General features: G+C 40.5%; 1 protein-coding gene across 1 annotated transcript; it reads left to right on the forward strand.

Moving 5' to 3' along the window:
- The first annotated feature begins 16,062 nt into the window (after window positions 1–16,062).
- Window positions 16,063–99,487, forward strand: MCOLN2 (mucolipin 2). Its single transcript, XM_036753272.1, has 14 exons — window positions 16,063–16,160; window positions 38,307–38,466; window positions 50,477–50,650; window positions 53,380–53,533; window positions 60,706–60,784; window positions 61,508–61,604; window positions 66,289–66,388; window positions 74,884–74,996; window positions 76,222–76,371; window positions 81,091–81,192; window positions 81,286–81,408; window positions 88,747–88,953; window positions 91,929–92,050; window positions 98,496–99,487. Exons 1-14 carry the CDS (start codon window positions 16,063–16,065, stop codon window positions 98,530–98,532), a joined length of 1,716 nt encoding a protein of 571 aa, XP_036609167.1. The 3' UTR covers window positions 98,533–99,487.
- The last annotated feature ends 44,692 nt before the right edge of the window (window positions 99,488–144,179 follow it).

Consider the following 144,179-nt stretch of genomic DNA (forward strand, 5'->3'; position numbering starts at 1 on the left):
ACCACATTCCTTTTTTTCTTTCTTCCTTTTCCTCTTCTCATATCTCAGTCTTATTTTGTCGTTTTAAGGAAATAAGTAAATATGAAGCCTTGAATACCAATCATATCCCCCGTGTTGTGCTAGGATTGTAGGACGAGCAATTAGCCGTTCCAACCCCTTTCACTGCTGCTGCTGTTCCATCTTGCAGAATGGACCACCAAGGGCTACACCTGGGAAGAGCTAATCCTTGCTGTTTCTCAAACAGGACACTCCATTTCTTGACCTGATGCCTTTTCACTGTCATGGGCTGGGAATTCAAATCCAAACTGTAATTTTCTCCTTCTTCACCTCTTCTGCCTGGCTTCCCTGGTTTCTGTCAAGATTCATCTTGAATCCCTTCTCCAAGAAGCTACCTTGAATTTACCCTCCTCCCCCTTTCAACATTTTGACCTGAGGGCTGGAATGAAACCACCAACCATTACCCATATCTCTGAAGGGCATGTCAATCCACTGCTCTATCATCCCACTCACATCTTTGTGCCTTCCCAGACCAAAACACCCTTCCCAGCCTTCCACTACCCTAATTTAAGCTGTCTCTCCTGGAGGGCAATGCTCATCTTATTTTAATACTTGTATCCCCAGGACTTAGTCCACAGGCCCTGGCACATACTAAGAGCTTAATATATGCTTTCCAGTCTTTGAAGACTGAACATATTTGTGATACCTTTTGCCAAACAGAAAACCTTATGAATTATGAGATCTTAGCAATGACAAATGAATTTTGAGAAGACTTTGAATTGAAAACCTCATTGTATTTTTAATAATGGAAAGAGCACTTCATTTGGACTTAGAAGACACAGGCAGCTAAAATTAGAAGAAAAGCAGTAAATTGGCAGGGGGGAGAGGAGGAGGAGGAATCTTTGAAACTAGTTTCTCAGATATAAGTCTCATTTCTGAGATATAGGAAACTGATTCAAATTGATAAGAATAAGAGCTATTACCCAATTGATAAATGGTCAAAGGATATGCGTAGGAAATTTTCAGAGAAAGAAATCCAAGGTATCAATATCCATATGAAAAAAATTCTCTATATCACTAATAATTAGAAAAATACAAATTAAAACAACTCTAAGGTACCAAACTCACACTCATCAGATTGGCCAAAATGACAAAAAAAAAAAAAGGAAAATGGCAAATGCTCGAGGGTCTGCGGAAAAACAGGTGCACTAATGCATTGTTGGTGGAGCTAGAACTAACCCAACCATCCTGGAAAGCAATTTGGAACTATGCCTAAAAAGCTATTAGCCTGTGCATACATTTTAACTCATCAGTTCTACCACTAGGTCTATGCCCCAAAGAGATCAAAGAAAGAGGAAAAGGAGCCAAATATACAAAAATATTTATAGTAGTTTTTTTGTGGTAGCAAAGAATTGGAAACTGAGGGGACCCCTATCAACTGGACAATGGCTGAACAAGTTAAAGTATATATGAATGTGATGGAATACTATTGTGCTGTAAGAAACAATGAAGAAAATGGTTTCAGAAAAGGCTGAGAAGACTTTATAAACTGATGCAAAGTGAACAGAACCAGGAGAACAATTTATAACAGCAATGTTGTAAAGAAAATCAACTTTGAAAGACTTAAGTAACTCTGATCAACACAGTAATCAACCACAATTCCAAAGGACTCATGAAGAAACATTCTATCCACTTCTAGATAGAGGATGGATTCAGAGTACAAATTAAACCACTTCTCCTTCCTCTTCCTCTTCCCCTTCCTCTTCTTCTTCTCCTTCTTCTTCTTCTTCTTCTTCTTCTTCTTCTTCTTCTTCTTCTTCTTCTTCTTCTTCTTCTTCTTCTTCTTCTTCTTCTCTCTCTCTCTCTCTCTCTCCTCTTGTGTGAAGGAGTGGACATAGCTAGTTTGGAGATACGTTTTGTATGAATATACATTTTAGTAATAGGTTTTGTTTTCTTGCCTTCTCAATGAGTGGGAGAGAGGAATGGGAGAGAGAGGATTTGGAATTAAAACATAAAATAAATTTGAATTTAATTGAAAAAAACAAACTAAAATTTTTAAAAGAAAAAGAAAGACGGGTTCAAACCTAAGTTCTGAAGTTACTCTAAGGATGTAAACTCTGTATTGCCTACCTTATTGTAAGATTCAAATTAGTGTGTACAAAGTGTTTTTTAAACAATAAAGTATCATTGTACATAAACATTAGATATAATTTCTCCTATAGAGTCATATAATAGAGCTGGACTAGAAGCAATCTAATAAATAGCCCCAGGTGGCCATTCAGCCTTTCACTGAGCACTCTCAGTGACAGGGAGCTCACTACTTCCCAAACCACTCATTTCATTTTTGAACTGTTCCCCATTGTTGAATTCTTTGCTACACTGAGCTGAAATAAATCTCTGTTCTGCCCATTGATTCTGTTTTTCCCTCTGGTGACAAATAGAGTAAGTCTAATAATTCATATTGGGAAAGCTGTCACATAAGACCTCCAAGGTCTTTTCTTCATCATGCTAAGAATGGGGATAGAGCCATAAAGTTGTTTTTTTTTCACATACTGAGGTTAAAAAGTTAGAGGAGGAAGGTACGGCAATAGTCCCGAGAAAAGCCGGTGATGAGAGGGAGGAACTGCAACACAGAAAACACCTGCCTGTGGGCGTAAAAGAATCCATTTCCTCCCCACATCCTTTGGGAGAAGGGGCACCATAGTGACACAGCCCTTGGAGCTTCACCATGGTACAAGCCAGGGTAGGGCTGCAGATGGGAGGTTTGCAGACAGAGCTTGCTATGGCAGCGGGGAGGCAGTGTGCTCCCCTCCATGTCAACACCTTAGGACAAACACACCCTTTTCACTCTATGTGGTTAAAGCTCTGGGGAGGAGGAAGTGTTATGGTTAGGTTGAAGAGGACCATGATAGGATTTTAGCACTCATTAGCCTGCCGTAATGTGTTAGAAGTATACAAGAGTAGGCATCGTGGGAACTACAATGATGGCAAATGGAGTGGTTGAAAAGACTGGTGGGCCCATGAGAACAGAAAAGAGGCCTGAATACATGTGGAACCGCTGGTGCTGTTCTCTTGGTAACAGCTCAGGGGACCTCTTTGACATGGGTTCAATTCTTTGTGTGAGCACTTTTAGGAATAGATTTAAAGGGAGTGATTTATGCAAATCAAATCAAAGAGGCCAATTAAAGTTCTCAGTTCAAAGTTTCTCTGATCTTTGAGTTTTTATTGGATTCTTAACAGATGAGCCCATTAAAATATATACATATATATATATATACTGATATCACATATGTCCTCATATCTTATAGATGTATCCTCATGTATGTATATACATATATATAAATATACAGATATACATATATGTGAATGTACATACATATATACATATACATACACACGCACACACACATATATAAAGCAGGGCCCCAAATCACATTGAGGTGCTAAGAAATGACCTATAAAGCTATCTCCATTTGGTGCCTATCCTTTGGGAAATAACTGAGCACATTTTCACATATAAATACAATGGAATACCACTGTGGTGTCAAAAAACAATGAAAGGGATGGTTTCAGTGAAACCTGGGAAAGTTTGTATGAATTGATGAAGAGTGAAGTGAATTTGAAATCAAGAAAACAATTTCTATAATAACAAGGTAGTTGTGGGGAATGAGATTATTATATGATGGATCAGGAAAGGCTTCCTATAGAAGGTGGTGTTTGAGCTGCATGTAGAAGGAAGAGAGAAATTCTAGAGAAGAGGAGGGAACATACTTCAGTCTCCATGTTCAAAACCTTGGTGGTACCTTTGACTCTTGCTTCCTTTGTTTTTCCATATCCAGGAAGTCACCAGCTCCAACTGATCCTACCTCTGAATCTCTCTCTCCTTCATGCCCTCTTCTCTCTTCTCACCATCATCCCCTCAGTATGGGCTCTCATTACTATACACCTGGACTGTGGCACCAACATCCTGATGGATCTCCCTGCCCCTGTTCATCTTTTCATGCTCTTACCAATTTAATGGGGTCAAGTCGTTCCTCTGCTCAAAACCTTCCAAGTCTCCAGACTGTTTACGGAACCAAGTTCAAGCTCATTTCCCCAGCATTCAGACTCCTCTCTAATGGGAGATGACCACACCTTTCCCAGAATCATTTCATATTACTCTTCTCATATCCTAGCAACAGCCATATTTGACTGATATGGCCCCCAGATATGGCCCTCATTTTCTTGTCCTTTTTGCTTTGGCCCGCTCCTACTACATAGCCCTAGAATGTTCTCTTCTTGTTGAATTCCTGTATAGGTAAAAGGTTGTATAACTTTTAAACTCAACTGCCACATCCTCCAGGAAGTCTTGATTCCAATTTCACAAAGAACTCTATACCTGTCTTGTGGGCCCAAATCTAGTTATTTGTATGCATCCTACATATTGCCCCCTCTCCCCCATGAGGTTGTAAATTTCATGAAGGAGGGGGAGTATCATCTAAATTTTGTATCTCCTTCAACAGCTAGCAGAATGGGGAATGATATTTGTACTACTTACACAGACGTTGGAGGGGCCATAGCAAATAAGCGTACAAGAATTCTGATGGTAGAATTGTGAATTGCTCCAGCTACCCTGGAAAGCAATTTGGAACTGTGCCCCCAAAGGTACTAAACTCTGCATACCCTCTGACCCAGCTATACCACTACTGGGCATATGCTCCAAAGAGATCAAAGAAAGAGGAAAGAATCCATATCTAGACAATATTTATAGTAGTTCTTTTTTTAAAATTTCTGGCATATTTATCATTGTTTCTTTTTTAAAATTTTATTTATTTTTTTATTTATGAATTAACACCAGCATTTCCATAACATACTAGAATTTTTTAAAAGATGATTGCATGAAACTGAGAATCTATTATGTACAATTTGCTATTCCTTTTAAATATACCATAAAGTTATCATGTAAATTTCTTCTTTTTTCCATTTTTTCTCCACCCCCCTCAGCAGCCTAGAGATGGCTACCATTAGACAAAATATACATATATATACATACACATATACATAGTATATATCGGTATATATATATATATATACACAGATGCATATATGTATAAAGTATAAAATTATTCTACACATACTTCTATTTGTCAGTTCTTTCTCTGGGTACAGATAGCATCTTCCTTCACAAGTCCTTTGTAGTTAATCGAGGATTTATAATAGTCAAAATGATTTAGTCACTCAAAGTCATTCTTAAAACAATATTGCTGTTACTGTATACAGCATCCTCTTGGTTCTGCTCATTTTGCTCTTCACTATTTTCTCCAAGTTTATCCATGTTTTCTTCTAAAATCAACAAGCTTACCATTTCTTTTAAGTATCCCCAGATTCGAGACTAAGTGGGTGTCCTCCTACGGCATGGGAATGTAATCAGATATTTTTGTGCCATTAGAAGGGACAAAATAGGCAATTTCAAAGGCAATTTGGAAGACCTACCTCTATAAACCAATGCAGAATTACATGAGCAGAACTAAGAGAATAATTTATACAGTGGTAACATCATAGAGAAAAACAACTTTAAAAGACTGTAGAACTCCGATCCATGCAATGATAAACCACCAGTCCAGAAGACTGAAGGTAAAATATAATACCCACTTCATGCCAGAGAAGTGATAAACTTAAAATACAGAGACATCTCTTATCGGGTATGGCCAAATTCCCAGGTAGGAATTTATTTTGTCTAACTATGAATGCTTTTGATAAAGGTTTTATTTTTCATTTGTTGTTCAATTACAGAGTAATGGGAGGCCTGAGAGGGACAAACTGTAATTGCATGTAAAACATTAATAAATGTATTTTTAAAAAATACTTGTTGATTGATTGGGTGGGTAATGGTGTCACTGACAGACATGGTAAAGTCAGAGAAAGAAGAATGGATTTGGGAGAGAGGGAGAGAGAAACAGATCAGTTCAGTTCCAAACTTTCTGTTCTCAAGACCGAACCTCCCTTTTAATCACTCGGAGCTGCCAACCTCATCTCCTGCTTTCCTGGGCAGATAGAGATCATTCCACTGGACCTCTCTAATTTACCTTCCGTACACCTCAAAAACTTCTCTGTACACTTATGCTCCCTCCTGGAACAGAGAAATGGGTGACTCCTTTCCAAGGTTAACCTTCACCTCTGCCTTTGATATCATCTCTTCTCATCAACCCCTGGACCACAGTGTATCAATTACCCTCCACCTTAAATCTCTCTCCCTCTGCTGATTACTGCCCTTCTGCCTACAGAACTCCCCTATTCCAAGAAAAATCTTCCCTTGATTCTACTAGCCCTCCAAGCTGCTGTTCATTCACCTTTCTTTCACTGCCAAACTTTGTGAAAAAGTAGCTGAGGACTGCTCCTGGTTTCTGACTGTCCCTCTGGACCCAACCTATTGCCTCTTCTCTCATCCAGTCCAAGCTCTACAGATTAATTTTTTCTAATGCACAGGTGTGCTAATGTTACTCCACTATTCAATAAGCCTTAAAAGTCTCCCAGTTGCCTGTCAAATAACATCCAAACATCTTTGCGTGGAACTAAGGGCTCTTAGCAATCTGGCAGCTCCTGGCATTTCAAAGTTTATCTCATTCTGCTATCCTTCAAATTCCCTATGCTGTAGTTGGACTTGGCTACTCCTAATTCCCTTTCTGTGCTCCAAGCTTTCCTGCCTCTATGTTTTTGCTCATATTATCTATGCTACTTCTATCTTTACCTGTGAAAACCAGTAAGTCCTTCATAGCCCAGCTCAATCTGACCTCTTCCATGACACCCTCCTTGAGTGTGCCCTCTGTGCTTATGCTAGAAAGAACCTCCCTGTCTTCTGAACTCCCGTAGTATTTTGTAATCTCCATTATGGGCTTATCAGCTTCTGCTTTGTCTCACAATTATTTATGTCCATGTCTAATTTCCCATCTCTGTATATTCTACATTACATCTCCTAGCTGTTCCCCAAACCCAATATTCTATATCCCATCTCTGTGCATTCATGTGTAACACCTCCTTGGCATAACTCCCCCCAACTTGCATTCATAATTATGGGTTGGGTGCTCAGAAGGTGACTGCTATCTCAGGTTCTAGGGGTACCCTGGTAAGTGACTTATTCGAATACTGCTCCCCCCCACCCCAATGTGCTTTCCATTACCAATGAGTCAGCATTCTCCGTTAACACTTAGCAAATAAATTAGTGAGATGTAAGAACAGATACAGTAAACAATAAAAACAACACCCCCCCCCCAACCTGGTGCATGTTCTCTCACAAATGTACAATGTGTTCATGGGAAGAATGGATTCACGCTTAGAGTACAATGGAAGGGGGGCCACATGTGTGAGTTTTACATGTGGCAAAGGGTAGCTCACAACTCCTGGTACTGGGAGTCATTTTCTTTTTTGTAGAATCTTTTTGCAACTGCCCTTTGGTGGAGCTCTTTGCTGGGCAGGCTGTTCAGCTGGAAGGAAGGAGGGAGAGAAGGAAGAAAGGAAGGAACAAAGGAAGGAAGGGAGGGTGGGAGAGAAAGAAGGAGGGAAAGAAAAAGGAAGGGAGGAGAGAAGAGAAGGAAGGAAGAAAAAGAAGAAAGGAGGGAAGGAAAGGGGAGAAAGGAAGAAGGAACTCTTCTACATTTGGAACCTTAGACTCTTCTCTCTCCTTCACTTTCCACTTCCAGTCGGTTCCCACTTCTCATTGATTCTCCTCAGAAATAGCTCTTGTATCCACCTCCTCCTTTCTATTTTCACTGCCATTGTTTTAGCACAACTTCTCATTACTGTATGCCTGGACTGTTGTTAATAACTCCCTGATAAGTTTTCCAGCATCTACCCCTCCCACCCCCTTCCAATGCAGCTCTCCTGCTTCTGGCAGATTAGTCTTCCACATACAGAAAACTGGCTACTTCACTCCATCCAATGAGATATTTGTAAAGTACTTTAGCACAGGGCCTGTTATATAGTAGGCACTTAATAAATGTTTATCCCCCTGTCTTCTGCTTAAAATCTTCAGAGGCATAAATATGATGAATTAAAAGAAACACGGGAAACCTTGAATGAACTAATGCAGAGTGAAGAAAGAGCCAGAAGAACGATACACCCAATGACTAATAATAATAAAAATGTAGGCAACACAGGTCACATAACTACAGTGATGAATGTTGATTCTAGAAGGACAAAGTTGGATCAGTCTACATACCTCTCAGTAGAGAAGTAGGAGACTATGGGTGCTGAGTATCACATGCTCTGTAGTTGTATCAACTGATTTTATTGAAATCCTTCCTCTCTCCCTTTATAATGGAGTGTACTATAGTGAGAGAAGGAAGACTTTTTAGACAGATATCAAAATCTCACTGAAGAACAAATATTTTTTATTCTATAATGCTGTTAAAATCACAGGCCCAGACCAAAAATAAAAACTCATAACATATCTATATATCTACATATCTATATGTATCTGTATATAATTCCTGTCCCAAAGTCCATTGGCATGGGATTATCTCCCTATTGGTGATAAAGGCCCTGCTCTATGTGAGGGGTGGGTTGGAACTGGTGACAGACAGACTTCACCAGTCCCTTTTGGGACTCTTCAAGCACCAATCCCCTCTGGGACTCATTAAGTTCAAGTCAAGGCTTTCAGTCACTTCTGACTTCCAGCTTCCAGAGAGAAGATGGAAGGGCTGGGTCCCACTTTACTGAAGGCAGAGACTGTGGGAAGATGTGGGAGGAGCTGGCAGTCTCTATCATGTCCTTATTCCCAGTTTGCTACACTAGAGCTTGTGGGGAGTTTCCCCTTGGGTGAGATCTAGGACATTCTCTCTTGGTTGAGCTGAGTTATCTTGTTCCCAGTTGGAGAGCTCCTTTATTCTGTATTGTCTGGCATGGAATCTGCAATGTATACTTTCTCTGATTTCTGCTTTGCTACCAATTTGGTTAAATGGGTTTTCTTCCCTATTTGCTATGTGTGTTCATTGTGGAATTGGTTTTGGTGGGAAAGCGGTGGAGTCTTAGATGTTGAACTGGGGGTCCCGCTTCCCCCAGAAGTGACAAAGCAATCAGAAGTTAGCTCAAACTCAATCATATCCCCTAGGCAAATAATATTTAAGGCAGCTTGTAGATATACTTCTGGCCTGGGATTCCCCAACTTCCTGTTTCCCCTCCAGACAGGAATGAAAGTCTCTCTTGGAGAAGGGTGGAGGGAAAAGAGGCTAAAGATGTCTATTCTGCCTTCCCTGGAGCCACACACAGTGATGGGCCTCCCCGGCAGTGGGCCTATATATATATGGGCCCCACTCTTATTACATGTATATACCATATATATATATATATATATATATATATATATATATATATATATATATACACACACACACATTATTCTTATCTCTCAGACTGTAAGCTCCATGAGGACAGGGACTATGTCTTATCTAAACTCCATATTTCCTTGAGCATCTATCTAGCTCTTAAATGTGTATTGGATTTAAGGGTCAGGCCTCAAAATTCTTCAAGGTAACAGGTTTTATTTTTTATTTTTCCATTGTAAAGTGTTCTGCTTTATCTTGGACAATCTTAAATCATTTGTGAGAATCTCTTGTAAGAAAAAGTCCCCTCATTTATCTCCCTTTTTAGCAGTGTTTATGGCACTTCATGAAGTCCCAGCATTTTGGAGCTAATGCATTTGTCCCCCCCAAAATTGATTTTCTCTGGAACAGGGAAAGCGTTTGTTCCTGACATTGTTTTTTGCTCTTCTTGTCTCATACCCTCTCCAACCTCTGTTTCAATCAACCCACACTTTGGGCCCCTTTCCTCCATCTCTCTTCCCCTCTTCGCCACATCCTCCCATAAGCAGAAGTGATAGAAGAGTCACTCTTGTTTGTCAAAGCTTAAACAATGACAACTTGAGGATGCTTGGGCTCCTTGCTCCCTTGTAGGCTCTCCATAAATCCAGTGCTGTCTGATGTGAGCAGCTTAGAGGGAAGGCGCTGACAAATGGGGACATTTTTGACTGACATATCTGCAGTGTTGATATCAGGAGTTCTGAAAGGAAGATGACTGGGTGTGCAGAAGGTAATGACATCCATGAAGACATCAATGAAATGTTCCAAGGAGCAAGAGCCTTTTGGAAACTTATGTTCTTAAGCAGCACCTTTCATGGGAAGGACCCTACGTTTGGGACAAGAAGATAGTGGTTCAAGTCCTAAATCTGCCACTAGCTGATACGCACAGACATTTATAAAGCTCCTTCTCAGTGACAGATAACAATGAGGCCATTTGGCACAGCCCAGAGAGAGCTAGTCTCAAAGTTAGGAAGATATGGCTTTAAATCCAGTCTTTGACAAAAAATAGCTGTGTGACCCTGGGCAAGTCACTTAATATCAGTGCCCAAGAAAATTTTCTCTCTCTAAAATGTTGCAGAGCAGGCACCTATTTGTAATAGCAGAGGGGATTTCCTAATTAGTCATTACCATTAACAATAAAAATTATAGATCTGGTAGAAATAGAAATATATACATATTATACATGTGTTATAGTATTTATACACACATAGATACGATATACAGTTACAGACACACATATGTATACACTTATACACACATATATAGTGTTCCAAAAGTCTTAATGAACTTTTTAAGCTATTAAAGCTATAGATACATACACATACATGCATATATATACGTGTGTGTATGTGTATGTATATCTATATATATTGACATATAGAGATATATTTGTGATGGAATACTACTGTGCTATAAGAAGTGATGAGGGGGTGTAGGGGAGGGTGCCTTTCTTTGTATCCACAGTACTTAGTATGATGCTTGGCACATAGTAGACACTTAATAAATGCTGACTTGACTTGTAGACTTCTGTATTCTCTTACATGGGGGTGGGAAAGTCAACTTCCAGCCAGGATAGGGTATTGGCTGGAAGGTGAGGGAGAAGAACACTCTACTACTTACACCATTTGGTCTACTGGGGTCTGGATGGGTTGTGGGTAGCCTGAGGGGAGAGAGAGAGAGGGAAGGAAAGCTCCCCAATTCCTCCTGGCACATGCTTTCCTCAAAGGCAGGGGCTATCTTGATTTTATTTTTGTGTCTTTAGCACTTAACCCAGTGCCTGGCATATAATGGGAGCTTAATAAATAATTATTGCTTGATTGAATGAGGAAATAAATGATTGATAGCACCAGAATATAGCAGGGTTAGCAATCTGCAGACATCTTTGTTGATGATATAATTCACAGATGACATTTAGTCACCTTCTAGCTATTTGAAGTGTCATGGGAGGCATCAAGTACTGTCTTCCTCCCCAACGGAGCTCCTAGTATAGCAAAAGTGATTCACATTCACAAACCACATTGACAGCATTGAGGTAGCTTTCTGTCACGAATAAAGTAGGCTCCCTTTGGTTTACAATAGACTCTGTCCTTGGAAATGGGCAACTACAGATTACCATCAGGACTGGCAGAGCTTGGAGAGTGGAAAGCATGGTGCTTCCTCCCTACAGTTTTCAAAAGGGCCGAAATGAGCAGACATGAATCCTCAAATGTAATATAACTTGAGTAAAAGTAGCAGTCCATCATGAAGACACTGGTCTCCAAAGAGTCAGAAATGACTAAAAAATGACTAAACATAGAGGGTAAAATGGAAATAATCTGAGGGAAGGCATTAAGGGAACAGAAAAATTTCATGCACTAGATGGGATTTTAGCTGGGACTTGAAGGAAGCCAGAGGCAGAGAAGAGGAGGAAAAGAACTCCAGCATGAGGAACAGCCACTGGAAATGTCCAGAGTCGGGAGATGGAGTGTTGTACTAAATGAGGAACGGCAAGGATGCTAATATCACTGGATTGAAGAGTCCTATAGAAGGGTCAAGGTAGGAAGGTGCCAGGAAATGAAGGTCTTTAAAAGCCAAACAGAATTTTATATTTGAGCTTAGAGAGAACAGGGAGCCCTCAGAGTTTATTGCATAGCAGGGTGTGATATGATGAGACCTGAGCTTTAGGAAGGTAAGTTTAATAGTTGGGTGGAGGAATTGATTTGAGAGAGGAGAGACTTGAGACAGGGAGACCAACCATCATGTTTTCGCAATGGTCCAGAGAGAAGTGATGAGGGGCTAGGGGTACTAGGGATGGTGTCAGTGTCAGAGGAGAGAAGTATATGAGAGATGTTATGAAGGGAGAATTGAGAGGGCTTGGCAGCTGATTGGATATGGAAGGTGAGAAGGAAAACTGAGGTCTGACTGTGTGACTCTGGACATGTCACTTAATTTCTTAGGGCTCTAGGCAACTCTCTGAGACTATATGTTGTAGAGAAGATACTGACGTGCATTGGTAGAAGGAATTTCCTACATCAATACTATCGTAGTCCTGTCCCTCTCCCTTTCTCTACAACATCTTTCCCATCCAATTCTTTCTCTGTCTTTCCACTCATGGCGCCAGTGGCACCTAATGCCAAAAGGTATAAAGATTTGGGGGCGGTGGGCCCCTCCCATCCCTATGGCTTCCTCCTGGTCTTGGCCTGGGTGAATGGCAACTGTAAGGAGAGAAGATATCTAGCTGTGACTTCTCCAGATGCTGGAGAAGGGGTGTGGTAGCCCACAGTAGACATTGCGACATTGGCCAAGGGCTATAGCTAGTTGTATGAGATGATATTGAAGGCCATACTCTTCTATGCTTCCTTGCCAAGCCCCCTAGGAGTAAATCAGCATTGCTATGGTTTGGGATAGGAAAGGGAAGACAATGGCAGAGAGATCAGGAATCCAACCCTTCCTTTAAAGGCCCTACTTTTGTTATTTGGCTCCTAAGTGATGCAGTGGCTGTAGTGCTGGGTCTGGAGGTAGGAAAACCTGAGTTCAAATTTGAACACAGAACATTTACTAGCTGCATGACCTCTGTCTTCCTCAGTTTCCCTAGCTGCAAAATGGGTGTACCAACAGCCTCCACCTCCCAAGGTGGTTATGAGGATCAAATGAGATAACATTTGTAAAGCTCTTAGCACTGTGCCTGGCACATAGTAGGTGCTATGTGAATGCTAGCTGTTGTTATTAAAATGATGGTACTGAACTAGATAACCTTAAATTTTGTATGATTCTAGGATCAATTATCAAAGTCCCTCAACCAAGGTCAGAATCAGAAAACCTCAGAGGAGAAAAGGACCTCAGAGACCAAATCCTCTAACCCACACCTGAACAAGAATCCTCTCCTGAGCATACTCAAATTAACAGCACCTATTATGTGCTGGTGTATGGGGTGTTCAGGGAGGACTAGTGCCTCTGGTGTGAGGGCTTGCTGAGCCCTTTTCAGGGCTGCGTGTCCATCTTGGGGGTCTACCTGTCACCCAATTCTCATCTGTGGCTCCCAGAAGCCAGGTGTAGCAGCCATGCCTCAATAAATCTATCCTGGCAGATAAGTTAAGTCAGGTTGAGAGTAACCTACAGGCCTCAGACTCCTTGGTGAGTTAGGGAGCTTTCTACCCTAAGTATATGAAGACTTCCACTGATGGAACAGGCAGATGAGAACAATTTTTTTTTCCAACGGCCATGAAAGCCAGAGGGGCTGTAGAGCTTGGTCAGATATCAAAGACGCCAAGGACATCCATGGCATCCCAGGCCACCAACAGTCATCCTAACTTTTGTCTTGTCACTAGACTTAGATGACTGTGGAAGAAAGAGTGAGGCTGACAACTTTGTGCAACTCTGCCTCACTTAAATCCAATTGACTAGCAAGTCAAGATGTCACCCAGGGGAACAACAACTGTGTGCCAGACACTGTTGAGTGAAGGATGGACTGGAGTCCATTGGCTAGGGAGAGTCTGAGGCAGGGACACCAACTAGCAGGCTAATAATCCAGGTGTGAGGTGATGAAGGGTGGTTGCTGTGTCAGACAGAGGGAGCAAATATGAGAGGTGTTCTGAAGGTAGAATGGATAGGACTTGGCAACTGACTGGATATGAGGGGAGAGTGGGAGTGAACAGTTGAGGATGGTACCTAGATTGTGATCCTAGGCGACCAGGAGAATGGCGGTGCCCTCTACAGAAATGGGGGTGTTAGGAAGAGGGAAGAGTTGTGGAGGAACATAGTGATGTCTGTTTTGGATGGGTTGAGTTTTAGAGGTTTACAAGTTGTCGTTTCTTTGCCTGATCCTCTCAAACAAGGAAAAAGGGCACAGATTATTTTTTTTTTTTACCATTTTCCGAAATAATTTTATTGGAAGGATTTTGTTCTACTTTTGTTCTACCTGTTCTTCTTCTGTTATTCAGTCGTGTCCAACTTTTTGTGACAACATTTTGGGGTTTTCTTGGCAGAGATACTGGAATGATTTGCCATTTCCTTCCCCAGCTCATTTTATAGATGAGGAAACTGAGGCAGACAATGTTAAGTGACTTGTTCAGGGTCATGCAGCTACTAAATGTCTGAGGTCAGGTTTGAACACAGGAAGATGAGTCCTCCTGACTCCTGACCCAGCACTGGGCCATTCTAATTTTGGATAACTGATTATTAGGAAGTTTCCCCCCTAACATCAAGTCTGAATTTGTTTCTAAATCAGAAGATTTAGTGGCTTGAAGGGACCTTAGAGATAATTTTGTTCAGTCCCAACATTTTCTAGACAAGGAACTGAGGCCCTATGACTTGAGTTAAATGACTTGAAATCTTTGAACCTGTTACTACTGAGAACAGCCAGGTATTCATAACTTTCCATTCTGCTGGACACTAATTGTGGGCCAGGGGTTCATTCGCCTTCTGCAAAGGCAACAACCTGTGAGCTCAAGCCTGACTTTTACAATATGCTAAGGAAGCAACAGATCATTTGATATGGTGACTGCCATTTTTTATTGCACATGTAAGTTCACAAAAACCGAGTGGAAAGAGACCTCAGAGGCTCTCTAGTCCAACACAAATCTGAACAAGAACATGCCTCCAGCACAGTCTCTGGCACATAGTAGGCACTTAATAAATATTGATGGATTACGACTTGAGAAGTGGTCATCCATCCTTTTTATTTGAAGACCTCTAGTGAAGAGAAAGTCATCCGTGACTGTCGTTGCTCTGTTTTGTCACTTTTCAGTTATGCCTGACTCTTTGTGGCCCTATTTGGGGTTTTCTTGGCAAAGATACTGGAGTGGTTTGCCATTTCCTTCTGGGGAAACTCTGTGATCCTGCCAATTAAAAGAATAATAATAGCCATCATTTATTTAACAATTTAATGTTCGCAAAGCACTTTATAGATATCTCATTTTAGCCCTGCCTGAGAAGTAGGGGCTATTGTTATCCCCATTTTACAGATAAGGAAACTGAGGCAGACAGCGGTTAAGCGACTTGTCCAGAGTCACACGACTAGTAAGTGTCTGAGAGGTAAACTCAGAACTATGTAAAAGGGGGATTGACTCCTTATAGCTGTTGATGACTTCCCCTTCAGCAGAGGTTTTCAAAAAAAGGATGGATGACCGCTTATCAAGTGTCAATCAATAAATAGGGGCAGCTACAGGACATTGTAGGCTACTCCAGACAAACGAAATCCCTTCAGCTTGTTTGGGTTATGTCACCTCCTGGGCTGAGGACTGGTGCTTTGAAACTGTCCCTGACCGAGGCTATCGGCACTCACAGCCAAAGGGCCAGGGTGAAACCTGGGGCGGGGGCTAGAATACAAGAGCGTGAACTGCTCATGGACTGGGCGGGCCTGGACAGGGCGTCCCAGCGAAGAGCGGCCAGCCTCGAGAAGACAACCCCAGGCACTTTTCCAAAGTCCCAAGCACTTTAGCAAAACTTCTCTTCTGGAGAAAAGTTGGGAAGCTGCTAGACAGCCGTCCCGCCCTGCTCTGCCTCTGCTCACCCCTTTCGCTTCCTTATCCTCTCTCCTCCTCTAAGCAGGACAGTTCCCGGGGCTGGGTTTCCCCACCCGCAGAGGTACCAGGAGCTGTGGGGCGAGTAGGTGAAAGCACCTCACCGGCTTTCTCCTTCCCTGGAGGGGCCTTCACGTGACACCTGCTGGGTTAGTTGCCTGCTTAAGTCCGAGCGCGCCTTCCTCTTCCTGCAGCTCCTCCTCCTCTACCTCTACCTCCACCTCCACCTCCCTATGTCTCAGCACTGCCGCCGGCTGCCCCGTGGGCCAGACGCGATGGACTTGCCCGTGAGATTCCCCGCTAAAAGTAACTCCTGGGGGAACAGCAACAGGTCAGTGGAACGCAGCGGAGCCCGCGGTTTGGGGGTGCTGGAGGACGGGGTGGGGGGAGGGACAGTGTGGCCCTTCTGCCCCAACACCCCTCAGACTTAGTGAGGAGGGGAGTCACTTGTGCGAGCTCCGCGCACTGGATGGAGTTGAGGAGTTAGAAATCACCCCCTCCCTCCACCCCTTTCCCCCGGACCTCAGGTGGAGAGTGATCCCTTGGCCCTTGAACTTCTCGCCTGCCTTCTCCCACCTGGTTTCTCCATCTTCTTTCACGCGCCGGCCCCTTACCATTTGTCTCCCCCGCCCCTAACCTCAGTTTCCTCAGTCTAGCTGAGTATTCCCGTCTTTCCCTTTCCACTACTTCCCCGGTCCTTCCCACCTCTGCTCCGAGATCTCGGACCCTGGATGACCTGTCACGTAGGTGGAGAAACTTTCAAACTCTCTGAAGTTCACTGCCAGCCCTGGGTCCTCGCCCTAGGGCTACCCACTGCAGCCCCAGCTGCTGGAGGAGTGAGGTGGTATTTACCGCTGCGGGCGGAAACCAGTATTTACGCTCCCTGCTCCTGCGGGTGGGGGCACAGAGAAGCCTTTGAGTCCCGTGGTTCAGTCCGGATACTCGGCCCGCCAGGCTCCCAGGCTCTGGGCCGCCCCTCACCCCTGTGCTCAGTTCCACTCTTGGGTGTTTAGAGCTTCGATGGCCCCACTCCAAGGGGTCAGCCCTGGGGGCTAGGATAGGATGTGAGCCAAGAAGGATGGGTTGGGTACTTCACCCTTTGGGAGCTGGTGAGCAAATCGTGTGTGTGTGTGTGTGTGTGTGTGTGTGTGTGTGTGTTGTGTGTTTGTGTTCCTGTTCATGTCCAAGTCCATTCATCGGTCTGTCCATCTTTTCGTCCCAAGTATACTTTTCTGAATTTGATAGCTTTGGAAAGTTTTGAAAGCCAAGGAAATTAATTCTGGAAGCCTTATCTTATCGTTCAAGACAAGAGACACAGATCAAGTTTTTCCCGTGTGGCCATCAGGTGAACCTCTTTTCCTGGCCTCCTCTGGCAGGCCTCTGTCCTGGTTTTGTTTATTTGTTTTTAAAAAAATTCATCTAGTGGATGACTCCATCCTCCTGGAGGCTCTCCTGCTTCGTCTTCACTTTATGTGTCATACTCGATCAGACAAGCAAATCCTAGCTTTCCTGGTGGAACAAACTGGCCTTTCACTTAGGTTGGCAGGTTTTAATTTGGTTAACCCCAGTTTCCTCTCTTGGTGGAGAGATACAGTGCCACTAGGCTGGATCTGCCCAAGCCCCCCTCTTCTCCCCTTCTTTATGAGAGAGTACATAGTTCAGACCTATAAAAAGACTCTATTGGCTGCTCAGCCTGACAGAAGGTAGCGTATGTAAACAGGCATATGTTCTCTCCTCCTTCCTCCAAAGCAAATACAGTGCTCAGTTGTTAGACTTACTTTAAATAATATTTGGAGACTTTCCTGTTTCCCCCCAGAACAGACTTAGAATATTACAGATGTATTTAAGGCCCACTAGCGAGGTAAGAAGTACCAGGGAGGGAGAAATAAACATTTCATATTCCCTAAAAACTAGTGCCTTCCTTCTGTTTCTCAGTGCAAGTTGTTTGCAGGCTATTAGACTATGAGCTAATTGAGACTAGTGGCTGTTTCATATGCCCAGTGCTAAGCACTGTGCCTGGCACTAATAGGTCCTTAACAAATGATTGTTGACTCATAGCCCATCTATCATACAACCTGGTGCATAATACTTGCTTAACAAATGCTATTTGAACAGAATTGTTCGTATCCATTTTTGGCCTTAGAACTGTGGGTTGCTTGAAGGCAGGGACTACCCCCGATCCCCTGTACCTAACACAACCCTGGCCCAGAGACAGTGCTTCAGAAATGCTGGTAGATTGAAATGGGCTAAAAATACCCATGTTCATTGACAGTGAAGTTAATTGAATTGAATCCTAACAAGGTTAGCTCCATACGTTACCCACAGGGGTGGGAAACCTGCAGCCTCAAGGCCACATATGACCTTCTAGGTCCTCAAGTGTGGTCTTTTGACTGAATCGGAACTTCACGGACCAAATCCCCTTGATAAAAGGAATTGCTCTGTAAAACTTGGACTCAGTCAAAAAGCCACATCCAAGCACCTAGAAGGCCATGTGTGGCCTTGAGGCCACAAGTTCTCCACCCCTGCTAGCATCTTTTCCTCAACCCAAATAATTATCGAAATACTCAGGGAAGTGGTTTTTTCCTCTATTTTTAAAAAAGAAGAAACACAGAAAAGTAATTTAGGTAACCCCCTCCTTTCTATCAAGAGGGATTTGAACATAAATGACTTTGGGTGGGAGCCTGGTAGAATAGCTGTGCCTTTGCCTGATCTGGCACAGAATGGGCAACTGACCTGATGATTTACTTCTGCAGCAATCTGGCCACCCTGAGAATGTTCTGACCAAGTGGCTCAAATTCTGCAAAGTCAAGTTTCTTCATTATGCCCCTTGAGAGAAAGGACTACTTTTTTGCCTTTTGTTGCTTCCCTGACTCTTAGCATGGGGCCTGACACTTTGTAGGCTGTTAATAAGTGCTTTTTAACTGACAGACTTATTGTCACAGGACCAGAATTCCAGTTTGGCTTCTGCCCTTTAGATCCGTGAAACCCTGGGTGAGTCACTTAATCTCTTGTCTTCAGTTTCCTCTTTGTAAAATAGAGGGCGAGAAGGTGGACTACTTAACTTTGATGGTCCTTTCCCTTCTAGACCTAGCATAGCTGCTCCCAACCTTTAGAGAATTACCTTATTGGACCCTGGAAGCTTGGTGAGGGAAGGGAGAGGGCCCACCAAGGCCTGCCAATGCTTCTCTGGGATTTTTGCAGCTCTTTTTAATTAAAAAGCACACAAAACTATCCCTGCCTCGAAAACCTATTGTAACAAACCTTCAAAAGGCACACCCTTTGTTTTTGATATAAACCAGGTCATTCAACCTGAGCTCATTCCAAAATTGCCTTGTTTTCTCAGGCTCTCCAGACCTTTGCCAATGACTAGCTATGGACTTTTCTTCCCTGCCCACTATCTGAAACCAGGCAAGTGCTTCATTCTGAGCCTCTCTGGCCTTCCCTGCCCCCAGCTTCCTCCTCCTTGCTTGAGAACCACAGTATATGTAACAACTTTAAACTGTAATATAAAATTTAACACGTTAACAGTGAGAAAAGATAAAGACCAGGCCAAAATAAAGCTCACCAAATTAAAAAAAGGGCACGGTCATAAACTAATCTCTTTGGCCAGCAAAAAGCTGAGAATGAAGAAAGGTGGAGGCCTGTTTCTTCTCTTCTGGAATGAACACAAAAGAGAGTAGATTTCCTTAGCCTAGCCTCATCTCTTCCAGATATAGAAGAGTTTTTTAAGCCACAGGCCAGGGAGTTTACCGCCTATGTCACATGGGCAGTAATTATCAGAATACAGACCCTGTACTATCTGCTGCCAGTCAAGAACGTTTAATCACCTCCCATGTGCTAGGTTCTGTGCTAAGCCCTGGGAATGCTAAGAAAAAGGAGATCTCTGCCCTCCAGGAGGTTATATTCTAATGCAGAGATAACAAGCCAAACCCTAAGTACAAACAAGCTAGGTACAGAATAAATTGGAGATAATCAACCAAAGGAAGGGAAGCTAGGTGGTCCAGTGGAAAGAGTGCTGGGCCTGGAGTCAGGACAACCTGAGTTCAAATCTATCCCCAGACACTTATCAGCTGTGTGACCCTGGACAAGTTGATTAACCCTGTCTTTCTCAGTTTCCTAGTCTGTAAACTGAGCTGGAGAAGAAAATGGCAAACCGTGCCAGTATTTCTGCCAAAAAAAGTCAGCCATGACCAAAACAACTAAACAACAAACCCAGGGATGGTACTAGAATTAAGGTGGGGTTTTAGCTGGGACTTGAGACATTCACTGTTTCCTCTCTCATTTTTCTCATTTTTCTCTAGGTTAGGCTTGTTCTTTTCTATCCTGCTGCTGCCCTCCCCCACCCACACGCCTTTCTGCTCTGAGTCTGGGGAAATTTTTTTTTAAGTCCATATGTTCTGATTCCTTCATGGTTCTGCTTTGCTGGCCTGCAAGGGGATGTTTCTGCTACGTTCCCCATTTTTGTTGCCTCTACTGGACTTGTCCAACCCTTACCATGGTGCCTGGCACTCTATTAAATGCTTATGTAGTAAGCACTTAATAAACGCTTGTTGACTGGCTTGCTTTTTGTTGTTCCTTCATTCAGTCCTGTCTGACTCTTCATGACCCCATTTGGGGTTTTCTTGAAGGCAAAGATTTTGCCAAAGGTTTTGTTTGCCAGGAAAACCTCAAATGGGGTCACAAAGAGTCGACATGACTGAAAAAAAGACCGAACAACGACATGTATAAACAAAATATATATATACACAGGAAAAAATGACTCAGTTCTATTCAATTATGATTCCTCTAATGTTTGGGGCTCCTTAAGTAGGATTCCATAAAGGTGCAAAGACTCTCGAGGCCTAGATAAAACATATGGAGCTCTTCTTAGAGGAGCACCAACATAGCAAAATCTCTAGATAGAATTTGTTCAGAAACATTTCTGAGTACTTCCAAGAAAGGGTTAATTATGATTCTTCTTTCCTCCTCGGGGCTCATTAGGGGTATGTATAGTATAGCGGGCTTTCTCATTAAGGATTTCTGTAGAGAATCATTGAAAACGTTTCTCTGTAATTGGTGAAAAGTTTAAGGGCCAAGAAGCTCTTCTTGGGCAGAGGTGGGAAACTAGGCCAGAATGTCGTCAGCTGCTGAGGTATTTGGGGGTTTCTTGGTTAAAAGGGAGGGCCCCTTCTGAAAGAAGGGGGAGGGATCGTATTTCCAGAAATTATTGTGAAGTCAAAACAAAAGATATCAAAAGAACATTTTTTTTAAGTTTGGGGGAGGGGAACATTAAAGAAAGCCCCCAGCCAATAAGACTGCTGCCTCTACACCCAGACCTATTCCAGTCTTGCTTGAGAATGGAGTTTCCCTCCACAGCTTAGTCCACTCTTTTCCCCATTGGATGGACGTTTCTCTCTTTTTTTGTGTGTGATGTGACCTTTAATACCCTATAGCTAGAGTTCTGCTTTCTGGGCACAATGAGGGGGTGGTCACAGAAGATCTTAACTGGAATTGTCTTTTAGGGAAATTCCTGTTCTTCTAGTCATTCCTTCATTAAAAAAAAAATTATTTTTTGGAAAGGAGGAAGGGACAAAGCATTTGTAAAGAGCCAAAGATTACCTCATTTGATCTTCACAAAACCTTTTGAGGTAGGTGCTGTTATTATGTCCACTTTTACAGGTGAGGCAAACTGAGGTTAAAAGTGACTCACCCAAGGTTTACACTGCTAAGAAGTTCTCTAAGGCAGGACTTGACCTCTGACCTTCCTGACTCCCATCCAGCACTCTCTCCCATCTACCACCTAGCAGCTGCTCAAAGTGGGATAGACTGGGAAGAGCCCTCCCTTGAAGTTATCTCCCATTTACACTCTATATATCTGGTGTATTCAGTTGTTTTTGTGAACGACTAGGCAAATATGGCAAGTTGTCTCCCCCAATAGAATGTGTGCTCCTTGAAGTCAGGGACCATGTTTTTGCCTTCCTTTGCATCTCCTGCACTTAAGACATATTTGTTGATCAACAAACTGATTTTAATGATGATCAAATAAATATGTATGGTCAGGTACTAAGGTGGGGATAGTGGCCTAATCATTTGGAGAACTTTGATCCTCAGAATTTTTTAACCATAATTGAAAAATAAATTTTTGGTAAAGGATAGCCCTTGAAAGAGAGGCAGTTTGGTACACAAGGCCAGAAAGGCTTGGGTTTGAGACTTACCTTTAACACACATTGGCTGTCACTTAACCCTTCAATTCTCCAGAAAACTCCCTAAGCTTACAAGCTGCTGTGTAAGAACTAACCTCCAGATGTAGAGAGAGAATTTCCTCATTTTGAAATCAAGGTCTAATCTGGAAAAGAAAAAAACAACCCTTCCAAACCAGAAAATGCCAAATAAAATCCACAGGGTCATGAGACACACAGCCAGCACTCCCTGAGCATCCTGGGATGTCCTAGAACACTTAGGATCATGGAGAAGAACAAATATCCTTTAGCCTGGAGATGAGACCAAGAGAGCTGTCAGCAGGGGATTTGGAGGCCTAGCCGTGTGGAAGGGGGTGGGAGAAGTAGCAAAGAAGCAAATTCAAGCTTGATTTGGTGTCAGGAAAGAAACTTCCTAAGAATTAGGGCTGTCCTGAAGGAGGGGGCTGTCTCTGGAACTTCTGGGTCCCCCCCTCACTGAGGATCTTCAAGCCAAGGCCAGTTGGGGATGGTATAGAGGAGCTACTTACGCAGTATGGGCTGGACGAGATGGCCCCGCTGGGCTTCGGTGTTCAGCACCACTCTTTGAGTTTCCCAGAGCATCTGTGTGGTTCCTTCAAATTTGGTATTATTCAAGAGAAAGCTTCCATGTCTCGATTGGTGTCTACTGCTATTTCTATGCAGAATCTGTAGCTCCAAGGCCTCAGCTGTTGCTATATGCTAGATTATGTCCTTGAGGTGAAGACTTCAAGTGTTTCTTAAAAAAAAAAAACAAAAGTGGACGGGCAGGGAGCGAGAGGTAAAGACCTTTAGAAGCTTTTTCTGTAGAACTCTTAACCTTTGATGTTAAGAATAAAATTATCACAGGTCATGTTTTTGGAGGTTTTTCATAGTTAATGAAAGGGTAAAATGTTGGATCGAGTTGAGCTGACACATTTGTTAAAACTGCTTTAGTGAAATCTGTGAACTCATCTGCTTGGGTACTTCCTTCGCAGATATGGATTGCAACCCTTACACAACAATAATCATAATGATAGCTCTGTTTACATATATGTGTATATGTATAGACACATGTTGCTTTAAAGGTTTGCAAAGTGTTTTACAAATATTATCTCACAGGATCATAACAATAACCTTGCTATTATTATCCCTGTTTTATAGATGAAGGAACTGAGGCAGATAGAGGCAAATTGACTTGCCCAGGGTCATACATGGAGTTTGAGTAGTAATGATGTCACATTTGAACTTGAGTCTTCCTGACTCTAGCTGCAGCTCTCCACCCTGATGAAACAGATAGCTGCTCCTGTACATGGTGTACTGGAGGCCTTGCCTCTATTTTTTCTCCTTTTTTTGTTTGTTTTTTACTATTTCATGGAAAACAGTTAACCTACTGTTTAAATTTGTTAAGTCCCTTGAAAAGCATTCTGAGCTTTGAGTCAGAAAGCAGTAGATTCAAACCTGTCTCTGATACTAGCCATGTGACCCAAGGCAAGATACTCAATATCTTCCCCCATTGAGGGAGGTTCAATTGGAGGAAGATTGTGATCTATGTAAGTGGGGTTCTCATACCGAAATTATCCATCCTTTCTATATCTTTCTATATGCTTCTCTGCTAAACTCCATTTCCTCTTCTCATTCATTTCTTTTTTAAAAAAATAAACTTTTACTCATGTCTTCTGTTTTAAAAAAAATTTTTTTTGGTTACATTTTGAATTACAAATTTTCTCCCTTCCTGCCTCCCAACAGCTTCATTAGAGAAGGCCAACATCTGATAGATCTATATCTATCTATCTATCTATCTATCTATCTATCTATCTATCTATCTATCTATCTATGTGTCTGCCTGCCTATATCTATGTCTAACAGTATATAGATAGCTATATTTCTATGTCTATGTAGATATAGACAAAGATGTGGAGCCATACTTCCACATATCAGTTCTTCCTCTGGAGGTGGATAGTATTTTCCTTCATAAATCCTTCAGAGCTGATTTGAATAGTTTAATCATTCAGTTATTTCTTCCAACAATATTGCCATCGATGTTCTCTTGGTTCTGTTCGTTTCACTCTTTGTTATTTCATAGAAGTCTTTCCGTGTTTTTCTAAAACCAACCTGCTCATCCTTTATTACGGTACAGTAGTATTCCATCACTATCGTAAACCACAACTCATTCAGCTGTTCCTCAGTCAATGGGCATCCCTTTAATTTCCAATTCTTTGCCACATCAAAGAGAGCTGTTATAAATATTTTAGAGCATACAGGTTCTTTTCCTTTTCTCTTGATCACCTTGGGCAAGAGATCTAATAGTGGTATTCCTAGGTCCAAGGGTTTACACAGTTTTATAACTCTTTGTGCATAATTCCAGATTGATCTCCAAAATGGTTAGATCAGTTTACAATTCCACCAACAGTGTATCAGTGTCCCATTTTTTCCATGTCCCTTTCAACATTTGTCAACTTCCCCTTCTATCAATTTAGCCAGTCTGATAGGTGTGAGATGGTACCTCACTTCTGTTTCTTATATCATAATTATCCTACTTATCTCTCTCTTCCCAAGCCCTTTCCAGAGACCTGTCTCATATAACAAAGTATTTTTTGAGAGGGAAAAAAAATCAGCAGAACTGATCAATGTATTGAAAAATGTGAGTTTTGTTTGGAATTTCCTATTTTGGGAGACTAGATCAAGATTTCATTGGTATTGGGAATTCCTAATGAGGAAATACATGTGCAATGTGTAAAACCTAATCTTTAGAAAGTTTTATTACATTGCCTTTTTTGGAGGGTTGAGTGACTTATCCAGGATCACACAGCTGAGGCTAGATTTGAACTTGGGTCCTCCTGACTCCAGGGCCAGTGCTCTATCCACTGCAATACCTAGCTACCCGTATTATATTTCCTTTTGCCTCTTTGATGTATAGTTCTTTCAAATGATGCTGTAGTGACTGTCTATTATTTTTACCTCCCAACTCTATAGCCTGTCTTATCTAATCATTCAGCTGAACTTCCTTCTTCCAAGTTACTCATTACTGTCTTAATTCTCAAATCTAATGGCCATTTTCCTCAGTCCTTATTCTTCTTGGTCTCTACTACTGTTCCATTCTCTTCCTGAATATTCTCTCCTTTGGGCTTTTGTGAAGCTATTTTTATGACATCATCCTCTGTTGTTTCTCCTGCCTACCTAGATCTTCTGTCCAGGTCCTATCTACTAATTGTCGGTGTTTTCCAAGGTTCTGTTCTGGGCCCTCTTTGGCCTCTGTGCTACTATGCTTGGTGATCTTAACAGATCCCATGGATTAATTATCATTTCTATGTACCATTCCCAGGTCTACATATATCCAGCCCCAGTCTCTCTCCTGAACTCACTATCAACAGCCTCCTCCACCTCCCCTCCCCTCTCCCTCTACCTAAGGGTGTTCTGCCCAAAGGAGGGTAAAATTTGACAGCCGAAATCAACCTAGTTAACTTGAGGTTTACTGGCTAAATTTCTTTCTCAAAGACCAAGCCTTAAACACAAGTCACTCTGGATCTCATGGATGGGAAAACAATGGGTCCATTCCCAAGCACCACTTAATGGTTTCTTTTTGGGCCCTCTTGGCTCAGAGTGAATGTAAATAGTAATTGTTTCTCTTGTGGCCAGCAATCCTGAGGGTCTTCCCCTCTCAGTTTGAATTTTTTTTTTTTTGATTAAAGGGGCCGTCCCTTGATTCACTTCTTAAAGAGGCCTATCACTGAAATACCTCACTCAAAGTGAGAATCTGGAAAGTCCTTAGCTTAAAAGGACCAAGGTCTCCCATTGCATCCTGGGCTGCCTCTAGTTGTCTTTATCGATATCAGGCCACTGGACCCAGATGACTCTGGTGACCTTGCACAGTCCTCCCTCACATCAAAGTCAATTGCAAGTCATGTCATCATCTCCCTCATGTCATGGTCCTCTTCAAGAATGAAGGACCAACCACAAACAACCCTTCTGCATCTCAAACTCAACAGGTCCAAAGCAGAACTTAGTATAATAACCACTCCCCTCCCCCCCCCACGCTCCCCTCACCAGCAAACTTTTCTTCTTCACACTTATTACTTATTATTATTGTCCCAGTCACTCAAGCTCTCATCTTCAGCTTCATCCCCAACTCTTCACATGAGTTCAAATCCAGCCTCAGACATTTACTAGTTATGTGACCCTGGGCAAGTCATTTAACCTGTTTCCCTGGTGTCCTCAACTGTAAAATGGGGATTATAATAGCACCTACTTCCCAGGATTGCTGTAAGTATGAAATGAGATAATATTTATAGAAAGTTTTCAGCATAGTTCCTGGCATACAGTAATGCCACGTATCCGATCCATTGCTAAATCTTGTCATCTCTACTTTTCCTCCACTCAGAGCCACCATCCTATTTCAGGCTTCATCCCCTCATGTGTGGCCTGTTGCCCTAAATCCAATATTTTCCTACTATAATCCATTCTCCACTCAGCTGCCAAAATGTTTCTCATAAAACTTGGCGCTGATAAAGTCATCCCAGGTTCAATAAACTCCAGGTGTTCCTTATTACCTCCTGGATCAAATATAAAACTCATCTGGTGTTTGAAGGTCTTGTAAACCGGCCCCTGGTAAATAAAGGCTTAGCTCAGTGCCTAATACACAACAGGAGCTTAATAGTTGCTTGTTCCTTTCTTTACTAAAAATTTTGTAATTACTTCCCTAAGGAAGGTAGAGCCTGGAAAAAAAAAAACCATAGAATTTAGAGTCTGAGGAATGCATTCAAATTTCATTTTTACTCCCTACTACCCAAGTGGGCTGGGACCTCTCATTTAGCTAGCTTCACTGGGCCTTAGTTTCTTCTTCTGTAAAATCAGTTTTTTCTAGGTGAACCTCTGCTGTACCTTCTAGTTCTAAATCTGTTATGTGAGCCCTTCATGTGTTCACCTGTACAAAGCCCATAATCACTAGACTCCCTTGGGAGGCCAACTCTGGAACCCATTGAGGGATTTGGTTGGGTCCTCATTACTTCCTGGAATGTGTTAAATGTAACCTTCAGTTGACAGGATGTTTCATCCTGAAGAGTTTCCATTGGTGTTGCATTTGTATCCTGTTCTAGTTGAGTCCTGCTGACGGGTATCATGTTTGCTGATTTGTGGCATGGTTTTAATCATGTTGACCTTGGCAATTCAATTTAATTCAAAAATCTATTAAATACCTACTGTGTACAAGTGCTGATGCTAGAAGCTTAGGGAAAACAGGCTCTGCTCTTATTCGTTAAGGATCTTGTTCAGATATGAGTTGGACTACGTGACCTCTTGGGTCTTTTCCAATTCTGATGTCCTGTGTGCTTACCGTGTGATAGTGGAAAAAAGCTAGGAGGCAAGGGAGAATGTGGCAAGTGCAAAGGAGAGAGGGAGAGAGATTCAAGCAAATGCTATAAGAAAACTGAAGAGGGAGAAATCACTTTCAGCTGGTCGGTTGGGGAAGGCTTCATGGAGGACTTCTCTATTTCTGTTGTGGTCTCTGCCCTCCTTCCTGTCTCCCAGGTAGTCAACCTTCCAGCCATCTTTGACCCTTCATTGGCCCTCACTACACATATCCAATCAGTTGCTAAAGCTTGTCATTTCCACCTCCTCCATGTTTCTAATCTTTCCTGTTCTCTCATCCAGCCTCTACCCTAGCTGGAGGTAACTGACAGTCATCTCCACTTGCCTGAACCATTTCGAATAGCCTCCTAATTGGTTTTCCTGGCTCAGATCTCTTCCCTCTCCATTCCACCCTTCACACAACCACCAAACTGATTTTTTGAAAGTTCCCATCAGGCTGTGTTGCTCCCTTACTTAATGAACTCCAGTGGTTCCTTATTACTTCCAAGATCAAATGTAACCTTCTCTGTTTGGCATTTAAAACCCTTGGCAAGTTGGCTTCTTCCTACCTTTCCAACCTTACTATATGTTATTTCCCTTTATTTGCACAGAGGGCCATCATATCGGCCTTCTTACTATTCCTTATATGCGGCTCTCCATCTTCCACCTCTGTGCTTTTGCCCTGGCTGTTCCTTATGCCAAGAATTCACTCTTTCCTCATGCTTTGCCATTCTGAATTTCTAGCTACCTTCTCCATGAGGCTTCCTTTGATCCCCTCAGCTGTTAGGGCCATATTCCCCCACCAACTTGTATTTGTTTGGTATTTTTTTTTGTTTATATTTATATGTTGTGTATATGTCTCACTCACTGTACTGTAAGTATCTTGAAAGTAGAAACTTTTCACTTCTGTTTTTGTACCCTCAGCATGCCCAGTGCTTGGCAAATGGGAGGGACGTTAAATGCTTATTGAATGATGGACATGGCATAAGAGTGAGGTCTTAAAGGAAGATATCTAACAGAGTCTGGGAGGAGTCTGTTCCAGGAATGGGGGACAGTATGAACAAAGATAGACACACAAGGGCAGGGCAACAGTAGGTGATGGTGACTAATCCAGTATGACCTATTGCAGAGAGAATGAATGGAAATAGGGTGAGATAAGTCTAGAAAAGAAAATTAGGGCCTTAAATACCAGCATATAAAGGAGTTTATGCTTTATTTTGTGGATAGTGGGGGATAACTGAAGATCTTTAAGTAAAGGAGTGACACAGAATGATACATTAAGCATATTACCTAGGCGGATGTGTGAAGCAGTTCCTGTCCTCAAGGAGTTTCTATTCTATTAGGGGAAACAACATGTGTACACACGCACGTAAGAAACGAAAGGTAATGGCTAGGGCATTGGGAGAGGAGGATTAGGAAAATTCTCTTGTAGGAGGGGCTTGCCTTGTGGTTTGAAGGAAACTAGAGTTTTAGTGGTGAGGAGGGAGAACATTCTAGAGATAGGGACAGCCTGAACTAGAATGATTACAGAGGGAGGAGAAAGGAGGGGATGTATTCTAGAGATATTACAGAATAAGGCTGACCAAATTTGACAATTCAGTAATCCAATCCAAAAATATTTATTAAATGCCTACTATGTGCCAAGGATACAAAAAGAGGCAAAAGACAGTCCGTGCCCTCAAAGAGCTTACAGACTTTGTCATAGAGAATCTTGCAGCCCAGACTCAAAGGAAGTATTATAATGAGGCTATAGACTATCCATTCTCCCCACCTATGCTTATCCAGAGATGTCCATCAAATAGTAGTTCTAATTAAAAAGACTATACTTTTTTTAAAAACTTAATTCTATTTTTGACTTTTAAATTGAAATTAAAGCTAGTTCGTCCGAATGTTTTCCTTCTTCCTGAAGATACCATTCTCAGCTTTGCTTTCTCATACAAGAAAGTTCAAACTTGGGGAGAAATTTCCATTAATCTGAATACATAGTTCATTGCAGTTTCTGGAAAAAGGCCCCAAAACATGCCTCAATTAGCTGACTGAACCATGATACGCAGTGTAAAAAATTAAGATTGTTACTATTTCTTTTCAGAAGATTTTCTCACATTCTTAAAAACTTCTCGTCAGGAGCATGAAAGAATTTGAGTTGGTAAGGACCTTGGAGGTTCACCTCATCTCTAAATAGGAATTCTCCTTACAACATTCCAGACTCATGGTTATAGCAATCTGCTCTAAAGCCTTTCGGTGATAGGGGGCCCACTACCTCCTGAGGCAGCCCATTGTCCTTTTAGACAGCTCTAGTCATGAGGAATTATATCCTTTCTATCAAGCCAGAATCTACCTCTCTGGCATCAACCCCATTACTCCTTGTTCAGCCCTCTGGGGCCAAGCTGAAAAAGTCTAATTTCTCTTCAGTGTGTGACAGCTGTATTGGGGTGCATAAACTAAGGAGGCTCCCTATCTACTCAAAGCTTATCACAGACAGTCTGCTCCTTACAATTTGCTGCTGCTATGCTTGGAACACTCAGAAAATAATGTTTGGTCAATGAGGGAAATCCATCTGGACCTTTGGCTCCCACCTCCCTGGTGACTGACCGGGGTCTATTATCTGCTTATCGATTGGGGTGGGGGGGTGGTCCTTGATAGTAAGATTCTGCAGGTGAAGCATGAACTATGTCAGCAAAAGGGGAAACCTTGAAAGCAGAAAATGTCAAACCTGTAGCTGGTGCCTGAGCCAGACTGAAACATAATTGGGAAATATTTAGCCAAATAAATAAAAATACAATCAAACATAGATAACATTACATTTTAAAACTAAGGGATGCTTTTATATGGATCTGTGGCCTCGTTTCTATTTGGCTTGGACACCTCTGCTTTAAGATACCAAGTGGGTATTGCCCGGGTTTCCAGGGAGACTATGAGAACTTATTTCCACAGCAGCCCATACAGACTGTGTGGACTGGTCTACAGGCTGCCTGGCCTCTAGATCTGATCACTTTGAACCCAGCTATGCTTCTAGAAAGAGGAAAACTAGAGTCTGGAACAGCTGTGCCAGAAGTTCAGCTGAAGGACCATTGGAGAAACCATTAGCCAGGGCATGAGGGTACTGACCTTGCATTCCCAGCAGATGAATGGCATCCATCCTTTCTGTGGTGATAGATTTCCAATGTCGAGGTGCTAGTGACTTCTCCTTTAAGATGTCTACTCAGTGTGTTTGCACAGTGGATACAGTATGACTAGAGTCAGGAAGACCTGAGTTCAAATCTAGCCTTAGACATATACTAGCTGTATGATCCTGCACAAGTCACTTGACCTCTGTTTGCCTCAGTTTCCTCATCTGTAAAATGGGGATAATGGCAGTTCTTTCCTCCCAGGTTTACTGTGAGGATCAAATGGGGTAATAATTGTTAAGTGCTTAGCATTGTGCTCAGCACATAGTAGGTACCATATAATGTTATCTGATATTATTATGTATCTCATATATATGTTTTTATATTCACGTTGTCCCTCCCATGAGAATTTAAGCTCTGAGAGCAAAGAGTGTTTTTGCTTTTTCATTGAATCTCTTAGCACTTTGTCTAGATAGAACATAGGAAGTGCTCAAGATAAATGTTTGTTGATTTATATATTCAATAATAATAATAATAGCTAGTATGTATATAGTGCTTTACAAATAGTATCTCTCATTTGGTCCTCACGACAATGCTGGGAGGTGGGTGTTATTATTATCCCTACTTGACAGCTGAGGAAACTGAGGCAAATACAAGATAAGTGACTTCCTTCCTCCCTCCCTTTCTTCCTTTCCCTCTTTCTTTTCCTTCCTTCCATCCATCCATCCATCTTTCTATCTTTCTTAACTGATTTCAGAGTCACTGTTGTTGCTTCTTCAACTCCTGCTACTTCTGACCTCAGAGTTTTCATGTTATGGGCCCTTTTAAAGTCCATCTTCCTCCAGGGTCATAAAGCTAAATGTCTGGGGCTAGATTTGAGCTCTTTTGACTCCAGTTCTAGAATGTTCTTTTTGAGACTTTTACAAATATCTCTGGAGTTCCTAAATATGTCTGGAAACCTAAATAAGATTTAATAATCCTAAACAGCAGCTGTTCACATCCTTGAGATAGCTGTCATGTTTGCCTATGAACCTTCATTTCTCCAACTGACTATCCCATGTACCTTGCTCTTATGACATGATCTCATCATACTAATAGCCCCCTTCTAGATGTGTACCTGGGAAACTAGATGGCACTATGGTGCATAGAGTGTGCTGGGTCTGAAGTCAGGAAGACTCATCTTCCTGGGTTCAAATGTGCCCTCCGACACTTAGTAGCTGTGTGATCCTGGGCAAGTCATTTACCCTGTCTGCCTCAGTTTCCCTATCTGTAAAATGAGCCGGAGAAGGAAATGGCAAACTACTCCAATATCTTTGCTAAGAAAACTTCAAATGGGGGTCACAAAAACTTGGTCACAATTGAAAAATGACCAAAAAACCAAAAAGATGTGCTCCTATTTGTCTTATCTTAAAACGTAACATCCAGAACTGAACTCAGTGTCCTTAAGCTAATTGTTCCAGTGTCTGAACCAAGAAGTAACTGATTTGCTAAGATTAGAATGATTCAATATTCATGGTAATCTTGTCATTACCTACCATAGGACAGTTTGAGTTGCTTGTGTTAGATGTTTTCTTCCTTCTTTCCTCTTTCTTCCTTCCTTTCTTTTTCTTCCTTCATTTCTTCCATCTGCCTTTCTATTTTTCTTTCTTCACTAATTTTAGAGTCACTGTTGAGTTGCTTCTTTAACTCCCACTACTTCTGACCTCAGGGTTTTCATTTTATGGGCCCTTCCAAAGTCAGTCTTCCTCCAGCTCTAAGTCAACCGTGTGGGTGGTGAGCCAGACCATTGTAAGCCTTGTTTTAATGTTTCAAAGTAAGCTTTCTTCTTGGCAGGCTGGTCCTAACTCTAAGATGGATTGAGCTTATAAAACCCCAAGGTCTTCATTTCCCCCCTCCCCTAGTTTATGAAAAAAGTAAATAATTCATAAGGTGTGTAGTTTCTGTTTATTTCTGCTGAGCGCATTGTAATGAAGAGATCTTAAATGTCATCTGCTCGTTGCTGGGCTTATACTTTAGAATTTTCATTTCCCCTTGTTCCTTCCTTGTTGAGGCTCGGCCAGCCCACTGCTCTACCATTTTCTTCTCTCTCATCCTTTTGCAGTTGAAGATGCAGAATGACTTCCATCTGCTGACATTGAACCCTCACTTTCAAAGTTTAGAATACAATTTTCTGTTCCTATATTTTCTTGAAGAGCTGTGGGCATGCATCAGTCTTTAGGTCTCCTTTTATTCTGAGATGACTGATCTTTAGGAGGAATTGCTCCCATTTCTAGGGTGTGTTAAGGTTGATTAAGTACTTTCTTCCCAACAAATCTGTGAGGTAGAGAGCCTAGGTATTCTAGTTCCCATTTTACAGATTAAGAAACTAAGTCCCAGAGAGGGAGGAGTGACTTGTTCAGTGTGATGTGGCTAGTAAATGGTAAGAGAAGAAGAAGTAAGAAGAAAACCAGCATTTCTACACTTCTGAGGTTTGCTAAATGAACACTTGCTGGGCAGCTAGGTGTGCAGTGGATAAAGCCTGGGGTCAAGAAGACATGAGTTCAAATTTGGCCTCAGACACTTACTTCCCTAGCTCTGTGGCCCTGGGCAAGCCACTTAATCTCTGCCTCAATTTTCGAATCTGTAAAATGGGGATGATAATAATATCTACCTCCCAAGGTTGTTGTGAGAATAAAATGAATATATATATATGTATGTATGTATATATATATATATGTGTATATATACAAATATACACACATATATATATATGTAACATTTTGCAAACTTTAAAGTGGTACGTAAATGCTAGTAGTAGTAGTTGTAATAGTAATAGTAGTAGTAGTTGTAGTAGTAGTAGTAGTAGTAGTAGTAATAGTGGTAGTAGTATAGTCATTTGATCCTCACCCCAACCTAGGAGCTAGGTGCTATTTTTTTTTAATCCTCCTTACTTTACATTTAAGAAAGCATAGATAAATGGGTTAAGTGACTCACCAAGGATCACACAGTCAGTAAGTGTCTGACCTTAGTCAAATCTGAACTCAGGTCTTGAACAGCAGTCTAATGTTACCTGCTATGTAATCTAGCTACTAAACTGAGTCCTCCTGTCCCCAAGTCTGGTGGTCTCTCCACTCCACCATGCTCCTTCAGAACGATATAGTAGCAAAACCACTAAGCTTAATTTCAAAAGACTTGGGCTCGACTGATTCCAGTAATTCCTATCTATGTGAGCTCAGGCACAGCCCATCGGAAAGTATGCTGGATTTGGAGTCAGACAAGTACTGAATTCAAATTCTGGTTCTGTCACCGATCCTGAGCAAGTAATTCAACCTCTTTTGTTTCTTCTGCTGAAAAATGATGGGTTTGGATCAGGTGATCTCAGAGGACCCTTTCGGCTTTAAAGCTATAATCCTTTGATCCTAAGACATTTAATTTCTGAGTGCCAGCTTCTCCATCTACAAAATGAGGATAACAGTGCTAGTCCTACCAACCTCACATGATAGCTGTGAGGAAGGCTTTTTTTAAACTGAGAAACACAACATCACTATAAATTACAGTCATCCTTTCCTCTTCTTCTCAATTCTTTTGTAATGGCAGAGATACAGGGCTAATCACTGCTCTTATCACTTGCTCATTTGGAAGCTAGAGCACACAAAGGTATTGAGAAAGCTTCAAAGTTTACATTATGTGTAACTCTACCAACATTTTGAAACAAATTCTTCTTTTCCCCCTTCACCTCAAAATACTGATAATTGATGTGAGCCCTTTAAATGGCCTCATCATCTCTAGTGACTAAATTGTTTTTCAGCAGTGTCTTACTCCTTCTGACCCCATCTGGGGTTTTCTTGGCCAAGATACTGCAGTGGTTTGCCATTTCCTTCACCAGCTCATTTTACAGATGAGAAAACTGAGGCAAACAGGATAAAGTGACTTGCCCAGGGTCACACAGCTAGTAAGTATCTAAGGCTAGATTTGAACTAAGGATGATGAGTTTTCCTGACTTCAGACCTGTTACTGCACCACCTAGCTGATCTTGTATATATGTATATGTGTGTATATGCATATGTCCGTCTATGGGTGTATACATCTATATCTCTACTTCTATTTATCTGCCTATCTATTTTGATGTAGAGTTTTGCCCTTGGCTTCCTTCAGGAAATATCATTCTGTGTAGGATGCCCCCCCACCCATCCCCACCCAATGCCTTTTCCTCCAAGGTTGCCTTCCATCTATTTTGAAAGTACCTTTGATACATACACACACACACACACACACACACACACACACACACGTACATATGTGTGTGTGTGTGTGTATGTCGTATCCCTCATTAGAATGTAAGTTTCTTCATGGCAAGGATCAATTTTTGCTTTTTCTTTCTATCGCCAGGCCTTATGTGTCTATCACGTTTGTTGTTGCTGAGTCATTTCAGTTGTGTCTGACTCTTCATGACTCCATTTGGGGTTTTCTTGGCAAAGATGCTGGAGGAGTGGCTTGCTATTTCCTTCTCCAGCTCATTTTACAGATGAGGAAACTGGAGCTAACTGGGTTAAGTGACTTGCCCAGGGTCCCACAGCTAACAAATGTCTGAGGCTGGATTTGGACTCAGGTCTTACTGACCCCAGACCTGGCACTCTATATCCACTGTGCCAACTCACTGCCCACCTGTCATATAGTAAGAACTTAATAAATATATGTCAATTGATTGCATGTATATGCTATGCATCATAATGTATAGTATTAATAAAATGAAATTGTTCAGGGACTAAAAACTGGCTACAGATGATCAGCAAGTGGATTATTATGTACATTGAAAGATTAAAGAGGTAACTAATTTGTTGAGAGGAAACATTTCTTAAGTGCCTTGACTAGCTTATAATAAAATCAATTTAGAAAATTAATTTAGAAAATTAATTTAACAACTTCATGAAACAGAAAATAATAGATAATCTCTGAGCCTTAAGGTAGCATTTTTTCGTTGTTCCTTCTAAACTCGTTAAAGTAGACAATATAGGCTAAAAATAATTAACAATAACATGAGCTTAATATTCCTGGGGGAAGAGACTGCCCCAGAGGTAGACATGTCATTTCTTCCCACGTCTGGTTTTATTCTAGAAATACTTCAAATGCCTTTCTTTTGTTGAGCATCGTTTTCGTTGATTAGGCTCAGGTTTGCCGGATGTGTCGTTGTGTGTTGCAACTTGAGGTCCTTTACTTTTCCAACTATATTTTTCTACTTCCTTCATTAGTTTCTAGTGGCTGTGAAATAACTTTGTATCATTCAAATTTCATTTCCTTTATTTTTCTGGGTCTTTCTCCTGGCTGCTTGCAAAGTATGTTGTCATTGGAATTGCTGAATTTAGCCCCTAGGTGTTCTGACCTTTCAAACATATTTGTTGTTGCTGTTTTCCTGGAAAGAATCTGTGGATTCTTTTGATTTTTTTTCTATATATTCAAAAATTCTGGGCAATGTTCTTGTATCATTCTGCATTATGGTGTTCTTCTGGAAGACCTGTCATTCTTAAGTTGGTTTCAAGGTCAACGGCTTTGACCTACGTAGAAAGCAAATGTTTATTTTTGTTTTTGTTTTAAAAAGATAAGACATTTTTGCCTTTTGCTTCTCTTCTGCCAGATTTTTCTCCACTTTAGAATTTCTGTATTCCAGATCCGTTAATGTCTCTTGATCTTCCTGGAAATTTTCTATTGTGGATTCCATTTTGCTTTTCTACTCAGCTAATTGAGTTTTTTTATTACTGCCTTGAGCACTAGAACTTCTGACATTTTCCTACCCAGTTTTTTCTCCTCTTGATTCCATTTCTCTTTTGAGTCATTCTGAAAGTTCTGATTGTAGTTCCATGCTATTTGGGGATGCCACTTGTTGGTCACAAGACATAGAAATCAGACGTGGATTTTGTTTTTTATTTTGGTCTGAACTTATGATTCAATTGGGCTGGGGAACTCCCAAGTCAGAAAATTCTCTTCATCAATGCAGATAAACAAACAGCCATTCTGCAGTCTGAGAAAGTTGCATGAGGGGCTAAAATTTTAAGTGACTTGTCCAGGGTCACATAGCCAGAATGTATTAGAACTTGTACTTGAACCCAGTCCTATCCATGTTGCTTGGATCAAGTATAAATGAGTTATTTTAAAATTTGAAAACATTTTGAAACTTGAATGACTAGATAGAATTAGTTATAATTTTTGAATATTTCAGTCCTATTAAATTTACCTACAGAAAGTTAATATAATTTTGTAGCTCCTCACAAGTAGTAGGAGCCTCTGTGGTTCAAAAACGCCTCCTTTTACTTCCTCTACAATTATTTATCTATTTTTACCAGTTTATACTTTAATTAGGAGAAGTTTCATTAAAAGTAATAATGAAAGGTAGAGGTTCATTTCAGTCAAATGGTTTTTTGGTTAAGACATACTGAAGTAACAAAGGCTAACTTAATGTATCTAAAACTAAATTTATATTTCCCTGGGAATCCGTTCTCTTTCTCAAGTTTTCATATTAGTTAATTTAACACAACAAACATTTATTAAGCATCTACTGTGTATAAGGCACTCTAATACCTTTGGGGATTATGTAAAGACAAAAAAAGAAACATTCTCTCTCTTTTAATGACAACACAATTATTCCCTTCACCCAGCCTTAGAATCTCAATTATCTTCCAATTCCTCTTATCTGCCCCCTTAAAAATTCAATTAATCAGTTCTTCCTCACTACTATCTTTTGCATTGTTTTTTTTTTTCAATTCTATAGCTACCATTATGCTTTAGGCTTCCATGACTTCATATGGAACTTTTATCATAGCAAACTGCAAATAAAAACCTAAGCTTGATAGTTTTCCTTGGGAGGCACAAAATTTTTTAATACTGGTGTTTTGCATAGTGACTCTTTTGAGATATGGTGGATGGATTCAAATCAACAAACATTTTTATGATGTGCCAACTGCATTCAGAGCAAGGAGGGCACATACCACAGTGGACAGAGAGCTGACTTCAGAGACTAGGTTCAAGTGTCACTTCTGACATGTTAGCCACCACTATGGGCAAGGCACTTAAACTCTCAATGTGCCCCAGAGACTCTTGGAGATTATAAATAACAGAGCAGATGGCATTTTGCATTGGTGGAGGAAGCCTCTTCACTGGGAGTACCAGAACAATGAAATCAAAAGTCTGCTTCAATAACAAAGATCCGATGCTCTGTGTACTAAAGTAGGTAAAAATTTAAATATGATAACATTCTTGCCCTCATGGAGGTTACAATTTTGTATGACTGAATAGAGTACTGGGGCCTCATCGGGAGTATGGGCTTGATGATAGAATATGTGTTCTTTTCTTCTGGCTGGGTCAGAGAGACCCATCATCAGACTGACCACAAGGTAATGAATTTCTCCACCATGGCAAATTCAGTTAGTCAACTAACATTTATTAAGCATCTACTGTGTTCCAGGCACTACGCTAAACACTGGTGATACAAAGAAAGGCCAAAAAAATAGTCTCTGATTTCAGCAGACTCACAGGAGAGGACAACATGAAACAATATGTAGAAAATAAATTAGGAGTAGTCTCAGAGGGATGGCACTAAGATTAACTTAATTTCCACAACAATCTACTAAAACATACAGGTGTCTTGATCTGAGTCACTGAAAGGCATAGTACCTACACTGGTGAAATCAAAAGTCCTGGAAATATTGAAGTATGTGTAGAAAAGAGCATAGTGGTTCAATTTAGAGAGAAGCCGATTTTGTTTGCATTGACCTGGACAGGTCAGGTATGTTAGTAGCACATACGTTGTCCCCAGGGTTTCCTCTGAAGCCTTTATCATGGTGTTTAGGGGGGACTTTAATGAATTCCTTTTCTTGCCAGTTCGATGATGGCCCATCCCGAATCTGATCTAATGGAGGAGTGCCTGAAAGAAGATTTAAGGTTTTACTTCATGAATCCATGTGAAAAATATCGAGCTAGACGTCAGATTCCATGGAAATTGGGGCTGCAGATTTTGAAGATTGTAATGGTGACAACACAGGTAATTTCTATTATGTTAATGTTTTCCCCCTCCATCATAAATGCTTTCATATCTATCACCAGAAAAGTGGTTTGTTTTTTATTTTGTTTTTAAAAAGACTCGCACTCCTTACTGATATTTGGGCTTGCCATTGGGGGATGCCATGTTTATGTTCCCAGCTTCTTTAGGACTTTGAGGATCTGTGGATTTGTCCATGTGTAGGCACTTCTGCTATTCAATCAATCAATTAGGTTTTATTAAGTGCTTGTTGTCTGCCAGGGCCTGTGCTACCAAGGCAAATCACTGCTCTTCCACAGGTTAATAGATGGGTTTCAGTAACTGATGAGGCCAAAAAAGTAAATTAGTCTCTGGATGACCTGGTGATGAATTTCTCCATATTTAGCCAGGCTTTTCCTCAAATGATAATCAATCAACAAACATTTATTAATGCCTACTATGTGCCAGGCATTGTGCTAAGCACTGGAATATTGACATAGTTTATCAACCAATCAGTAAGAAACAGCATGGTCCAATGGACTTGTCTAGCATCACCTGGCTAACTGAGGATATGAGAAGAGATTTGAACCCTTGCCTCTTGATTCTATGGGGAAACTAGTGGATAGAGTGCTGGGTCTGGAGTCAGGAAGACCTGAGTTCAAATCTAGCCTCAGACACTTACTAGCTGTGTGACTCTGAGCAAGTCACTTCACCCTGTTTGCCTCAATTTCCTCATCTGTAAAATGAGCTGGAGAAGGAAATTGCAAATCCCTGCAGTGTCTCTGCCAAGAAAACCCCCAATGGGATCATGAAGAGTCGGACACAATCAATACCACTGAATAACTCTTGATTCTCAGTAGGAGGCTCATTCTACTCCCCCATTCCATCTTAGATCCTTCTAAAAACATAAGCAGTTATCTGTAAGGCTGGGGAACATAAATAGCTCAACTGTAGATGTCAAAGAGGCATCTGAATCGTGTGCAGGCCTTTAGTACACCCAGTTCAATGTCACTAGAAATAAACATGTTACAACCCCTTGGAATTTAGGAAATTCCAAGTATGTGCCCATGGTTTCAGAAAACTCCTGGATGCCAGCACCACAAATGTACAGTCATAACAACCTCCTTCATACTTCCAAATGATTTATGTACTTGGAAATCTTTTTGGTTCCACTACACCAGATAAAAAGTTCAGGGATTCACACGTTTTCATCACTAAGCGTACTGGATTTGGCCCCAATGGACCTTGGTTTTAATCCCCAAATTTGTCACTTACAAACTATGGTCTTGGACAATTTACTCTATTTCTCTGAGTGACCCTGGAAAAATCAGTTAGCTTTCCAAAGCCTGATACATACATGTGTACACATACTTACTTACCTATATATACATAGATCCTTACCTAGGCCTACATATATGTACACATATACACATATCAACTTATAATATGTATATACATACATGTATATACTCTGTGTGTGTATCTACAAATACACATGCACAAACGGGTGGATGGCATAGTGGGTAGAGTGCCAGGCCTGAAGTTAGGAAGAACTGGGTTCAGATCCAGCCTCAGATACTTCCTAGCTGTGTGACCCTGGGCAAATCACTTAACCCTGTTTGCCTCAGTTTCCTCATCTGTAAAATGAGCCAAAAAAGTAAATGGCAAACCGCTCCAGTATTATCTTTGCCAAGAAAATCCCAACTGGGGTCAGACATGTCTGAAAACCACTGAACAACAATAATAACACCACATATTAAGGACCAGTAGATGGTGCAGTGGATAAAGTACCAGGCCTGAAGTCAGAAAACTCATCTTCCTGAATTCAAATCTAGCCTCAGACACTTCCTAGTTGTGTGACCCTGGCAAGTCACTGAACCCTGTTTGCCTCAGTTTCCTCATCTGTTAAATGAGCTGGAGAATGGCAAACTACTCCAGTGTCTTTGCCAAGAAAACCCCAAATGGGGTCACTATGGATGGAACATAAACACACATACATACATCTATACATATGTGATACATACATGGTAGGTAGAAGGCACCAACAAACAGCTGGGGGGAAGAGAACTGAGTTAAAGTCTTAATCTCTGCCATTTTAAAAATGGATTTTTATTTGTACCTTTTTTACATTGTCTAGATTTTCCATCTTTTCTCCCAGAGAACTGTTTCTAATAACAAAAGAAAGAAAAAGAGGAAGAGGAGGAGGAAAAAACCAAAACATTGAGCAAAGTCAATCAAAACATCAAATGACTTGATATGCTGCATTCCCCAGCTGTGGTCCCTCCCCCCAGGTTGTAGAACATTGAGTAACTTCACTCTATAAAAATTCGGGATGAGACAAGCGTCCGAAGAATTCCTGGGTGAGGAAGCTGGTCTAAGAAATCCTGTTTTAAAAAGAAAAAAAAAGAGGAAATAAAGATCTGGCATGACTTGCTTGTTCTTAGTAGAGTCATGCTACCTCAGATCATAGCAGTCACGAAGCATTCAGTTGACAGTAGTTTCTAGAAGTCTAGCAATAATCAAGGTCAAACTCACAGGCCTATTGTAGTCAGTCTACTTGCTTCCTTATATTTTGGTCAGGGGAGGGCAGTGGGGAAGGGTGGAGGGGCTTGGAATAGGGACATTCTCAAAGCCTTTGCCCTTCTCATCTTCTCCAAAATCTTCAAAATCTTTCTTTCATAAGTTACTGACCTTGGGTCAGTTTTCACATCTGGCAGTTTTTTCAGAAACTGGGAATGTAGTTGATTCGAGCTTGGTCATCTTGCATTCATTTAGGTTAGCTAGGTTCTCTTTTGTTCTTACTTATCTTGGCTATAAGCTCCCCAATAGGTATTTTTCTTTCATACTTTTCAGCCCAAAGAGGATTCTCTTCATTCTTCTTTCAAAATACCTCTTTTCTTTCCACTCATTGCCACACCCCCAAGCAGGGTCTTATCACTTTCTACTTAACCCCTAGCCCTTGAGAAGAAAAGGGGGGGGGGGACACACAGAGGGAGGAAAGGGAATAAACATTTATGTAGCTATGTGCCATGCACTGTGCTAGACTCTTTGTACATCTCTCATTTGATGTAGAATCAGAATCAAGTTCAACCATATCTCCAAGTGCCTCTGTCACCTTTGCTTTCTCTGGTCCTTGGTACCCTGTGCCAACTTTTAGTTCCACCTGCTTATGCCAGCTGGTGCTATGGCAGATGCTCCCAAACTAGCATAGTCACTTGAGCATGTACAAAATCTGCCACACTGGATTCTGGGCTTGGTGACTTTCCAGAAGGGCCGAAATCATCAGGAGCCCAGGTAAGAAGACTAAATAACTAGGGATTAGGAGTGCAAGGTGAGAGCCTAACAGTATGGCAGAAAACTAAGCAACAGAAGGTCAGGCACCCATGAAATTCTGGATTAAAGGGATGCTGCACGCACAGAAAGAACTCTCTCGATATTACCCCAAATGGGGTCGGGCACGACTGAAATGACTCAACAGTAACAGAAGCCTTGCATTTCCTCTAGCCTGTAAGATTTTATGCACTTCCCGTTAGGGCAGAAACTCCCTGGTAGAGTTAGCACGGTGTGGCCACAGCTACTATGTAAATGTCAAAAGTGCTAGACTAAAAGGGATTCTTTGAAGGGGCTGCCCGCCTGCCAGGGATTTGGTAGGAGGGGCTTCCTGTTTGAGGACAGGTTGGACAAGATAAAGTCTCTTGTCAGACAATTAATAGATTTAGAGCTGGAAGGAATCCCAGAGGTCATCTAGGCCCGTATCCTCATTTTGTAGGTGAGGAAATTTTGTACTAGAGAGTTTAAGTGACATGGTTAAAGTCACAGAGTTAGGAAGGGGAAGATCTGAGAATGCAGTCCATGGCCGCTGACTTCCAAATCCTATACTCTTTCTATTGGCCCATGATAGGGGTAGGTGGGGAGGTGGGGTCCTTCCAACTATGAAGTGCTGTTTTTTCTCTCCTTCCTGGTTCTCACTCTTCTGCCTCTCCACCTCCAATCCCAGAGGTGCAGATGGTTTGGTGTCCAGGGCCAGTGGGAAGAGAAATCATTCCACTTCTCATTTTGACTTTCCCCCAGCTCTGCGGCTTAGCAGGTTGTCTGCCTTTGAAGGAAGGAGCAGCATTCCTTGGAGTGGGGGTGGGGGGTGCTCCTTTTCCCCTCCCTTCTTCTCTGTACACAGCCCCAGGTGGGCCCTACTTTTCCTGGTACCAGAAAAGTCTCTCCTCCGTGGATTTCGCAACCTGAGATTCGCCCTCCATGGTACCTGCTGTAAAAGAGCCAATGCTTGATAATTCAATGCGATTGTTCCTTTAAAACTTATCTGCAGCAAATGTTTCAGCACTAGGCAGGAGAATTGGATTGAGATGTTCTTTGAACTCCTTTTTTTCCTAAGTTTCTTTGTTGGGACTTTGACCTTCTTTTTAGTTAGCTACAGCTGGAAGGGAAGACTTTTAAGTTCCCTCCTTAGATCCAGACTTGGCTACCAGAAAATTATTTTTAGATGCAAACACATAAGGGGTTAGGGAAACTGGACAGCTTTTTATCTCCTCTTAATTTCAATCTTTCTATTGTAGCTTCATGTTTTGGAAGCAATATTGTGAAAACAATGTCTCAAGGCATGTCCTAATTGTGTACTACCAGCATGTCTATGAAAAATGCTTATGGGTATAGTTATGTTAAAGTCTCTCTAAGTGTTTGCGTAATTTTCCAGAGCTTATCCTTTAATAATAGAGCTTATCCATTACTAATCATGTGACATCTAATTGGTATTTACTGACCATTCTATTACTGTATCTAAGGTAACATTTACACAAAATTTGTTTCTTATTTTAATACCTTTTTGTTTTTAATGTCACATTCCTTTCTGAACATATCCTTCACCCCTCCTTTAGCCAGCTAGCCATCCCTTGGCAACTGGGTGGTACAGTGAATAGAGCACCAGGTCTGGAGTCCAGAAAGACCTGAGTTCAAATCCAACCTCAGACACTCACTAGCTTTGTGACCTTGGGCAAGTCACTTCATATGTTTGCATAAGTTTCCCCAACTATAAAATGGAGAGTACCAATAGCACTTGGAACGATGAAATAATAATGAAATTTCAAATGAAATAATAATTGTAAAGCCCTTAATGCAGTGCCTGGCACATAGTAGGCACTATATAAATGGTAATTATTATTAGTAACAGATTAAATAAAAGAGAGAAAAAATTCAGCAAAACTAATCCAAGCATCTGCCACATGTGATAGTACATGTGATATTATTACAAATCTATAGTTTCCCACTTCTGCAATGAAAAGAGGTTTATTATTTCCAGTTTTTTTTTCTAGAGCTAAACTTGGTCATTATAAAATTACTCCATGTTTAGTTTCCCAGTTTGTTGTTGTTCAGTTGTGTCCAACTCTTCATGACCTCATTTAGGGTTTTCTTGGCATAGATACTGAACTGGTTGGCCATTCCTTCTCATGTGAGGAAACCGAGGTAAACAGGTTAAGTGACTTGCCCAGGGTCACATGGCTGGTAAATGTCTGAGGCCAGATTTGAACTCATGAAGCTAAGTCTTCTCATTCCAAGCCTGGTACTCTATGCACTATGGCGCCACCTAGCTGCTCACCACATGGTTGTAGTCATTGTATATGTTGTTTTCCTAGTTCTATTCACTTCATTAAGCATCAAGTTCATAGGAGTTTTCCCATAGTCTGAGTTCTTCATATTAATTGTATTTTCTTTATCATATTCTCCTCCTCTTCTTCCCCCTCCTCTTCCTCCTCCTCCTCTTTCTTATGATGATAGCAATGACAATGTAGTGGTAGCTAGATGGAACAGTGCTCAGGGCCAGAAGTCAGGAAGACTCAGGTTCAAATTTAGCTTGATTTACCAGCTGTTTCATCCTGGGAAAATCCCTTAATCTCTGTCTCAGTTTCCTTATCTGGAAAATGGGGATAATAATTGTACCTGCCTCGCAGGGTTGTTTTGAAGATCAAATGAGATAATCATTGTAAATCATTTTCCCAACCATAAAGCACTATAATAATGCTAGTAATTATGATTATTATTATCAATACAGTAATATTCTATTACATTAACGTGCCGCACTTTGTTTAAGCCATTCTCCCATTGATGGACATGGATTTGTCTTCACAAAGTACCTGTGGTATTTGTTGTCACAAAGTGTTGCTAAGATTATATTTACGTGTACCTTAGCAGTGAGGGTGCTGAATAAAAGAGCATGGACATTTTAGTAACTTTATGCTATCGTAATCCCACCTTGTTTTCCAAGGTGGTTGGACCGATTCACTAGTCTCGGCACAGCCCCTCCAACATTGACTGTTTCTGTGTTTTGTCATTGATAAGTTTGCTGGGTGGGAGCTATGTCCTCCTTGCTGTTATTTTTATTCACATTCCTTTTATTAGATTTTTACAGCATTCTTTCTTGTAGTTATTAATGTTTACAAGTCCTTTTGCTTTTGAGTACTGTTTGTTCTTATTCATCAACCTCTTAGCTACTGAGAAATACTACTGCATAACTTTTACTATGACTCCTAATAATTCTAATAACAATAAGGATAGCTCTCATTTATAAAATACTTTCAGGGTTTGGAAGAACTTTACATAGGTTCTCACTTGATTCTGAAAGCAATTCTATGCAGCTGAGAGAGGCAGATGACTTGCTCAGTCTTCCTGACTCAAATTCATCATTCTACCCACTAGGCAACCTTGCTATCTTTAAGAATAACTCTTAGTTTGACAACTCATACATATTGGTATGAATTCCTCACATATGTTGGCTGGCAGATCTTTTTTTTTTTTTGCTTCTTTTTCCTATATGCATTGGTTTTGATTGCGTAAAAGTTTTTCAATATCAAGTCAATAAAATTTTCTCTTTTATCTTTTGGGATCCCCTTTATTCCCTTGTTTGGTTAAGAACTTCCCTCTTAGCGATAGCTATGGCCTGTGCTGTGTCTCTGGCTCTGTGGTATTTTGATTGGTCAGTAGGATCTCAGATTCCCTCACTAATGATGTTCCCAGGTAGTGCTTTAGGAGGGGGCTTATAGCCTTAATAACTTGTTTTAAAAATAGGATCTCTACTGTTCTGGAGAAATGACAGCACAAGGGACTTCTGGATTACTCAGAAGACTGCTAGGTCTCTGACTGGGGCTTCATTTGTTGCAGCGTCACAAGAGGAAGCATTGAGTAAAAGCCACAGTGAAGAGAGGACTTTGCATTGGAGAATTTGAGCTGTTTGCATCATACCTTCCAAGAAGGGAAATCATGTGACAGACTTGGCAGCCAATCAGCATTAAGGACTGAGCTAGGGGTTCACACTTTGGAAAATCTAGCCTTTGTCAATGTTGAGCCAGGTTGATGAAGCCAAGTCTGGTGGATACACCTGAGAAGTGAAGATCTTAAACTAAAACTTTAGAGAGTAAGTTTTCTTTTCCTGCTTTTCCATCTCCCTTCTTCTTTCCATATCTCTTCCCCTAAGACAGTCTTTCTGCCTATTCTCTGAGTCATCCATTGACTTTTTCTGCTTTCATCTTTTCATGCTAGATTCTTGTGAATCTAGGTTCAAAGCCTTTGCCTCAAGTTACTGTGCTCAAGGAAGGTCTCCACAACTCCCTCTCAGCCAATCCTTTAGGGCTTTACTCTTAACATTTCTGTAAAGAAATAATTTGATATTTATACTTAAAAACTATCATGTTCTTTTCAAATGTATTTTTAACTGTTCCAAGAACAAAGGACAGTGTCTAAAAAGTAAACTTCTAAGAAAAAAAAAACATTGTAAAACTGTTGAAAACATCCTCAGCTATTACTAAAAAGATGAATTGTATTTAGATGTGGCCAAGATATTAGGTGGGAAGGGCAGTGCTTGGGTTTAGTTAGCAAAGAGATCTTGGAAATCTCTTCTAATCAGAAAAAGACTGTCATAGGGCAACAAGATTTCCTCCCCTCTCTTTTGTTTTTGCTAGAAGGAAAAGAAGATGCAAGACAATCAGAGGGTCTAGATAATGCACAGAAAGCTAATTGGGAGTTCTGAGAAGGTAATTTACCACCTTCTGTTTAATAAGTTGTAAGCAAAAAGTTAAAATTTGAATTAAAATTTCCTAGTAATGAAAGGAAAGCATCTTAAAGACTCTTGAACACTTAAAGATTTATTTTCTGAAGACCCAAAGCACCAGAGCTAGAATTTATATAGCCAGAAAGATGTTTGACTCTAAGGAAACTTTCAGGTTCATTTAAAAGTTTGTTATATGCTTGAATGTAAAGGAAAGTGAGAGTCACCTTAATGCCATTATTTTCAATCAAAGATAATAAAATTACCAATTGTATTTGTTCCTAAAAAATAGTTCTTTAAATATTATTCTGAAGAGTGTCTTATTCCCTGAAATACTGCTCTTCTGATTGACAACTCCCTTCCTTAATTGCCTGATCTCTAGAGGGACACTAGCTGCTCTCATTTAATTACTAATTTGTCTCAATCTGCAGACTTCTCCTTCATCTCCCATTCAGCAGTTTATGCCAGTACCATTTCACACCTCCAAAATTCTGCTCTCCCAACTCCTCTCAGTTCTGGCCTTCTGATCAGGGATATTTAGAAAGCCTTTATCTCATTAAAGGTCCATTTTTCCTTCCATAGAATTATATACAGTCTTTCTGGATAAATTGTGCTTAGCCATAAGGCTGTATCATATGCCTTTTGGAATATTATATTCAAAACTCTTCTCTTCCTTTGAGTGGCAGATGACAAATCTTATGGGATCCTAGTGCTCCTTGAAACTTAAATATTTTCTTTTTGGCTGCTTGCAGGACTTTTTATTTGACCTGAAAGCTCTGAATTTTTGCCTTAATGCTCCTAGAAGTTTTAATTTTAGGATTTCTCTCAGGAGGTGAACAGAAGACACTGTCTCTTTTTACCTTGCTTTTTGGTTCTAAGAGATCTGGGCAGTTTTCATTTGTGATTTCTTGAAATATGGTATTTTTCATGGTAATTTTTAGGTAGTCCAATGATGTTTAGATTAATCTTTGATTCATCTGTTTTAAATTAGTTGTTTTGATAATGTATGTGTGTATACACAAATCTCTTATGATTTCTTCTGTTTTTTCTAATTGTTTGATTTTGTTTTAATACTTCTAGCTGTCTCATGGGATTGTTGCTTTCTGTTTATCCCATTCTAACTTTTAGGGAGTTCAGTTTTTAGGTAAGGCTTATCACTGTCTCTTCTATAGTATTCTTGCTATTTTTTTTCCCTCTCTAGCTATTCCATTTTGTATCTCTTGTTTCATTTCTTCCAGGTACTCTTTTAGTCCTTGTTGCCTGGACGGTGTTTTTTCTGAAACTCTACTTGGGCTTGTATTTTTTTTTTCTTCTGGGTTTACTCTTTGGGCTTCTCTCAATCAAAGATATTTCTTCATTGTGTTCATTATTTTCTTCCATTTACTCTTATTTCCTTTCTCATGTTCTTGATTGGAATTTCTCCTTTGATCAAACTTCGTCTTCTTATTTCTGGATGGTGTGGGTGGGTCCTGCTTAATCCTGAGTTCTTTAGGAATTATCCGGCTTCATTTCCTGGTACGGTCCAGGTCCAGTTTGCCTGCATGTTGGTTTAGTTTGTATTCAGGGTTAGTTGTGGTTGGTCTGTTTCTTTTTCTTTCATCAAAATGAGAATGGGCCTCTGGGTGCTGGTCTAGTTGAGCCTCCTATGGATTAGGTCCCTAGATTTCTCTGTGTTAGGTGTTGCTCTGGCCTGCTGTGGATAGGGCATTTTGTTCACTCTGTGCTGGGCACTGTGCAAAAATTGGACTTCTGGGTTAGGTGTAGTCCTAGGATGCTGGTCTAGTCCTGTCTGCTACCACAAATGAACATGAGGCTTTTAGACTTCCTGCACTGGACGTGCTTCTGTGAGAATAAGCTTGATTTGTATTATTTTTCTAAATGAATTTGGTTACTATTTTATCTAGGTCTCATTTTTTTTGTCTATAGCTCTCTATCTGCTATTTTGTTAGCACTAAGCATGTAAATTAATTTAGGAAATCTGATTTTTTTTTAGTATATTGGTGTTGTCTAACCACGAGCAAGAAATGTTCCTTCAAGTGTATAAGTCAATCATTATTTCTTTAAAGAATATTTTGTTACTGTATTTATATGTTTTAAATGTTCTTGGTAGATTGACTTTTGTTGCTATTGTTTAGTCATTCATTCGTGTCTGACTCCTCATGACCCCAGGGACCATGGCCCTTCCATCCTCCACTACCTCTTGAAGTTTGTCCAAGTTCATATTTATTGCTTCCATGATACTATAAAGCCAACTCACCCTCTGCCATCCCCTTTTCCTTTTGCCTTCAATCTTTCCCAACACCAATCTTTTCCAATGAGTCTCCATCTTCAAAGTATTTGAACTTCAGTTTCAGTAGTTGACCTTCCATTGAATAACCTGAATTAATTTCTTTAATAATTGACTGATTTGATCTTCTTGCCATCCAAATGTCTTTTCCAGCACTGTAGTTTGAAAGCATTGATTCTGCAGTGCTCCGCTTTCCTTCTAGTCCAACTCTCACCACCATATATTACTACTGGAAAAACCATAAACCTTGGTTGGCACCCAGATATTTTGTGTATTTTGTAGTTATTTTGAATGGGATTCCTCTTTTCATCTTTTTCTTTCTATATTTTAATATTACTTTATACACATGCTGATGACTTTTGTGAATTTATTTTGTATCTTGCTACATTGCTGAAGCTGTTAATTTTCCCAATTAGTTTCTTTGAATGAATAAATGAAAAAGCATTTATTAATCACTCTATTTTCTGTCACCATGGTAAGTGTTTGGAATAAAAATACCAGCAGATGACAGTCTCTGCCTTCAAGGAGCTTACATTTTAATAGGGGGAGGCTATATATAAAGAGTTGGGGGGAGTTTTGGGAAGGGGGTGGTAAAGATACTGGGGTTTGGTGCTGTGGCTAGAGATGGCCAAGAAGTGACATGGTGGGAACAAGAGCCAGGCAAAATAAAGTGAAAACTCACCAATCAGAACGCAGGTTCTCATTGGTGGGATTGGAGTTCTGGTTGAAGAAGGAGAAGAGATAGTGAGAAGAAATGCCATCTTTGCTTTTCTACTGTATCTATTAGGAAAAATTCTAGTGCTTTGCCATTGCAAGAGTATAGATGACTTGCTTTGGCAATGGATGGGAAATGGTGTGGCTGATATGGGACAGGACGAGGTAAGGTGAAAAGCTGGCTAATCAGAGTTCAGGTTCCCGGGGTAGGAATCTGGTAGGAAGAGGAAAAGGAGGACACTGTAGTGCTGAAGATTTCTTGGAGTATTATAAGTAAACCATCATGCCAGAAATGGGGATGGTTTTGTCTCTTTGCCAATGTTGATGCTTTAAACTATTTTTTGAAAACCTTTTCTCTTATCTTTCATAAACAAATATTTATTTTCTCTTTTCACATCCTATCCTCCTCACCCCCCAAAGAAAAATTTGGAAAAAGAAAAAAGAAATACCAAAACCTTGTAACAAATATGCATGGCTATACAAAACAAAACCTTGCATTGTATACTTTCAGTTTTTTTTTCTTTCATCTTATTGCTGTCTATGACATCTCTAGCATTATGTCAAATAGTGGAGAGAAGGGCATCCTTGCTTTACTCCTGTCTTTATTAGGAAGGGTTCTGGTGTTTCTCCTTTGCAAGTAGTACTAACTTTTGGTTTTGTTACATATTTTCTATCATTGAAAATGATTTTACTTTGTAAAGTCATGGACATCTTTAATCAAGGTCAATAATATATATGTCTGTCCTGATTGATCCCAGTGGCTGCTTCTCCACCTCCCATTAAGATTATTTTGTATGTATTTTATATTAAATTATCTATGTATGTTTTATTTACTTGTCTGTCCTTCTCTGTTCCCCCAACTTTACCTAGTCCAGTACCTACCAACACAAGAGCTTAAATCAACTGTTAAACTGTATAGATCAAATTCCAACTGGCGAATAATTTAGGTAATGATTACATTTCTATCTTAATGTTGTGTTTTTCAGCTCGTTCTTTTTGGTCTGAATAACCAGCTGGTGGTCTCTTTCAAAGAGGATAATACTGTGGCTTTTAAGCACTTGTTTCTAAAGGGATATTCTGGCATAGATGAAGATGACTACAGTTGCAGTGTCTATACACAGGAAGATGTCTATGAAAGCATGTTTTATGTCATTAACCAGGTGAGTATTTTCCTTGGGGTTTGTCCACACAGAAAGAAAGCCCTTGTAGACCACCTGGAAATGTCCTTTATATGTAGTAGGTACCTGGCAATAACCTCGGCTGGGCCATGGGAATTCTTTCTGTTTTCTTTCTGCCGTTTGGGAACTTTCTTTCCCCCTTTTCTTTCTGGAAACATTTACATCTATCCCATATTCCCATCTCACACCTATAACTCTTTATTCTGGATGATTACTCCATTATGGAGGTTCCTTTTGTGTATAGGTTGAAGTAGATGACAGTTAAGGCCCATTTCTAACTCTTGCATTCTGGAATTCTGTGGCCCTGATTCCTGCTCTGCTGGGCCCCAAGCTAAGGTGCTACCCCCAAAGTAGGATGAATCCTTATTTTCTGGCAAGAAAAGTATATGAGAATGAAGGGGAAAAGTCTTTCTCCCCTTGCATGGGAGCTGGAGGTTGGGTGGGGACAGAAAAGTGTTACTGATATACCAATTTGGAACTTACCGTGTAGAGGTAACAGGGAAGAGGTAGCCTTCAGTTCCAGGTAAGAAAAAGTCCCAGAAGTAGCAGAATAGGCCTCCTCAGGAATTGGAGGATGGGAGGTCTTTAAGCCAAGGCTGACTGACCACTCATCAGGGACGCCATAGAATAGAGGTTCAGGTTCAAGTCAGGCTAGCTGACCTTGGTGGTCCCTTCTGACTCTTGAGATTCTGCATTTCTGTTGACTCTGCATCCATTTTCCTAAAGAGCTGTTGTTAAGCAAAGTAATCAAGTCCCATGGTGCTGTACCGCACATATGTTAGGAACATTATAGGTTAAGCAAGTTTTTCTGGACTAAAGCTACCCCACACCTATGCCATTGTTTCTATGGGAAAATGCATTACGGGCTCCACTTTGCCTCCTTGCTAATGCCTATGAACACTTTAGTGCATTTCCCCTCAATCAAATCCCTACACTACATCCTTTGCTAAAAGGGAATGGATGATACCCCAATTGTAGATGTGAAATAGGCGCAATTACTTTGTCCTAAAACCCAGAAGGGAGAGACTTAAGGGTTTTCTCCCTGGGAACATCATCTCTCAGCCCTAAGTGGTAATTTGACAGAACCAACCCTTGAAATTTGTCATCTCCTTTAGTTCTGTGCCAGGTGTCATTTTATTGAAGGACTATTACATGGACATGGTTACTTTTTTATTCTCTGATGTAAGATTTAGTTTGGAAACTGCTGAGATCTCAGTGAGAAAGGTTTGCTTTCATCAGAATGGACAAAGAAAAGGGAATTAGATGCATTCTTTACATTTGTGTTCCCTGACCTGTTGAGTAATTTTTTAGAAGTGTGAATGTTTGCAATTCTGGAACCTTGAGTTTTGGGGGACTTTGGGGCAACATATTTTCCTTAAAAGTTTTGAAAGAATTCTGACTGATTCTGTGTGTTTGTGTTTTGAAGAGAGATGGGGATAGGTGCAGGAAATATTTTTACATCTGCCAAAATAAACATGTGAAAATATCTGAAACACATAGAAAGGGCTTTTTCTTGTACTATCTTAATTATTGGCCTATATCCTATTTTGTTCTTGTTGTAGTTCAGTTGAGTCCTACTCTTCGTGACCCCATGGACCGTAGCACACCAATGCTGCCCATGGGGTTTTCTTGGCAAGGATACTGGAGTGGTTTGCCATTTCTTTCTCCAGTGTATTAAGTCAAACAGAAGTTAAGTGACTTGCCCAGGCTCACATAGTAAGTGTTTGAGGGCAGATTTGAGCTCAGCCTTCCTGGTTTTAGGCCCAGTGCCCTATCCACTGAGCCACCTAGGTGCCCTGAGTCTTATTTAGACCCATCGATTTCCAAACTGGGTTTGAATCCCTTCCCTACCCTCCTCTGATCCTTTATCTTATTTAATCAAGCATTTGTTAAGTAATTATTAATTACCAGTTGCTAGGCCTTAGGAATACAAAGACAAAAGTGAAACAATACTAGGCCTCAAGGAATTTCCATTCTAGGGTAAAATTTACAATCCATTTTCTCTTTGACCACCAAGCAGGGGTTCTTAATCTCTGCCTTTGGTAGTCTGATACTACTTAATATTATTGTGTTGTGTTGCCTCTATCCATAATTGAAGGAAATGCTAATTTTCAGTTAGAGATTAGTTAAAGATGCGATTCTTTTTCCCACCTCCCACCCCCATGAAAGTCCAAGGATCCCAGGTTAAGAACTCCTAACCTAGAGCCCTAAGCAGTTCTCAAAAGAAAATACTACTCTGAAATCCTGGGACCTCTGCATTGATGTAAGCCTTGTCATTAAAATAGCAGGAAAATCCTAGTTGTATATTAATTGGTAATCGACTATCTAGAGAAGTATGAGAAACATTTCTGAAGGGGAGTTGGGAGGATGAGGGAAAAGCATATTGGCATAAGAAAATATCACCTTTACAGCTATAGACTTCCCTTTTCCCCTGCTGTGTGAGAAGTACATTCTACTTTTGAACATTTGTCATGAGGCTTTTGGTTGGCTGCAAAGCATTTTGAGATCATTTAATTTAACTTATGTTGCCATTACTTGTATACATTGAGGGATATAAGATCCAAATGGGCCTTTGTAACTGGCAGGGGCAAGAAGGGGGATGTTTTTCTTGTTGTATAAATCTGTAAGTTCTGGGGGTTTTTTGCCTCATCTTATTTGATTTACAAGAATACACAGGTACTGGGTTATTTTTCCTCCTTTGTCTTAAACAGTATCATCGTTTAAAGAATATATCTTTGGGCATGGTTGGTTATGAAGAAAATGAAGATGATAGAATTGGCTTGAAAGTATGCAAACAACATTACAAGAAAGGCACTGTGCTCCCATCCAATTATACCCTCAACATAGACAGTGAAGTTGAAATAGGTAATGTATCAAAAATCATGATTAACTGCCATTTTGAACTGTTGGGGTGAACACACAGCTCTGCATATCACCGAGGGGAGCAACAGTTATCCTCTCTGACGAGAATCTTTTCTGTTTTTCAGCTTTGGGGGAATAACCTCTGGGAAGGACTTTGGTGAGAGAAATTCAAGATAGTGGAAGGAACTCCAGGTGTGGGGACTCCCACCATAAGTGTAGATCATATACCATATATAGCTTGCTAGATAAATCTTCGTGAGTTGCCTCAGACACAAAGTTAAGTCACTTTTCCAAGGTCACATAGCCTAGTACAATTTGAACCCAGGTCTTTACTCCAATAATAATGGTCAATCATAATAACTGACATTTATATAATAATAGCTAGCATTTTTATAATACCTTTGCAAAGAGCTTTTCAAAGTAAGTTTTTATTTATGTCTTTTGTTTTTTTTTACATCCTCATAGTTTTACCCAGTATCCCTCCTTTTCCCTTTCTTAGAGAGAGCTGCCCTATATAACAAATAATATTTTTTAAAAAAATATATTTTTAAAAAAATATATATTTAAAAAAAGAGGAAAAAATCAGAACCGATTAATATATTTAAAGTCTGAAAACACAAGCAATGTACAACACATATGGGCCCTCCCACCTTCATGAAGGGGGGTGGGTTAGGTGTATCTTCACTTTCCTCATTTATTCATGCTTAATCTTTACAATTTTGCTTTATTCACTTTTGGTTTTTTGGCATGTGGTTCTTTCCATTTACATTGTTGTAGTGTATTGTATATTGTCTTCTTGATTTTGTTTATTTCACTCTGGATCAGTTCATAAAGATCTTTCCATGTTTCTCTGTATTTATCACACACATTATTCCTTCCATCACATTCATGTACCACAACTTGTTTAGTCATTCCCAATCTACTTTGTTTCCAAGTCTTTGCTATCACAAAAGTTGCTGCTATGAATATTTTAGTATGTGAGGGATATTCTTATCTATAGATTTCCTTGGTTTAAAGAGTATGGACATCTTAGTCATTTTATTTACATAGTTTCAAATTGCTTTCCAAAATGATTGTACCAATTTACAACTCTACCAACAATAAATTGGTGAACATTTTCTCCATAACCACTTCAATATCAACTATTGCTGGTTTTGTTATCTTTACCGATTTGAAGGGTATGAGGTGAAACCTCAGGATTGCTTTGATTTTTCTCTTCTCTTATGATTATTGACTTGGAGCATTCTTTTCATGTGGTTGTGAATATTTCATAATTCTTTTGAGAATTGTTTGTTCATATCCTTTGGCCACTTGTCTATTGAAGAAAGGCTTTTAGACTTATCCATATTTATATTATTGAATACCAAATCCTTTTCAGAGAAATTTGATACAAAGATCTTTTTCTCATTTGACTACTTCCCTTATTATCTTGAGGGCTTTAATTTTGTCTGTGCAGGAGCTTTTAGTTTTTTATATAATCAGAGTTATCTCTTTTATCTTTTGTAATTGCCTCTATCTCTTGTTTGGTTAAGAATACATCTTTTTTACCCATAACTGTGAGAAGTATATGACCTATTTCTCTACTAATTTTTTAATATCATAATCTTTAATGTTAAGGTCACATATCCGTTTAGGATGTTGTGGAGTGTGGTGTAAGGTATTGGTCTAAGCCTAATTTCTGCCAGTCTACTTTACAGTTTTCACTGCACCTTTTATCAAATAAGGAGCTTTTTCCCCAAGTAATTTATATTTTCCTTTTCATCAAACATTGGGTCATTGCCTTCCTTTGTTTCAGATTCTTCCTTGTCTAGTCTTTCTATTGATCTGCCTTCCTACTTTTTAACCAGTTCCAGAGGAGTTTGATGACCACCGCTTTATTATATAGTTTGGGATTCTGAAAGTGCTATTCACCCTTTATCCCTACTTCTTTTTATCATTTCTCTTGATATTCTAGATCTTTTATTTTTCCAAATGAATTTTGTTATTTTATCAAGTTCTAAAAAGTGTCTCCTTGGTCCTTTCACTAGTATAGCATTAAAAGTGTAAGTTTACTTTGGGAGTATTATAATTTTTATTGTATTGGTCAAAGAGCTTCCACGTATACATACACACACATACATGCATACGTGTATGCGTGTATGTGTGTGTGTATGTATGTATAGATAGATAGATATAGCATGGTCCAATGAAAAAACATTACTTCTAGATTCAGGAGGACCCAGATTCAAATTCCACTTTCCGTTGCTTACTACCAGTGTGATCTTGGGTAAGTACCTTAACTTCCCTAGGTTCCAGTCTCTTCATCTGTCCAGTGGGGGGGGGGATAGACTAGATGGCCTATGAGGCCCCTTCCATCTCTCAATATATGATCCCATGATCTCATTTGAGTTTTGGGAGAGCCGTGTGCCACAGGTATTATTATCTACATTTTATAGGTGAAGACAACATTGAGAGAACTTCACCAGGGTCAAACAGTTAATCAGGGTCTAAGGTGGGATTTGAACCCAGAACCTGCTGACTCCTAGTCTAGCACACTATGTCATGCTGCCCACACTTTGGTGTATGTCAATATTAGTTTGCTCCAAACCCTAACATGTATTTTGTTGAGCCTTATCATTTTAAGTGAAAATTACTAATCTTTACTAATGGAAAATATTTCCCTGAGATTTTTACCAGATTGTATATAAATGTCATGCATTTGACATGAGATGCTAAGTGCTTGGAGTCTTGGATATGGTTTGAATAAAACAGCATTTATCCCTTCAGTGGCACATTCTTTTCTATGCTGGCGCAGAGTTATATGGTGTTTTAAGGTTTACAATCCACTTTACATATACACACGTATATATACATATATATGTCTGTGTGTATATATGTATACACACACATGCATTTATAGAGATGTATGTATGTGTATATATGTATATGTGTATCTATACACATACATATCACGTGTACACGCACACACATGTACACACACAGATAGATATTCTCCTCATTGATCCTCACAACCACCCTGTGAAATAAGGGCTATTATTACCCCATTTTATAAATGAAGGAACTGAGGCTGAGGTGAAAATGACTCGATCAGGGTCATACAGCTAGTAACTGAGACAGGATTCAAACTCAGGTCTTCCTGACTCCAAACCTGACATTCTGTTTGCTACACCACTATCAACATTTGACCATGTGTGCGGGGATCCGGGTTGGTTACCAACTTCAGTTGATAAATTGACATAGGAACACAATCACGAAGCCTATTTCTTGCTCCCCTGTGCCCCCCAGTCAGCCATTTATTGTCCGCGTTGCCACGACCACAGTGCCCAGCCCCCTCGGAGCTTAAGAAGACCTCGGCTGGGTGTGCCCCTTATTGACCAGTGGTATCATTCCAGGCAGTTCTTGGAGAGCAGCACGGCAGTGCCCAAGGATTGGCCTTGTCCAATTTCTGCCTGTTTGGTGAATCTCAGCCCTACTCTACACTTTTGTAAGGCTGGGAGTGTATCACAGACTTATCATGCTTATCATGAGGGATCTTTAGGCCCACCTCCATGCAGGAAGTTTTTGTGTTGCTGTGATAGGAATACAGGCTGGGTCTGCAGATTTATTCAGTGACCTCTCATGGGTAGCCTGTTTTCTCATGTTTCATGAAGCTATGTGGTATTATTAATTTTTCCCTCAAAAATTAGTTCTAGAAATGTGGCCTAAATGAATATCTGATGGAAAAGTAGGTTTTGTATCCAGACTATTTGGTGATGTGTTGCTGATCCTGTAATTCTAAGTTACTTTCTTTGTTTTTGTAGGATGGAATGTTTCTACCATATGGCTATTGTTGGACTTTATTATCTATATTTTCTTTGCAAAGTGAAACTTTCAGTGGAGGAAACAGCTACATAGCCTTATTTTAAAATCAAAGTTTGGCAAAGACAGGCATAACATGTGAGAGGATTCTTTTTGAATAATCCTACTTCTGTTTTCTCAGACTTCCGACCTGTGGATTTCCATTCAGATTGAGTAGAGGGAAGTTGCCAAATGATTGAATAATGCTTTCAAAATACCAATGCCACATTCCATTTTTAAAAATTATTTTAATTGCTATGAATAATGCTGTAAAATTTATTACATAAATCCTATAGCCATGAGTTTTATGTTGAAATTAGTATCACTATCCTAGAACTGAGTATAGGCATTAGATGAAATGATTCTTATCTACCCTATAATATCTCCTATAACATTATATATTTACACATATGTTGTTGTGGAGTCATTTTTTTAGTTGTGTCTGACTCTTCGTGACCCCATTTGGAGTTTTCTTGGCAAAGATACTGGAGCAGTTTGCCATTTCCTTCTCCAGCTCATTTTACAGATGAGGAAACTGAGGCAAACAGGGATAAGTGACCTTCCCAGAGTCACACAGCTAGTAAGTGTCTGTGGCCAGATTTGAACTCATGAAGAAGAACTCATATATTTCCCTGAATTATTTATGTGTAAAAAAGAAATGGCAGAGGTATGCATGGAACGGTAGATGGAGAGCCAGCTTTGTTGGCAGGAAGATCTGGGTTCAAGTCTTGCTTCTGAGCTCTATGTGCTGTGTGAACATGGGCAGCGAAGTATAGTGCTAGATTTGGAGTCAGAGAACCTGTGTTCAAATCGGGTTTATTGCTTACTATGACCCTGGATAAATCATTTCTGTTGTCTGGCCCTTGGTCTCTCATCTGTCCAGTGAAGGGGTTGGGTTAGATGGCCTTGAATGGCCCTTCCGCCTCTAAATTGATCATCCTATCAACTCGTAGCCTCTCAGGGTGCCAGGCGACTTTCTAAAACTATAAATTACATATAAGGTAGATATGTGGTCCAACTAATTATCTTTGGCAGTATGGTATCTCTGGTTTCTGCCTAGAGATAGTCTTCTGACTAGCTTCACTGGAAAGTAAAGTTTTCTAAATATATTTGCAGGGGGTGAGGTGGCGCAGTTAGGGGGCACAGTGGATACAGCATCAGCCCTGGAGTGAGGAAGACCTGAAATCAAATCCAGCCTCAGAGACTTACTAGCTGTGTGACCCTGGACAAGTCTCTTAACCCCAATATTAAGTCGCTCTCTGTTCATTCTAGCCTTTACAACCTTGTCCTCCTTTCCCCCTTAGTTCTTGGAGTAGTATGAGGCCTTTTGTTCCTTCCTTTCCCTCACCTCCCTCTCAAAAGTGGCAACCCTCCAAAAGCTATTTTTTCTGTCTCTGTAAGGGAGTGGTTGCCTTCCCAGCCTGAGGGCAGCTTCTGACCCTGGAAATGAGGGACATTAGAATGGTGAGCCTGTTGAGTTCCTGCAGTTTGAAGTCATTTTTGACCCTCATGTAGGGGGCTTTACCTCAGCCCTTAGGTACAAGTGTATCCAAGAAGAGACCCAGCATGGCACGAAGAGATCTGGAATTTAGAGGCAGAAGGAAGATCTGGGTAGGAATCCTTACTTGCATGCTTATTAGTGATAGGACTGTGGGCAAGGAAGGCACTTAATCTCTCAAGCTTCATTTTGCTGCTCTGTAAAAGGTTATGGTACTGCTTATACTGCCTACCTCACAGGGTTACCCTGTAAACCTTTATTATAATTATTATGTGAATGTGAGTCATTATTAACCAACAAGAATTTATTAAATGCCTATTATATGCCAGGCACTGGATATGAAGAAAAAATTGGGACAGTCTATATCCTCAAGAAGAGGATAAGCATTTATATAGTGCCTACTATGTGCCAGTACTGTGCCAAGCGCTCTACAAATATTATCTCATTTGATCCCCACAAGGTGCTGTTATTATGCTCATAATATTCATATCTGCATCTTCATACAATTAAGGAAACTGAGGCAAGCAGAGGTTAACTGACTTGCCCGAGGTCATAGAACTAGTAAGTATCTAAGGCTGGATTTCAACTCAGGGCTTCTTGACTCCAAGGCCAGTATTCTATTAAAGCTTTTGCATGACTGTGTCACCCTTAGGCGTGGATAATGGAGTTGGAGAGAACATAAATCAGGACTCTGGATACTGGTTTTATAATCAAAATAGAATCACTGAACTGAACTAGAGATTCAAGGGGCTTCAGAAGCCAGATGAGGAAAATGAGGTCTAAAGAGGTAAAGTGATTTTGCCTAAGATCGTACAAGATGTAAGTGTCAGGCGGGATTTAAACCGAGGCCATAGGATTATGGATTTAGAACCATAAGTGATCTTTAAGGTCACCTTTTAATTTTACAGATAAAGAAACTGAAGCCCCAATAAAGTTAAGTGACTGGCCCAAGGTCATGTAGGTAGTAGGTGGCAGAATTGGGATTTGAACCCAGGGACTCTGATTTCTTTTTTTTTTATTATAAATTTATTTTTTTATTTTTAGTTTACAACAGTCAGTTCTACAATTTTTGGGGTTCCAAATTTTCTCTCCCTCCCTCTCCTTCCCCCTCCCCCCCCAAGGTGGCATGTAATCCAATGTAGGTTCTACATATATCTTCACATTGAACTTATTTACATAATAGTCCAGTTGTAAAGAAGAATTATAACCAATGGAATGAATCATGAAAAAGAAGAAACGAAACCAAAAAAGAAGGAAAAAAAGAGAGCAAATAGCTTGCCTCCATCTGCGTTCAGACTCCATAATTCTTTCTCTGGATGTGCATAGCTTTTTCCATCATGAGTCTTTTGGAGCTGTCTTTGAACCTTGCATTGATGAGAGGAGTCAAGTCTATCAAAGTTAGTCCTTACAGATACCGTATGTCTGTGATCATGTATAATGACCTCCTGGTCCTGCTTCCCTCACTCAGCATCAGTTCATATAAGTCTTTCCATGTTATGATGAGGGACTCTGATTTCTAATTCAGGCTTTCTCACTGTACCATACTAGCACATTGCCTCCTAGACTCTTTAAAGGTACAAAGAGCAGTAAAACTAATTTGAAATATAAAAAAGTAAAAATATTTTAAAGGATAGAATCTACCAAATTTGTAAAAGCATAGTCACATTTGCTCAGTTGTTAAAGGACCAAGCAGACATTTTCCCATCTTTTCCTTAAAATGCACTGGCAGTATTTTCATTTTAACAAAAACCATAACAACGTTAAACAAAATGCATTGGTTTGTTGCTCACTCTTTTTCTTTCTTTGTTTAATGATGTGTTTTATTCTCTTGTTGTTTCAGATTGTATCCACTTAGACCCTGCTAGTGAGAATCCAGGACATTGGATGAATTCTTCATTTTTCAGTCTAGAATTTTATAGGTAAAGATATTATAAAATTTTTTTCGGTTTAAAAAAAGGATTATGTTGATGGATTCAGGCAAGCAATGACATTTGAACACTTAGTGCTTTAAGAAAAAGTTTTATTGATATATATATATGTACATATATATGACTCATCCATCATTTCTTCATCCATTTCTTTCCCACACCCCCATTGAATGAGCCCTCCTTTGTAACAAAGAAAGCTGGCTAAAAACCAACCCCCAGACTGTATATGCAATGTTGAGTTCCCATAGACACCTACCTCCCTGCCAAAGGAAAAGAAGAGCATTTCATTATCTTTTCTCCTGGATCAAGATTGGCCACTACAGTTTATCTAAGTTGAGCTGACTTTTAGTATTATTTTGATTCACATCATGGCCATCGGGCAAATTGTTCTCCTGGCCCAGCTTCTCTTATCCTTTGCTCATTTCTTCAAGTCTTGCCTCAGATCTCAGAATTTCTCATTTTTCGTTTCTTGTGGCAAAATAACATTCCATTGTATTCACACACCACAGTTGGTTCACAGCCACTTTCTAATCAATGGGCACCCACTTTTGTTTCCCCCCAAAAGTACTGATTTGAGTGTTTTATCCGAGGTGAACTCTTTCTATCTTTGACCTCTTTTAGGGTATAGTTCCAGAAACGGGATCCTAATTGGGTCAAAGGGAACAGATATTTGAGTGACTTTTTGATTTCAAATCAATGATGTTTCCCATTCAGGCTTTTAGAAGTTGAAATCACCTTTAACCTCAGAGGCATTGACCTACAGACCATCCATGCTCGGGAGCTACCAGACTGTTATGCCTTTCATAACACTGTAAGTATATTTTCTGTTTTACCTTGTATATTTATTCCTAGGCTAGTTTTTAATGAGAGTACTCTTCAGATCTTTTTGAAAAAACAATATTTCATTTTTCCCGAATTATGTGTAAAAGCAATTTTTAACATTTTAAAAAAAAAGTTCTGAATTCCAAATTCTATCCTTCCTTCTGCCTGGAGATGGTAAGCAATCTGATATAGGTGATATATATGCAATCATGTAAAAACATTTCCATATTAGTCATTTTGTGCAAGAAAACTCAAGGAAGAAAAAAAGAAAGTTTTCTTTGGTCTGTATTCAGATGACATCAGTTTTTTCTTTGACGGCAGATAGAATTTTTCATTATGAGTCCTTTGAGATAGTCTTGGATCATTGTATTGCTGAGAATAGCTAAGTCATTCACAGTTGTTCATTGTACAATGTTGCTGCTACTGTGTCCAGTGTCCTGATTCTGCTCACTTCACTTTGTATCAGTTCCTTTAAGTCTTTCCAGGTTTTTCTGAAATCATCCTGCTTGTCATTTCCTATAGCAAATAATATTTCATTACAATCATATACCAGAACTTTGTTCAGCCATTCTTCAATGGATGGACATCCCCTCAATGTCCAATTCTTAGCTGCCATAAAAAGAACTGCTATAAATATTTTTGCACAAATAGGTTCTTTCCCCTTTTTTTCAGTCTCTTTGAGATACAGACCTAGTAGTGGTATTGCTAGATCAAAGAGTGTGCATGATTTTATAGCTCTTTAGGCATAGTTCCAAATTGCTCTAGAATGGTTGGGTCAGTTCACAACTCAACCAACAGCGCATTAGTGTCCCAATTTTCCCACATCCCCTCCAATATTTATTATTTCCTTTTTTTTGTCACATTTGCTAATGTAAGTTGTGAGATGGTACCTTAGAGTTGTTTTAATTTGCATTTCTCTAATCAATAGTAATTTAGAATATTTTTTCATATGGCTGTAGATAGCTTTGATTTCTTTGCCTGAAAACTGCCTGTTCATGTCCTTTGCCCATTTATCAATTGGAAAATGACTTGTAATCTTATAAATATGACTCAGTTCTTTACATATTTGAGAAATGAGGCTTTTATCAGACATACTTGGGTATAAAATTTTTCCTCAGTTTTCTGTTTTCCTTCAATTTTGGTTGCATTGGTTTTTGTTTGTGCACAATCTTTAAAATTTTATAAAATCAAAATGATCCATTTTATATTTTGTAATGCTCTCTATATCTTATTTGGTCTTAAATTATTCCCTTATCCATAAATCTGATGGATAAACTATTCTATGCTTTCCTAATTTGTTTATGGTATTACCCTTTATGTCTAAGTCATGTACCCATTTTGACCTTATCTTGGTATACAGTGTGAGATGTATCTAGTTTTTGCCATATTGTTTTCTAGTTTATCCAGCAGTTTTCATCAAATAATGAGTTATTGTCCCAACAGCTTGAATCTTTGAGTCTTTAGCTCTTTGCAGAAGTAAATCTGAAAAAAATACACCAATCTCCAAGATGTAAACACACTGAAACTTAAACTAGTAAACTAGATAGAAAGTAGGCATTTAGGTGGCACAATGAATTGCGTTCTGGACTTGAAGTCAGGAAGATATGAGTTCAAATTCTGGCCCAGGCCTAGCTGGGTGGGTCCAGGAAAGTCACTTAACCACTCTTCAGCCTCATTTTCCTCATCAGTAAAGTAGGGACAAGAACAGCACCTACTTTGCAGGGTTGTTGTGAGGATTAAATGAGGTAATATTTGTAAAGCACTTTGCAAACCTTGAAGTACCATATAAATGCCAGCTATTATTATAGAAGGCAATGTTTTGTCACGAAACATAATTTTCTTTGCTCAGAAGTAAACATGACCTTTCCAGTGGTACAAACATGAAAATGAATTGGGGGAGGAGAAACAAAGATGTTGAAGAGTTTTCAATGAGGCCTGTGTTTCCTAGCTGCTTGCACATAGTAGGTGTTTAATAAACATTTGTCAAATTTTATTATAATGAAAATACTTGAGGATCAGAAGCTTTTTTCAGCATTTACCCAATGTTTTTCAACTAATAATGCTGCTCAAGAAAAGATAGTAGGATGTACTGAATAGAGGGCTAGCCAGGAAGACCTGGATTCCAGTGCTACCTTTGACACATACTGGCTTTGTGAGAATGGGCAAGTCACTTAACATCTCCATTTCCCAGATAAGTCTAAGACTTCACGTTACGAACATGTTGCTCATTTGCATCAGTGGAGGTAGTTTCTATTCTGGGAGATCTTTGTACTGATAAAATTGTGGATTTGGACCAAAAGAATTACAGACTATGCTAGGGGATGCATTTTGGGGTGTGAGGGTTAACCTAATCAAAATGTCCATTTGTGTATGTAAGAAAAAGAATGGTATTTTTCTTAGAGATTATTTCTTATATTTTGTTCCAACCTTAGAGAGGACACATTTCAGTGTGGGCATAAAAAGAAGCCACTTTTTCACCTTAAATTCAAACTCTTACTTCTTTTATTTTGAGGCAGCTGATTACATTTTTAAAAAGCCTAAATCCCTGATTGATGTCATTTATTTAACGGTTCAAAAATGTGCTAAAGGATGTCTAGAAGATGGTGGTCAATTGTTTTATGTTGTCCTCAATCTCAATTCATATACAAGTTGCAGAATGGCTATTTGGAGACGGGGGAGTGGGAAGGGGAATAAGCAGAAAAGAAATTGAGTCTTAGAGATCAGTAGAATTGAATGAAATATTGAGGGGTGGGGGGATTCAGTTGTAGATAAAGCTTTTAAATTAGGGCTTATGCCTGTGGGTGCAAAAAACAAATCCATAGGCACTAGCTTTACTCAATACATTTGGGACCTGACCTTCCCCTGCTAGGTTTGGGCTTGCGGATATTATTGCAGCATACATTCAATCTTCAATCCAATAAACTTTTATTAAGCTCCTATTGTATGCAAGGTGTTATGCTAGGTAGGAGCAATTAAAAGAAGAAAATGGACACAAGTTCCACCCTTAAGGAGATTTGCAATTTCCAAATCCAAAATGAACTTAGAAACACAATTTTCAGCAGAGATAGGTTAAAGAAAGGAAGCAGGCTGAATGCATATTTAGGAAAGTAGCTTTTCTTTGTCTGGGAATATGGAATATCTACTTTCAATTCTGTGAATATTTGCCTTCAATTTGTAATAAAATATAGTCAACATTCATAATTCCCCTACCATTTTTATTTGATTTTTTTTAAAAAAAGCATGCTTCTTCATCACCTTCCATCATAATCTGCTTTTGTTTTTTTCCAATTAAAGTGACTTAGTATTAAATTTGGAGAATTTCGAAGGGATTTCACAACATTATTTAAAATCATAGGAGGTACCATGAAAGCAGACTTGGCCATTCTTGGGTTCCATGCAATTTTCAGAGCTTCATGTCCAGTCTTTGGAGTAAGGGTCAAGGAAGAGGAAACCAATGTGAGAATATAAAACATTTCACAAATGAATAGTGTCAGTATTGTTAGTTCTGTTTAGTGTAACAACTGGCTTTTATGTTAGCATTTGATTTTGAAGGAGGAGGCACAAAAATGGTGGCCCTTTGATACCCGTGCGTGGTAGCGCTGACCTTTGGTCATATTCATCAGCCCTGTTAGAACCCAAAAAGGTCTGTAGCCTTTTGATGTGTCATGCATCTCTTTGACAACTGTCTGGCAAAACCTTAGGCATCCCTTCTCAGAATAATGCTTTTACATAGTGTTACAAGGGAAACTAATTCTATTGAAACACAGTTATCAAAATATTTTAAAAATAAGTTCTTGGACCTTCAGATTACAACTCTTGCCCTAGCGTGTCACAGAATCTGGGCAATGAGAAACTAGCCTGAAATGAGTTGCTGAAATTGCATTTATTTGGACTTTAATTATTTAATTAATCTAAAAAAGCTCAAAGAAATGCAAAAGAAAAAATTGTTACCCCACGTGAATATGTAATTAAAAAATAATGGTTTCTGGATGCCCAAGTAATTCTGGGGGGTGGGCAACAGACACCCTTGTTATAGGTAATATTAATTCTTCAAGTCATTCTTCCCATATTTTTGTCTCTTGTTTTGTTGACTGACTCTTCTTGACCTTATTTGGGTTTTCTTGGCAAAGATACTGGAGTGGTTTGTCACTTCCTTCTCTGGCTCATTTGACAGATGGGAAAACTGGGGTCAATAGGGTTAAGTGACTTGCCCAAGGTCACACAGCTAGTAAGTATTTGAGGCTTCGTTTTAACTCAGGTTTTTCTGACTCCAAGCCTGGTGTTGTGTCCACTATGCCTCCTAGCTGCCCCAAAGATACCAATATAATACATGAAATAATACCTTCTTGAGAGGAACTAAGGGGGTTAGACTGGATAATCTCTAAGCTTTACTTCCAGCTATAAATTCCCATGATCTGAGGTTCTGGCAGTAGAACAGAGTGACTTTGGGCTGCTGGGGATACAGAACCCAGCTTGGGTATCTTCTCCAGTCCCAGGCTGTGAGGAAACATACCTGGAGTCCCTCCCTGAGCCCCAAGGGGCCTGCACACAGGTCAACCAGTCATGTAGGACTCCCATCTTTGCTAGGCCTCTGGCAAAATTCCATTTCCCCATACCAGGCTTTTTCAGTATTAATTCTTCAAGTAATCCTTTCCATATTTTTGTCTCTACAGATTACCTTTAACAATAAAGCTCACAGTGGTAGAATAAAAATCTATTTTGATACCGAGGCCAACATTCAGGAGTGCAAAGGCTTGCACATATCTGGATCAAGTAAGTGTGGCAGGCATATTTCTACTATGAATCATGGGTGATTTCAATACCAATCATAATCATAACTTTTCATAGTGTTTTAAAGGTTTGCAAAATATTTCTTTTGCAAGAATGTGTGTGTGTGATATTATTTGGGAAGAAAAGGGGTTTGCTCAGAAAATCCACTTTCAGGTTTTATTAATAGCTGATATTTTTTAAGAGCCTCAAGGTTTGCAAAACACTTTTTATGTGACTTTCGGGGTTTGATCCTCATGATAATCCTAAGAGATAATTACTTTGTTGTTATTCAGTCATTTTCTGTCATGTCTGAGTCTTTCTGACCCCATTTGGGGTTTTCCGGGCAAAAATACTGGCATGGTTGGCCGTTTGCTTCTCCAGCTCTTTTTATAGACCAGAAAGCTAAGGCAAACAGGCTTAAGTGATTTGCCCAGGGTCACATAGCTAGTAAGTATCTGAGGTCGGATTTGAACTCAGGTCTTCCTGACTCCAGGCCTGACACTCTATCCAATGAATCACCTAGTTGCTCTAGGAGACAATTACTACAGGTGTTATTATCCCTGTTTTATAGATGAGCAAATTGAGAATCAGAGAGATTAAATGATATCTGTATGACCTTAAGCAAATTATTTGACTTCTCCATTACCTTATCTGAAAAATGAGAGTTGGACTAGATTAAGGGTGGAGAACTTACAGCTTTGAGGCCACATGTGGTCTTCCAGGTCCTTGGGTGCAGCCTTTTGACTAAGACCAAGTTTTATGGAACAAATATCCTTTTATTTTATTTTATTTTATTTAAAAAAAATTTTTTTGGAGGGGGGAAGGCAGGGCAATTGGGGTCAAGTGACTTGCCCAAGGTCACACAGCTAGTAAGTGTGTCAAGGGTCTGAGGCCGGATTTGAACTCAGGTCCTCCTCATTCTAGGGTTGGTGTTCTACTCATTGCCCCGCCTAGCTGCCCCAAGAAATCCTTTTATGAAGGGGGTTTGTTATATGAAGTTTGGATTCAGTCAAAGGGCTGCACTTGAGGACCTAGAGGGCCACATCTGGCCTTGGGGCTGCGGGTTCCTCATCCCTGGATTAGATCATCTCTAGGGGCCCTTTAGGTTCTGATCCTGTGAGTCTGTGATAGCTAATAGTAGTAGTTAGCATTTATATAGCCCTTAACCAATGCTACTTTGTCATGACTTCCCTGCGGCCACACACCTAGTAGTGGATGAGGGTAAGGGGTGGGATTCAGACTCAGGTCTCTCCTGGTTTCATGTCCATCCTTCCTTCCCATGGTGTTTCTTTTACATCAAAAGCTGTATTTCAGAGATTATTTCTCCCTGTTATTAGTCACTCCAGGAGAGAGGGAGAACATAAACACTCCAAAGGGGAATATTGAAATGGATGATGCGTGACGCAGGCTTTTTGATTATATGACTCAAGGGTCTGGATTCTTCCTTGTCCTTTGCCATTTTCTTCCTTCTAATGGACTTCAACATGACTAATCTTTTAGCGTACCCTTGCTGTTGAATTGAGTTTCCCTCTGGTACTCTGCCAGACTGTGCCTTTTGCTACTTTAAGTAATTCTCTTATTAGGCCTTTTAGCTAAACTAAGAGTGCATTAGCAAAATGTCCAGAATGTGACTCCTTCTCCTCTTGTAAATGTCTTATTGCCTTTCTTGATGCAGCCCCTTTCATTTGGGACATGGCTGTTCCTTTTGAATTGTAAATAATTATGATTATAGAGTTCCTTCCTGAGACTTCACAAACTTAATTTTCAGTGGAGTCCTGGAAACTGATTTAAAGGTGTGCTTGTGCCTAGGCATGTGCACATGCATGTACATATGTATACACACACACACATGCAATAGATAGGAAGGAAGAGAGAGAAAAAAAAAGGAAGGAAGGAAAAAGGAAAGAAGGAAGAAGAAGGAAGGAAGGAAGGACATAACTCTGGGCAGTGGGCTTAGAAAGACTTTCTAACAATTAGTGATGACTCCAAAATTTAATATGTTGCATCAAGAAGTACACAGTATATATAGGCAGGAGGACTGTGTGATTACTTAACAGCAACAACAGTAACAGCTAAAGTTTATATAGCGCTTTATAGTTTGCAAAGTGCTTTACCGTTACTATCTCATTTTATCCTCACAACAACTCTGGGAGGTAGGTGCTAGTATTAGCTCCATTTTACAGATAAAGAAACTGAGGCCAATCAAGGTTAAATAGCTAGCCTAGAGTCACACAGCTGGATCCGGACTTGGGTCTTCCTGACTCCAGGTTCAGTGCTATGTCTACTGTGCCTCCTGGTTGTGGAGTGTTGTGAAGAACATTTGCCCTTGCCTTCCCTTCCCTTCCCTGTACAGCTTGCTTTAAAAAAAACAAAGAAACTATATGTTATAAATTCAACATCAGTTCTGAAGCTGTCCAGCTTCGGTGTCTCCCTCTCAATTTCCTTCTCTTCTGCACATTTGAGAAATGTTCCATTGATACTCTTTTTCTTTTTTCCTTCCTCCCTTCCTTCTTTCCTTCTTTCCTTCCTTTCTTTCTTCCTTCCTTCCTTCCATCCATCCATCACTATTATTCCTTTCCCACCTGCAAAGTCTTCACTTGCAAAAAAAAGTCGCTATTTTGTCAAATACAGTGAAACAAAGCAAATCCACATATTGCCCCATGTGAAGATATATGTCTCATTCTTTACTTCAAGTCTGTCACCTCTTTGTCAGGAGGTGGAACATGTGCTTCATCATTGATCCTTTGGAGCCATAGTGGGTTGTTGCACTGATCAAAGTTTGTCTTTACAATGTTGTAGGTCATTGCATGGATTGTTCTCCCGGTTCTACCTCCTTCCCTCAGTTGCATCCATTTTTAAAAATATCACCTTCATTTCCCAATATATCTCTACTCCCCACCCCCTCCATAGAGCCATCTCTTACAGAAGTATAGAAGAAAATAAAACAGTTCAGCAAAATTACTCCCAGCTCCAGTCACATTCAACATAAGATGTATTTTCCACACCAATATTTACAAGGAAAAGAGGGAGATGCATTCTCAGGTCTTTTCTTTAGGGCTAAGAGTAGCCATTATGATTCACAGAATTCAGTTTATGTTGTTCTTATTCTTTCCATTTACAATGTTGTGGTCATTGTATGTATTATTTCTCTGGTTCTGCTTGCTTTGCATTGCATCAGTTCATATAATCCTTCTTACGCTTCTGAATTCTCCACAGCCATCATTTCTTATGGCACAGTTATATTCTGTTGCATTTGTGTACCACAGTTTATTTAGTCATCCCCCAGGTAGAGTCAAGGGTGCTATACAAGTGCCAAAAATGCCCCTTCAGCATCAGATTCCATTAAGGTCTTTGCTACTACAAAGTGTCATTAGAACTTGCATATATGGCACGTATGAGACCTTTCTTTTGATTACTGAGCTTGTGGCAACACATATAGAAACCCCTCAGATATCCAGAATCTTAAAAATTTAATTTCCAATATGGCCAATTTGTATTTTGAAGTCAGACATGATATTCTCTTCTCTCCTTTCCCCCCTTTCTCCCCCTTTTTTTTTGCTTTCTCCTTTTTCTTTCCTCTTCTTTTTTTCTCCCTGTTTTCCTTTTTCTTTCTCTTTTCCCTCCTTTCCTCCCTCCCTTCTCTTCTTTTCCTCTCTCCCCTTTTACTTTCTCTCCATTTTTTGCTCCCTTCCATTTTTCACTCACTATAGTCTTGGTCTCCCTTGTCTCCTGTCCCCCACCTCTAACCTTGGACCAGCTAGGGAAACAGGTTCCCCCCATTCCCCCATGATAGGGCCATCTGCTGAGGTGATTCTCTTCCTCTCCCCACTGCCCCTAATGTCCTCTTGGATTTTGGGTGGCACAGTTTGCTGCTGGTAGTGATCAGGAACAGGTACTAGAGAAACAAGCACAGAACTCACATATATAATACATGTGTACATGTATACATACAGATTATATCATTGAGCTTATGTTTACACTTTTCATTTTGGTCCAAACCACCAGGCTATTGGTTCATCCCATTGAGTTTGGGGCTTCTCATTTAGTTGTCTGTGGTCTCAGGAGATTCAGTATGTGAGGTGGTTGGTCCATCTGTTCTTCACAAATGCCACACAACCTGCCCTCATGTGTATATCTATCTGTGTGTATAGGAGTATGTAGAATCAGCTCCTAGCATCCTGCCCTACCCTCACCCATTTTTCAGTAAGGCAGAGCATGTAAGACTGCCCCTCTTCCTTCCCTGGGCAAACTTCAGACTGTCACTTATTTTTCCTTCAAAGTAACCCTTGATGTTCATTTGATTCAGATTTCACTTGAATAAAAATACCTATGTTATAATGGTTCTGGGACTCATACCAAGCTCTGCTTCTGTATCATAGGAAAGACTTTGAGAAATGCAGAAAATACCATTTGCCTCATTGTTAGGTATGCCAGGCATGGTATTGTACACAGAGGACCATGCTTCTTGTCCAGTAGGCATTTTATCCATTTCAATGCATTGAATTCAATTGATGGATACAGAACTGCTGTTATGTAGATTGGCCTGACCTCTGCAAAGTTCTCGTCTAGTGCCTCCTTGTGGTGTGCTGGTGAACCTGAGTTCTCAAAGACTGGGTACAGTGGCCCATGCTGAAGCAGGTTCTACCACACTCAACAGGCTTTGAGGCCAGTTGTGGAAACAGAATTGTCTGCTTTTTGAGGACTCAAGTAGCTGAGTATGGAGAGACTTGCTTCTAGTAGGCTCTGGAAGATGAATTCTTTGGCCACAGTAACCAGTGAAATAAAGAAAAATGAATGCAAGATGGCCCTCAGTGCCATCTGGTGCCTTTCCACCTCTATAGCAATGGCAGAGTAGTGGAAAGGGGGGTAAAGGTATGAAGTTTTACATGGTTTTTAGATTATCTATAAATTTTAACTTGGCATTTTAAATGCCATTGGTATTCTAAATGATGGTGACCAGATAGTGAACTTACAACTTGAAGAAACAAATCTCATTTGTCTTATCATTCTCACTATAAATGAAACCAGAAAACAAAGAATTTGCAGATTAAACAGAAATTGACTCAGGGAGTCATTGGAGCATTAAATATAGAAGTTGTTAAGGCTGGTTTTATAGTCTGTCCAAAAGAAACAAGAAATATAATTTAAGGGAAGCTTTGGTCATCTCATATTGGCTTATGATAAGTGTTTGCAAAAAAAAAAAAGACCACCATGAAAGTAATTATGGCTTATTCACTAGCAACTGTTGAAGAGAAAGATGAGGTAGAAAAAATTTTATGGTGAAGTTGGCAGGACCTTTCAAATGAAATCAGCATATACTTTGAGATACAGCAATTTAAATGAAAATGTGAATGTAGATGAGAAGGGTGAAAAACAGTGCAAAACATGATTCAGGAGTAAGAAGTGAGAGTGACTGAAGCCTTCTAGACCTCACAGAAGCTTCACACTTGTATGGCATGTCCCAAAAGTCTTACTCCTGTTTTAAGTTTTAATAGCTTAAAACTGTTAATAGCTATTAAAACTTAAAACTATTAAATAGCTATTAAAGCTTAAAAGTGTGCTAAAATTTTTGGAGTAAATAAAAGAGTGAACAATTAAAATAGTAAGGACACCAAGATTCATATTTTAAGGGACAAGAAATGATTCATACTGACTTGGGAGTTATTCCTAATTCAGTTGTCTGTGTCAAATACCTTATGCGCCAACTTTCCTTTACTTATTTTCTTTGACCACTCCACCACTACCTCACCTACACACAGAAATGGTCAAACTCTAGATCTTTCTGTCTCTCATAAATGCACCATTTTTTTCCATAAAACTCTGAAAAGTCCCTTGTCTGACCACAATCTGCTGGCATTCCACCTCTCCCTCTGCCTTGCAATCCCAATCCATGTTCTTCATTCTCCCTATGATTGCCAATCCCTTGTGTTTGTATCCCCAGTACATGGCACACAGTTGGCACATAATATATGCTTGTTGATTTGTTGCTTACTGCCAAAGACTTAGAAAGAAATCTCAGATATATTGTTAGCAACAAAATGTGGCTGAGAGTAACTGCTGACCCATGTGTCTGCTTTCTATTCTATAAAATTCTTATGAGAGTCATCCCCACACATATGTTGGTTCCATTGAAGGTAGAAGAAGGGAGCAGAAAGGTTTTCACAGTAGTATTCCACAGCTGACCTTTATCAATACACAGTTGTCTGAGAAGTTCAGGAAATACCAGATCCTGCTGTGATTATTGTTTGACTACAAAATAGCATTTGATTTGGCAGATCAAAATGGCACCTTAAATGTTATCCAACAGCAGGAATTCTTAATCTTTTTTGTATATCACAGACCCCTTTGGTGGTATGGTAAAACCTATGGATCCCTTTTCAGAACGATGCTTTTAAGTGCATAAAAGAAAATATATAAGATATTAAAAGAAACCGACAGTCCCCCAAATATTAAAAAAAAAAAGTTCAGTCAGTCAGCAAGCATTTCTTAAGCGCCTACTACATGCAAGGTACCGTGTTAAGCACTGGAGACGCAATGAAAGGTTTGCTATCTAATGGGAAACAACATGCAGAGAATAACAGCTATATACAGGATAAACAGGAAATAATCAACATAGGGAAAGCATTAGGATTTAGTTTATGAACCCCTGCTACAAAGAGAGGCATTCTGGTATAGTGCAAAGAGAGCACACTTTGGATTTTGGACCTTGGATTCAAATCCTGCCTCTGACACATTGGCTTTGAGACCAAGAGCCAGTTTATCTCTCTCTTCCTGGTACCCCAGGAAACTCTAAGGCTCTAAGTTACTATGGCTGAATTGTTGATCAGCTTCTTGGAAGGAGTTTCTACATTTGGAGTTCCTTGCCCCTACATTATCAGAGGTCTGGTCCTCTCTCACCAGAAGTCACTTTGAATTTGGCCTAACTGTCCACGCAGCAATGAACAAAGAACCTATAGAGCCCGTCTGTGTGTCCACATAGCTTGGACAAACACTGAACGTTGACAGTGAGCTGGGTCCAGAAATGGAGTAGCACAAGACATGGATGGATTGCCTATGGGGAATGCATCCAGATCTTTTGATAAGCCCAAGGTTGCCCCTGGAACAAAGGTCTGCCATAGTATCATCGGCTGATAGAAGGAGAGCTGGAAGGAGCCATGGAGGTCATCTGGGCCAACCACTTTATTTTTGCAGATGAGAAAATGGGAGGCCCCAAGGTGAGTCACACAATTCAAGTGACAGAGCCCAGATTCGAGCTTGAGGCTGTTGTTCAGTTGTGTCTGACTCTTCATGACCCCATGGACCATATTGTCCATGGGGTTTTCTTGGCAAAGACTATGGAGTGGTTTGCCATTTCCTTCTCCAGTGGATTAAGGTAAACAGAGGTTAAGTGACTTGCCCAAGGTCACACAGCTAGTAGTGTCTGATTCGAACTCTAGGTCCAGTTCTCTATCCATTGAGCCATGTAGCTGCCTCCACAAGGGTCTACTGATGCTAAATTCAACCTTCTCCATTGTGCAGTGTTTTTGTGTGTTATGTGACTGAGGTCATGGAATGCTATGTTGTCCAGAGAAACTGAGGATTACCTAAAGAGTAACAGAGAAATACAGAGTAGGAATATACAGGTAGCAATGTATGATAAACAAGGAAGAGAATTAGATAGCTAGATATGTGTTTTTAAATTTAATTTTTTAACCTAATGGAGCCTCAGAAATAGTTATGGAACACTGATAAATTTAAGTAACCGGATGGAGGAAATAGCTTCCAGCCATAATCAAGGCACCCTTAAGTGAAACAGTAACCTCAAATACTCTGATCTTGTCACTTGATTCAATTAAAAAAAAACACCTCACATTAATTAAGCATCTGCTAAGTCTAAAACATTATTATGTGTTATGGCCCTGTGCCCGTACCTTATGAGAATTATGAGAATTTCATTAATTAAATTTCCCTTGAGTGGCATCCAAGATGGACCCTTACGTATTGAATTTCAGCTTTTATAGTTAAGTAGTTAAAGGGAGATTCTAGTGTGGTTTAAATAAGATGCAGACCTGCTTGGTTGGGGGGATGTTTTCATTGACTTGTAGACAGCTGAATGAGTAGGTTGAGGTGGATATAACACAATCCGATGTGCTTGTCTTGGTCAGGATCTCCTCCTGCTGCAGATCAGAAACTCACCTGTGACTTAAAATACCTAGACTGTTGCTTGGGGGCACCAAGGGAGGTTAAGGGACTTGGTCACAAAGCCAGTATGTTTCAAGCGGTCAGACTCGAATCTAAGTTTTCTGACTGTACTTGTGGACTTTTAACTGTTACCTCAGGTGGCCTCCTGCTTTTTACTGGATGGAACCAAATTGTAAATGCTGTAAAAATTTATCAGTTTCATCCCAAAGAACTTTTATAGTCTCAGACCAGCTTGCCAGAGAACAGCAGGCATATCGAGAATCAATATTCAGTAAAATATGCCCAGAGGTGACGTTTTGGGTTTTTGCTTTTTCCAGGTCAGAAAAATACCCAATACATCCTGATGTTCGATGTGTTTGTTATTGTGGGCTGCTTTACTTCCCTTATTCTGTGCACCAGATCCATCGTCCTGGCCCTCAGATTGCAAAAAGTATGTGCATTTCAATTCTCACCTACCTCCCTTTGGTTTCTCCCCTTTTCGTTTGTCAGAGGATGGAATATTGATGCTGCATCACCCTTCTATTTCAGAAGTCCCTCAGATGGATTAAATCCCTGGAGAAGAGTGATTGCCTCCCCACCAGGCTATTTAATTAGCCTGGGGTGTAGGAAGTAACTAAAGATTTTTGAAGAGTAAGGCTCTTTCAGATAATTGGTGCTCCCTTAACTAAATTAATAAACTCATGGGAAAAGGCCACAGAAGATATGTTTCCTCCTCTTCTTTCCTTTATCCCAAGCCTGAAGAGCTACCTTCCTAGATAATTGCCACTTTTCCAACTCTCTCCACCACCTCTCAACATATTATACCCTATATGTTCCCCACTATAACAGGGTTTAGAGTGGGAAGGGAAAGAGAAGTAGCTTTGGAGTCCAAGGAAGTGAGTTCAAATCCCACCTCCACTGCTTACTAACTATGTCATCTTAGGCAAGTCTTTGGCCTCATCATAATGAAGTTGTACTAAATTGCCCCTGAGGTCCTTTCCCCCCTAGTTCAGTGATTCTATAATCGTCTCATTCAACCCCTTTGTTTTCCATGTGAGGAAATCCAGGCGCATGGAAGTTAAAAGACTGGTCCAAGGTCACACAAATGGCAGAGATAAGATTCAAACCCAGATCTTCTAACTAAAACCAGCATCCTTTTTACTGGACCATGATGCCTTCCTTCTGTTACAATTGATCTCTGTTAACTAGAGTTTGTTACTGTTAAATATTGGGACATCAATTTGGCACACAAATTTAATTTGATTCATTAATTGCTTGAAATCAGGTGTCCATGCTTAGAATAATGTTAGGTTCTGTAGGGGATAGAAATGCACTGGACATAATCCCTGCCCTCGGGGTACTTAGAGTCTAGTCAGGAAATTTGGTGGCAGATGATTATCTGGGTCAGAGCAGTGGTATCCAACTTGAATAGAGATGGGGCCCTCCAAATCATAATAAGGATTTAGAAAACCACATATTAACATATGTGTTCTGTGGTATTTGAATTTATTTTGGTAAATATTTCCCAATTACATTTTAATCTCTGTTGGGCTCCCTTGGGAGTGTTGTGATGCTGTCAGTGACATCTCTGGGCTAGAACACCTTTCAGAATTTCTCTCCCACTTCCCAGATGGCAAGTTTGTGTATAAGAAACACTTTAAAAATGTTTGCTACAGAGATTTATAAGGTTCTTCCTGGAGAAATATAAAAGACGTGTGAGTGATGCTGACCGCTGGGAGTTTATCAACGGATGGTACATTCTTGTGATCATCAGTGACCTAATGACCATCATTGGATCAATATTAAAAATGGAAATCAAAGCAAAGGTGAGAATGTGTGGATTTTGAGCTACCCTGAAGCTCTTATTCCAGATGGACTTTTATCTTGAAAACTGGACATTCCTTGTAGCTTTATCTAGAATACTTTCTTTTATTCAATCTCCCTTCACATACGAACAAATGAACCACTTCTGTGTTCTGGTTTCTTAAGAAAGGCAGAATAAAGTGGTCGACACACTGTGGAAAATAATATTCTCCTGATTACACTGGGTACTTGGCAACATCTGCTGAGTAGACCCTGAAGTGGGAAAAATGCTTTTTGGTGAAAAGGCAGTCTATTTTTCCCCCAGAAAGAGTGACTCTCCAAAGATCTGTCTGCTTTACTGGAGAGAAGCTAACCACAAATACTTTGTTCTCTGTCACCAAGTTTATATAACCAAGGATTCATGTAGCTTGTGCTGGGACACAAATTCATAGGACTGAAGATTTAGAACCAGATGGTACTTTGGAGGTCATTTAGCCCAGCTGCCTTGTTTGACAGATGAAGAAACTGAGGCTGATAGAGGTTAAGAATTGTGCTCAAAGTTGTACAGGTGACAGAAGTCCCCTGGCTTCAAATCCCACGTTCTTGCTACTGTGTTGTATGGCCTCCATAGATTTAGAGCTGGGAGGGAACTTGGAGCTCATCTTCTCCAATCCCCTCTTTTTATGAGTGACAAGACAAGGTCAGAGAAATGAAGTTATATGCTCAAGGTCAAATAAGGAATAGGGAATAGAGCTGGGATTCAAATCCAGGCTCTCTGCCTCCAAATCCAGCCCCCTTGTAGGTCTTGTGAAATCTGTTGAGGGATTGTAGGGGGTTTCTCTACTGCATCTTGTGGCTATGGGAGCTCTGAGCTCTTGGCTGTGGCAAACTGAGTCCAGTTGACCTCATGGTTTAGAGTCCTGGCAGCTTGTCTGGAGATGAGGGGGAAGGAGAGAGGGAGAAGGGAAAGAAGGAAGGAAGGAGGAAAGGAGAAAGAAGGGAAGGAAGAAGGGAGGGAGAGAGGGAAGGAGAAAGAAGGGAAGGAAGGAGAGAGTGAGGGAGAAGGGAAGAAAAGGAGGGAGTGAGAGAGAAGGGAAGGAAAGAAGGAGGGAATGAGGGAGAAGGGAAGGAAAGAAGAAGAAGGTGAGGGAGAAGGGAAGGAAGGATGGAGGAAAAGAGAAAGAAGGGAAGGAAAGTGGGAGGAAGGAGAAAGAAGAAAAGGAAGGAGGGAGGGAAGGAAAAAGAAGGAAAGGAAGGAAGAAGGGAGGGAATGATTTATTAAGCACCTACTATGTTCCAGGCACTGTGCTAAGTGCTTTGCAATACTGTCTCATCTGAGCAGGGGTCACCTGATGTTAAAGCCCTCTGTCCTATATATTCCAAAGTTTATTAGGAGTAAAGATTTGTGCATTGGAAGTTAAAAATCCTAGGCCCATCATGGATTATACAGATATGGTTCCTGTGGACACCAGAAGACTAGCCATAGGATCAATGTGGCAAATGGACAAGTAGAAAATTCATTGTTAAATGTTTTTGTTTCCAGAACTGTTGGCCAAGATAATCTCTGGTGGTAAATCCCTTCTACTCAGCCTTACTGTTATCCTTGGCAAACATTTCCTGGGAGCCCACCAGGCTGGAGGATTTGTAAAGGTTTCCCAGATGCCTAGTGGGAAGTTTTCTATAGGGAAGCTTCTTCTAAGCCTTAGACGTGGATTACTTGCCTTTTATCCTATTTCTAGTGTCCTTTGCATTTAACACGTGTTTGGACTAAAACCAAAGCCGGTGTATTACTGCATGGGGACTGGGTATTACTTAATGAGTCACTGCTGCTATTGACAGATCTTCAGAAGCAGAAAAGATCTCAGCGGCCACCAAGCGCAGCTTTCAACCTTCCATATAACCCGCTCAAGAAGTGGTCATCCAAACTTTGTTTGAACACCCTCTAAGGAAAGGGAAGCTTGCTACCTCTCAAGGCAGCCCATTTCACTTTTTGGTCAGTTCTAATTATCAGGACAGCTAAGTGGTACAGTGGATAGAGCTTTGAGCCTGGATTCAGGAAGACCTGAGTTCAAATCCAGCCTCAGGCACTTACTAGCTATGTGACCCTGAGCAAGTCACTTAACCCTGTTTCCCTCAGTTTCCTAATCTGTAAAATAAGCTGAAGAAGGAAATGGCAAAACCACTCCAGGGTCCTTTGTCCTTCAATATGTTGTTTTGACTTCAGTCAAGACAACAAACATTTACTAAGCACCCACCATATCCCAGGTACTGTGCCATGCTGGTTGCTGAGCTGAGTCCTCACATAGCATGAATTTGAGGCCCTTCCTGGTCTCATCCTGGCCGCTCTCCTTTTAATGCCCTTCATATTATCAATATCTTTCTTAAAATGTGACCCCTAAACTAAACACCAAACTGCATTAACAGTAGAGAATATAGTAGTTCTTCCCCTCCACTGCTTTTCAGTTCTCTTTTATATATTGTGTTCTCCTATATTCTAATATAAGCTCCTTGAGGGCAGGGAATGTCTTTCTGTTACATTTGCATTCCCAACACTGGCACATGGTAAGTGCTTAATAAAGGTTTATGGACTTGCCTTGCCTGGTGGGGTGCTTGATAAAGCTATGCTAGATTACCAAGTCCTTTTTAACGTGTTCTCTGTTTTTCCTAGAAATCTTAGTTGACCTCGTTGACTTTTATGGGTTCCATTCAATTTCCTTTTTTCTGAAAATCATTAATTTTCACCCTCTTTTCCAATCCCATTGTAGGTCTCCCACACTCTGCAATCTGACCATTGACAGAAACTAGCAATCACCTGCATGACTTTGGACAAGTCTCTTACTTCTTTGTCAATCAATCAATTAAGCACCTACTATGGTGCCAGGCACTGTGCTAAGGGCTGGGGATACAAAAAGAGGCAAAAGACAGTCCCAGCCCTCAAGGAGCTTACAATCTGATGGAGGAGGCAACATGCAAACAAATGCTGACAAAGCAATCTATATATAGGATAAATAGGAAGTAACAGAGATAATTAACAGGCACTAGAATCCAGGAAGGTTGGGAAAGACTTCTAGTAAAAGATGAGATTTTAGTTAGGATTTAAAGGAAGTTGAAGAGGTTATTAGGAGGCAGGGTGGAAGAGAGAGAGCATTCTAGACATGGGACAGAAAATGCCTGGAACAAAATGATGGGGTGTCTGTGAAACAGCCAGAAGGCCAGGGTCACTGGATGGAAGATTACTGGTCAGGGAGTAAGGTGTAATAAGACTGGAAAAGTAGAAGGGGACTAAGCTATGAAGAGCTTTGAATGCCAAAAAAAGTAGGAGGGACTAGGTTACAAAGGGCTTTGAATGCCAACCTGCATTCTGTAGAGTTGCTTCCTCATTTGTGGAGTAAGGATGTTAAAAGTTTTGAAAGGTCCTTTCTTGCTCTTAAAATCCTGACCTATCCAATCAGATGCCAGTTATAATAGCCTCCTATTGGTCTCCCTCCCTGTTATCTCTTCCTACTCCAATCTATACTCTCTGCCTAGCTGTCAAAATATTTCTAAAGTAAAAGTCAGACTGCCCCAGAAAAGAAGCTCTAGCTGCTTCCTATTGTCTCTATACTCAAATATAAATGCTTCTATTTAGCATTTAAACCCCCCCATGCCAGTCTGATGTCCACCTCCCTTAGAAGACTTTGGCACTCCCCATCTCTGCCACCCCCTTCAAGAAGCTTTTCCCAGGTGCTAGTACCTCTATCCTTCCCCTCCTCACCCCCGAAAAAATCACTTTGCATTTACTATGTATATTTTGCATGTGTTTACATGTTATTTCTCCTGATGGAATGGAAGCTCCTAAAGGGCAGGGACTAATGTTGTGTTGTTGTCTTTGATTCCTCGGCCTGGTGAATAAATGATGCTTGGTAAGCACTTGTTTCTTGATTGGTGTGTGTGTTTGGGCTGAAATATGTTGTAAAAACAAAAACAAAAAACCTTTTAAGCGTTAAAGGGCCCAAGATTGCCATAAATGTCTCTTAGGTATATCACTTAAAAGTAAAGTAAGCTACTCTCTTCAAACATTTAAGGGGCTGAGGAACAGCTAGTTAAAGTACAAAATCAAATCTAAAGAACAGATCTTTTTATATTGCATGTAATCACATCGCTGCCTGGAGGGAAACAAGTAATTTCTGAAACCCTGGGAGAAGTCTGCTTATAATTACTTGTTAAATCTTCTGCATTTTGTCATTTAGAAAGCACTACATTTGAATTTGGAGTCAAGACCTGTGTTCAAATTCTGGCTCTGTGCCCTACTAGCTGGACTTTGAGGGCCTGATTCTTCATCCATGCAATAAGAGAGTTTTTGTTCTTCAGTCATGTTTGACTCTTTGTGACCCCATTTGGGGTTGTCTTGGCAAAGATCCTGGAGTGGTTCACCATTTCCTTCTCTAGCTCATTTTACAGATGAGAAAACTGAGGCAAACAGGGTGAAGTGATTTACCCAAGGTCACACAGCTAGTAAGTGTCTGGGGCCAGATTTGAACTCAGGAAAATGAATCTTCCTGACTTCAGGCCCAGTGCTCTATCCACTGCAGTATAACCCAACTGCCCACAATGAGGCATTTGGACCAAATGATCTCTGAATCCCCTTCCAACTCAAAATATAAGGTCCTACAAAGTGAAGCTGGTAGCCCTAACTGGGCAGATGATTTCTCTATGGAATAAAGTCTTTTACTCATGTCTGTTTTTTCTCTTCCATGTGTTAGAATCTCACAAATTATGACCTCTGTAGCATTTTGCTTGGGACATCCACTTTGTTTGCTTGGGTCGGAGTCATCAGATACTTGGGCTATTTCCAGACATACAATGTAAGTCTACATGCCTCAGGTTCCACCCTTTGGTTGGGTTTGGGTTGGTTAATGGAGCTTGAACCCCACTGAGTGTTCCTTCTGGGCCTTTAGGTGCTCATTTTGACGATGCAGGCCTCGCTACCCAAAGTCCTGCGGTTCTGTGCTTGTGCTGGGATGATTTACCTGGGGTACACTTTCTGTGGCTGGATTGTCATAGGACCCTACCATGAGAAGGTATGTGAGCAGGGCCCCATCCCCTCCTTTTTCCGCCTTACCCTCTTTCATCAGTGTTCCCCTGTACAAAAAGCACCAGGACCCTTAGTCAAGAGTTGTTATGATAGAAGTTGTGCTAGGATATCCCCTCCCCACTCCCAGCCTCCCAACATTCATGTTACAAGCTTTATTTTTTCCCCTTGCAGGATATTGAAGAAACTTAGAGATATTGAAATAGGAATTACAAAGTGGGGGTGGCAGGGGGTCGGGTTGGGTGAATGTTTCGTAGCCGTCTGGGGCCGGCTTAAGGAGTCTAATATTAACTCTGTGGGCCATTGAATGCCAAGGATGTTTGGACAAGAGGTTGTTACAGTAAAAACTAAAATCTAGCAAGAGAAATTATACTAGTCATGGCTTTTAATTGTTTATTTAATTTAATTTTTTTTATTAACTATTGGGATTGGCATCTGAGTTAAACTGGGAGGGTGTCAGTGATATGGCAGCTTTGCTCTGATTGTATGAGATTTAGACTATGAAGTGCTAATATGCCTTATCTTTATAGGTGCTTGTGGTCACAGTTTAATTTTGGTGTCTTATTAAAGATTGGTATCTGAACTTTAAATTGATATAGTGCATAAGTCAATATCCTATGATCGTGGAGATTTCACAGCTATGCTCAGAGCTTATTACCTAGCATGAACCCTTGAAGATCTGATTTGCAGCTTTTGAGACAGGAAATGAGACCTTGTCTCCTTCCTACTCTTGTCCACAACCTAAAGAGATGTGTGGCTTTTGCTCGATAGAATGTACTTATTATTCTGCTTCACTCCAACAAAGCCATCGATGAGGGTCATTGGCTCTTAGGACTAAGCTGGAAGGGACTGGAGAGGCTAGCACTTCCCACTTCCTCATTTGCTGGATGACTCAGAGATGTTGTGACTTGGCCATGGCCATATCACTAATATTAAATGGGATTTGAACTCAGGTCTTCCTGACTCCCAAGTCCAGCACTCTACCATACTGTTTTCTCCTTGGAAAGAAGACCAAAAGGAATCATAGGCTTAGTGTGTTCATAGATGTTGAGCTGAATCAACCTCAGAGGATTGCTCATTTTCTAGATGAGCTGGAGCTTGGGTGGACTTGATCAAACTCACACAGACTGGAAAGGTCAAAGGCAGGATTTGAATCCAGTTCCTTAGACCCCAGAGCTAGTATTCTCAGAGTTACCAGGGGAGCTCTCTGTGTAGCTCCAGATTCAATCATTACCCAAGACTTATGACTAGCTTTTTGGTTTTGCAGACAAGTCCTCGTGTGCAGCTTTCCTTAGCTTCCTACTCAGAAGCAAAATTTGATCCCTGTCTTGTAAATAAGTCAGCCCTGGAACCCATCACCCTGTGACTGCTGGCCCTATTAAGTGTCCCATTTAGACTGTCCTGGGATGGTTAGCAACCCTCCAGGCTTGAACAGCCTTTGAGAAATGGCTTCTAGAGTCATGCCTTAGGTTTTCTGTTGCTCTTCCAACTTCGTGCTTTGAAAGATGACTTGGTACAGGGAAATTAAAAAGATGACTGGTACAAGTAAATTAAAAAGATGACTGATGCTTGTAGATTAGTCTCTGGTAAGCCTTCTCCGACTTGGAGAACTCAGCATATTAGTCATCGAAAAAATTCACATTAATTTTTCTCCAGGCCTCCACAAATGCAGTTTTAAAAAAGCCTCTAGCTCCATGGGCCACTAGAGGGCAATGTTGCTCTTCATGGAATTCTCTACTGAGCTCTGCACCTTGGTTTTGGTGCATTCTGGAGTCGTCAATGCAGTCCCTGCCTCAGAGACCCCAGAATGGAAGTGGGGGGAATGGGGGAAGGGAGCGGAGGATTGGGGTTGCTGTATCCTTTTGGCCCCTAAGATGTTACTGCCCATTTTCCCTTCCTTCTGGCCCCTGCCCAAAAATCTGGTCCAGCTTTTTTGGAGTAGAATCACAGAATCTCAGGGCTGGAAGTTTCCAAATTTTGTTTGCTTTGACATCCCCTAAGATCTCCATTTCACATTTCAACAGTAGCTATAAAACCATATCACCACACGTTTTTGTTTCCCTAAATATTTGGCCAGGCCTCCTCTTTGACACAGGAATGGGATTAATTTGTTTTGGTTCAATCATTTCCATCCTTTGCCAGCAGCCTGAGTGATACCCAAGAAGCCCCCTGGGCTTGATTGTACCTGGTCTCCCCTTATATTTTTCCACATCAACTCTCCCCTTTCTCTCACTGCATATTCCTGGAGGAAAGCCTAAGGAGTTAAGCATCTCTCCTATTCCTCCCACTGGTTATCCAGTGTGGAAGCCTAGAAAGGTGATTAGTTAGGTACGGTATTTGTGCCTTTTAGCTCATGCCAGTTTGTGAGGTGAGCACCCTTGGGTGAAGAACTTGGTAAAAGGAATCAGTGACTGCTGTAGGGCATCACAGGACTGTTACCACTTTCTGCTCTGTGTTAGCTGGTCTTACATGAGATATTCAGGAACTTCCCCTCCACAAATACAAATTGAGAAAATCATCAAGTGTCTGTTTGAGCCAAACAGTTTTCCAGAAACCTTTAAGGATATTAGCTCCAAGGCCCCTTTCATGAATTAATGTAAAATAGCCCTCACCCGACTGTAGATGCTTGACAATGCCTTTTTTTTACCAAACAGGAGGGAAAGGAATAGGGAAGGCCATCCTTTTGGGCCACCATTCAGCCAGTAACAGGAATCCTACATCCATCCCTTGACCTTCTCTCCGCTGACACTGAACTTCAGTGATTCAATTGAAGAAGAGCCAAGGTGGACTCCCTCCTTCTTGCTGACTCTTTGCTTTGGAACTAATGTACTTTGGCACCAAAGTCCTTCCAAGACCAAGATGTCTGGGCACAGAAAAGTGGAAAAGTGATTGAGGTTCTCTGAAACCACATCTTGAATTATTCAACCTTATATTTTCATTCAGTTTTATATTTTCAGGCTGTTCTATGGTTATTACTCAGCAATTCATTTCAAGGAGCATTTATTAAATGCCTACTTCGTGCCAGCCCATTGTTCAACAACCTGAGTACAAGGACAGAACTAAAACTGTTCCTGTCCTCAAAGGGCTTGTGATCTCATCCAGCAGGCATTTGTTACATACTTGCTATGTGCCAAGCACTGTTCCAAGGCTCTGAATACAGAGACAAAAAAATGAAAATTGTACCCACCCACAAGGAGTTTACATTCTCCTAGGAGAAAGAGTATTCTAGGGTCTCTGGCTATGGAGACAAAAATGGAAATTATGCCTGCCCACAAGAAGCTTACATTCTCCTAGGAGATAGAGCATTCTAAGGGCTTTGAGTATGGAGACAAATAGAAATTGTACCTACCTACAAGGAGTTTACATTCTCCTAGGAGAAAGAGCAGCCTAGGGGCTTTGGGTATAGAGACAAAATGGAAATTGTGCTTGCCCATAAGGAGCTTATGTTCTCCTAGGAAAAACAAGTACACATATAAGTATAAATATAAGATATATAGAAAGGAAATACAAAATAATGAAGGAGGGAGGGCTACTTGAGCTGAGCTTCTAAGAAAACTAGAGATTCTAAGAGGTTGAGGTGAATGAGAATTACCTTCTACAGATGGGGAAGGTCATGCACAGGGAAGAGCAAGTAAGCTAGTTTGCCTGGCTGAGAGTGCATGAAGTGTTACAATAGAGCCAGAAAGAGAGGCTGGAGCCATATTGTGAAGGGCTTTGAAAGCCAGATTGAGAGGTGTGTATTTTATCTTGGAGACAGCTTGATACAGTGGGAAGAGCAGGGGATTTGGTGTAAATATGGAGATTTGAATCCCACTGCGCCTCAGTTTTCTCATCTGTAAAATGTGAATGCATTGGGTTCCATGACCTCTAAAGCCCCATCATCCCTAAATCTGTGAGCATAAGAGTAGCAGGGGCTAACATAGCCCACCACTGTGATTCATGAATATCATTTTGGCAGCTGTTGTAAGGGATGCAATGGAAGGGGAAGGACACTAGTAAGGGGGCTAAGGCTGTTAGCTAAGGTGAGAGGTGATGAGTTGGTACCTGTGTGAGTACAGAGGCAGGGTCAGATGAAAATGATTGCGTTTAACAGGTTCTTATCACCTTTAGAGTCTGATCCAGGAAAGTGAAGCTGTTTGCCCAGTGATGGGCAGTGTTGTTGGTTGAATATAGATGACTTCCCTACTCAAAACCTTCTGTTCCATCTAGTTAAGCCACTCTTCAGCCCTGTACCAAATCTTTAAAAAAAAATAAACCAAAATAAAATTGCTCGCTGGCTGTACATTATGGTTCAAGGTCCCCAGAGCTGGTGCTGGAACCAAAATTGAGTTAAGGAAAAAGATCCTCCATCTGCCCTGTATGTTTTCCTTTACTGCCCACTGGCTGGGAGCCAGTCCAAGCCATAGAACCATAGAATGTGAATGCTGGAATGGACCTGAGAGATCTGGGAGGTAGACTTGAGATAGTAATGACTAGTAATTCTGGCTCAATCATGCAAGCAATGTCATTCATTAGTCCACATACTTGGATTTGTTTCATTGTTCCATAGCTTGGGAGGATGGGTGGAGGGGGTGGAATGTTAGAGGCTTATGGATGGTGCCATCGTCTGGCCGGGCCTTTAAGGACACATCCCTTGGGATCCAAACAGTGCTCCTGAGTATCTACAGATTATAAAAAGTAGTTCTCATACCCCCAAAGCATGTCAGACAGGCCTTGTCTCCTCTTCTAAACTCTGTATATTTAAAAAAGAAGGAAATCAAAATCTACTTGTTATCATGAGACTCTCCCCCCCCCACTCCCCCTCCCCACACACACCCAGTACAAGGAAATTGGCTGCGGAAATTGGCTCCTGCTCCTAGCTCCTTTTGCTGTCAGCATGAGATCCCTAGGTAACAGTGCATGAAATGACAGAGTGGGGGGCCAGTCACTTGTACCTTATTGGGGCTTTGCTCTCCATAGCCGATAGGTGGGGTGAGATAAGTCTTAAACACGCACTGGGGATGGGAGGCTTCATGAGTATAAATCTCTTTAATGCTTTCCAATTTAACTATGCCTTAATTAATGCGGAAGAAAGAGGAGGAATGAATTTGATACCGACCTCCATTCCAACCCAATCAGTGTCCTTTTACTGCTATTTACCAGACAGGCCTAGGATGCTTGCAATTCTGGACATTCTATGAAGCCTAGAATTTTCTTGAGTTTTGCAATTAGGAACACTAATTGGCTCGATCCTAATGGAGTTCCAGGAAATAAACATGACTTATTGATGGAGCTGTCCAGTGATGATTGACAACTACAGAGAACCGTTTTTTAAATTCACTGGCTCAAGGCCCATGGTGGGAATGGAAGTGATTTACTCTGTAAGCTCTGACCTTTTTACTGTTAAATAAAAATTTGCACATTGTTAAATGGCTTGCTTACTGGTGCATTCCCATGTGTGTGTGTGTGTTTCTTTAACACTGCCCTCTGGCTTGTTAACAGAAGTCCTGGTTAGCTTGGCTGGTTGGAGTTGTTGTTAATGAGGTGCATGTCTTTGGTCTGATCCCTCTGTGGGAGAGTTTGCCATGGTATCAGACTACCCTAACCCTAACTAGCCAAGCCACAAATGCCTCTGGGTCACAATAGCAGGGAATTTGTATCTCCCCAAGCTCCTAGCCCAGTACCTAGGATTCAGATTACCTCTCTGTTCAGTGGTAGCTGGAAAAATATGGATTCATCATTGATACTTCCCTATAGCTCAAGGGCCGGGGTCTTTCTTTAGCTTTGCACACAAAAGGTAGAGAAAGATGCAAAATTTGTGTAAAAAGCCTAGGATCCAACCAAGTTGTGTGTGTTGGGGAGGGAGGGAGAATTAAGAGGGCAGGTCGAAATAGATCTAATTCTTACTTTATTGGCAGAGTGCACTTTACATATTTCCCTTGGGTCCTACATAGGATTTACCCCAGCATTGCTTGGTTCCAAAGGACTTTGGGTACCCCTGCTTTTCTGCTATTTTACTTGGCTGTTGGGTTTGAATTCTGGCTCTTTATTTGTGGAGAATGTGATGTAGGGGAAGGAGAGCACTGGATTTGGATTCAGAGGATAAGTCAGTAAACCTCTGTGGACTTGGCTTTCCTTATATGTAAAATGAAGAGGCCTAGACTAGCTGCCTTCCAAGCTTCCCTCTGGCTCTAAATCTTATCAACTTAATGCTCAGACAGCGAAAGACTAGTCTAAATCAATCAATAAGTATTGAGGCTAGTCCCTGCTGGACTTTTTTGTCCAGGTGAAAGAAGTATGGGATGTAGTCCTGGCTCCTCCTGTTGTTAACACTCTATCGAGAGTGGTGAGATAAAAATTATGAAATAATTTAGAAAATATTTGCTGTAACATATGATGAAATGGGGAAGAGTGCAACAGAGATGAGAATGAACTGAAGGAGGCCAGGGAATGCTTTCTAGAGATAGGCCTTGAAGATTGTCAAGATTTGGACAGGCAGAGCAAGAGATTGGTGTATCGAGAAAGGTGGGGAGCAGCAGGGAAGCCATAAGGAGATTGTCCCGATTGAAGTAAAAGTGTTGAGGGAAACAGTCAGAAGTGAATTAGAACCAGCAAGGTCAGGAGGACACAAACAGGGCAATTTTGTTACTATAGTTTTAAAAAACAATAGGGAACAGAAGTTTACAATTTTGTGTACAAACTTTTTTGTTTTTTTTTTCTTGTGTGTTGAAATGTTGATGTTGATAAGTGCAGTTCATATTTTTTTAAAAAGAAACTTTCTTTTAAAAATAAATTTGAGTGGGCAACGAATGAATGAATTTGAGTGGGTAAATGGGGGCTCTATTACTGAAGGACTTGAAAAGCCAAGTAGAGAAGTCTGGAGCTTGTTTATTAACCATTAGAGTCATTGCATGTTTTTAAGTAGGGGAAGGGATAACAATGGGGGCCGGGGGCGGGTTGGTTGGGAGATACCTCCTTTGGACTAATAGGCTTCTGAAAGAAGAACTGAATTATCTTAGCTAATGGAGCGTCATTTCCAAGTGGTATGATCCTATTTGACTTTGTATCTCTTGTTTTAACCCTTGGGCCTATAGATTTTATTTCCATCAATAACAGCTATCTGAACAGTCAGGAAGTGCTACCAATAACATAGGAAGGGACCCAAGCTGGCATCACCAATCAGAAACATATGCACAGCTGGGTAGAAGCCCATGTGTTTTCATTGCCAGTAGATTTCTGAGTTCCTAATGTTTTCAAAACAAAGCTGAGCTACTTTTCTTACTGTGTAAATGGACTTTGGAAATTAAAACCTCTCCTCTGTTTCTTTCCCCTCCCTACCTCAACCAAGTTTGAAGACCTGAGCACAGTGGCCGAATGTTTGTTTTCTCTGGTGAATGGTGATGACATGTTCGCAACCTTTGCTCAAATCCAGCAGAAGAGCGTCTTGGTGTGGCTTTTTAGTCGTGTGTATTTATATTCGTTCATCAGCCTTTTTATATACATGATCCTCAGTCTCTTCATTGCACTTATTACAGACTCCTATGACACCATTAAGGTAAATTGTTATTTCATCTTAATTAATTATTCGATCTTTTGTTCCTAGAAAATGGTATGTGTTTTCTTTTGGAGGGTGTTGGGTGACTATAGGGCTTATAGGGTTAGGGAGGGGAAGCATAGAATTACAGAGTGGGAGTTGGAAAGCCTCTTACAGCTCATCTTGCTCAACCCCCTTGTTTGACAGATAATGTAACAGAAGCCCCAGGGAGGTAAATTTTCAGAGCAGCAGTACTATGTAATCTTATGTTCAGATCTGAAAGGGAGCTGGATTTTCATCCAGCAGCAAAACAAATGAAGATAGTGACATTATGGTAATCAGTTCAGATAGAGCTGGATATGGCTGTTTGTGAACTAAATACTGGACACTAATGTGTGCACAGTAATGTATGAACATCCTTTGGCAGATGACTAGCTAGATACTTATGATCTTCTTTCTCTTCTTAAAGGACATCCAGAGGTGCTTAGCCCTAAAGGTTTGCTTAAAATTGAGTAAGAAAAGGAGCTCCTGTTATTTAATTCCCAACGAATAAATTAATAAAAGCTTGTTAAGCATATGTTGTATACAGAGCACTGTGTTGGGGAATAGGAGTGGTGAGGGGGGTAAGAGATAGAAAATTTAGGTAAGACTCATAATTTATCATGTAACATTGTGTCTTATAGCTAATTCTGACTTGGGTAAGATAGTTCCCAGAAATTGACACACCCTATCCTGGAACAATGCCAGAGTTTAGTTGATCATTGTTTTGTGGTTCCAGAGCTAAAGGAATAGACAGTTTCCACCTAGAATAATTTGTTCAGCTTTGGATACTGTATTTTAGGAAGAACATTAGCAAGCCAGGGAGCATCCAAAAGAGTGGTCAGTGGGCTGAAAAGCCTTGATGTCACGTCATGTCATGGAAGAATCAAATGAAGAAATTGAGGGTGTTTAACCTAAGAGAAGACTTGGGGGAAGACATGATAGCCATAGTCAAGTATTTGGAGGATTGACATGGAAGAGGGATTAGACAAAATCACAGAACTCTGAGTTTGAAAGGGACCTTCAGGCCATACTTGAGAGGAATCTTAACTACAACATATACAGCAAATAGTCATCCAGCCTCTTCTTAAAAACCTTCAATGAGGAGGGGAACCCACTGCCTGCCAAGGCAGCTTATTCAACTTTTGAATAGATATTCTGCCTGGTCACAGGGGACAGAACTAGGAGTAATGGGTAGCAGTTTTAGAGGGACAAGCTTTAGTTTGTCTAAGGAAAACAATTAGAGCTGTCAATGATAAACCACAAATCCAGAACAAGGAAGATGAAATTATGCCACTTACCTCCTACAAGAGAGGTGATGGAATTAAAATTCAAAATAAGACATATTTCTGGACATGGCCAATATGGAAATTTGGTTTGTTTGATTATATGTGTTTGTTATGAGGAACACACACATACACATATGTATGTGTTTACGTTGGGCAACGAGAGGAAGAGATAATAAATCCTTGTTAAAAAAAAAATTTAGAGTTGTTTTCAAATAGAATGAACTGCCCCAAGAGATAGTGATTTTCTCCTCCTAGACATTTGCAAAGGCTAGGTGACCACTTGTCAAAAGTGTAGAGAGAATTCTTTCTTGTTCAGGCGTGAGTTGTTCTAGAGGGCCTTAGAGGCCCCTTCCAACTCAGAGACTCTGGAATTGGAGAATAGATGTTATCTTTCAGGTCAAGATTGAGATAGCCTGAAGAGTCTCAAATGTGCCATATCTCTAGCTCACTGTGTTTAGAGTGATGTTGGCTCAACCGCAGATGGTATTTCTGTAGAAGCTCATTTTTCAGTTGATGAGACTCACTGTCCATAGAGACCCACTTGAGATGTAATGCCGTTTTCTGGGAAGAGACTGGGAGTTCCAACCCCTCTCCTGCTTAGCCTCCTTTTCACATCTGAGCCATGACACCTGGAAAGTCAACTTCATTGAAAAACTCTAACCAGCAATCATGTGTACTAGGAGATTAGTGAATCGCCATCTTCACATTAGCATCAGCGACAATTTGCTTTAATAACAAGGGGAGCGCTTATGTGGGAGATAATAGCTACCTACTATAATTCTAGAGAATGAATCTTTGAAGCTGAAATGTTTCTAAAAGTATTTCAAGCTTAAATATCAATGCAGGTCACTCCCAGGATCTTCCATTGAGCGTAAGGAGATTAGGAGCTGGCATGGTGGAGGGGGAGGTACATGATAGTTGGCTGAAGCAATCTACCTTCATTAAGCCTGCTTTCAGGGAGCTCCATCTCTCACCTCCGCAAAAGTAGAAAAAGTGCAAGATTTGGGGCAGATGTGTAGTTGATCCCTAGAGGTGGGGGAAATATTTTGCATAGCCCAAGAAAAGGGAAGGATCAGGGAAAGAATGGATGGAAGGAAGAGATAGATGGGAAAATGGAGGGAGGGAAGGAGGGAGGGATGGATGGAAAGTTATATAAATAACTAAAATAGGGAGGGAGTGAGGGAGGGATTATTAGAAAGGAAGGAAGGGATGAATGGACTGAAAAAGGACAGGAGAAAGGAAGGGATGGATGGATGATGGAAGAAAAGAGGGAGGGAGGGAAGAAGGAAGGAAGGTGGGAAGGAAGCAAGGCAGGTAGATTAAGATTGGTCTATAGAAAATTTTCTTGTTATCCATCTTGATCCTAATGCCTTATAGCCCTTCACAGTTTATGGAGCACTCCAATATGTGTATCTAATTTTAAAGAGTTACCTCCCTCCCTTTCTCTCTTGGATTTTTTTTTCCATTTGTGTCTTGGTTTCCATGGTGGCCCTGCCTTCTCTGTTCCTGTAGTGACAGCTTAATTCAACTTAGTTGGTATCTGCTCTTGGATCTCTATTCCTAGTGTGGGAGAACTCTATTCCAGCCTAGGTGGCTTTGGACTGTTGACAATGGGAATGATTTCTCACTCTCTATAAATAAGGTAATATCATCATGTGCTTTTTAAAGAAATACCAACAGAATGGCTTTCCTTCAACGGACCTTCAGGAATTCCTAAAGGAATGCAGTGGCAGCGAAGAGTACCAGAAACGAGTCCCCACCCCCGTGACCTTTCTCTGCTGCTGTCAGAGGTGGGTACTGCCATTTCCTTGATTTATAGATGTCCTTGGGTGTTCCCAAAAGACTTTTCTCTTGATCTAAAGAGTTTGCTCCAAGACTGAAGCCATGCTTGGAAAACAATGGATTCCAGGGAATCTTCAGTTTCTTTTTCTCCTGGTCACATTGGAAAATGACTATCTCTTATTATGAAATAGGAAAGTGTAGTGTTGTATAAACAGTCAAGTTGAATTCATTTCAACCAAACAAATGTTTATGAAAATCTTTACACATGCCAAGTACTATGGTAGCCTCTGGAAATACAAACACAAAAATGACATGATTCTTGCCCTTGAGAAGCTTATGTTCTGCTGGAGAGAAAAAAAAGTACATAAGCAAATAAAAATATATACAAATTAAATTAATTTGAAGGAGGAGGGAGAAGGTAGGAATCACACTAGTTCCTGGGGAAATCCAATGTGGCGCTTGAACTGAACCTCCACAAGACATAGAGGTTCCAAGAGGGGGAGCATTCCTGGTATGGGGGATAGCATGTATAAAGGTATAGAGATGAGAAGTAGAAGGACTTGGACGGCAGTTTTGGTGCAGTGAAAGAAGCTGGATTTGGAATTAGATGGCCTTGGAATCCCATTTCTGATGCTTACTACTTATGTGACCCAATACAAATCACCTCACCTCTCTGGGCCTCAGTTTCCTCATATGTAAAATTAGAGGAGTTGTCTAGATATCATTGGTTTAATTCCTCTGTGGGAAGGTTTGCTTTCCCCTATTCCTTGTATTTCCCAGCTCTAGCCAGCTAAGCTGTAAATGGACAAGATGAACCCAGAGGTCCCTTCCAACCACGGACCTTGTGAGTCACTTGACCAAGGTTGAGAACATGGGTTTGCTGTGTCCCCTTCTTAGCAAGATGAACCCAGAGGTCCCTTCCAACCATAGACCTTATGGGACACTTGGCCAAGGTTGAGAACATGGGTTTGCTGTGTCCCCTTCCTACCAAGATGACCCCAGAGGTCCATTCCAACCATAGACCTTATGAGTCACTTGGCCAAGGCTGAGAACATGGGCTTGCTGTGTCCCCTTCTATTGCAACAATTCGGCTACCATCTGCTGCAGGGGTGAAAAACCAACACAAGCCCAACAACAAGAATGCTGCCAGCACAGGTTCTTTTGATCGGCTTTACTAAAGAAAGTAACGTTAGGGGGTTAACATTCTAATTTCAATCCAACACACAAATATCATTCACTTAGTTCAGAGGAAAAAGTCAGCACCCTGAACTTCAGAGCAAACACAAACAAATTACAAGCATACATTATAAACAGACCAAATACAATTCATAGTTACCAAGAAACCATCAACATCTGGATGAGCCGGGAGGCTCTTAGAGTGGCTGCCCACAGTCCTGTGCCAACACTCCTCCAGGAGTGAGAGCTTCAAGCAAATAATTCTGTTCTCTTTTTATACACTCTTTAGCCATCATCAAACATCATCTGAGCGACCAGAATTTAGGCTCCTACTATTGGCTCTGGTCTTAGCAGCTCCCCTTAGGACCCTGAAGGCTTCACACCCACATAGGCTTAGCACCTAGTAATTAGGGGTTTGGGCCTGAGGTTTACCGCCTAGTAAGACTCAATCAAAGAGACTTAATTAATTTAGCATTCTAAAACAGTAGAAAAGTCCTAACTTAATTGATATTGCACCTTCTTAGCAAGATGACCCCAGGGGTCCTTTCCAACCATAGACCTTATGAGACACTTGGCCAAGGTTGAGAACATGGGTTTGCTGTGTCCCCTTGCAAGATGACCCCAGAGATCCCTTCCAACCATAGACCTTATGAGTTACTTGGCCAGGGTTGAGAACATGGGATTTGCTGTGTCCTTAGAGATATTTTAAAAGCCAAGGAAATGGTTTCTCTAAAACTCTAGGGCTCTTTTTAAAGTGTTAGCAGAGTGTTGGGTGCTCCTATTAGGAGAGTAGAGCACAAGCTCCTTGAGTGCAGGGATTGTTTTGTTTTTATCTTTGTGCTCAGATTCTAGTGCATAGAGGAGCCTGCAAGGTATTGGTTGAATTACATTGAGTTGAATCAGTGGGTTTTGAAAGCAAAAAAGTATTAAAAGCATTTTCTTTTGGTTTAGAGCAAAGGTCCTTAGTCTGGGATCAGTGAATTTGGATGGGGAAAAATACATCTTTATTTTAACTATTTTCTTCCATTATTAAATTTTAAAAAATATTCTGAGAAGGGTTTCATGTTGTTCAATCATTCTTCAATTGTATCTAACTCTTCATGACCCCATTTGGGGTTTTCTTGGCAAGGCTACAAGAGTGGTTTGCCATTTCCTTCTCTAGCTCATTTTACAGATGAGGAACTGAGGCAAACAGGGTTAAGTGACTTGCCCAGGGTCACACAGCTAGTAAATGTCTGGGGCCAGATTTGAACTCACAAAGATGAATCTTCCTTTCTCTAAGCCCAGTGCTGTTCCAACTAGCTGCCTGCGAAGTAGTTTATAAGCTTCACCAGATTACCAATGGGGGTCTATGGCATGCAGAAAAAGGATAAGAATCCTGATGTAGGAACAAAAACCCAACTGCCAAATCCAAATGTCTGAAGGCAGTATTAGCAATGAACCCTTAATTTGGAAGTGAGCTGGGAGAATGTGAAGCCAAATTCATTCCCTTTCTCATTCTGTCTAGACGTAAGAAACTTTAGCTAGAGGAGGAATGCTGAATTAAGAAGAGACCCCATTCAGATGCTCAATCAGATCTGTCTTCACTGGCTCCTCTGCCTGACTGGGAAGACATCTTTTCCTAGCTGCCTTCTCAGCATTTTGCATATCTCAGGGGTGGGGAAGCTGAAGGGATTTGTTCTGTGAAGTTTGGATTCAGTCAAAGGGCTATACTTGAGGAGGGCCAGACGTGGCCTCAAGGTTGCAGGTTCCCCACCCGTGGTATATCTGATTATTCCAACAGCACCCTGCCTTTGTCCTGAAGTCAGACTTAACAGAAGCAGAGAAGGAGCTTAAAGGCTAGACTAAGTTTGAGCTCAATAGCTCCTTAAATATGCTTAGAAGGTGGTGGTTTCCCCTTAACTAGGGGCTTTCAAATTTCATACATACAAGGTGTTCCTAAAGTCTGGACACATAGGAAAAAATGCATATTTTCAAGAAATGAAATGATTGAAATTTTTAACATTTTATTTAATTGGAATATTAACAAATAACATCTTCAACTTCAAATAACATCATATGATTTCATATTTATATTCCAAGAGTGAATGTGCTAAAAGTGACGTCAATGTGGAGTTATTACATCGAGTTCACATGAATCTTGCAAAGTGCATCAACCTTTGCATCACAAATGATGGAAATCATATTGAAGATGTTATTTGTTAATATTCCAATTAAATGAAATGTTGTTGAAAATGTATTCATTTCATTTCTTGAAAATGTGCATTTTTGCTTATGTGTCCAGACTTTAGGAACACCCTGTAAATGTATGTATGAGTGTGTATCTCTCTCTCTCTCTGTATATATCTATAGATATAGATATATCTGTACACACACATATATGTATAAATTTGCATCAAGTAAAAATGAGGAAAATCGTGAGGCAGCAGCAAAATACCTCCTTTCTTACATCAAAAGACTGAATTCCTATTTGTTTGAGAAAAATAATCTAAACCACCCCTAGGGGAGAAAAAGACAGAAAAATTGAGTTGCTGTTTCAGAGCACAGAACATATTTCTCTGTTAATCAATTCATAGTCTGTCTTGGGATTTGAAATGAGGATATGATTGAGCATTTCCAAAGAATGCCTAGTAAATATGAAATGAGGGTTTCTGAGAAGAGTCGATTTTTAATGACATTTCATCCTCTACGAACATTTAATTGCAGCAGTGAGCTTGGATAAATGCAAATTCATTTTCTTTGATTGGCATTTGGCTCCTGAGTGGTGCCCTATTTGGTGGAGGGCTTTGAGAATTGTGGGTCTGTTTTATTATTTGTTTTTTGCAAAGACAAATACATTAGAGGATGTGGAGGTATGACTTCTGAAAGATAATTGAAATGTCATTGGAGTTTGGCTGCTTAGTTTATACCACCAACTGTCCCGAGGGGTTGTTATTGTGGCGTATTAGAAAAGCCATCTCTTTGCAAAGAACAGCTCCATCCGTGAATGTCCCCAGTGCCACCCATGCTGCCACATCTAACCACTGATGGACAGATGCATGGTGGTTTCCAGATTTGTTGACAGACCGGACAGGAGTTTGGAAGGAGAAGAGGACATTAAATCAACAACCAGTACCTTTTGTGCACAAGACCTATTGAAATGTTGTGAAATAGAAGCTGGAATGAATTGTAGATGTAAGTTTGAGTCTGCAGAAGCAGAAGAGTTGGTATCACTACAGGCGAATAAAGAGCATAGGATCCTAGATCTGGCTTACTCATGTGTAGGTTTCGGCAGAGGGGTGGCAGGGGGGTCTATGAACTTGGATAGGGGAAAAATACATCATTATTTTCACTGACTTTTGAAAAAAATTTCTACATTTGAAAATGCATAAAGGCTGAGAAGGGGTCCATAGGCTTCTTTGGGGTGCTAAAGGGGTTCTTAACACAAAGATAGTTAAGAACTCCTGCTGTGTAGCAATAAAAGGACTTTAGAGGTCACCTAATCCAATGCCTTCATTTTACAGATGGAGAGACTGAAGGGCCATAGAGGTGAATGACTTTGTACAAGGTCATACAGAGAATAAGTAGCAGAAATAGAATTCCTATTGTGAAGACCTGGAGTCTGAGTTTAGCCTTTTTTTTTTTTTTTTGCTGTTGTTAACATTGGGAATGGGTAGATGGGTGGTGATTTTCAGATTTAGGTGGTTTTAGGTGTTGGCAGGGCATCTGGGATATTCTGTAGACATCAAACAGCATAAGCAGGTTTAAGGCTGATGACCACCTGATTTGTCTGTTCATGTGGCAGCAGTCCATTATGGTAAATAAGTTTCCCAAGGAAGGATTAAATATGGTCAAGTTTGAATCTTGGGAGATGTGTGTAACTACCAGGGAAAGAGAAGAGAAACTCACCAAAGACCATAGGATCAAAGGGCCCAAAGGGGCCATTGAGCTCTTCTGAAGGGCTGTGAATTGGAACCCAGAGCAACAAAAAGGATCAAAGAAGAGTTGGGCAGTAACAGTGTCGTGTAGGAGGGAAACAATAAAAGAAGCCTTTAGTTTAACCAGAAAGGTTAAACTGAAATCGGTGACCTTAGTGAGCTTGATTTCAGTGGAATGAGACGAAGAGCTAAGCTCGTGCTAGGGAGAAATATAGGTGCTGGCTGGGTAGAGACAGCCTGTCTTTGAGGTGCTGAGCCACAAATGGACTAACAGTCTCAATCAGCAAGTGTGTTTTGAGTATCTGCTTCGTGCTACGCATGGTGCTAGCCTGTGGGAAGAGAGAGATTGAAAAAGAAGGGGAAGAAGAGAAAAGAAAAGAAAAAATTCCTGCCTTCAAGTTTTTTCATTCCATTGGGGAAATAATATGTATGAGAACTTGAATTCAATAAATTCAACCCAACAAATGTGTGTTAAATTCCTATTGATATATTTAACCCATATATGTAAGAGCTGGGGGTAGGCACCAATGACATAAGGATAGATAAATAGTTTAGTTCTTGGTCTCAAGCAGCTTACAGTCTACTAGAATGTTAATTGCAAAGGCATTGGGAGAGATAATCATACCACTTGGTGTGGTGTGAAGGTGGAGATAAGGAAGAGGCCGTAGTAGGAATTACGGTATGTGAAAAGAGCTGGCGGATTTACACCACCAAGGCCTGAAAGTGTGGGAAAGGAGCCTTAGCTCATAATTCAGCTAACAGGATGAAGAGCTGACACTCTGGAGTCAGAGGCATATTTAGTCCTCAAAGAGTACTAGAAGGTAAGAAAGTTAACTACTCAAGCCTGGATAAGGTCTGAACAAAACAAGAGCAACAAATGATCTTAAGAGATGGTTAACCCAAGAAAATTTCAGTCCCTTGGAAGGAGTATGTAACTAGTCCTTAAAGGTGTATATGTTTCTCTTTTAAAAATTATCTGATGTGTTTGAGAATCAAAGAGGGCTGACCTTAAGTCAGAAAACTCTGGGTTCAAATGATGTCTCTGACACATACCAGCTGTGAAACTGTGGGCCCTTAAACCATCTTCTCTCAGAGGTGGGGATCTGCATTGGTGGATGAATTTTCCATGCCAGGGAGCTCCTCACACCAATGAAATCACAAATCTATGCCCTTCCCCCTCCCCACCATCACCAAAAAAAAAAAAAACCCGACAAAAAGTCCATCTGCATTTAATCTGATGTATTTACAATGCTGAACTATATCTCTTGGTATGTGCTCTTAATTCTCCGAGGTAAGATTTTGAATCATTCTGTTCTCGTATCTTCTATCCTCCCACAACTTCCCCCTCTCTCTGTTACAGGCGAGGAAGTGATGACAATTTGATACTTATTAACTAAGGACCTGCTGGCGAGAAAGAATGGAACTTCAGGCCTCCTTACACCTTGGAAATGCAGGGTGGGACCAGGCCATTGTTGTTGAAACAGTTCTGCAAATTGCAAAGAGACAGTTTGGACCTGTGTCTCCATAAACAGACTGACTTACTGAACTGCAGAGTGGGAAAAAGAAGTTGCTACTCGCTGTTGCCCACTGGCTGAAGGACTGAAACTACTTTTTACATGAACTTGAATTACAAAGAATAGACCACCCATCTCTCCAGGAGCTTAAGTACATTAGGGTAGGGACAACTAATTTTTTATTTTTCAGTTTGTCTTTTTATTTATAGGATGAAACATTTGGCAGGTGGAAATAGGGAGAGGAAGTGAAAGAAATATTGCATATTTCAAAAAGTGTAAAACAAAGATGTTAAAACCACATACATAGAGAGAAGCCGTTCGTGGTGAAGACTAAAGGGAAGAAAAGCAGTGTTTGGGTTGGAAGATGTTTTAATGATTCACACATAAGTGAGGTTGGCTGCTGGACTAAATAGAAAAGACCCCAAACTGAAGACCTGTTTTTTATTTATATATATATAATTTTTAAAAGATTCTTAAAATGAGCTAAAGTAATTTACTCTTATTAGAGACATTTCTTGATCTGTGTTTTAAAAACATTTTTTCTGTGGTTTTTTTTTTTTCTACTTCAATGTTAACTTAGAAACTTTAATCTTAATGGGTTGGCTCGTGTATTAGCTGGAGACTGGCTCATTTGAACCCATCCCTACCATTCAGGTTACTTGGTAACTGCACACTAACCTAATTGAGGGTGGGGGGTGGGGGAGACACGGTTGTTGCATGGACAGCACACATTTTAATGTAAACCAATTCCAAATTGAACACTATTAATGTGCTGTTTACCCTTCAAGTTATGATAACATGGCAATTTGTTAAATCAATAAATATATTTTTTATGACGATTCATGGTATTGCCTAATATGTTTCATGCTAGGATGTCATCTAATCAATGGAGGCAGTAGACTACTCTCTGTCTAAACCAAGGATTTAGATGATCTTTCTCCAGTCAGGTTCCAGACTTGGCGTGCGAGTGCGTGCGTGCGTGCGTGTGTATGTGTGTGTGTTTGTGTGTTTGATGATTGAGTACAAGAACCTAGGACCAATTAGTTAATTTAATCAAATTTCATCCCTTTCCAGGCATATAATATACTCATGCATGTTGGGAGTTTTTCCTTTAAACACACTTTAAAGGCCACTGCCTTTAATCCTCTTTTCCTGGATCCCAGATAGGATTCTTACTTGAAAAAGATTAATGATGGTCTCGCACACTCCCATTATCCTCTGACTAGGACCTTCTTCCAAGATCTCTTTTATTTTGTCTGCCTCCTTGCAGTATTGTCCATTGCTCCCAGTGGGAGAACTTAAAAGAAGAAAAATCTCCCTCAAGGTTCGCCTGCATATGTTGTAACATTGTATTTTCATTTTTTAAAAAAATCCTGACAATTGTAACTTTCCCTCTGTATCATCTGTTCCAAGTTCATTACGGGAAGGGATGTGGGGGTGGGGGTGTGTGCTCTCACAACTCTGTAGTTAATGAGTACATACGGGACAGACCATTCTCCAGTTCTGATTTTTTCCCCTTACTTCAAGTCTCCATTAGGGAAGATCATTTTGAAGGTTCAAAGACACTTCCTCCTTCTCTAATGGTGTAGGTACCTGGTTTATTTCTGCAATTCCCCAGGCTCTTCCCTCTCTTCTTGGCTAACTTTTTTGCTGATAGGGCAACCACATAGCTAGACACAAAGCACTTCCCCTAGACCAGTGCCTTTCAACTTTTTCCATTCTGAGGATACACTTGTAAATTTGTTCTCGCTTTCTTGAACAACATTTGGGATAGCCAAGACTATGCCATCTTTCATGGCCAACACATGCATCATTCTGTGATTATCATAAGTTCATAGATTTAGAGCTAGAAAAAACCTGAGAGGTTGTCTAGTCTGGCTTGTTAATTTTACAGATGACTAAAGAGACTGAGGAAAATTAAGAAATTTGCCCCACATCCTGTAGGTTGTCAGTAAAAGGCGGAACTAGAATCGCTCTTGCTCATTTACCACGTCCCTGGTGCTGGGGACGTAACAACAAACACGAAATAATCCTTCAAGTATTTTATATTCTCTCAACTGTTAACTAGACCACAGAGTCCTAGCGTCTTTGAGATGAGAAGTGACCACATACTTCAATTACAAATCCCCTCTATAATATCCCAGATAAATGGGCAACCAGCCTTTGCTTGAAGACCTTCAGTGTTGTGAAAAATCTCACCTCCTCAGGAAGATTGTTCCATTTATGGACAATTCTAATGGTTAAGAAGACTAACTATAACTCATTGGTTCTGAGGGATAAGCATAATAAATCAACTCCATGTCAGGAAGAATCACTTCTTCTATCACCAAAGGAAAGGATCAGATGGAGGAGCCAGGAGAGAGTGCATTCATAGAACTCAAGAATACCAAAGAACATAGGGAGAGTGACTGTCAAAAGCTACAAAAATGTCAAAGAGAATAAGGATTGAGACAAGGCCATCATATGTACCAGCTGGGAAACCCATTGATTACCTTTTTCAGAGTAGGTTCAGTAGAAACAGACTGCAAGAGGTTGAGACAGGGAGTGGAGATGGAAAGTGGAGCCACATGTGTAGACAACTCTTGGTGAAAGAGACCATAGATTATATAGGATGAAAACTCAAGATGACTACAAGGTTAAGCAAAAACTTTTTTAAGACTTGTGGGGTTGGGGAGAGGGTGCTATTTATAAATAGTAGGGAAGGAGCCAATATATTGAGGGTTGCATAGGGAATGAAGGATAGGCAAGTTCTTTAGGTTTTAAATGGAGTTCAGATTGAAGGCATAAGGACAAGAGTTAGCCCTAGTAAGGAGAAAAGCCATCTCATCCTCTGAGACCAGAACAAAGTAGGGGGAGCAGGTAATGAAGTAGAGGCTTTGGGGGGTGGTGTAGGGAAGGCAGAGGGATGCACGATGTCGATTTTCTCAGCCAAGGAGGAGGTGAGGTTATCTGTGAGAAAGGAGGGGACCAACAGTAGCATGGGGGTGGGGAGGTGGAGGAGATAGCATTTCTCTCTACTGGTCTAATAACAATGTCAAAAAAAAAAAGGAAATTAGTTTATCCTAGTAGGACATGTTCTTAATGAACTCATGTTGACTTGTAGTGATCACTGTTTGCCTCCACAAGTGCTTGCCATCTCTCCCTTTAATAATTTGGGCCCAGATTTTTTCAGGAATCAATGACAAACTCTCTTGAAGAACTGATCTTCTTGCCTCTTTTTAAGTCAGTACAACCTTTGTTGTCTCCAATAGCAGTGTCTTTGCCATGTTCCATGATTTCTCAAACAGTTGAAAGCTCAGTGCCCTAGGACGTGATTCATGATTTGTGATTTGTCAGGCACAAGGGCCTGGAACTCAAGGGGAGATAGACCTTGCTATTCTCTTACCACTTCCTCACTATTTTGGGTATCCTTCAGTCAATTCAATTCAATAAACATTAAGCACCTACTATGTGCCAAGCACTGTAGTAATAAGTGCTGGGGACAGGAAAAGAGGCAAAAGGCAGTCCTTGCTCTCAAGGAGCTTACAACTGAATGGGGGAAATAACATTCAAATATCTGCCTGCCTGCCTATCTAGCTAGCTAGCTATATCTATCTATTAACGTGGTTATATGTATTCATCTACCTATCCATCTATCATCTATCTATCTGTCTGTCTGGTCTGTCTGTCTGTCTGGTTATATCTATGTATCTATCTATTAATGTGGTTATATGTATTCATCCATCTGTCCGGTTATATCTATCTATGTATCCACTAATGTGGTTATATGTATTTATCTATCTGTCTGGTTATATCTATCTATGTATCCACTAATGTGGTTATATGTATTTATCTATCTATCCATCTATCATCTATCTATCCATCTATCTATCATATGTCTGTCTGTCTGGTTATATCTATCTATTAATGTGGTTATATATATTCATCTATCTATATCTATCTATCTGTCTGTCTATCTACAAAACAAGCTATATATCCCTGCTCTCAATAGAGCAGTGAACATTTCTTTCCTTGTCACTCCATTTTGGCACCAAGTTTGCTGGCTATTCACCCTTCTCTCTCGAGGACATCTATCCCATCCCCATCACCAAATATATTAGGAAGGCAGAATTTATGATTTCAAAGAGAATCTCATACGTGCCTGAAAGGTTCGGAACCGCAGGATATAAGGAATTCTCTAGGCAGAAGGCAGAAGAACTAAAGCACGTATTTACACTCCACAGTAACAGGCCCACAAACCAGTGTCCCCATTTTGATATTTTGATCAAAAGCTTCCAGGCCCAATAAGTCCGCCTCACAAGAGTAACCAGGAGGCCACAGAAAAGTGAGATGGTATAAGGCAAAATATACATGCTTCCCCTCTACTGTAAGAATATTACCCACTGGCCTCCAGTCCTTACTCAGCACTCCTCGCTCCATGTGGGTCAGCTCTGCTACCGGCAGCTCAGCTTTGGCTGTAGGCGTCTCAGGCTCCAACCAGAAAAGGAAAAGGGGTCTTCAAGCTGTACTCTCCCCTCTTATAGAGTTTTCGATATCCTCAAGTGCCGCCTGAATGACCAGAGCCGATTGGTTCTTGAGTTGGCCCCTCCCCCTAGCGTAGATCAGGTTAACACCCAATAGGGCATGGCTCTGGAGTTAACACCTCCCCTCAGCCAGCCCCATGACTCATCACACAGGAAGTTCTCCGATTCCCGGAAGAGAAGCAGCAGCAACCAGCAAGGTAAGCTGACTCACTCAAGGAAAACAAAGGCCACTCTGGCCACACTCCACCCCTCACAATGTTCTAGGATGCACAATCCAATCATAATTTAAATTAAATTATACATCCTAGAACATTGTGATCCAATTATGCAGGAAACTGAAACATATCATTCACAATAAAGCAAACATATCATTCAGTGACATTCCCAAATATTGGCTTACGATTCAAATGTGATCCACCCCTAGGTTCCAGCAAGATAATCTCTTCAATCAGTCATCCCCAAAATACTTATTAATAATTCAAATGTCCACCCCTGGTTCTTTGTATCCATTACATAGGATCAGTAATATCATAACAATAGAACAATATAGCAAGGATAACACAAAATGAGTACACAGAACACTATCATCATTCCCCCCCCCCCTCGAACGATTGGGGCTCAAAATCTTGGGGTAAGGGGTGAAGGTCTCATTTTCCATAGCTTCTTCTTGCTGAAATTGGACGTAGAGGTGTCCCTGCCCCAAAGAGTCCCATTCCAGAGGTCAGTTCTTTAGCGAGCTGGCAGGAATTCCAAGAATGCTACGTGCTTAGGCAGTCACCAGAAAGTGCAGGGTGCTTAAGCCTACAGGAGACAGAACCAGTGACAAGGTTAACCAAAACAAACAACAAAAAGAGTAGGCAAGTATGGGCTATTATCCTTCAAATAAAATCATCTCCAGTTTAGTTGAAATTTCAGTTATGCAGAGATCCAATATCAGAGCCAAACTCAGATGGGAAATGTTTCTTTTTAAACGGAACACAATGAGGAAACTAAGCCAAGAGGATCCCACGCTAGATGGAGACTAGGATTGTCCTCCCAGCCTTTCCCCAGATGTACAAGGGAAACCAGGAGGATCCCATCCTAGACAGAGACTAGGATTGTCCTCCCAGCCTTTCCCCAGATGTACAAGCTTTCATCCATTAATCACACAAGGTCACCTTCCCTCTGAGTGGCTTGTGGCAATTACCAGCATCAACCATACCTGTGGGGTCCGTGAATCTAATATTATAGCCCTATTCACGGTAAAATATATGGTTCAGGGGTACGATTTGGTAATTAAATTCCCCTGAATAGACCACTGTTACAGTGTTGTCCTTCCCATGGGCTATGACTTCTGCAGCCTTTGGAATATCATCTGGCTTCTGTTTTACCCATACCTTAGCTCCCAACTTTATTCTATCAATGGAGCAAGCCCCCTTTGCCCCTCTAGTAGTTATTTTGGGAGGAGGGTCAGTTTTCACAAAGGGTATTTTTTTCACAGGGAATAATAATCACTTGAACTATCCTATCATTCCTACCAAATTGTACAGGTTTTTCACCCAAATTCTGGAGTGTCACAACAACTTCTTTTTGATAATTCGAATCTATCACTCCAGCCAATACATGTACTCCTTGAGCTGCTAATCCTGGCTTAGGTAATATCTGTCCAAAATGATTCTTGGGGATTCTCATACATACTCCAGTAGGGGTTTTTCTTATCTCTTTCCTATTCAACCTAAAATTTTCTATACATTGTAAATCATATCCTGCCGAACCAGGTGTTCCTGGACATGGTAGGGGGACATCTTCCCTCACAGTCCAAAATTCAATATTTTGGATCTCATGTGTTTGCTGTTCTCTAATCTGCAAATTTGGGGTCATCATTCTGGCTAGAGGTGTACTCCCCTCTAAGGGCCTATTATTCAAATTACATAAGGCAATAGACAAATTATCCTTCCAATGTGATATGAATTATTAGAGCTTAATTTTCTCAGCTGTTCTTTCAACAATCCATTCATTCTTTCAATCAGCCCAGATCCTTGTGGGTAATATGGAATATGATATATCCATTCTACATTATTCAACACACAATATCTTTTCACTTCTTTGCCCTTGAAATGTGACCCATTATCACTTTGAATCTGCATTGGGGTTCCATAGTATAAACTTACAATATCTAGGGTTTTACAGATGTTTTTCTGAGTTGCATCCTTATAAGGACAAGCCACTAGTACACCTGAATAGGTGTCAACACACATACATACATATTTACATCCTTTATCCTGGGGTAGTGGGCCAATATAATCTATCTGCCAAATTTGGGCTGGAACTTTTCCCCTCGCTATTTCTCCAGTTACTATCCTAGGAAGAGTTTGTTCTTTTTCTAATTGACATATACAACACCCCTCTGTTATTTGTTTTGACAACGCATGAGAGATACTGATACCTCGATCCTGTGCCCATCGGTGGGTGGCCTGGACCCCTAAATGGCTGGCAGTCTGGTGGACCCATCTTGCTAAGGCTGGGTCATCAGTTGGAGTTGGAGTAGGGACAATACATTCAGTGGCAATCTTTGCTAGTCGATCCGTGTGTGCATTGTACTCACATTCTGGTGTGGTCAGGGTCATGTGAGCATCAACATGAAAAACTGACAAATCTATAACCAAAGACATGTCCCATATATTTTCCCATAACTCTTTACCCCAAACTTGTTTGCCATGAATCTCCCAATTCTGATTCCTCCATATAGGCACCCAAGTAGCTAATCCATTAGCTACCACCCATGAGTCAGTACATATATGACACTGTCCTCCCTTCTCCGTTCTGATGGCCTGGTGTACTGCCATCAGTTCAGCATATTGGCTACTTCCCCCTATCCCAGAACTTTCCAGAGTTCGCCTAGTACAGGGGTTATAGGCTACTGCTTTCCAATGTCTCTTCTGCCCTAAATATTTTGCTGTCCCGTCAGTAAACCAAGCATGTTTCTTCTGTTCTACATTTAGTCCATCATACCCATTATTCCATTTCACTAAGGATGGCACCATCTGTTGCTTAGATTCAAGGGGTTTTTCATTTCTCTCAGTGCCAATGTTCACCACCGATTCATGTAAAGCAGAAACTCCACTTTTGCCTGCTCTGGACCTATTCTGAATATACCACTTCCATTTGATTATGCTTGCCTCTTGTGCATGTCCAATTCTGTGAGAAGCCGGGGTACTCATTACCCAAGTCATAATTGGAATTCTAGGCCTTAATATCACTTCATGACCCAGAGTTAGTTGCTCATTTTCTACTAATGCCCAATATGCAGCTAACAGCTGCTTCTCAAAAGTTGTATACTGCACTCCAGATGAGGGCAGTTTCCTTAGCCAAAAGCCTAAAGGTACACTTCAGCTCTGTTGTTTTTGCCACAGACTCCAATTTGCATAGTCATCTTGTACAGTCACTTGTAACTCCACTGGCCCATTTTGCATAGGCCATAAGTCCAGAGCTAATTGTATAGCAGCCTTTGCTTCCTCAAAAGCTCTACTTTGTTCAAGGCCCCAATCAAATTCATATTTCTTTCTGGTGACTTTATACAAGGGTTTTAAAATTTGTCCCAAATGTGGGATGTGGTGTCTCCAATAACCAAATAGCCCTATGAACTTTTGGGTCTCTTTCTTATTAGTAGGGGTGGGAAAATCCTGGATTTTTTGTCGTGCTTGTGGGAGAATTGCTTGCAGTCCTCTATTTCACTGTATCCCCAAGAATTTTACAGTTTAACCTGGCCCTTGAACCTTTGCAGGGTTGATTTCCCATCCTTTGCTTTTCATATGGTCAATTAATAATGCTAAACTCTCCTCCACTTCTTTTATATTCTTTCCCTGTATCATGATGTCATCTATGTAATGTGTAAGCTGTACACCAGGTAGCTTTAATTCATCCAAATGCTCAGCTATAATCCTGTGGCAAATAGTTGGGCTATGAATATATCCTTGTGGCAGGCATGTAAATGTATACTGTTGGCCTTGCCAAGTAAAAGCAAACTGGTTCCATTGCTTGGAGTCTATTGGGATCGTAAAGAAGGCATTGGCCAAATCAATAACTGCATACCAAGTCCCTTCATGTTTTTGTATTTTCTCTATTAAAGCAACCATGTCTGGAACAGCAGCATACAAGGGAGGAGTCACTTTGTTCAGCTGTCTATAATCTACTGTCATCCTCCATGTCCCATCTGACTTTCGGACTGGACAGACAGGGTTGTTCCATTGAGTAGTTGTAGGGACTAACACTCCTGCTTCAACACATTCTCTTATAGTGTTGGCAATTTCATCTTGCCCACCTGGCACATAATATTGCCTCAAAGTAATTACTTCAGAAGGTTCGGGCAAAGTGATTGGATCCATCTTGATTTTCCCCACTAAGACTGCATTAATACCTATTTTCCTCACAGCAAATTGGTATTTCCCTTCAGGTAAATTTAAGGTCATACCCTTCAAAATGTCTATTCCAATGATGTATTCAGGAATAGGCATAATAACCACACTATATTCTTTCTTGAGCAACTATCCAATTTTCATCATCAATTTAACTTGTCTGGCTGATATTTCAGTCCCTCCTAGTCCTGTGATGGTAATAGGAGTTCCATGGCTGAACTTGTCTGGATTCCCATAGATAAGGGTGGCCTCAGCCCCAGTGTCTATTAATGCCCTAGTTACAGTACTTGACCCATTTTTCCAATATATGGTCAAGTTAATATGAGATCTGCAATCCAGCTTGTGTATTTCCTTAATTTGGGCTGGGTTTCGGCCTGTTTCCTAGTATTCCCTAGCATGTGATTCACTTGGGTATGAAGGTTCAATGTCTGTAGCATTTGCAGGAGCAGTTCTTATTTCCCTATCTCTCCTGTTATTGAGTCCTTTATCTTGGTACATTCTGTACAATTCATTGGTTGGAATGCCATCTATCATTTCAAAACCTACCCCTGCTCTCAACAGAGAAGTGAAAATTTCTTTCCTTGTCACTCCATTTTGGCGCCAAGTTTACTGGATATTCACCCTTCTCTCTCGAAGAGATCTATCCCTTCCCCAGTCTCCTAATCTTATTTATCACCTCTGTAAGATGGCTCCCTACTTCCCCAAGTAACAGATTCAAAATTAGTTTTTTATAAGCAGGGGGAGCTGTCCTAATTATTAAATTCCTATGAGGGATTCCTATGGGATCATTATACTATTTGTCTGCAGTTCCTGTCATGATAGCAGTCTTCATTACCTCCTTATTTAGTCTCGTGATACAATCCTTAAGTGAATACCAAGGTCTGTGCTCAGTGGGCCACATAGAATCAGTAGTATATCTCTTATTGCATCCCACAGCAGCTAACGCCAACAGAGTAGTCCTGCTAGCATCATCTCCTCGCTGATAATGTTCCCTAAAAGCTTGCTGAACTAGAGGATCGTGGCTGATACCTATGAATCTCATACAGTCCATCTTATCTACTAATATTCCACCGGCCCCTTGATCACTGAGTCTTACCATCCAAGATATTAATGGTTCTCCTACTCTTTGGCTGAATCTACTCAAAATATCTGTGACCTCTTGCTGTGAGAAATCTTCCTGAATTTCCCTCGTAACTAAATTGCCACCTCGGGTTTCTGTCCTCCTCCTTTCTATGGGACGAATGCTTGTCTGAGTATTTAACCATCTCCCATTCTCTGTGCAATGGACGTCCTGAACCCTAGTAGCGTTTTCTGTCTCAGTCCTTAACGTTATCTCATTTTCCCCCCAACTCGCTTCCCCTGCCACCATGGCAAGGACAAAGCAGGCAGTCAGTCTTGGTCTGGGCTGAGTTGGGATGCACTCTTGGCTTATTTGGCCTCCTGTTGCTCCTAGCCACATTAATAGAAGAATTCTCATCTGAGTCAATAGGTTCTTGAGCAGCAGTTTGTTCTCCTGCTATCTGAGATTCCCCTTCTTGCCGGAGGTAGGAGTGCCCCCATCTCTTTCACTTGATCTCAATCTTTCATATACTAGCCGGTAGGCTGATAACACTATCCAGCTTTGCCTAGATAGTGATGCCCCTGACTGAATCCCAGCCTCTTGTAAACACCTTTCCAAATCCTTAAGATCTCCTCTCCATAGCCTTGGTTCCCAGTTTAGGAATAATCAGGAAATTTTTAGGAATAAATAGTTTAGGAATAAATAGGAAATAATTAACAGAGGGAAGGCACTGGAAGTAAGAGTGGTGGGATTTTAGCTAGGACTTAAAGGAAGCCAGGGAGGTCAGAAGATAATTTCCTTGACTGAGAAATACCTCAATTAATGTATCCATGAACCTACTCAATGTGGATATTCCCACCAGTGGTGCCAATAATAAAACCATAACAATAATAATAACAGCTAACATTTATAAGATGCCCTTTTATATTTGTTATTCCATTTGAATCTCATAACAGCCTGTGAGGAATGTATCATCACCCCCATTTTATAGATGAGGAAACAGCCTGAGAGAGGTTAAGTGACTTGCCTACCCCAGGGTCACATAATTAATAAGTGTCAGAGGTAGAATTAAGATCCAAACCTTTCCGACTCCAAGTAGAGCACTCTAACCCTAACTCATCCATTTCTTCTTTTACTGGAGCATTCTTGTCCATGTCCTCCCATAAACTTATCATCAAAGGTCCACCCAGTGTGCTAGAGGCCTTCTGGGTCTTTTTGGACAGGATTTGGGCTGTGAGCTCATGCCTTGCCCTTGCTGTAGGATTGGTCCTCTTTCTTTTCTATTCATGCATCTTGTGCATGAGGTCTTCTGTCCCATTTATAACTTACAAGTTAGCATCAGTAAGGTGCTGCAGTCTACTTATGCCTGCCATTTGTCTTTCCATCTACAGTATTGATTCTTTGGAGATTGTGTTCTGCATACCAAATGACATTATTTGCAGCCAAATAACATCACCAGAACAATATGGATATTAAAAAGATTGCTTTTTGTTGCAGGGAGCGGTTTGGGATTGTTAGAAGCTTTGTGCAATTTCCCAAATGCAACCTAGCCCACTGTCTTCTTCCAAAACTTCTTCCTTGGGCAAGTCACTTTATGGGGGCATCAGTGTAATAATCTATAAAACAAAGAGGTTGTATTAGATGACCTAAGTTCCCTTCTGGTTTTTGATCTTATAATCTGTTCAAAATTTACATGCTGTTGGACAAGCTCAATGTGTTGTGCATAAAACAATATATAATGTCTGTTTAATAGACATTTTTCTCATCCACTTAGTTTTTCCAGTGTGGATGGCTAGGTCAGTCAGTCAACAAACATTTATTAAGTTCCTACTATGTCCTAGGTGGTATGCTACCTGCTGAGAAGACAAGAAAAGGTAGAAAGAGTCTATGCTCTCTAGGAACTCATAGTCTAGGGGAGACAACATGTAAACACCATGTTCAAACAAGCTGTATAGAATAATATGGCTCTCATTTTGAACTTTCTTTAGTATTCCAGGGCTTCCTCCCTCCCTCTTTCCCATTTCCCTTTCCCTCAGTAAACTGAAGCCCAGAGAAGCAAAACGACCCACCCAGGGTCACTGGATCACTCATTCACTCAGCACTGGTCTTGGTGTTTCAGATAGAAACAAAAAAATGAAACAATCCTTGCCCTCAACGGGTTTGCAGTCTATTGGGGGGAGGCATTAGCATCTGGAAGAGTTTCATGTAGGTTGTACTTGGGCTGAGCTTCGAAGGAAATTTGAGATTCTATGAGAGAGAAGAAGAGCATCATAGGAAGGGGGAGGGGGAGGAGCGCCTCCAAATCCATCGCTCTCCGTTGTACCACAACAATCAAAATTCCCACCATCAATGAAACTGACAAAGCAGATTCAAAACCCACCATGTTTTATTGCTGTTGCTTTCCCTTAAGCATTTTCTCTCTGTGGAGGACAGTAAAGCACCTTCTCTGGGTCCCGAAGGCAGGATTGACTACAAAGCTCTGTAGAAAGAAAAGTTTTCCCAAAGAGAATAAAGCTGATTTATCTAATTTCCATCTAAAGTTCCTCCCTTGACAGAGCAATTAAAATGGTTTAGGATGTGAGCTCTCGCTAAACGCAGATTACTGGTGGTCCTCTTAGGCTAAATTCTGCCTCCCCTCTAAGGTTATGTAGTGACGCATTTACTGATGGAGGGATATGCATTTGCTCTCACCAGCCGCTTTCATACTGAAGGATATTTTCAGCATACTGTGCCTCAGAGAAAATTGACTGTGAGTCGCCGATGAATAAAATCGAAAAGCAAATGCACTGAAATTATTAGGAAAAACGATAAACCAAATGGGAGGTGGCAGATACCATTTTACTTAGATGGTCAAAAACAACTGTTGCCATAAATTACAGACCACTAAAAGGGTTGCTGATGGCCAAATGCTTCCCTTCACTTAGGCCTGTTTATGATTATGAAACCAAATGAGTTTTACCCAAACATTTTCACATCATCTTTCATGGGTGCATAACTACAACAACAGGAAGCTGAGAACCAAAAGACCTGTTGGAGCTTTTGGCAGCAGTGAGCAGGTAAGATGATTTATGACAGTGTTGTGGGCATCCAGAAAAACTTTGGGGCTTCTGGTCCTGGCCTCTCTGCTCTGTTGGTGCCCCTTCCTCATGCCTGCTGCTTCCTTCTCCCTTCTTTGAAACACATCCATGAAATCTCAATTGCCGGAAAATCCCAGCTTCCTAGTTAATTAACATCTATTTTGTCATCTAGTCTGACCCCTGATTAAGAACTTCCTTTGCAACAAGTGGTGTCTAGCCTCTGGGTTGAAGATCTCCAGTGAGAAATAACCATTAGATATTGTTGTGTTCATACTGTGTTTTTGAAGAGGACCTTAACATCAGGGAAATGATGACATGACTTGCAGTTGACTTTGATTTGAGCAAGAGAGGGCTATGGGAATATGGAAACATTCCCATGGGAATGGGAATGGGAAACGAGCAAATCCCTGCTCTTCCCTAGAAAACACTTAGACCTCTTCCCTCTTCCTTATTGGGGGAATAGACCTCTTATGTGGTACATTTTCCCTTACACACAAAAAGAGACTTGTCATGAGACTCCCAAGAGGAGGGGATGAGGAAGGATGGGGGAAGGAGACATCCATATCAGTCACCATAGAGATTTGCATCCCAGGAGTGACTGTACTAAACTGAGAGGTAGCTGAAGAGTCCAGTATAGATCCCAGGAGCATTGATTTAGAACTAGAAAGGACTTCAGAGACCATATAATCTAATCCCCTCATTTTACAGATAAGGAAACTGAGTGCCCAGAAGCTTAACTGACTTGCCCAAGATCATACAGATAAGGGCAAGATGGAGGATTTGAACCCAGGTCCTCTGACTCCACAGTCTGTGCTTTCTGCTATACATGATTCCACTCACATGATTATTATTTCTTTTCTTCCTTGTGTGGCTTAAAGGTCATCTGACCCCTTTCCCCACCACAATGCTGGCCTCCCACAACTGTCTAGGTTAAGAGTGTATCCTGTCCTTCCCAGGATCATGTCTCCACGGTGACTTTGATCTGGATGTCTTCTCCCCACCCCCGCCATGCCCATAACTCCTTCCTTATTCCTGCCTCTCGGGTGTCTCAAGTTAAAACTCTTTATATAAAGTAAAATGCACCCATAATAATAGCCTATTGCGTTAGTATCGTTAGCTGCTTTGCTTCTTCTATAGAAATCTCTTAAGTCTGAAAAAGCTGTCACAATGGACTACCACAGGTGATGGATGTGTCAATTTCTAATGATACCTGAATTAGCTCATGAGCCATAATACGCAGTTTAGATAGCATTTCAAGTTTAAGCCATTTAAAAAAAAAATGCCACACTAATTAGCAACAAATTGCTCCTCATACACTTCTTATCAGCTATAGCTATTACTCTCTTCATGAGGCAGGGTTATCCCAGAGGAGGACCATTTACTTTGAGGGAAGGGAATTTCCATCTTCATTTGCTGGTGTTTCTTGCTAATGGGAAATGGCATTAATGCCATCTATTGAAAGGGCTGTATTTTTGGTGACCAAAGTGTGTCCTCTAGTAAGACCGTGTCCAGATGAGAGCAACCAGGATCTTGTAGGGCTTTGACTCTGTTCCTTAAAAGGAAAGAATGGGGTATATTTAGCCTGGATGAGAGAAGACTGGTGGGGTGGGTGGGGAGGAAAGGCAAGGAAAGGACAGGATGGCTGAATTCATGCACTTGAAAGACCACTATATGGAAGAAGGATTCAACTACCTCTCCTTGGCCCCAGAGGGGCAGAACCAGAGGTGATGAGTATAAGATGCAAAGAGGCACAAGAACATCCTAATATTTATTGCTGCTCAAAAGTGGCTTGGAGGTAGTGCATTGCCCTTTATTGCAGGTTTTGCAGCAAAGATTTAATGATTACTTGTCATTTATGTTGTGGTAAAGATTCTTTATTGGGCCAGAGGGTAGGTTGGATTAAATCTTAATTTAACTTTTTTAAATCTTAATTTAACTTTTGGGGATATCACGGGCCCCTTTGGTAGTCCATTGAAGTATATGGCCCCCTTCTTAAAAAGATGTTTTTAAATGCCTAACCTAAAATGCACAGGATTACAAAAAAAATCAATTGTATTGAAATATGTACAAAATATGTATTTTTTTAAAACCCAAGTTTATTCCAGGTTAAGAACTCCCAGACAAGATGGTGTCTGAGATCCCACCAAAACTCTCAAATTCTGCACCAATAAAGTTGATTCTTTGTCTTTAAATGCCTATTGGGAAAAGTACCAACTGGTTTTGATATCCCAGAATCATAGAATTTCAGAGTTTGGAAGGGACTCCAGGGATCATGTAGCCCAACCTGTACCCCTCAAAAGAATCCCTACCATGACAGATTTGAAAAATGGTCATCTAGCCTTCGTTTGAGGACTTCCAGTGAGGAGCTGTTCATTACCTCCTGAGATAGTCTGTTCTGCTTTTGAAATTTTTAATGAAGTTTTTGCTTCAATCAAGACTAAATTGACCACTTTGCAAGGTCTTCACATTTCTGCTAATTCAGCCCAGCTAAGAGTGCTCCAGGAGTCCCAGCTTCTCAGAGTTGGAAGGAACCTGTGGTCCTAGCTCATGTCTCAATGGGAATCCCTCTACATCATCTTGGACAAGGGATCATTGGTATCTTTTTGAAGACCTCTGCCAAGGATCAATGATATGAGAAGTTTTCTAAATGACAGATTTAGTAAGAAAGTGGTTGTCATGATTGATTTTTCTAAGTGCACTTTTAAAAAACATTGGAGTATCTAGGGAGGTTGTGGTGGGTAGAAATAAAAAGCTGAGGACACTCAAACCACAAGGCTGACATTAACCACAGTAAAGCCTGCAAAAAGACACATGAGGAATAATTTGATGTAGGATATGTTGAAAAATTCATAGGCTTGTTGGGTTTAGATCTGGAAGGAACCTCAGAGACCATCCAGTCCTAAACCCTTAATTTACAGGTGAAGAAACTAAGGCCCAGAGCAGTTAAATAACATTAGCAAGGTCATTAGAAGAAGAGTTGACATTTAAGCCCATGTTATCTGACTCCAGATTCAGTATTATATTTTTCATCAGGTTTTCAATTCCAAATCCCAAATGAATCTTGTTTCCAAAGGATCTTTTGCCAAACAACTATTTACTTGAGTGTGTGTGTGTGTGTGTGTGTGTGTGTAGACTGTGATTTTTAAGTGTATGTTTTTGATCTTTTTGTGGTTGGTCTTTTAGGGAAAAGGATGTGTTAAAATCATTGGGACTGCCATAAAATTGCTAATTAGGAGAAGTATCATAGTTGGTCACAGAATCCTGGAATCCTGGAATTGGAATTGGAAAGGACCTCAACAGCTATCTAGTCCCATCTGGGCTCAAACAGAAATCCCCTCTATAACATACCTGATCATTGGTGTGTATAGAGGTGTGCTGGGTGTGCCTGAGCACACAATTTTGTTGTCATTGTTCATTCATGTCTGTTGTGCAACCCCATTTAGGCTTTTTTTGGCAACGATTATGTCTTTCTCCAGCTTATTTTACAGATGAGGAAACTGAGACTAACTGGGTTAAGTGACTTGCCCAGGGTCACACCAGGAAGATGAGTATTCCTAACTTCAGTCCTGGTACTCTATCCACTATGCCACCTAGTTGCCCTAAGCACAAAATTCCTAGTGTTAAAAAAGATATATTTTCTCTTTTTTATATTTTTTTCCCTAATTACAGGTAAAAGATGATATTTTAAGTGAAGCCTAGTGATTAATTTCCAAAAATCAAGTTAAGTTTTAGTTTCTTTAACTTTTTGAGGAATAGAAATAATTTCCTTTATGATGGACACATAATAGAGTAATCAATGTTTGCCTCAAAGAAAATTTTAAAAATAAAATTCCCTGGGTGTCCACCCTAATTAATGTGCTACACCCACCTGATCCACAGTGTTTGGCCCATAATAAATGCTTAGTAAATATTTGTGTATCTGCCTTGCCTAATAAGTGATCATCTAACTTTTGTTTGATGTATGGCTCACAGAGACCCTACTTGTTAACTTAATGAGCAATGGGGTGTAGAGAGAAAATGACTGGATTTGGGGTTAGAGGACCTAGGTTCAAATTTCACCTCTGACACTTACTTCCTATGTGACCTTAGAAAAGTCTTCTAAGCTCTGTGAGCCTATTTCCTCAGATGTGAGGTTGGTGCCTTGATTAAATCTACTTTTTACTATCCACAGCTTTTTAATACATAATTGTTTTCATGTTGTCTCTTATATTAGACTGTAAGCTCCCTGAGTGCAGGGACTGTCTTTTTCCTTTCTTTGTGTCCCCAGAGCTTAGAACAGTACCTGGCACATAGTAAGTGCTTTGTATATGTTTGTTGACTGACTGTTTAAGGAGGATGGGTTAGTTGGCCTCTTTGTTTTCATGTATCTGTGATTCTAGATCATAGGACTAGATGACCTCAGGGGTCCCTCCCAGTTCTAAACCTATGATCCAGTTCTTTCTATGTTCGTGAGTTCATAGATTTGAAGCTGGAAGGGATCTCAGACACCATCTAGTTGAAGGACTATGGAATCATAGACGGAAGGGAACCTAGAGACCATCAAGTCCAACTTCTTCATTTTACATATGGGGAAGCTGAGGCCCACAGAGATTAGGTAATTTTCCCAAGTTTACACAGACCGTGATTGGCAGAGCTGGGATTTGAGCCCAGGTCATTGGACTTCAAATTCAGACATCATTATGGCAGTGATCTCCTAGATTATAGATTGAAGTCATCACAATTGGGTGCTTTGAGAAGAACATTGGGCTTAGAGTCAGAAGACCTGAGCTCTAGATCTCAGTTCTGTCAGTAACACACTTGGTGTTATTGTACAAGTCATTTGCCTTCTGGGATCTCAGTTTCCCCATATGACAGTTGTATTGAGTTGAATCATCTAAGATGGGAACCAATTCTCGGAGTCAATAGACCTAGGTTCAAAAGCCATCTTAAAAAGGTACAACACAGCCATCTTAATCTTTTTGAGTCTCAATGTCCTCATTAGGAGGAACATCAATTCCTGACCCTTCCATTGCAGGCCCTATATAAGCTGATTCCAATCCACTTTGTTTAAACGACTACACTTTAGGAATAGCTCGATTGGAATATTCTTCTGTCCCTGGTCTCATTCTCCTTTTTTCCATGTCTGTGCCTTTAATCATACTGCCCCCTATTACCTGGAATAGATCCTTCACCTCTTATATCTGTGTCAAGGTCTGACTGAGATGCCAACTCCTTGACCATGCACATCAACCACATTTTGTATCCTTCAGGCTTCCTTAACTAGAGTTACTTAAATCAACTTCACTTGCAGAAATCATATAAGCTTTTCCATTCTGCTTTGTTAACATTGGCAAGCTTGCCTGTCCTCTCCAGTTTCTAACCTTAAACCTATGACCACATTCATTTTCAAAAGGAAAGAGCTATAATTTTTTTTATACAACAGCAAAAGAACAATAAATAAATTCTACTTTTACCCTGAGTTTAGTGTCCTCTGAATTTATTCCTGATAAACTCAAAAGTGCTTTCAAGGCAAATAAATGTGGAGCCAAATAGTCATTTTATGAGTATGGGTTTAACCTCTTCCTTTTTCTTTTTCATTTGTCGTTTCTTCTCTAATACCTCATCCTTGCCCTCTGGCTTTACTCATCCACTTGGTATTTGAAAGAGACTTGGAGTCTGGAATGGATGGGGAAAAGACTATGAACCTTCAAAAGTCAGTAAGCATTTAGTAGAGGCTTACTCTGTGCCAGGCACTGTGCTAAATGTTGAAGATACAAAGAAACGCAAATACATTGTTCCTGCTCTCAAGGAACTCACATTCTAACAGAATAGACAACAGACAGAAAGCTCTGTATGTAGAACACATATGCAGTGTCAATGGAAGGCAATCTCAGAGACAGGTTGTGGGCAGCTGGAGGGAACAGGAATGACCCCCTGAAGAGGGTGGGGTAATCACTGAGTCTTGAAAGAAGAGGCCAGGGAAGCCAGGAAGTGGAAGTGAAGAGGGTGTAAGTTAGTTTTATTATTTTTCAGTTGTATCTGACTCTCTGTGACCCCATTTGGGGTTTTCTTGGCAGAGATATTGGAACGGTTCACCATTTCCTTCTCCAGCTCATTTTACAGATGAGGAAACTGAGGCAAACGGAGTTGAGTGACTTACCCAGGTCACACAGCTAGTATGCGTCAGAAGACAGATTTGAACTCACAAAGATGAGTCTTCCTGACTCCAGGCCTGGCACTCTATACACTACACCTATACACTACACCTATACCTAGATGTCCTGTTAGAGTTAGTAAAGTTGGCCTTTAAAACATGTATTCAAGCCTATTATATATCTTTGTAATCATCATAATCACCACCACCTTCTTCATCATCATCATCATCATTTGTAAATCCCAGACTTAACCATGAAATACTTGTTGTTCCACAAAGTCAGCCTGCATACAGGCCTTCTCACCTCCATCTCTTAGAAATCCTGATTTCTTTCAGGCTTAGCTGAGACACCAAGCCTCCACAAAGTCTTTTCTGCTTCCTCACTTGTGTACTTTTCTTTCTTGTGGGATCTTGTATTTACTTATATAACACCCCTTTATCCGAGGAGGGCAACTAAGACAGATGTCTACAGGACAGGACTCATTGGTGTATTCTCATTGAAGGATTACATAGGATCTGTGACTGCGTCTGAAAAGATACCCTCTCATTCTCCTTTAGGAAGAGGGGAGATGGAAAGGGTATTTTTAGATGCAGTCACAGCCCCAGGATCCGTGTAGTCTTTGAATCAAAATATGCCAAGGATTCCTGTCCTGTTCTACAGATTTTACCCTGACTTCTATGGTGTGGGGCTACTGCATTCATTTGTGGATGTGTTTTATTTCCCTTCCCCAAGTAAATTATAAGCTTCTTGAGGACCTGTTTTTGTCTTTATATCCATCCCTAGGGTCTTGCACATAGTAGGACATTAATTAAACTGTGCGATTAAATCAAACCAATAAAAACAAGCATCTGAGTACACACACAATGCTCATTGGAGAGATTCATTGTTTTGGTGGGGATTCTTTTTCAGGTATAGGTTATACGGGAATTTGGGGGTTCTTAGCCTAAGGAGTACGACCGTGTTTAAAGAAAATATTTTGTTAACCGTATTTCAACAGGATTGGTTCCCTTGGTAATCCCATATCCATTTAAAAATGTAAACGTGAGAAGATGTGTCTTGGTTTCCCTAGAATGTCACCAGAGGGTTTATGATACAAAACTTGTTAAGAACCCCTGGACTAGACGATGTCTGAGATTCCTTCTAATTCCAAAATTCTGTGCTTCTGATCATAGATAAAACTACAAATTTCATTATTTGGAACTTAGCTTTAAAAAAGGGGATTAACTTTAATGAATCAATCACCACCTCATTCTACTTGCTCCCCTCCTACCTTTGTATCTTTTTCTTTTGTGTGTGTGTGTGTGTTTTCAGATTGGGTTTCCTTTGCCACTCTTAATTTTTTTTTTACAAAGCAGTATTCAGTGTGTGTATACTGTTATTACTTGTTCTAAACTAAGTTAGCATTTATTTATTTGTGTGCACGCTATATCCCTTTTCTCTAGCTTCTTGAGGATAGGGATTATTTCATTTTTGTCTTTGTATCTGTTGTGCTTAGCACAGTCTTATATCTAGTAGACCCTTAAAGGTCTGTAGAATTAAATTCTGTTTTCTTTACCTTGTGTCTTTGTATTCTTCATATTTGTCATTTCTTATGGATTCCATAGAGCCACAGAATATTAAGAGATGGACGCGACTTCAGCAGCCATCTAGTCCTCTCCATACCCAAGATGGCATCTCCTCTGCAACCGTTATCTGACAAGGAGTCATCTAGCTTTTGTCCAAAAACCTTTGCTGAGGGGCTCACTACCTCCTGAGGCAGACTATGCAGCTTTTGGGCAGCTCTAATTGTCAGCAAAGTTTTCCTGTCATTAAGCCAAACTTTGGCTTTCTGCAATTTCCACCAGTTAAATGTTCAAGCTTATTGTTTTGTTCATTTTTTTTTTGAGATAGGAAAAACACTGCACAGGCACTCGGTTCTAAGAAATGTATCTAAAAATTGGCATTAGATACACTCTATTTCTGAAAATATCCATTAGCTGTGCCTGGAAACCTCTGTCTCCCTAAATGCCTGATGCTTTTATAATGTTGAATATTTAATCTAATACTGTGCTAATACAATAAGCCCAATGTACTCAAGCCATAGAGAGCTTTCACTCCAATATGTGATTGTCCCTTGTTTAGGGCTTTTACCATCTGGGTGTTTTTTTTTTATAAACAAACATGGGGAACAGAGAGGAACCTCTAATAGTCTTGGACTGTTGTGGGATTAAGACAAGGGAGAAGGGCAAGGAACTGACTCAAGGCATTCTGGGTCTGTTTTTTGCATCAAGAGGCTGAGATTAATTTTTTTTTTGGTAGGAACACATCTCCTAAAATACATAATGGAAATTAGTGAGAAAAATATACAACAGAGACACTGCTTTCAGCATAATAGGAAATATACACAGTAAGTCAACGAGTGTGTGTTAAGTGCTTACTTTGGGCCAGGTACTGTACTAAGTGGTGAGCAAAGAGGAAGGCAAAAGACAGTTCCTGCTCTCAAGGAGTTCACAGTCTAATTATACTCATAATCATGATACAAGGGAGGGTGAGATAGGAGGGAAAGGACACTTTCACCCAGGAAGAAAGGGCCTGGGAAGGCTTTCTAGAGGAGGCAGCAACTCAGGTGATCCTTGAAGGAATCAAAGGATTACAATGTGAAAGGCATCCATTCTAGGCATGGGGGACAGTGTGATTAAAAACACAGACACCGAAAGAGTAGGGTGTGTAGAGAGAGAGAGAGAAGAATACGCCAGCTTGGCTAGAATGTAGGAAAACGAAGGGAAGTAATATAGACAGATTGGTTGGAGTCAGATTATAGAGGAGCCAAAATAGAACCATAGGTTTATGAATTGAGGAGTGAGTTCATTGAGGAAAATTATATGAGGAGTATTATGTAGGCAACTGTTTGGAGGATGGATCAGAGAAAGGCTAGTTAGGACACTGCTACAATAATGTAGGTAAGAAAAATAGAAATTGGACTGGAAGGCAGTTGGAAAGTATAGAGTGAAAATTGTTGAATATGGAATTCAAAGACATGAGTGTAAATTTTGGTTTTGCTAGTTAAAACTCGTGTGACTCGAGGCAAGCCACTAGCTCTCTGGATCTCAGTTTTCTGATATGTAAAATGGAAAGGTTGAATTGGATGGCTCTTCTGGCTCTAAATACTTGAAGGGTCCTGTGAGTTCAATGATTTGGGAGTTCTCTCCTTCAATAGCAACACATTTGTGCCTGCCCATCCTGTGCTACTTTTGTTCGTGTGGTTCCAAAAGTTCACAAGCAGCCAGCATGTTGGTATGTGCCTGATAGGTTGTTGTGTTAGTGTTTGGAAAACAGAGTTGGCCTATTACTAGGGCCATGCTCAAAGACTTTCCAACCCATTGGAACTCACTTGTACAGCACTGGCTAAGCCTTTGAGAATTCAGGGCTTACTCCATGAGATGATGAGGCATTGGAGTAAGATATTGTAGAAGAAACAATTATAAAGGGTGCACATAGTGATCAAATAAACAGAATATTCCCTGATCCATTGAAAATACTAACATTAACATGCATTCCTATAGCTAAAAAGACAATGGATTTTCTTGTTACACAGTTATGATTCTCTGAATCTATAGTGGATAATAATGGAGGTTATAGTTCAAATACAATTAATTCATTGTTGGCCACATTAGCACAGACAACAAAGACAGGAGAAGGGAAGAAGACAGAGGGAACAAGCATTTTTAAGTACCTATTATGTTCCAGACATTCTTTTTTTCCAATTAGTTTCATTTTATTTATTTTTAATTTATTTATTTTTTAAATTTATTTTTTAGTTTTAGTTTACAATACTCAGACATTCTTTACAAATATTATTTCATTTGATCCTCGTGCCAACCCTGAGAGGTAGGTGCTATTATGATATTACAGATGGGGAAACTGAGAACAGAGATTAAGTGACTTTCCAGGGTCATATAGCTGGTAAACATCTAAAGCTGGATTTGAACTCAGGTCTTTCTTACTCCTGGCCAGTGCTATATCTGCTATGACAGCTAAGAGATAGATCCAAGGACCTGGTGATCCAAGGAAGAGAAAGGACTCCAGAAGCACCTGCAACCTCATGAGAGTAAAAGTGGGCTGTGAAGTGAGAAATCGCCCTCAGTTTTAGCTGGGTGATAGCAGGAAAGGCAATGATGACCAGGAAGAGAGTCAAGAAATATTGCAATAATGGAAAGCAGACTCAACTACTTGGGACTAGCTCCCAAACCCTGACACAGACCATTGACAGAGAATAGCCTAGGAAGATTCTATTCCCCAAATGCCACCAACAGACTTTTGAGGAGAATGTGTTTGCAGAGGTGGAGTATGAAATCTTACAGAAGATGTCGGATTTTCCAGCTTTGATCTTCTGTTTTTCGGTATGGTCTGCCAGGGCAAAGACATTTATTCTATGTTGTGGTTGTTCAGTCACTTTTTCAATCATGTCTGACCCCATTTGGGGTTTTCTTGGCAAAGATACTGTAGTGATTTGTCTTTTTTATCTCCAGCTCATTTTACAAATGAGAAAACTGAGACAAACAGGGTAAAGTGACTTGCCCAGGGTCACACAGCTAGTAAGTGTCTGAGGCCAGATTTGAACTCAGGAACATGAGTCTTCCTGACTCCAGGCGCAGCACTTTATGCACTATGGTGCCACCTAGCTAGCTGCCCTGTTTATTCTATGACAGTAATCTTAACAACCTCAGCATGGAGCAACACCGACAATAATCTCTAGAGGTAGTCAATGAAATGGCCAAGATCCAAAAATGGAGTTGAAACACCCCCCTTCCCTCCCCCTGTGAGCAACATCTGCATGAACTCAGGCAACAGTATTTTACAATGAAGCATCAAACAAATGACTGTGATTCCTTTATGGAAATGGCAGGGTTTCTGGCAGACGTTTGTTTGTGGAAATGGAAGGGTTTCTGGCAATTTGGCACTGTGTCGTTGACATTAGAAATTACAGAAGGCTTGTCCTTACAGAGCCTGAACTTAGTGATCAATGCAAATTATGCAAGGAAATGGTAGAATCCATGTGACATATCACAGAAGCCTGGACAATCTGAATACCTCCAAAGATGTGACTTGGGGGCTAGAATCATATATCAGAAGCCCACTACCTTACATGGACTGATAAATAACAAAGCTCCATACTGCAAAGAGAGGTTTCAACCAATCAATTGTATTAGAATTAGCATACCATCAAAGACTCAATTGCCCATGATTGCCCAGATAGAATATCAATGGACAGCTCCCATTCTGAAGTCAAGAAGACTCATGTTCCTGAGTTCAAATCTGGCCTCAGACACTTACTGGCCATGTGACCCTGGGCAAGTCACTTTACCCTGTTTGTCTCAGTTTTCTCATTTGTAAAATGAGTTGGAGATAAAAAAGACGAACCACTACAGTATCTTTGCCAAGAAAAACCCAAATGGGGTCATGAAGAGTCAGGCACAACTGAAAGGACTGAACAATCTGCAAACAAAAACTACCTTTTTTATAGCTGTTATCATACCAAATATTCCTAATCTCTAAGCTAGTGGTTTTACACTCACATAGAAACCAGAACTGCTAAACCATACATAAGGACCCCTGCAGACCCCATATTGACTTAGAAAACCACATGTTAACATTATCTATGTTCCATTACATTTTGATTTATTTTGTTAAATATTTCTGATTTACATTTTAATCTGGTTCTAGGGCATTCAGGAGAGTGGGGCTACATGTTTGATACCTTTGCTATGAAATATGTGGATTAGAAAACTTTCAAAATGTGGAGACTCAATAGGAGACGTCAAAATCATGTAGGAACAGGAAGAGTTAGTTCTCTACCTACTGTACCATCTAGTTGCCCAGTGATAAATAATATCAGGATAGCAACTTGTCTCAGGGCTGTTTCTATCTGAACTCCATAGAACAAGATGAGAAGAATCACGACAACAATAATATTAATAATAACAATAAATAACACACCAAGACCTCCTTGCTATCTATGTAGTACAATTGTAAGAGTTCAAGGATATTTACCTGACCTAAAAAATACATCTCCAAATATTGGCTGGCTTATTTTAAAAATTTCGTAAATCAAGCTTTATCCCTTGGACTGAAAATCTTGCCCAGGCGTGTTATAATATGTTATCTAGCACAGGCTGCTTCTCAGATCTTTTTCCAGAATAAGTTTTTGTACAAGGAAAGATACCTAGCCCAAAGGTACTGAGTTACAGAGATGAGGATGGGGATCAAGGAGGGGAAAGTGTGTGGAAATGGCAGCCTGGGGTGGGCACCAAACTCAGCCCACTTCACAGTTTTACCTCAGGACAGCCAGGAACACACACATGCTTTTAACTTATTCTGAGAAAAAGAGGTCATGAAACCAAATATTGATAAATTAGATATGTAGACTATAAAGAACACAGGTGGTTTGGAGAGACACCTGGATTTGGAACCAAAGGACCTATGTTTGAGACCCTTTGTTTCTGTCAGTGTTACTCATCATATGACCCTAGGCAAGTCCTTCTGGGGTTCAGTTTCCTTAGACTAGGTGTTCTTAACTTTCTTTTTCCATCATAGTTTATCTAGTAAAGGGCATATAGTCCCCAGAATCACATTTTCAAATGCACATTGCAAATGAAACCAAAGGTTAGTGAAAATAAAGATGTGATTTTTCCCCCATCCAAGTTCTCAGACCTCTTGAAATTGGGGATCCTTAGGGGATTTCCAAGCTGTTGTTCCAACAGCAACATTGTCTGGACAGGGTTGCTAACTTTTAGACTGTTGCAGATTGCTCCCACACAGATTTAGAGGGGAAAAGGACTCTGGAAATCATCTAGTCCAACACCCTAGTTTTACAGATGAGGAAACTGAGGCACAGAGAAGGGAAATAACTTGTCTTAGATCACATAGGTAGTAAAAAGGTGAAGTTAGCATTGAAATTTGAACCTAGATCTGAAGCTCTTTCCACTGAATCATGTTGCTTGCTTCCTAATGCTACAAGCAGGGAGCAAGTTCACTGTCTCTTCTTACCTTTTTTAAGTTTGTGGAATGAGTGAGAGAGGCAGCTAGGTGGTGCAGTTGATAGAGCACCAAGCCTGAAGTCATCATCCTGAGTTCAAATCCAGCCTCAGACACTTACTAGCTGGGTGACCCTGGACAAGTCACTTTACCCTCTTTGCCGGAGTTTCCTCATCTATAAAATGAGCTGGAGAAGGAAATGGCAAGCCACTCCAGTATCTTTGCCAAGAAAACCCCAAATGGAGAATCAGACCCGATTGAAACAACTCAACAACCACAATTACAACAAAAGAAGAGCTTCCCTTCTAATTAATCAGTTAGTCAAACAGCATTAATTAAGTGCCCAGTTGGGACTGGCACGGTGGGTTAAGTACTAGGGATACAGAAAAATATGTAAACAACAGTTCCTGCCCTCAAGGAGTTTACAATCTAATGGTCAGATTAGATTGCATTCATTTGATGTCAGATAAGTACTGTAAATACATCTGAGGTGGGAGAGACGCTAATATCTAGCCTCCCAGTGGAATGAGGCTGTGGAGATTAAGAATTCCAGGAAGCCCAGGAAAGAAGAGACGGTTTGCAGGATGGCATGGAAGGTCAAGCCCAACTGATGTCAATATGGACGAAGCAGCCATCTCTCAGTATCCCCGGATACGAAAACCGCAAACACTGTCACAAATTCTGGTTGCTGTCCTTTACGTTCCTGCCTTAGATTAGTGGTCACCCTGACTTCTTTGTTTTGGTTCTTTTTGTGGGTTTGTTTAAAGCAGAACTTCCTCGCACTTTGAGACTTCCTCCCACTGTGGTCAGCACTTTTCCTTGGGGTTTTTGTAGGACTTCCCTAGGTGTCTGTCCCACCCCACCCCACCCCTCCCCCCCAACTTTGGCGATGCAGCACATTCTGAGACCACATTTTCAATGGCAGGATGAAAATGGTCTTTGATACTAATTGCTTATTTGGAGGAAGAGATAATAGGGCTAATGTGTGGGTCTCGGTGGCCCGGCTCAGACGCAGGGAGTAGTGACAGGCTTAGTACAAGTCCTTTACTCAGTCATAGTCATCAGTGGATAATAATAATAGTAATGATACAATACCAACAATAACTAACGTTTATAAAGCGCTTACTATGCGCCAGGCACTGGACTAAGCATTTTATAATTATTATCTTATTTACCCTCACAACAATCCTATGGGGTAGGTGCCATTAGCTCCATTTTACACATGAAGAAACTGAGGTTTGATATTAATGAATTCTCCCCTATGCCCTAATCTTCCCTTCTCCAAGTTAAACAGCCCTTCAACTGATCCTCATGCAGACTGGTCATAGTAATAGCTAATAATATATAGTGCCTACTATGTGTCTAGCACTTTACAAATATTATCTCATTTGATCCTCACAACAATCCTGGAAGATAGGTGCCATTTTTATTCCCATTTTACAGTTGAGGAAACAGGTACATAGAGGCTAAGTGGCTTGCCCAAAAGTGGCACAGCTAGTAAAGTATCTGAGGTCATAATTGAACCCAAATCCTCTTGACTCCAGGCTCAGCACTCTATGCATTGCACCACCTAGCTTCAGGATAAGATCATTGAACTAGAAGTAGAAGGAATCTTAGAAGCATTCAATCCAACCCCCTTATCTTGCAGATGAGGAAACTGAGGACCACAGAGGTTAAGTGACTTGCCCAAGGTCACACAAGTAAGAAGCCATCAGAAACAGAATTTGAATCCAGTTGTACTACTCTGCTTCCATGTCCTTGCTGTCCTGGCCATCTTCCTCTAATTGGGCTCCAGATTGTCAATGTCCTTCCTCTAATGTGAGGTCCAAGACTGAAACTTAATATTAAATGCATCAAGTGTTGTCTAAGCAGGGTGGAGTCCAGTGGGGTTTTGGCACTCCTGTTAATGCAGGCACAAAATTCCCTCAGCTCAGTTGCCTACCAAGTCCTTTTGATTTGTACTGAGTTTGTAATCCACTGAAATCCCCAGGTATTTTTGACATGAATTCTAGCCACATCTTCTTCAATCCCTCGGTGAGCAGTTGAGTGTTTTTCAATCCAAGTAAAAGACTTTGCCTTTATCCCCATTAAATTTAAGTTTTTTAGCAAGCGTCCTTATTCCTCAGATCTTTTTGAATCTCAATTTCAATTGCTCTCAACCTGGCTCTAGGCACTCTATCCAGCCCCATAAACTCCACAATAGTCCTGTCTCCCACCTCCACCTCTTGTCCACCTTGCTAACTCCACCTTCAGGTTGAGCTGCTATGGACAATGATAATCTACAACTCATTATCCAGTGATTAATATACTCCCACTTCATAATTCCCTCCACATCCCAAGGATATTGACCCCCTGGCTGCCATTGTTCAGACCCTGTTCTTAGCCCTGAACTGATGAAACTGACCACTCCCTTATTCCCATCCCCTCAATCCATCCCCACCAGAGTCTTACTCAAAAACTTCCTCACCCTTCTACTATGCACTCTAAAATTCCTGCTCCATAGGTAACAAAGTAGCTTTTATCTTAAATCTTTTCCTTTCCCCACTCCTTCCATCTTCTTGCACTCACTGAAAACTGGCTTCTTGAAACTGCTCTTTCCAAAGCTACAGGTTGACTCTTCATTGCAAAATCTCCTGACCTTTTCTCACTTCTCATTCTCCTTGATGTCTCTGCAACCTTTGGTCCTCTTCAGATCATCCTCGTCTCCTTGATGCTGTCTTCTCACTAGGTTTCCATCATACTTTTGTCTCCAGATTGTCCTTCTACTTTTTTGACCACTCATTCTCAGTCTCCTAAGCATAGGTGTCCCCCAAGGTTCTGCTCTGGGACCTCTTCTTACGTATGACCCTGGGCAAGGCCCCTTACCTCTATGTGCCTCAGTTTCCTCAACTGTAAATGGGGATAATGATAGAACCTACTTCTCAGGGTTACTATGAGGATCAAACAGGATAATATTTAAGACCAAACCAAAAAAACCCAAACCTTAGTACAATGTGGTGCATACGAACTATATAAATGTCCCTTCCCTTCCCTCCCCTCCCCTCCTCTTCTCCTTCTTCCTCTCCCTCTCCCTCTCCTCTCTCAACTCTGAGTGTTTTCACTGGTTGTCCCTCATCTCTGCCTCTTGGCTTCCTTCAACTCTTAGCTAAAGTCCACCTTCTATAAGAAGTCTTTCCCAGTCTTCCATAATTTTAGTGCTTTTCCTCTGAGATTATCCTCAATGTACTCTATTTGTACACAGCTATTTGCATGTTTCCTCTTCCCTTGAACTATGAGCGCCTTTACAGCACAAAATGTGTATGTATGTATGTGTAAAATACAAGGTAACTTTCAAAAGGAATTACATTAGAAGTTGGTGGTAGAGAGGGGATCAGAAGAGGTCTCATGTGGAATGTGAAGCTTAGGCAGAGTTTTAAAGGGGATTGGGAATTTTAACAAGTGGTAGTGAAGAAAGAGGTCATTCCTGGCACTCCATTTCACATCTGCTTCCCTGCCTGGTTTCACCTCCAATAAACAAGATGCCCCTCCCAGTTTAAACTCATCACTTCTAATCTCATCATTATACTGCTAACCAACTCAAACCTTAATTAAAACCACCTCCTTCAGCCTCCTCTCCTTTCTAATTGGAGGGCTGGTGCGGGGGGAGCGTGGCATGGAGCACCAAACTCCTCCCAATGTCTTCCTTTAAAGAGGGAAGAGACCGAATTTTTTGACTCAGCTCCACTTTGTATCTGCTGCACCGCCTGGTTTCAATTCCATGGATCAAGACGTACTTCGGCCAGGTACCCTCTGGTCTTCCCCATTTCCTCTCCAGCCTTCTTTTATGTGTTGTCTCCATGCTTTCTTCCCCTTACCCCATTAGACTGTAAACTCCTTGAGGGCATAGGCTGTCTTTCTTTTTATTAATTGTATCCTCAGTGTGTAGCACAGTGCCTTGTATTTAGTCGATACTTAAAACATATTTGTTGGATTAGATGGAGTCTAGCCTGGTCAAAGGAATGATGGAGAGACCAATGTCTGTGTATAGAGAATAAAAAGGTCACTCATGAATTCAGGAAGAATGCTTCCTCTTCTTGAAAATCATTATTTAAAATGCTTTTTAAAAATGAGTATCTCCTTGCTCTGTAATGTTACTCAGTGTCCCTTATACCCCATCATGTCTTAGGGCTACTCAGGGGTCCTATATACCTCTTACTTCCAGTTGCTTGGGGATGGCCATCTTCCTTCAAGAGGATTGCTGCTGGAGCCAGCAGGAAGCCAGTTGAAGCTCCTTCAGAGGAGCCTGGAAGGCAGGGCTGTCATCCTATGAGTGTCTGGTTTGGCTTGGTGTTTGTGTAATGTTCTCCTCCCTTCCCACTCCCCTCCTGAGTTTTCAGTTGAAAAAATCTGCTGGTTAAAGCCAGTTAGTCTTCAGACAAATCCATTCTTGTTAGTTTCCATTAGATGCACAGCATCCCTGGTCCAAGCCCCATAATTCCTGTATCTTAATTAGAATTGTCCAGAAAGCCAAATTTCATTTTCCAAAACCATTTTTTTAGCCAGCTGTTCACACCTCATCACCTCTTTTCTATTCTAAAATCTGTATGACCTTCAATCATTAGCAGTAATGAAAATACCATCTGTGGCCTCAAGGCCCTTGGTATCCTGCTTTGGATTTAATGCTTAGAGATTACTGTTGCTTTATTTTTTTCTGAACTTAACAAACAACAAATAAGATTAGCATTTCCATATGCATACATATATATATACACATATATATGTATGTATGTATATATGTATGCGTTTAGATATATATGTATACATGTATATAGTAAGGAAAAAAGAATATTATGCATGAAACTCTGAATCTTTGCTGTGTTACTTTCTTCTTAAGTATATAAAAGTTCAATATATAACATTCAACCATATTCTGGTTGTCTGTGATTCCTTCCGGCCTTCTGTTCTCTTCTAGGCATTGAAAAATATGCTTCAGTGACTCTCTTTCCTTTATTTTCCTTTTCTTTTTGTCTTTTTGGAAACTATCATTAGTCCAGCCTCTTCCTCTTGCCTCCCTTTCTACCTTACTCCACCCCCATCAGGAAAAAAAAGAAAATCTTTGTAACATTTGTATAATATATACATTGCAAAACAAATCTCCACTTTGTCTGTGTCTGAAAAAAATCTTATTTTGCGCCCTGCGTCCGTTACCTCTCTGTCAAGAGCTGAGTAGTATGCATTATCATAGGTTCCCTAGAAGTTTCTTTTAGCAGTAGTATTCATTTGCACATCATCACAAAAATGAGAATTGGTCATCTCATTTGAGAAGACTTGAGAAGTCTGCATCTTGGCCTCATTATGGCAAGGGCCAATAGACCTGTTTCCCTGAGGCATGGCAGTTCACCTGGCCCATGCCTTATTTATGCCTATGGCCATGTGGTCCATTGTACAGTTTGTCCAGCCTAGCCCTTGAGGTCTGGCAAGGACTGTGGTTGAGCAGGGCCCATGTTGTTGATTGGCTGGCTGGCAGGGTAAAAGGTAGTGGAGGAACTTTAGTGCATATATATCACATTTCTTGATTTGGAGTACAAAGGCTTAGATCTGAATTTTAGTTCTTCCAGTTCCACATATTATTTATATTAACTTGAACAAGACATGAGATTCAAGACTCAGATTTAATTTACTCATTTTTGAGATGAGAGGGTTGGGTCGGATAATCTCATAAAAACCCAATGGTCCCTCTCTCCCTCCTTTCCCTCCTCCTCTCGCTCTTAAATTCTGTGTCACATTCTTCCAGTCTCTTGGCATTGGCTGGTACTTCCTGCATCTTTAATGAGTCTTCCCTTCCAACCCCCTTTCTTGTTGGAACATTCTTTCGAGAACACCTCATCCTTCATGATAAGCAGAAGAGCGTTTTATTCCTCCAGGATTTCTCCTCTGACATGGAATCCAATTCACCTCTAAATAAGCAGCTAGCATTTATATAGTACTTTTAAGGTTTGCAAAGTGTTTTGCATATATTATCTCATTTTACTCCCCACAACATCCCTGTGATGGAGGTACTATTATCCACATTTTACAGATAAGGAAACTGAGGCAAACACAGGTTGAGTTATTTATTTAGGGTCAGACAGCTACTGTGTCTGAGGCATGATTTGAACTCAGTCCTTTCTGAGTGCAAGTCTGGCACTCTATCCACTGGCCACCTAGAGCATCTAGTGTACATAAAGTTGATGGCTAGCCTTGGAAAAAATATAAACCTTAAAACAGTCCCTGAAAGCTATTGAGAACAGAATCTTTGGTTCTTTGTGGCTCTCTCCAACTCTTCCTAGGCATGGCAAGTTGCTTGACTTGTTCAATGTGCCTTGGGATTTGTTACTACTGAGCAGCCACTTTATAGGATGTTTCTCCTTATCTGCTTTGGCATCAAATCAGCAATTAGGGCGTCTTGTCAACACCTTCACAGAATCAGTAGCTACAAAGAACAGCTCCCTGGGAGATGGTTTCACTGCATCATCCCCCAAACTCAGATCTTCCCTCTAACATTGCTTTCACTTACCCTTTTCTTTCTCCACTCACTGGAGGAAGCATTGTTTGTATGAGGTATCTTGTAGAGTCACAGAAAAACAGACTTCTTTCTCTCAGGAGAAAAATCCTTTCTCATGTTCAGAAACAATATTTTTTGAAAATTCATGTTTTGGACATTTGATTTTATTTCTAGGATATCTGAACTGTTTTGTTGATTTTTCTTTGTGTCTCTTTTTCTGAATTTGTCTCTCTGTGTCTCTGTCTCTTTCTGTGTGTCACTCTGTCTCTCTTTTACTCTCCTGTCAGATGCCAGTTAGTTTGATGGTTGTCACTTTATATGTTTTTGAATTTGGTAGGGCAAGTCTTGGTTCATTAAATCTTATTTAGATTCTGATATTGAAAGCAATGAACTGTCTGAGCTTCAAATCCCCAAATCATTTATTACAAGCTCACAAAGATACTGCTCACATCACATTGAAATGCCATTGACCTCTCATGTGACTTTGAAAAGCCACCTCTCTGTGTCTCTGTCTCTCTGTATGTGTCTGTCTCTGTGTCTCTGTCTCTGTCTCTCTCTGTCTCTCTCTCTCTGTGCATGTGTGTGTCTCTCTCTCTGTGTCTCTGTCTCTGTCTCTGTCTCTCTCTCTCTCTCTCTCTCTGTGTCTCTGTCTCTCTCTCTCTCTCTTTGTCTCTCTGTCTCTGTCTCTTTGTCTCTCTGTCTCTGTCTCTCTCTGTCTCTCTCTCTCTGTCTCTCTCTCTGTCATTCTCTGTCTCCCTGTCTCTCTCTGTCTCTGGCAAGCTCCATCAGTGCAACAAGAACTCCGCTGGGCTTGGGAGGAACGATGATAGGTTCAATTTTGGACATGTTGAATTTGATATGTCTATGGGACAACCAGTTTGAAACATCCAGAAGGCAATGTGGGACTGGAGACAAGAACAGTGAATAGAGGATAAATAGAACTGGGAGTAATAAGCACTTTTTATTGTTGCTCAGTCATTTTCAGTCATATCTGACTCTTTGTAACCTCTTTGGGGTTTTCTTGGCAAAGGTGCCATTTCCTTTTCCATCCAGCTCATTTAACAGATGAGGAAACTGAGATAAACAGGGTTAAATGACTTGCCCAGGGTCACACTCTATCCACCTAGCTGCCCCAATAAGCATAGAAATAACTAAACCCATGGGAGCTAATAAGGTCACCAAGTGAGAGAGTATGGAAAGAGAAGAGAAGGGGACTTGAAACAGGGTCTTAAGGTATAGCTGCAGTTAGACAGCATGATAAAGGAGATTGAGAAGAAGAGGTTGGACAAGTAGAAGAACCAAGAGGCCATGGTATTAACAAACACTCAGAAGAGAAAGCAGCTATCAGAAGACAGTTATAGTGTTGGAAAGCTGAGGACTAAGGAAAGGCTACCAGATTTGGTAACTCAAAGGGACCATGCCAGGGCTGTCTCTGCCGTGATCCAATCAGCACTTACTCAGCTCAAAATCCTTACCAGCTGGAAGGCCTTGAACAAGTCAGTACACTTCTGAGGGACTCAGCTTTCTCATCCGTAAAATGAGCAGGTTGGATTCTATGACTCCTAAGGTATTTTATCCCAGTGCTCGTAGGAAGACAATGAAGGTTCTTTATCAGGGAGGAGTGGTGATCAGATCTGTTTTAGGAATATCAGTCTGGTAGCTGTGTGAAGGATGGTTTGCAAAGAGAAGAGACTGGGAGTAGGAAGACTCTACAAGAGACCATTGCGCTGGTTCCAGGGAGAGGTAACAAGGACCTAGTTGACCTCAAAGATTCCTAATAGCTCTACATTTATGAACCTGAATGAGGGCAGAAGTAGTATGAGTGGAGAGAAGGGCCTAGATGCACGACAGATAATAAAAACTAACATTTATATAACTCTTACCATGTTTTAAGCACTGTGCTAATTGCTTTACAATTATCTCATCTGATCCTGGAAAGGAGGCGCTATTACTTTACAGATGAGGAAACTGAGACAAATGGAGGTTAAGTGGGGTTCCACAGCTAGTGTCCGAGGCAAGATCTGAACTCAGGTATTCCTGATTCCGGGCCCGATATTCCATCCACTTTATCACCCAGATATATATACATATATGTATACACACACACACATATATATGTATATATGTAATGTGTATGTATATATGTGTGTGTATATGTGTATGTGTGTATATATGTGTGTATATTTATTATATATGTATATATGTGTATATATATGTTATATATATACGCATATACTCACATACACATAGGTGCTATTATTCTCCCCATTTTACAGATGAGGAACTGAGGCAAACAGGGTTAAGTGATTTGCCCAGGGTCACACATCTAGGGAGTGTCTGAGGCTGGATTTGAACTCCAGAACTGCTGTATGGGATCTCAGATGCCATCTAGTTCATCCCCCTCATTTTATTGATGAGAAAGTTGAGACCCAGGGAGGTTGTGACTTGCCCAAAGACATTCAGGTAAAAAGCAAGAAGAGGTATGATTTGAACACAGGCCCTTTGCCTCCTAAGCCTGCGTCATTTCCCCAATACACAACCAGTATTGTGGAAGTAGAAAGGACAAAATCTGCTAACTGGCTATGAAGGTGGAGGAAGATGAAAGCATTGAAGGTGAATCTAAAGTTCTGAACCCGAGTTTCTCTTCATAAAAGTCTCCTAAGTACTTGGTAAGTTATTTGGTATTTCTGGTTGTTATTGCAAATGGGATTTCTCTTTTCAATGATTCTTCTCGGTGTTCACTAGCATATGCATATACAAATTATTTTTGTGGGCATACCTTCGATTCTATTCCTTTGCTGAAATCATTTATTATCTTCATTACCTTTCTGATTTAGTCCATTGGTTTTTCTCAGAAAACGAACTTGCCATCTGTAAACAGTGCCATTTTCATCTTTCTATTTCCTGTGTATACTCCTCTAATTTATTTTTTTCATGTTTCTTTGTGATTACTAAGTGATTGTCAGGGTCTCTTGACAGAGATGATTAGAGATACAGTCAAAAATGAAATGACCTCTGACCTTAGTAAAGGAGCATACATTTCATCAGAAGAGATAATATGTACTATGACATATTACTGTATGTAATGATAAGTCATTGGAGAATGTATACAAGCTAAATGCAAAGTAATTTGGGGAGTTTTAGGAGGTATCGGGAAAGGCTTCATATAGAAGATGGTGCTGAAATGGAAACTCGAAGGAAGGATTTTAAGAGGTGGAAGTGAGGTAGGAGTAAATGCCAGGCATATAGGATAGAGCAAAGGCAAAAAGTGAGGGAGGGGACAGTGATTGTCAGGGTCTCTCGACAGAGGCATTCCCAAGAGAATAGTAAATGATTGAGACGTCTTTGTCAAGGCTAAAACTCTTGCTGACCTTATGGCATAGAGTCATCACTCCCCTCCCTCCCCCCAATTCCTAGATGTTCTCTTTGCCTAAGAACTAGGCAGCTCCTAATAAGCCCCAAGAACAAAGGACATCCCAAGGGACATATATGACACAATGGTATAAAAGTATATACACATAAGAAAGCTGTATTGAGCTGATGCAAAGAGGTCTTTGTTCTCTTCCTGTGTCCCTCTAACTCTTTCTTTGTCTCTCCTTCAAAGACAGTTACTGCTGCACCCTCGGTAGAAGGGGTCGACACATCAAACACTAGAAGAAAGTCAGTATGGGACAGTGGAAAGAAAGTTGCCTCTGGAGTCAGAATTCCTGGTTTCTGCCTCTGTGCTTACTATCTGTGTGACCTTGGGCAAGTTGTTTAATGTGCCTCAGTTTTCTCATCTGTAAAATGAGGGGGAGTTGGACTTGCTGGCATTAAAGTCTCTTCCAATTTTTGATATCTGACCCTATAGATCTTCCCATGGGACAGAGGGCTGCTACATTCCTCAGGGTAATTGCTTTGCCACCCCACAATGGCCCTGGTTTCCTTACTTCGGTAACTGTTTTTTGCAGTTGTTTGCCAATTAAATGAGCTATGGAAATCTTTTGTCTGCAGTAGGTATCTTAAGATCTAGACAGCTGAATGATGAGGTGGTGCTCCAATTCTAACAGCAAGGATTTTTTTTCAGGTGTTTGCTTTGGTTAATTGTTTGAAAGCCTATTGATCGTTCAATCAATTTTTTTTTCTTCCATCCTCCCAAAGATTGTCTGGGAAACTGATTCTTGCATCTAATCCCTTGAAAGGTAAAGCATTGCAGTGGAAAGATCACTGGCTTTGGAGTCAGAAGGCCTGAATGTAAATCCTGACTCTGTCAATGACTATTAACATGATCTTTAGCAAGTAATTTAATGTCTCTTGCCTCAGTTTCATGATCTGTAAAATGAGGGGGTTGAATTAAATGGTCTCTAAGGTTTTTTCCAGCTCTAAATCCATACTCCTACATCTTTTCAGCCTTCTGTATATTTTGTACCATCCGTATTATTTTACTTCCATTGCTCCTCTTGGGTATAATAATCCGATACAAATCTAATCTGAGCCTTTCGATATGACCTTTGCTTCTTTTCTGTGTTTGAAGGATCATATATGTGTATGTGGTATCATAATCATGTTTGTTTAGCACCCTAAAATTTTAACCCTGTATGGTAGGTAGAAAGTATCCAATTATTTTTGGATGTGGGGAACTGAAGAGCTGAATGGTTTGAGTGTCCAAGCTGGTGTTAGACCCAGACCTCCTCACTCTAAATCCAGCGTTCTATCCACTAAGCCATGCTCCCTCTCATGTTTGCCTTTGGGGCTTCTAACCTTAGCTTTTCCTTAAAGGGACTGGAGGGCCCTGATTTTTCCAGACTATTGTTTGTACTTCAGAGCTCCCCAGAGTTGTTCTCAATTATTTCTTTACATTTTGCATCCAGGTTTTATCTATTTTTTCTTTTTCTATCTCGTCTGGGATCTCTATTATTTTGAGCTTTGATCTTGCGGATTTATTTTCAAAGTCAGTTGCTTTTTCTCTTGCTCTGCAATCATTTGTTGGTTTAGTCCCGTTAAATTGTTTGATTGATTGTCTTCCCAATTTGTTTCCACTGTCCCTCATTCTTTGATTCTACTTTCTACCACCTCTAATGGTGTTCGTAATTATTCTGAGTTATTTGCTGGCCTCACAGGTTCTTTCAACTCCTCTTGTGTATTTTTGGAGGAGTTCATGTCTCCCCTCATTTATTCCAGGATCTATCATCTATTATAATTGTCCCTCGGTGTTTTTTCAAGTCAGCTCTAATTCCTGTGTCAACATACACTTCTTTCCTAGTCTCTCCCTTCAGTTATCTTATCTTTATTTCACAATTTCAAGGACTCATGGTTTGTCAACATCCTTTTGGACCAGGGTACTCCCTCTGCAGATGCAGACTGAACTCCTTGGAAGATGGTCTTCAAGAGTTGTGGTGGGAAAATGTATCACTCTGTAGTCAACTTGCTGAGAAACACCTCAGAGCTAAGCTAAATTGGTCCTCCAAGGCAAAAAAAAGAGCAGTCAATAAATCAGCAAGCATTGATTAAGCACCTAACTGGCACCCAATGTGCCAGCTACTGGGATAGGCACTAAGGATACAAAAAAAAACTAAAAGAGAAAGAGTCCTTCCCTCAAGGAGCTTATATTCTAATGGAGTAATAATTTATACATGCAGAGGTATAGACCAAGATCATATAAACAAAAAGATATATACTAATCATAGAGAGGAAGGCATTAGCAATTGGGGGCAGGAATGAAGTGTTATACATATAGATACATACATATATATGTGGTAATATTTGAGCTGTCTTTTAAAAAAAAAATTTCAAATGAGGATCTACCTTCTCTCTCCCACTCCATTAAGAAAGCAATAAAAACAAAATTCCCTTTTGCAAACATGTACAGTCAAGCAAAACAAAGTCTTGCGTTGATGATTCTCCTCTCCCCGCACAATATCAATCTACACTGTGAGTCTATCTCTTTTCTATTAGGTAGCCTGTTCAATCAACTTGTGGGTGATCACTGTGTTGATCAGAATCCCTGAGACTTTCAAAGTTGGATTGCTGAGCTATTTAGAATTGAACCAGAGACTCCCAAGAGGTAGAGGTGAAGAGAATTACAGTATTTAGCAACTTCTGCATTAAAAGATCAGAGGGCTTGGAATATGATGTTCTGGGAGGGGATTCCAGGAGGGTAAAGGCATATGAGTTTGGCTGGGCCATAGGGTTTGTGGAGGGTAGTAATGTGCAATAAGGCTAGAAAGGGAGGGTGGGACCATATTGTGAAGAGTTTTAAATTTTAAATAGGGGTGTGTGTGTGTGTGTGTGTGTGTGTGTGTGTGTGTGTGTGTGTATGTGTGTGTGTGTGTGTGTGTGTGTGTGTCTTTGCGTGTCTGTGTCTGTGTGTAGTGGCATGATCAGACCTGTGCTTTAGGAAAATCAATTGTATTAGGGTAGATTAGAGTGGGGAGAGGGGTTAGGCAGAGTAACAAATTAGGAGGCTATTGGAATTGTCCAAGTGAGAGGTTATGATGGCCTATGTGGGGGGGCAAAAAGGATAAAATGTGAGAGATGCTAAAGAAATAGAAAAAAACAGGATTTGGTAACTACTTGCATTTGTGGGGTGAGTTAGAGCAAGGAGTTGAGGATGACTTCAAGGTTGCAAACCTGGGTGACGAGGAGGAGAATGGTGATGCTCTCAGAAGAAATAGAGAAGTTTGGAAGAGGGATAGGTTTTGAGAGAATGAATAATGAATTTTGTTTTGGACATATTGAGATATTTATGATACATCCAATATGAAATGTCCACTAGGCAGTTGTTGATGTGGGATGGGAGCTATGAAGACAGATCAGGACTTGATATATAGATCTAGGAACCTTCTGTATTCAGATACATAATTAAGCACATGAAAGCTGATGAGGTCACCCAGTAAGAGTATATAGAGAGAAAAGTGCCCAGGAGAGAACCTTGGGGAGGTACATACATAGTTAAGAGGCATAATATGGATGATAATTTAGCAAAGGAGGCTTAGAAAACAGGATGGAAAATCAATAGAGAGCAGTGTCATGAAACCCAATAAACGAGAGAGTATCCTGAAGGGAGAATATGGCTAACACCATATGCAGGAAGGTCAAGAGGAGACAGTACATCACCAATGTGATGTTTTGAAATGTGTTTTGAAATGTTTTTAAGTTAGCAGAACCTTTCAGATCTTGTGTCTAGAAGTCAACAAGCATTTATTAAAGACTTCCTACTTGCCAGGCACTGTGTAAATGCTAGCAACGCAAATATAATCAGAAGAAAGACAGTCCCTACCTCAAGGAGCTTGCATTCTAATGGAGCAAGACAATTCATAAAGGGAGGTGTGTATTCCACTGCTATAGAGTTCTAGAAAGCAGGGTCATGGCCATGCCTGGAAGAATCATTTAAATGCTAGTTGATTTCTCTTTTGTCGGTTCAATATTTTTCTGGCTTGTTTTCTTTTTCGTTCCAGACACTGGATATCTGGTTGAGGGAGGGGCAGTGATCAGAAATAACTTCTCACCCAACCATTTCCCCAAAAGTTTTCTCTTGGGATCTTTAATTCCTAATAGCTGATATTTATAAAATATTTTAAGGTTTGCAAGGTAATTTACCTATTGTGTATCAGTTGATCATCACAACAAATCTGTGACTTTGTAATCCTTTGACCTTCAGTCTCGTCCCATTCTTTGTGACCCCATTTGGGGTTTTCTTGGCAAAGATACTAGAGGGATTTGACATTTCCTTCTCCAGTTCATTTTTTACAGATGAGGAAACTGAGGCAAAGAGGGTTAAGTGCCTTGCCCTGGGTCACCCAGCTAGTATCTGAGGCCAAATTTGAAATCAGGAAGATGAGTCTTCCTGACTCCAAGCCTAGTGCTCTATCAACTGCACCACCTAGCTGCTCACTTTGTAATAATGTTTTACAGGTATTATTATGACCACATTGAAGATGAAGAAACTGAAGCTTAGCTAGTGTCAGAAGAGAGACTTTAATTTTGAGCCCAACTTCTTTCTATTACACCATACTTTCTTCCAGAAGTTGCCAAATACCTTGAAAATACACTAAGTACCCTGTTAAAAATGAACTAAAATATGACAGACACTGCTCTTCTACCTCCTCAGAACTTAGCCCCCTCGCCACCCCCAGTTGTGCCAAGTTCTGCCTAGCTCCTCTCTCCTTAGTCTCTTCAGTATTTGCCTAACACTTTGGTAACTGTTCCACTCACCATTTACCTGAAGTAACTTTCCATTCATGGAGTTAAAACCAAAGACTCTACTTCCTGTCCAAACGGAACATTTTCCTTTCTTTATTAGCTAAAAGATTTGTATTCAGCTGCTTGTTTGTTTATAGGTTTAAAGGTTGAAGGGACTTTATGTTACCCAATCAAAAAAGCCTTATTTTACAGACAGAGAAACTGAGGCTCAAAAAAATTAAGCAATTTGTGCAAGGTCACATTGGTAAGCCAAGCCCTGACTTTGGCTTCTCTGATGGTGAATCCAGAATACTTTCAATGGCACCACACTGTCTCCAGCTTTTGGTAGTCTGTGGAGGAGGTTGCCAGCGCAAGTACAATTTTGTGCATGACATGTTTCCCCCAGCTGTTGGGGCCTCCATTTCCTCCCATTACCTCGTATTTAATCTTGTATAGCTTTTATATGCCAATAAATTTACATGTACCCTCCTCCAATTTTGTCTTTGTATTTCTAGCCCCTAGTGCCATGCTTGGCACATAGGGCATTGAATAAATGTTTGCTAATGAATGATTGAATTAATCTTCAATCTGCTTCATGTACCTCGCTAATCTTACTGACCGGTTTTCTTATTTTCTTTTTAAAAATTTTCATAGAGGGTAGAAATCTCCCAAGAATAATAAAGACAGACACATCTGTAACCATTGGCAGGGTATTTAACCTATCTGAGACTCAGTTTCCTCAGTTTCAATAAACTGGCAATAATAATACTGATATTTGTGCACTTTGTAAGTTTTAAAGTGCCATGTAACTCCAACTAGTGTTACTCTGAAGGAAAAAAACATTTATAACCTCTCCTTAGTGGCATCTTTTTTGAATGTGTTGTCTTTTTCATCATTGTTGCTACTTATCTTTTCTGGACCAATCTAGTATGGATGTCAAGAATGTATGATCTAGAAAGATATGTCATGTAAGAATCCTGTGTTCTATCTATCAATGAAATGGAAATTTTAACCTCTTTTCTATACCTCCTACTCCCATCACTAGACAGAAAACAAAATCAAAAATAGGGAAATTGGGAGGAGGGGCAGGATCATAGGGGAAAATGGTAAGTTCAGTTTAGGATATGCCCAATTTGAGGTGCCAACTTGACATCCAGGTGGAAATGTTCATTAGGTGGCTGGAGATGTCAATCTGGGAGTCATCTGCATAGAAATATTTAAACCCAATGGGACACTGAAATCAACAAGGGAGAGAGTAAAAGGGGCAAATTAACTAAGTAGTATGGGAGGAGTCCTGGGAGTGAAGGGTTCATTCTTGTATTGGAGCCAGATTTTGAATCTGGAAGATGTAGTCCCTCCCTGCCTCCCACGCCCTACCCCTGTTTCCCTTCTCTGGGCCACTCTCTCAACTTAAACTCAGATTTTGAGGTTAGGTCCCCAGAGGGCAGCTGACATTCTCAGATTCAAATGGCATCCTGTGGGTCTGAACCACCAGAAACATACCTCATGAGCCCCCAGTGTTGAGCCAATGGACACTATTAGCTAAGTGAAAAGCATTTATTAAAATGGAATAGTAAGACTATTGTTCTTATAAAACATTCACCCAGTAAGCCTGAGGAGGCACTTTCCTACGAATACACAGTATCCATGGGAAGAATGGGCAAAGATCTTAGAGTGCAATGGTAGGGAAGCACAAATATAGGCAACACACATGGTCGAATCAACTTCTAACTATTTCTATTGGTTCCCAGTATCTCTGGTCTCCTGAAACTTTCTCTTAAGCACAGTGTCTCTGCTGTGCTGGTTGCTTGTCTGGGCTTCCAGAGTCTACTGCTCTGTAGAGCCAAATTCTTGATTTATAGGGCTGCCTCTCCCTTGAATCGATGGCTGTCTCCCCTCCTGCTGTCAAGTTTCATTCTCCTTGAAGCTGCTTTCTCTCAAGCGGTCTTCTCTCCTTGTCCATGTCTGACTAGAGAGTATCTGGCTCTGGTACCTCAAATATGCCTTGAACTCTCTAGAAATGATCAACTCTTCAACTTCTGGAAGGGTTTTGTCCACTAGGTAAGTAAAGTAGCTCTGTTACTACATGCTATGGCCATTGAGGAAGGAGAATTGAAATCTTCTCCTTGGCTACTACTGTTTTTTGATAGAGGTAGATGGAATCTCCTCCACATAGCTGCTCCTGGCCTGTACTCTCAGTCTCTAACCTCAACAACAAGGGCTGGCTGGTGAGCTATTTAAAGGCCCCCGGGGGGTGTCCAATTTTCAACCTGAAGGTCCCAAGCTCCTCTTCCAATTCAATTAGAGAAATGTTTTCACTATCATCTTTACAGTTAATTTAACACTTCATTAACTTTCTTACCTTGGACATCTTCCCTTTGCATTCTGTGACATCATCTAGTGGTGGGGAGAGATGTTTCTGAAATTGATTGGTCAAAGACTAACTATCTCCCACTATAGAGAATCATGATGAAGGTAAACCACAGAACTCTAAATGGGGGGGGGCAGGATATCAAAGCAATTTAGGAAGTTGGGCATAACTTGGTCTGGGACTTGATAGATTTCTTTTTAGTTTTTCTTTTAATCATCTTACCTTGCATATATCTATATCTATACCTGTATCTATGTCTATATCTTTCTATATCAGCATCTGTATATATCTGTATTTATCCTGAGGTCTATCCTTATCTCCCCCACCCCCATCTTCCCCCCAATTTCCCCCACCCAAGTCTTCCTTCACCCCCCAGCCCCCCTCCCTTTCTCTTCCTCCTTCTCTTATCTCTCTATGGGATCTCCTAGTATGGAGACTTTTCCCCTCGGTAAGCAGCTTCTCTGTAGCTTACAGCCTTAGAGAGTTACCTGGGACACTGAAAGATTAAATGATGTGAGGTATTATAATAGCTGTGATCTCACAGCTATTATGTGTCAGAGACAGGACTTGAGCCCAGGTTTTCCTCACTTCATGGTTAGTCCTCTACTCACCGATCCATGTTTAATATAATATTTGGTTTTGTAAGACACTGGATTATACGTGTAGAACTGGGTTCAAATCCTTCCTCAGACACAAGTTTGCTGTATAATCTCAGGCAAGCCATTGAACCCCTCTGAGACTCAGTTTCTCCATCTCTAAGATGAGGATAATCATCCCTGCAATACCTACCTCCTAGGGTTGTTGTGAGGATTCGATCAGACAATGAAGGTAAAGTACTACATAAATGTCACTTGCTGTTGTTCTGCAATTAAAAAATTATAATCCGAAGCAAATATCTTCATACTTGTTATTGATTTTCCCTCTTGGATTTGATGCATTCCTACCCTATTAATATTTAATGTTTGTACCATCCAAGGCATAGCACAACACTGTAGAATGCTAATGCATTGAGAAAACAACCAGTGCTGTTAACCTTCGGTCCATCAAGAGATGATTGGTTCAATCCAATTCAATTGGTGCATTTAGAAGAAAAGGCAAAAGCTCAGAGGCTGACAATTTGCTCTTCATTTTGGAAAAGAACAACAGGAAATTAGCATTTCCTTATTCAAATCAGAGATCTTATCATCTTAGAGCTGAAGCCAGCTGTAATCCCTGAATCTTTTAATTTTGCAGGTGGGTTTATAAGCCTAATACAACAGTTGATTTGTAAACAAGAATATCAGTCTTGGAAAATAGCCCTCAGAGGGAGAAGTTTCTAATTCTGTTTCATTTTCATTACTAGGACACTCTTAGCTGTTGATTAGCTCCTGTCAGGGGTCTGCTGTGTGATGGTAGGCACAAATAAATCCAGGGAGAAAAAGGCCACCCAATAGGAAGATTTTGAAAGGAAAAAGAAGGAACCTGATTTTGAGTAGACCTGCAAGAAGTTAGTAAAGAGAAATAAACATTAAGAAAATGATTATTTTCAATAGTAAAATCTACTAGAGTTGTCTTTTCCTAGTAGAGTACATAATAATAATAATAATATTTAGCATTTACATAGGACTTTAAGATTTGCAAACTATACATATGTCATCTTGGTTAATCCTCATGACAACCCTATGAGGTAGATGTTACTGCCTGATTTTATAGGTGAAGAAATTGAGATGACTTTGTCCAGTGTCACATAGCCTTTTCTAGGTCTGAGCTAGGAGTTGATCTTAGATCTAAACTGACTCTAAGTCTGACTCATAACCCACTGTACCACTTCTTTATAGCAGACTCATTAAGGAAAATTCTTGCAGACTTTAGAATCCAAGCCCCGCCCTGCATTTTTAATGTCATTTCAGAGTTGACTGGGGCCTCAGATACTGTCTAGTCCAACCTGTACCTAGAAAGGCTCCTTTTTTGTATCCTCATAGTTTAACATCGTACTTAAGCTGGAGGAAGTGCTCAATGAGCTGGAGGAAGTGCTCAATTAATACTTGTTAGCTGCCCCACAAATTCCTTTACCTTCTCAGTCACTGCCCTTGTCATCCTGTCTGGCTGTAGGCTTCTGGGGAGAGAGATCCCACTATTTTCCAAGGCAACCCATTTCACTTTCACATTCACAGCCGTAAATATTAACTTGCTTTTCCTTAGATCGAACAGAAATTTGTCTTTGCAACTTTCACCCATCTCTTCTAATTCTCCCTTTCAGACTATGTCCATTGTAGGGTCTTAAGAAATTCTCAT

Source organism: Trichosurus vulpecula, chromosome 4, assembly GCF_011100635.1.
Source record: "Trichosurus vulpecula isolate mTriVul1 chromosome 4, mTriVul1.pri, whole genome shotgun sequence".
Taxonomy (NCBI): domain Eukaryota; kingdom Metazoa; phylum Chordata; class Mammalia; order Diprotodontia; family Phalangeridae; genus Trichosurus; species Trichosurus vulpecula.

Bases quoted from the DNA above. Each gene is read 5' to 3' on its own strand.
- MCOLN2 (XM_036753272.1), top strand. From the start codon at position 16,063: ATGTCTCAGCACTGCCGCCGGCTGCCCCGTGGGCCAGACGCGATGGAC. The intron at 88,954-91,928 runs GTAAATTGTTAT...TGCTTTTTAAAG, and splicing joins ACTCCTATGACACCATTAAG to AAATACCAACAGAATGGCTT. The intron at 92,051-98,495 runs GTGGGTACTGCC...TCTCTGTTACAG, and splicing joins TTTCTCTGCTGCTGTCAGAG to GCGAGGAAGTGATGACAATT.